This window comes from Triplophysa rosa, linkage group LG11 (genome assembly GCF_024868665.1).
Source record: "Triplophysa rosa linkage group LG11, Trosa_1v2, whole genome shotgun sequence".
Lineage (NCBI taxonomy): Eukaryota > Metazoa > Chordata > Actinopteri > Cypriniformes > Nemacheilidae > Triplophysa > Triplophysa rosa.
The window spans coordinates 5,871,495-6,015,673 of NC_079900.1; the positions used below are offsets into that span (position 1 = coordinate 5,871,495).

A 144,179-nucleotide genomic window follows, 5' to 3' on the forward strand; every position below is an offset into this window, starting at 1 on the left:
CAAGTCAAAAAAATGAGAATGCACCCAATACTACGTTGAACATACAATATCATAAACGTACCTGAATTAATGGAAACATGCAGTTAGCAGCTGTTACGTCAATAAATTTGATCAGATGTGGTGAGTGTGCAGAAGCATAATTAAATTATGATAATTTGCTCGGGTGGATCATCTAATTGGTTCCTCCTGTATCAGCAGCCAATGAGCTTGCTGCTCTACGCTTAAATCTCGGCTAGTGATTGTTGTAGCAGTGCTTCAGAACCCTCCTCCTTCCCCAGCTCCAGCTGTATAGATCTGCTACAAGGTGATCACGTAAACTATGTGGCGTTTATTCATATATGTTATGCATATATGCACACAGCAGCATGTTGTGTATGTATTGGCAGTAGCAAGTCTTCGTACTTGCTCAACCGCAGCAGCAGCAGCGTAGTAGATCTATTCCGCCAAGACCAAATACATTTATATGTTATGACAGAAATGTTGTTGCGCGTTTTATTAAGATTACAATTTCTGACTGTTTCAATGGTCAGCCCTCGCCTGCTCCATTCGTATGCATCTGTTCATGGGTCACAATGTATTTTTTCCATGTTCCATCTTCTTTGCTCAATCTGACGATTTCTTCAGGGGTCAGCCAGAAATCTTCAGTTCTTATGCATTTCAGAATCAGAATCAGAAGAGCTTTATTGCCAAGTGTGCTTGCACACACAAGGAATTTTCTTTGGTGTTGGAAGCTTCTAGTACAGACATTCAACACAATGACAATACAAATATAATAAGATTTACAGTCTAAAAGATTCTAAAATATGCATATATAAAATAAAAGACAGAAAATGGGGGATAATAACATATAAGAGACATTGTACAGGGTAGTATATAGTAGAATATACAGTACATATTAACAGATTGTATGTACACGTGTGCAAATGGATAATGTTGTAAGTAGAGGTAGTGTTATATACATGAAGAAATAAAATGTACATATAATAAGGCACTATAGTGCACACTATAGGAGTAGTGAAAGTGGAATATTGCTCTTAATGAGCAGTTATCTGTTTAGGAGGGAGGATGCCTGGGGGAAGAAGCTGCTTCTATGTTTGGAAGTCCTGGTGTTTGGTGCTCTGAAGCGCCGGCCAGAGGGCAACAGTTCAAAAAGTTTGTGTGCGGGGTGTGTGGGGTCAATGATGATTTTTCTTGCCCTGTTTTTCACTCTGGAATCGTACAGGTCCTGAAGTGTGGGCAAAGGAGCACCAATAATCTTCTCAGCACTATGAAATGTCCGTTGTAGTCTTCGTAAGTCTGATTCGGTGGCCGAGCCATACCAAACAGTTATTGAAGTGCACAGAACAAATTCGATAACCGCTGAGTAGAACTGGGTCAGTGGCTCCTATGGTAGGTTGAACCTCCTCAATTGACGGAGGAAGTATAACCTCTCCTGGGCCTTCTTTACAATGGAGTCTATGGGACTCCCACTTCAGGTCTTGAGAGATGGTGGAGCCCAGGAACCTGAATGACTCCACAGTATCCACAGTGCTGTCCAGGATGGTGAGGGGAGGAAGTGATGGAGGGTTCCTTCTGAAATCCACTATCATCTCCACTGTCTTGAATTCATTCAGCTCTAGATTGTTTTGACTACAACAGGCAGCCAGCTGAGCAACCTCCTTTATGTAAGCAGATTCATCACAGTCTTAAATAAGGCCAATGACTGTAGTGTCATCTGCAAACATCAGGAGTTTGACAGAAGGGTCTGTAGAGGTGCATTCGTTTGTGTAGAGTGAAAATAGCAGTGGAGAAAGAACACATCCTTGAGGAGCTCCGGTACTGATGGTCCATGTGCTGGATGTAAATTTTCCCAACCTCACTAGCTGCTGCCTGTTCGACAGGAAGTTAATAATCCACTGACAGGTAGAGGTTGGCACAGAGAGCTGGGTAAGCTTGGGCAGAAGGAGGTCCGGGATTAGGGTGTTGAAGGCCGAGCTGAAGTCTACAAACAGGATCCTGACGTAAGTCCCTGGTCTGTCTACATGTTGTAGGATGTAATGCAGTCCCATGTTTACTGCGTCATCCATAGATCTGTTTGCTCGGTAAGCAAACTGGAGGGGATCAAGAAGGGGTCTGGTGATGTCCTTCAGGTGGGCCAGTACAAGTCTCTCAAATGACTTCATGATCACAGATGTTAAAGCAACAGGCCTGTAGTCATTAAGTCCAGAGATTTTGGGTTTCTTCTGTACAGGGATGATGGTGGAGCGTTTGAAGCATGAAGGGACTTCACACTGCTCCAAAGATCTGTTAAAAATATAAGTGAAGATGGGCGACAGCTGCTCAGCACAGACTTTCAGGCAGGAGGGTGAGACATTGTCTGGGCCTGGTGCTTTTCTGATCTTTTGTTTGCGGAAAAGCTGGCACACATCCTCTTCGCAGGTCCTAAGTACAGGTTGAGTGTCAAGAGGAGGTGTTAATGGTATAGCAGAGATAGGGTCAGGGCGGGTGTGGAGGGTGAGACTCTGCTTTTCAAAACGACAATAGAAGTCGTTCAGATCGTCAGCCAGTCGTTGATTACCCACAGAATGAGGGGATGATGGCTTGTAGTTGGTAATGTCTTTCAGGCCTTTCCACACTGATGCAGGGTCGTTGGCTGAAAACTGGTTCCTCAGCTTTTCAGAGTAGCTTCTCTTAACTACTCTTATCTCCTTTGTCAGTGTGTTTTTGGACTGTTTATACAAGATCTTCTTTGGCCTGATGAAGCTGTCTCAGTTTTATTGTAAACCATGGTTTGTCATTGTTGTATGTTAAGTGAGTCCTGGTGGGAATACACATGTTCTCATAGAAGCTGATGTCGGATGTCACTGTGTCAGTTAACTCATCCAGATCAGCGGCTGCAGACACTCCAATCCGTGCAGTCGAAACAGGCTTGTAAGGCCCGCTCTGTTTCGCTGCTCCATCTCTTTGCCGTCCTTGCTACAGGCTTGGCAGATTTAAGCTTCTGTCTGTAGGTCGGAAGAAGATGAACCAGGCAATGATCAGAGAGACCCAGAGCTGCTCTGGGAACAGAGTGGTATGCATCCCATATTGTGATGTAACAGTTATCCAGAATGTTGCTATCTCTGGTGGGGCATGTGATATGCTGCCTGTATTTTGGCAGCTCACGAGAGAGGTTTGCTCTGTTAAAGTCCCCAATAATAATAATAAACGAATCCGGGTGTTGCTGCTCCGTGTCAGTGATGTAATCCGCCAGCTGTTGCAGCGCCGCGCTCGCACACGCATGTGGAGGAATATACAGTACACATTCACGAGAATAAACGAGGAAAACTCGCGTGGCCAATAAAAAGGTTTGCCGTTGATAGAGAACGCTTCTAAGTTAGTAAGAAAAGCACATCTTCAGTGTTGTTATATCTCTGCACCAACCTTCATTTATATAAAAATATAATCCACAACTACGCGTCTTCCCTGTTGACTCGGCAATGCGATCCGCTCTGAACAGCTGAAAACCCGGCAGATGTAACGCGCTGTCCGGTATGGTGTCATTGAGCCATGTTTCTGTGAAACACAGCGCAGCGGAGTTGGAAAAATCTTTGTTTGTCCGGGTGAGTAAGAGTATTTCATCCGTTTGGTTGGCAAGGGAGCAGACATTCGCCAGGTGTATACTCGGCAGCGGTCCTAAGTCCGCGTCGTCGAAGTCCATAAGTACTAGAGAGCCCCAAACCGAGGCAGCCATCCGCGGCGCCATCTTGGATATAATTAGATATATTTCCCACAATGCCCTGAGACAATTACAGCACAGCACAGATGCTATGTGGCACTGTGCATTTTGCTTTTGCTATATTGACAATACAGTACGCAACATGTCATACGGAAAAAAATTGTTAGCAACATTATATGAAACAAACCGGTAGAAAAAGCAACTTCTCTGTAGAGTGCCAGACAGATCCACAGGTAACAGTGGGGTGGGACCTTGAAACACAGTCATGTCAATTTTATCCTCATCATTGTTGTTGTGATTCCTGATTCTGCAACAAACAAGCACTCAAGACACATCTTATAAAACTTTACTTGTTCTAAAAAAATTTTTTTACACATCATATCATAATTAGAATACTGAAATGTACTATTGATGATTATATTAATTAGCAAAAACTTTGGATTTGGATTCATTTATTATTATATTGACTAGTGCTGAACTACCTCAACTAGTTCTCTTGTAATCTTACTAGTTGTTTTTGAACAGTGTAGCTTAAATCAATGGAGTCAACATAACATATTAATTTTTAAAACGTATTCAGATAGAGTTAATATTCTATTAAGTTAACAAAAACATTTTTTATAAAGTGAACTTAACATTTTCACAATTAGATTTTACGGTGTTCCATAAGCTTCTAATGTCAGTTCAATCTTACAAGCAGGAACATAAAAACTCACAGGACATGTTTATGGCTCTCTAGGGTGTGTAAGCCAAAGAGGACCTTAGAAGGAACCTTTCTTCACAGAAACATTCAATTGTTAATAGAATTTAATTCCTTCATTTATATTAATGATTAATTATCCACCATTATAATGACCACATTTAACTAATACTGAAATTATAAGGAGTCTGTTTTGTTATCAGATTTTTATTTATTTAAATCACAATTTATATAGAATAAACTTTAGAAATTTTAGTTTAACAAATTGTTACTATAAATCATTTCAGCACAAATAGAGAAGCACACACCCAATATTTTTCACCAAAGAAAAAAGCAGCCAAAATATATCTGAAAGAGATCAATTCACATAAATACTGTAGATAACTAGATCATAAAAATTACAATGGAAAAGAATGAAACAAATAATAATAATTCTGATTCTTCCATGTTAACATCACACATAAAATCACAGCTCTACATTTCTAAATGATCACAGTACCTCTATTTCTCAGCTCAGATAAAAACAACTATACAGAAGTTGTTTTTGTTACTTTTCTATGACTATTCCTTTTTTTTATTAGTTTTATTTTCTTTTAGGACATTGCACCTGTACATTTACACAAACTATTGAATTTATCAGTAAAGTAAAAAATTAGCTTTAGACTTCACAGGTATTTATCCAAACATTCGAGAGCTTGTTCTTCTGTGAATGATCTCCAATCAACTGGAATCCTACCACAACCACTAAAAGTTTTGTTATGGTACTTTTCCAGATCGTCCTGAAATCGACACACAAACCACTTCCAGTATGGCAGCTCTGAGAGATCAGGTGTGATGCACCAGTTTGCATATATAGGACCTGCTGTTCTGTACTCCTTCCATAAAACTGTATCATCTGAATCACGACATGGGTAAAAATAATTCCTGTCACTTGCCACTGAAGATGTGCAGAAATTCAAGCAAAGATAGTTTGTACCTCTATAAATCATGCCTCTCATCCCACAGTTTCGATGAAAGGGAGCAATATGATCTCCAGCATGGTCTTCCATTGTGTTAACACAAACCACACTACAGAAGGGACACTTAACCCAACAGCACTGACAGAAGTGCTCAATCAAAATCTCATCTGGGGGGTTCCTGAACATTGTCATTCTGATATCAGATGGGTTCTGTAAGTGCTTGTTTAATTCTTCTATTATGGGTTGAATTTCTTTCTTTACAATCTCTTCCAGAAGTTCAAAGTCAGTGATATCCCGGCAGTTTCCAGTGAGATGCTCTTTATTGTACTGAAGCTCATCTTTCAAACAGCATGAAAAAACATCCAGCCACATATTTGCATCCCCTCGTTTACTCAAGACTTCAGCTGTTGCTGTTTCAGCAGCAATGATAATGCAGTTCTCCTTGCGTCTTATGTTACCTTTTATCATCGCAAGAGCTGAGGAATTCGGTCCTGTTATGTATGCTTGAACTTCAGCTTTAATAAACTCTTCAAAGTGGTCTCTAGGGTAAAGAATGTACTCCATGAAGCTGTCAAAGTCCTCCTCCTCTGCAAGTTTTTTCAGAATGTGTTTCTCCATGTTTGACCTGTTGCCTGTGAAAGCTGGAATATTTGTCCGCATCTCTCCTGCCAGTTCTTTTGCGGTCTCGTTGTAGACGCTCTGGAGAATGGGTTCTTTGAATTCACTACAAATCAAGGTGCCAAATATTGCAGCAGATGTTGCACCTCTGCAGAACCCTTGAAAGACATTGAAGTATTCTGGTTTCTTTTTCTCAAGATACATCAATGGATCATTAGCTTCTCTGAACACCTGATGGAGTTGTGCAAATCTCTCACATGCCAACTTGCACATAAATAGTGTTAAATCCACTGTGAACTCTTTCTTGAATTCATACTGTGTGTGAAGGCACTTGTGTTTTCCAACATTCGTTTTTACCAACTGAGCGATTTCCTGAATGTAGCTTTTGTTGTAACCCATCTTTGCAACTGATTTTGACTTAACCTGGTTCTCAGTTCCACGAACAATACTGTGGACCAGATTTTTTACTGACTCTTGTTCTTCTGGTGGAAGAACAAATGGCTGAGTTGAACGGATCCCAAATTTTTTAATGGGATTTACATATATGGTGAAATCAGTCATTTGATTTATGCTTTCAAATTTGCTTAATCTCTCGTGCACAAGTGCAACTTCATGAATTTCACCCAGAATTGTAAATATATCATTGACTATATTTACTTCTTTCAAAGGGCGAATATCCCCGGCCAGCTCAGACACCCACTTTACCCACAGATGATCAAATTCTCTCTTCATCTCATTCTCATCTAGATGTTTTTGTTTAAGACTGAACCCAAGCTCTTTGCTTTTGTCAAGCAGTTTTCGCTCATGCAACGTTTTCTGTCCATCAAGTTTGGAGAGAGCTTCCCTTTGGTGACTGATGTTATCCAGCTTCCTTTTTGCATCTCTCACAAGATCTCCATGCAGGTGCTCAATTTTCTCTTGAAATTTCATTCTCCATTGAATCAGAATTTCTTTCTCTTTGTGTTCTTCAAAGTAAACCTTCATAGACTCTTTCACCTCCTCATTGACCTTTGCCATCTCCTGCTCCAGGTCTCTACTCTCAACTTTATGCATTTGTCTGTTGTTAATTCTGTTGTGTAATTTGTCTTCGATCTCCAGCATGGCACTCCTGAGACTCCAGGTCCACTTTGCATACTCCTCCTCTAATTTCCTGTACACTACAATCTCTAAAGTATTCTTGAAGCTGAAAACAAAGTTTTCATTCAGAAGAGCATTCCAGAGGTCTCCAACACGATCTCTGAATTGTGTCAGTGTTACACCATTACATTTCGAGGCGTGTGAGAGTATAGCGTCCTTAAGTTCCTGCACATTTTCACTGTAGCGAGGATTGGGTGGAGCCATGGGTGGGCTGCCCTCCCAGAGTTGGGCAAAATACCTTACATCGGTCTTTATATCAAATTTAATGACATCACTGAAACATTCTGCATCACAGACTTCCTCTTTGGCCGCTAACTGAGTCATCTCATCTAGTTTCTCTTGTAAGCGTCTTTTCCCTACCATGTTCTTCTCACCAGCTGTGATATCTCCAACATTCTGATGCACAAACATACAGCTGGGATTCAGTCGTACCTTTCTCATCCTCAGAAAGGCTTGAACAACAATCTGAAGGATGTCCTGCATCTCTGCCGGATTCTCGCCAAAGATGTTGATCAACGTCATATTTCCAAGACCGACCACAAACGTAGCCATTTCATTGTCATGATGTCTTGTTGACCTGCCAGCCAGTTCTAGAGCACGAAGCCCCTCAGTATCAACAAAAAGAAAGTAATCAAATATAAAATAAATTATAAATTATAAAGACACCTTGACAAGCTGCATGAAGGCTCCTCTGGTGCATCTACCAGCACTGACTGCAAACTGCAGTCCGAACATGGCATTCAGCAAAGTGGATTTCCCAGTACTCTGAATCCCCAACACAGACAACACAAAGACTCTTTTATCTCCCAGTATCTTAATAAGCTCATCTAGAACAGCTTTAACCCAGATCAGAGGAACATGAGCTGCATCACCGTCCATCAGCTCCATTGGGTATCCAGAAACCATGAGCTCTGCCGCAAGTCTTGGGAGAGAGCTCACATTAAACTGACATCCGGTTGTTTCTTTGTTTTTCTTGCCCGATTCATGCGATTCATAGATCTGGCCAATTTCTCTTAGTAAGTGCTCCAAGCCAAACGTTGCTGCATTGATTTCTTCCGACATTTCCTCAAGTTGTGTTTGTTCTACTTTCAGTTGCTCAGATTTATCATGTTTCTTTTTCAAATGCAACACTTTTGACCACTTGTTGTCATATTTAAGATGAAGTGCGGAGAGGTCTTCTAAAGTATATTCATCCAAGAAGAATCCAAGCCATTTGAGGAAATACATCTTCTCATTAGCATTCGCCGAGTCGAGCTTTTCAATAAACAACTTCATGAATGTACTGAGACCACGTTCCCTCTGCTGTTCTCTGATCTTACACATCTCCATTTGCTTTTGGCTGCTATGCATTTCAATATTGTTCCCTTGAGGTCGATATAGCTCTTTATTCTTTAGACACCATTCATGCCACAATTTTCCCTGACATGGCAGAAATGTTTCTTTAATTTTGGAGAGTTCGCTGTTCTCTAGTAACGCTGTTATCTGCTTTGCCATTTCATGTCCCTTTTTGCAACATCTATCAGTCTCGTCTATTTTGATTCCAGAGTGTTTGACCAAATCTGAAAGTTTAAAGTTGGACGTTGTATTTGAGAGGCATTTATTGATGGTTCTTCTCAGTTCTTCAGACACATCAGATTTATTTCTATCTTTTAAACCGATTTTATATTTGTCTTTTTGCATCTCTGTAAGAACACATTCGTCTTCAGTCAGCAGGCAGATGAGTGGCTTTGGGTTGTTGTACAGCTGTTCCACAATTGTCATACTTTTGTCACTCTTATCTAGATCGGGCAAAAGCACAACATTTATCGAGGACTCCTCAGACAGAATTTTTATCTGTGTCTCATAAGCTTGTGCATCACCGTGAAGATTACAGAATGCAATACAATCTGTGAATTTATCCGTCTTCTCTCCAGATGGGCAGTACCAGGCAATTTCAACCACTCCATCCATCAGTACGCAAGATTTGCTGCTTCCACGGCAGTGTCTGTGAAAGAAAGTGTCATGTCGTTCATTGATCAGAGTGTTTATAATTTGAGATTTGGAAGTAGAGATTGCTGAAAACCTAAAGAATGCAACCATGGGCGTCTCTGCCTCGTGGATTCCCTGGTTTCTGCCGATGTTCTTCTCATACGACTTCCAGCTCTTCCTGATTTGTCGGAAGGTCCATAAGGGAAATTCAATCTTTTGGTTGAAAGGACTGGGCACAAGCAGAGGAAGGGCATACTGACATTGTGACAGTTTAGTTACCATGAGCTGACGAAGAAAAGGATCTGAATGGAGAAGCGCTGCCATCTGAATGTCCATCGGGTGAAGCGAATGCTGTTTATTCACTTCTTCAACAGGTGCTGACCTCCTGAAAATGTTCTCAAAAGCATCACCCTCCCATGCACCTGAACCTGTTTTCCTTCGTGTATTCACCTTATGTTTTCTTTCTTTTATTGGAAGGTATCTTGCTCTGTAATCCATCATCAGGAGTCTTTGTATGAAGGTGTGAACCAAGTTCACCTCCTCACAAGGTTCATGTCTCTGCATTGATGGTGATGTCACCTGCAGAAAGTCTTGTGGTTTCAGTTGGACAGGACTCAGATTGAGTCTACGGAAAAGCTGCTTCAGTTGCTGTTTGATCTTGTCCTTGTCTTCAGATTGTTCAGATTTTTGTCCTCCAGCTCCACACTTGTTGTCTTCTTCCTGCTAAATTAGTAAAGAACATTTCATCTCTCTTCTCTCTGTTATTTAGATTTTTTTTTCAATTTGTGTTACCCTGCACGACTTTCAATCCAAAGTATTTTAATACGCAATATATTTCATACGTATAAATATAAATCAACACAATCTGATGGGAATTCAAACCAATTTTACAAGGATCGTAATCATAATCAATATGGTCATTTGTGTGAGTTCCTATTTCCTAGTTCGTGCTGAGTGACACAAAAAAATGGGGAAATTCGTGTCCTTGACACGAATTAATAGAGTCCTATGCCACGAAATGCCTTTAGACTGGGTTGAAAAATAAACGTGTGTGCGTGCGTGCGTGCGTGCGTGCGTGCGTGCATGTATAAATGTATTACCTTTTCATATTGTTGCAGGTGAATATTGTTGCCTAAAATAAAAAAAGTAACACTTTTTTGAAAAAAGCGAAAAAACACATTTTCCAAAGTTTGTAGAAAAACGCCAAAATTCTTCAAACTTACACTTACACAAAAAATGACCACTATTAATCCTATTTTCATTAGAAAAAAATTATAAATCAGACTATTCTAAAACATGATTACATTATGTCATGTTAATAAGTCATGTGTACTTACCTCCTAGTGACCATCTTGTTTGTTTTTTGATGTTTGCTGGAACAAAATTAAGGAAACAACAAAATTATGAGACAATGAGTTAAAATCTTCATAATTTATGTGGCTAACTAAATTATTTCCATAACGTTCTATATTAAGACTCTAAGCATTCTTAGCATTTGTGTAAATGTAACTTTGATAATAGAAGAAAGTCTGATTACGATCATGATTTTTGAAGATGCTAAATCATGATGAAACATGCAATTCTTGTTAAAAATGTTACAGACATGTTGGGTGCATAAACAATGTACAAACAATGCATTATGGGCTTTACCTTTACTCACATCTTCAGCAACATTAACACTATGAGCAGCTGTAGTAAGATGGTGTGATGGGCATGACACGTTGCTCTCTTTGACTGTTTCTGCAACAGAGCATTCAATGGGTTTAATAATTTATGATTTGTATATATTTTACTCTCATGTTGTCGTCAAATTGTGTAATTAAATTAGTAAGTAATACAAATATTTTTTATATACAATCTAGAAAGGTTACAATTATATAAGCTTTCCTCTCCTAACAGTTATTAACGAAACAAATATAGAGACTTATTTAATACTTACTCTCTTGAATGGAATCAATACTCTTCTTTTCTGGAGGTTCCAGTTCTCGAGCATGTGTTTCCCTTCTGTCTTCATGCTTAACATTAGGATCTGAGGTGAAGAAATTCCAAACAGACCTCAACATTTTTCTGCAAGATAATAACATTTAATTACTTGAGCAGCATTGTCAACATACACACATTTTAATTGGGTTCAATGAATGTAATAGTTTGTTTGTTGTGACTTTCTTACTCACCCAGAATGCAAAGGTTTAATTGTTCCCTTTTTGCAGCCCAATCGCAGCAGTTTTGTAATTCTGAAAACGTTGTGACCACCTAATGAGGAGCAGACACAAAAATAACACATTATAAATCTGTGTCAAACCAATTGTAAAATATGATGTGGATTTCAGTATTTCAAAAAAAGGAAAAAAAACAAGATTTCAACATTACAGACAAAAGGACTTTACTGTAAGGAAACATTGATCTGATCTCAACAGAAATGTCATTATACTGTATTAAATACTGTACTGTAGACTCATGGATCTTCCTTATAACAAATGAAAGACACTCCATACTTCAGATCGAGTTCTATTTGTGTATAAACTTTTTGTGTGAACTTGTTCAGCAGTCTGTACGATATAGGCAGTCCAAAATGTTAAACCACGATAGTTACAACATTGACATTTATTCAATTGGTATGTTTTTACACAAAGCGACTTACAAATAAAACAGCATGTAACATATTGTCAACGACCCTTATCAAAATAAATATGTTAGATATATTATATTTTAAACTAGGATACAAAACAAATCGCTTTACCTCACCGACGGTATTTTCCACAGAATCTTAGTTCTTCCTGGTTCATTGTATAAGCAATAGCCATAGGCTATGTGTCCATGTAATATAAAAACGGAACCTCCCTTACCTCCGATTCTCCAACATAGCAGAGCACGTTAAATTTGTTGGCTGGTTTTCAGGAGCATTATGAATGACAAACAAATACATTCAAATTTTCCACATGCCTGCTTCTCACGTCACTTCTACACACCTGCTGCTTCATTTGTTTTGCTTGCTATGCCCTATTGTAAGGCAGGTGACTACCCTCTACCTTTGAAAAGGCAACATGATAGTTTGCCCTACAAAACTATCAAATAAATGTTTATTTACATTTTACACCAAGTAGATACATTTAGCAGACGCAAAAAGTATCAATAGTTGTTAAAGAATAATCTGATAAATGTCCAATTGTATTACCTTTCATTCCACTTTAAAAAAGGAAAAATACACGTTTATGTGAATAAACAAACACATAATTTGTTTGTAATTTAGTAGTTAATACTTAGGCTACTATAATTTAGCAAAATACGATCAGTGAAAGCAAGAATCTTACTGTGACATACTCAGCCTAAAGTTCTTTGACTACAGGTAGAAGACGTTTGGAACTGCTGAGCAATGCATGTTTTTAAGTTTGTTTTTTACCACCCTGCTGGAGGCTGTGTGCTAGAGCATTTGAATATGTGACTTTATACCCCATTATAGAACAGAGACACATGCCTACGAATATCAAAATAATTGAAAAACAATAGGATTAAATATACTGTTGTAGATTTATAGATCGTTTCATCTATTCAACTATACACTGGTAAGGTGTAAGCCTTTGGAATACACATTTGACCAGTTTATTACAAAATAAATTATGTAGAAAAAGTTACTGGTCTTAAATAATTCTCTCATTATTTTTATTGAAGTGACTTTTTTGGTGGGCAATAATCTGCCAAATGTCTTCTTTCATAAGAGACCAACTTTAGGTCTGTATTCCATCATTCATAATTTACAACCGTTTAAGTATGGATTGTGCATTTGTATATTCTCAATATATTTAGTGACACAGCGAAGGGTTAAAGCAAAGCTGTGGAAAAAGAAAGGCTTGATACTGCAAGTTTGCTCAACTAACAAAAACAACAACTACATAACCCGCCCTACCTGCTTTCGAGCTGCCACACGCATCTGTTGAGCTGCTATACCTGCAGTCTGATGAAGGCTTCTTCAATACGAGTTTTTGAATCATTTTTGCTTAAACTTCGCTGCTGAACAAAAGATGGATTTTTTAACACTAAACAGTATCTCAATCAAACTCATAAACAACAAAATACATGATCAATATTGACACTTATCAGTTACATTAGCTGATCCGCTACAACTGTCACATGAAAGGTTTATCAAGCATGGGTAAAAGCAGGGATGGATTATCGACCGGGTATATGGGACCAGTTGACTAGCAAGAGCCTGGGAGGCCCTGGGCTTCAATGTTGCACTGTCCAGTTTGGTACAGAAAACCCAACAACTTATACAAATATTTATGTTTAATATATTGCTCTTTGTCTATGAGGGCTCCCTGGCACTCCTGTTACTGGGCCCTGCTAATACACTATAAAAGGATGTGATCAACAAGTCATGGCAACATTGTTTTTATGTTACTTTAATTTATTAAAATAAGTTAACCATTTTTTCAAGTTATACAAGATTCAACTTGATATTTTCAGTCAATTTAATGTAATGTAAGTTGAAATGACTTGTTATTTTGATTCAACATAAACATTTAAGGCAGCAACTCATTTTTGACAGTGTATGTCTCCAAGCCTCTTATTTATTTATTGCCATGTATATTTTCACACATTTGGAGGTAACTAGCCCTGGGGCCTTTTGAAATCAAAATTTATTTTAGCCTAAAATGTCTATAAATAAGCCTATATGTCATCAATGACTTTCAAATTTATTTTGCTTGCATGAGAAAACACGAAACTATACCCTACAGTTGTGGCTTTTTCCATTTAATTTTGTTTATTTACGTATTATTTATTTTATAATTATATAGAATCGCTTCTTTTTGGTTGTCGATGTATGACATAGTGTTTGGAGAATAAGACTCACGTCGTTGATTGTAATCCGAGGTGCATCTTGAAGCGAGCGCCATTGTTTCCTATGGACGCTACGTGCGCCGGATGTAACAGAGCTGGTTGAGATTTTAGCGGACATACGTGCATATACCCCATTTGTTTCAAATGTCTTCAAAATCCTTTTGACAAGTAAAAATATGATTGTATAGTTTATGATGTGGGCGCAGCTAATAAACCAAGTCTCATAGTGCAAGCCCCATATGGTTTATCAATAACTTTTTTACTATCATTAACTAAATCTCTTTACTATCTTTTTTTCTGTACAACAAACAAAACACTTTCCTTTAGTTAACAACAGAAATGTTGGCTGTGGCGTAATGTTATAGTGGCTTAAAGATGGTTAAAGATGGTTTCAAACTCCCTCTTAAACAAACGCTGCATTCTACTCAAGTCATCATCCTACAGAGAAGAGACACAAAAACAACAAAATCAAAATAAAATACATTCAAAAGCACAGATGGTGAAGACTTTATGTGTACAAACTGCTGTAAAACTCACCCCTACGGATGTGCAATGTTGAAAAATGTGTTCAATATCTGTGACAAACTCTCCCACTGTTTGATAAGTGTCATTCTGCAAATCCTGCTTCACGCCTTGAGTTTCACACATGTCCTTATTGACAGAAACCTGTAAACCAGCAGTGCACATGAAACGCATTAAACAGGCTATAAGAACAAATGTAACTGCAACACAAACAAATGAAAAAGATTTACTTCGTGTAGCAGGTGTAACAGCAGATACTGGCAGTGCTGAAAAACAAACACATAGAAATAAATGTGCTGGTTGGATAAAAACACGTCCTCACCCACCACAATGTGTGTGTTTACTCTATTAACTTCAAGAAGAAACGTTTTCCCTCTTCTTATCGCATTTAAATGCTTGTTGTTGCAGCATTATTTCTATGGGGTTTTAAGTAATATATTTTCTTATTTTTGTTTCATGAAAATCAAACCAACAGCATCGTTCATTACTCATTAGTTTGTTATGTTTTTGTGATTGTACCAGTCTGTATTGAGAAAGTGGACTGTTCAAAACATCCTGCCGTGTCTTTTGAGTAGACCCCTTAACTTTCTTCATCCTGCAAAATGTACAGCACCATTGACCTCTGTTCACAACACACAAACACAATATTATATTACACATCTGTTTAGGCCGTGTCTAAATCTTTCATTCTCCTCTCTCTCTCTCACCCGGAGTCTTCGTCTACAGCTGGCAGGTGACAGTGTGGATGAAAAGCTCGTGGACACTCATCACAGCACACCAGATCTTCTTCAGAGTCACACATGTTACACACATCATCATTCTGTAATTGTTAAACGTTAAAACTAACTTCTTCACAAATTTGATGCACATGAGTGTTTTGACGTGGTTGTTATTGTGAACGATGGCTTACTGTGTCTTGATCCAGTTTTAGACAGACATCACATTCACAGTTCAGTGCATGTAGTTCCAAAACCTTTTCCTAGAAAACAGATGAAAATTGACCAATTAGTGTTTCATAAATGTTAAAGTTGCTAGATACTGTCTACTGAAAGGGATTAAATTCATCTAGAAATTCACTTTCTTAAGTTTTATTTCTGTTCTCCTCTCAACAATGACTCTGTTTGTACCATTATAAGTTTTCCGAGCGGCCTTCCATGGGTCACGATGTCTTTTTTCCATGCTCCATCTTGTTTGCTCAATCTGACGAATTCTTCAGGGGTCAGCCAGAAATCCTCAGTTCTTATGCATTTCCCACAAAACCCTGAGACATTCACAGCATATCTCAGAGGCTCTGTGGCACTGTATACATTCACAATATGCAACCAGTCTAGAGAAAATCTTCAGTTGGAAATATTATGTGAAACAAACCTGTGGCAAAGCGTCTTTTGTGTAGAATGCCAAATAGAGATCCACAGGTAACAGGTAGGGTGGGACCCTGAAACGTCATGTCAATTTCATCCTCTTTGTTGTTGTTGCCATTGTCCTCATGGTGGCCATTATACTTTCTTTCTGATTCTGAAACAAATGCACAAGTACTCGAGACACATTTTATAAAACATAACTTCTTCTAACTGCTTTTATTATTATACTGACCAGAGCTGGAGGGAAACCGCTTTTTCCTGGACTGTGATCAAAAGAAAAGAGTATGGTAAAGGCCTCAATGGTCATGTTCTGAAATCCAACTTTAGGTTAACTTTTTTGTAAATATCTTACGATATGTACTGTGAATTATTGGTATATCTGCATCTAACCTTTGTTTCTCTGGCTCTGTCAGCAGCACGTGAGGTTGTAGGAGCAGCACGTGAGGATTTAAAAGAATTCCTCTGTTAATGTAACAGACAACATTGTGTGAAATTTACTCTGTATTTCACAGCTTAACACTCCTGCAAAATTTCTGACATAAAAACTGTGTTGAAAAGTGGCCGCAATGCATTGACATAATTCACGGGGACTCTGATATTTTTATCTGGGTCTTACCTTCATTCCCCGGAGTCTGCCAGGTGAACCATTACTCTGTGAGACAGAAAACACAAGTGCAAATGTTTTTGTTATTATTTTCAAAAAATAATTTATATATTTTTGTGCTAGTTAAAAAACAGACAAACCTGTTCAACTTGAATTCTACTTTTCTTAAAGTTTGGGGTTAAAATACGTTTATCCTACGAATAGAAAGAAAACACAAAGATGAAAGATGTGAGATAAACCTCTACTGAACATGTTCTTTTGTGCCAGTTTTATATAATGAAACTATTATCCATTCATGTTATTAAAGATTTAGATTGATTTAATTTGATTAAATATGAAGTAATGATCTGTTGATTAGCATTATTAAGCATTTTTCGTATTTTAACAACAGTTAAAAGTGTTAGTAAGTGCTAAAATCACACTTGCACCTCTATGAGTTTCTGGAGTGGGACACCGCAACAAAGGATGCTGTACTTCCACTTCTTGTTTTTCTCTTTTCCTCCAAACTTCTCAAATTCTGTGGGTTTGAACCACCGCCCTTTACTAAAGATGCAATTCTCCTCTGAAGACACACAAACTGTTTTAAGTTCGATCTGCCTGATGTACAGTTCTATCAAGCATTACGTTAAAGCCTTTACAGATACATCAGTTACTTTTAAACAAATTTTGCACCTACTTTTACCAAATTTCTCCAGATCCAGGCAACCCTCTTTATTCCCGCATGTAACAAGAAGTTGAGAATCGTTTTCAATCTGTTCTTCCAAAGACTGGCTGGCATCTAAAGCAAAGATTGTGTGCCAAGCATGAACAAGACACTTAAAAATAAAGGTGCTTTAGGGCCTGATCAGACAGAACACGTCTTTTGCTGTGAGACGGGCCTCTTTTGAATTGTTTTCAGTTGGCAGGGGGCGTTTTGCGCGCTGCTTATGCGCGCCGGGCGCCTCGCGTTTCTGCCGCCTTCTTATGGCGTTATTATAATGACAAATGTCGCGAGCGCATTATTACAAGGCGAGAGCGCATTCTTGTCATACGAGCGCGCGAATCTCTCCGCTCGCACGCCGATTTCCTTTGCTCGTGCACAAAACTGGACGCGCGCTTTCAACTATACGCTGCTCTCTTATGAATTGTCTCTCCTCTCGCTCAGTGAGCGTGTGCGCACTCAAAATGCGTTCCGTGCGTCCACGAATCNGTTCCACGTTAATGGCAACATGACAGTAGAAAGACACATCTTGAAAACCACAACTTCAACAGAAAACACATTAAAAGCTATACAGTAATATACCACAGTAAATTTGAACAAAAAATGAATAGATTGGTTTCAGTTAAATACTCATTCTCGTCATGTAAATAATCTTAATTAAGATTAAGCAAACTTTCACACTTAAAGGGATACAGTACTTAAACCAAAAGTGAAAATTCTGTCATCATTTACTCACCCTCTGATTGTTCCAAACCTGTCTTTGTTCTGCTGAAAGATATTTTGGAAAATGTCAGATCTCATCCCCTACTGACTCCCATAGTATTTATTTTCCCTACTATGGCAGTAAATGGGGGATGAGATCTGACATTCTTCCAAATATCTTCCTGTGTGTTCAGCAAAACAAATACATTTATACAGATTTGGAATGATCAGAGAGTGAGTAGATGACAGAATTTTCATTTTTTGGGGTTAAATAGCCATTTAAGACAATAGACTAAAGCTGACCGACACATGTATGAAGTTTATTTATTTCTGCTAGAACAGGTGTATGTTTGTTGTGCCTTGAGGACTACAGTTATCAACTTTCGCTGTTAACTGTGCTCTTAAATAAGAAACCACACTGTAAACCCAAATTAGTAAGCAGAACTCAAAAAAATTAAGGCAACTCGTTGCCTCAAAATTTTTAAGTTCATGAACTTAAAAACAATTTATTTTAGAGATTAAATATTTTGATTATGTGCTACTTAAACATTTTGATTACAGTTAAATTAAAAGTTCTTATTAGGTCTACTCAATAATTTTCAGTTACAGTGACTTAAAAAATATCATGGCATTAAGTTAACATTACTTAAAAAAATAAGTACACAAAGAAGCACTTTTAAGTTGCGTGAACTCAATATTTATTAGTTTCTTTGTCAATTTTTTTAATTACACATAACTCAAAAAACTTTGACACACAAAACTCAAAGTCGCATGGCTCAATACTTAATTGTTTTGAGGCAACTCGTTGCCTCAAATATTTTGAGTACAAACAACTTAAACAGTTTGAATTAGATTATGTTACACTGAATTCTTGCCCTTTCCCATTTAAAACTACATTGTCAATTTAAAAAGACAAACATAAAAAAACAATTCAGTGGTGCACTAGGCTAAAACCTATTAACTAAGTCATAAACCTGCATAACAGCATGAACCATTTAAAACTATTACATGTACCGTTACAAAGTACTACCCAGCTTAACAACTCAACAACTAGAGCTGTATTAATACCAAATAACATTTATAAATACGAAGGCACATAGTGCAGATTGTGGAGAAATACCCACACATTAGCGCAGAAACCTTTAAAGGCATTATTTTCCACAGAAATAACCTACATTGAACTACATAGGAACTGCCAGGCATTAAACTTTTTCAGACACATTTCTACATACGCATCAAGTCATTTTTGAGACTCTGTAACTTGGGTGACAGTTTACCACCTTCAAGACCAAGTAAATTTTTTTGAGTGAATTCAAAAGTGTTGGTCAGTCCCCTGGGATAGCTGAGGTGTAGTGCATAGATCAGTCCACACATTACCAGGAAGGCATCAGCAAATCTGGAGAGGCTGACCACAATCTCGCATTCAATGACAACAGAGATTTTCACAGGCTGGAAGTGAACTGGACTTCTGTCATTATCTGTGACGACTGTAAGGAGGACCACTGCAACATCTAAAAGCAGTGGCTCATCAGATATGTCCTGCAAAATAAAACAGATGTTAAAGCAAAAACTAGTTACACATGGCTACAAATACTGAAGGTAAAAAAAATATTTATTATTTTTGACAAATACCAGCATATAGCTAGTCATGACATAGATTTAACAAACAATATTGCTGCAGACCAACAGACAGAAAGTTTTGTGATTTTGAGAGTTGTGTGAACAAACTACACATGAGGATGTGAAAAACACAATATCAGTGTTCTACAGGAGCCAGCCAAGCTACCAGTAAACCAAAGTTGCAAGAGATAATATGCTCAAAAACCTATAAAGAAAAACACCTCGTCTTGTTTAAAGCAATCTAGTACTAAGGTTAATTTAAAGTGAAGTCAAAGAAAACAAATAAAATCTCTTCAAATTGCACAAACTATATGGTTGGAGAGTCTGACCAAGGGTAAGTGTGCAAGTAAGCATGACTGTATTTATATTAACAGTTTACTTAATATGGTAAGTGTACATTTTTCAAAAATACTCACTGTGCAGGTCCTGAAGAACCCAGAGACGTCCTCATGTAAATACACAGGAAGGGCATGAAGAACAGTGGTACGCTTGGTGTGTACGTCAAGAAGCTCCTATAACGAGGAAACAGAACTGTATATAACTGAACTGTAAATGTTAAACAATAAAATTATATACATAAACAACTTTAATGCAATCAGACAAATACCAAAAACAAGTGGACAAATTGTACCTTTCAAAGCTCATTTGAATCATTAAACTTTCCTCATTCAATTAAGAATTAGACCCGTAAAATGTATAACAATACTTTTTTACCTGTTCATCAAAGATTCTTAGGATTTCAGCCAGAGCATCTGATGTCTTCCCGGTTTTGGCTGCCTTCTGTCTGAACAGGGTCATCAGTCTAGGAATATGTCTGTCAAGCTCAGAGTACAATGTGTTGGGCAGGTTCTGGTTTGTAATTCGTTGGAACTCTGCATATACCTACATTTTAAAACAAAGACAGACAGACAGACAACACAGTCATATTAATTTTGTGAATCTGGTAAATCTACTACCCTCCCATAAAGCATAAAACAGCCCCTGAATGTGGTATAGGTTATCAGGAAAGGAATACCAGGAACAAGTGCCACTACACATTACCTCAGACTCCATTTTGAGTGCAGGCCAGAGTTCCATGAGCTCTTTCACTGGTGGGCATGTGTTCACTATGGTCTGTCGCCGCAGGCTAAATGTTTTCTGCATCATCTTTTTTATAAGCGCCAAGTTCTTCTCAGCTTTCTTCATTTCATCAACGATATTATGCCTTAAATGTTCAAGAGTAGAGGGATTCTCTCCCTGGGGAAAGTTGGGCAGAAAGTTTACATCTGCTCGTTTGGGTCTTTTAATATTTGAATGTAATATAAAGACGTATAATCTTAAACTTAGAATTTTAATTAAACCAAAAATATATTCAGTTATACAATGCTGGAACCTCAATTCTTTTGGTTGGTGGTGTCCTTCTTCTGATGTTTGATTGCATAAAATCTATGGATCCATCTTGGGGTCCCCAATTTGAGAACCACTGCCTTAAAGAACTGAGATTTTGGCTAATTCTGTCACACGGCGCATGCGCTTTGTAACCATGTGCTTATTTACAGACGAACAATTCGTGCTTCTATAACCAATCAGTCGATTACATTAACGGGTTTTGGAAATGCTGTATTGTACTCTTTTAATCACAAGGTGGCCGCCGTACGGTGAACTAAATGAGCGGCTTCTCCCTCCCGCTCAAATCACAGACGCCGCGACCCGGGAAAGCGAGACATCGCGCTCGCGAGGCCGTACTGACGACAGTTTCCCACTAAATGAAAGCAACGATTTATAAAAAAAACCACGGCAAAATGACTCTAGCGGAAACACTGTTTTACATGTTATTTACATTTTGTCCACATCAGACAAAATTGACAACGGCTTTTTTTATCGCGCGTCACGCGTTGACGTAACAATTTCAGCGATGGATGGCTGAGATGACAAAAAACGCCAAATGTACAACGTCTTGCGGTGTAGTTACACCTATTTGAAAAATGATATACGCTTCGCGCTTCATTGTTTTTAATAGGCCAATTTCATTGACTCGTCCTCAGTTATTCCTTAGGACACATCTATGACTTGTGATTGTAAATATACTTAACGGATGAACGCTGTTTAAAGTTTTGTTGGATTAAACAGTTGCAACTGTTCATTAGATAAAACACATTAACACTTACCGTGACTCGTGAGACCAATGATGCTGATAACTGCCGACAGCTTGAAGCTCAGATCTTCACTGCGGTCAATTACGGCGCCAACGTCATTCCCACGTGGCGCGTTCCCAACGTCGCAAACGTCCACGCTGATCTTGGACCACGTGAGCCAGATCGTAAGCCAATAAAATGACGATCCTTTCGTTAACCGAGATGCTTAAAAGCGTTAACTTTTTCTTAACGTTTACATATCAAACGTATATTTTCTTAATGCCATCTGCTGTTATGAAATCAAATAAATATCTAATGTTGAACCCACTGGCATGATCATTGAAATTATAATTCTGACCTCCTAAATTCCAGTCTTCTTAAGTTTTTATATTGTCTTAAGCAGTGGTCGCTTAATATTCTCCTTTGTGCCCACTCATTAAATCCGCTGTTTTGGTTAGAATGTAAATGTATGTAATTAGTGCTTAGACTGAATTTGATATTTTTCTTGCAAAATTATTTTTAGCTGAATTCATAAAGACCTTCATTTGTCAAATTAAGTGAAAACATATTATTTAAAAAATGTTAACCTATTTAAATTAATATTATTTAATTAAAAATGATAAACAAATGGTGGCTTTCACCACTCACTTACTCACGCACGCACGCACGGCACGCACAACGCACGCAACACACACACACACACACACACACACACACACACACACAAAACAAACAAAGGTTCCTGATGTCAGACACTTAACACTATGTTGAAACAACAAAACTAAGTACAGTGAAATTATACTCGTAAGTGGCACTTACTTAATGTGCAGATAGTTTCAGTAAATTAAAAATAATCAGTTTAACTCACTCAAAATCTATAAAAAGTCCCAGAAACTCAAAATTAGAAAACAGTAAAAAGACTCGCTGGGTTTTCACTAACAGGATCACATTTTGTTCTAATTGGGAATTTAAAGATAGACGTAGTTCTGGTATAACAGGCATGGAAAGGCTAATTTAGTAAGTAATGTTTTCTGTTTATGATGAGAGCAATGTAATTATTACATTAAATTTGTTGTTTGTAGCTTTTTTATTTACACATATTAATGATCAGACTTCTATTAAGAGGGCATTCCCCTAAAGCCACAGAGCCTACATGTGGATATCAAAATATAAAATAAATGGCCTGACAAAAGATCATAACTTTTATATATATATATATCCAAGTGTGCTAAATTGATTAAATATTTATTTTTTGTTATTTAAAAAAACATATTGTCCGGACCTCCGTTTGGAAGAAAGTATAAAGACTGAACCTCTTGGAACTTTAATTGAATACCCCATATGGCATCGAAGAACCTTTCGAAGCACCTCTGTTATGCTTTTCGTAACCACATTTATAATTGATTTATCAAATAATTTATAGACATATCTAATGCTTATTACTTTTTTAATGATATTAAATAGTAATTTTAGTGCCGGGATACTGTATGTTCAGTAATGCTCTTCTGTACACCTGAGTAAAGGCAGTTATGTTTTATTTGAAGTAGAGTATTTTCTGCATTCCCAATGAAACACTCAAACAAAAAGTATGCATAAAAACATGTAATTCATTTCCTGTATATGCTACACTGGTGATTGATAATACATTGCAGGTGGCTGAAATTACTTTGAAATGTAAATACTGCAAAGGACTTTGAAAACACCACTGTAAGCATGAGAATGTTTGTATTTTGGGGTTGTGTTATGTTAATGTATTAATGTGGCCTAGAACTCAAGCTTATTTGATCTGCACATTCATTCTTAAAAGAGAAGCATGATAATATTTGTTAAAATACCTCCTTCTATCTGGTTTAATGTGCAACGACAAAGATAAAGATGTTTGTAAAACAATCATCTAAAGAAAAATAAACTCTTAACATTTAAGCATTTAAGAAATTACTGAAATAATGGTAATAGAAAACTAACTAAAAACTAACAATGAACAATATATTTTTACAGCTTTTAGTCATCTTTGTTAATGTTTGTAGACTCATGGTCTAATGTCAAATGTTATAACTTCTGAAATAGATTTGATTTTAAATGCTGAATAGAACATAAGGTTAATAAATACTGCAGATGTGTTGTTCATTGTCAGTTCATGTTGTTAATTCTTTATTTTACATCATTATAAAGAGTTAAATAGATGAAAACAAACATATTGTTGAATGATTAAAACATGTTTTAGAGTGCAAAAGTGACATGATAAAGTATAAAGTATAAATCTCTTCCATAAAATGTTTCTAGAATGTTTTGTCAAGATTGTCACATGATGCTCAAAACGTGATGTTTTATCATGCTTTAGGACAGGGTGTTAAACTGAAATCTCATCAAACCATGATGAGAATGACAAAGGATCGGGATGCAATGAAAGATAGTAGCATATACTCAAAAAACCAGACGATACCAAAATGATACTCGAGCTGGAAGGAGAAATGTTATTGGATGGTGAAGATTTTCTGAAACTCCTTGTCAAACAAATCCTTCAGTCTGGCCCCCATTTTGCCGAACTCATTGTCCTTTATAAAGCAAATAAAAGCATACATCAGTCAAAATATCAAACATACATCGATCATAAATGTCAACATTAATATATTGTAGTTAGTTATATTGTAGACAGTAAATGTAAGCTAAATACAAAAATACAATTTAACTGCATTTAAATGGTGTTTGTGGCTGAATCTGTCCAGCAGTGAGTCTCACCTTGTTGAATGTGCTGCAGTTGCTGAAGATGAGCTGAAAATCTGACACAAAATCTCCAACAGTTTGATACTTTTTTCCTTCCAGTTTCAGCTTTATTCTGTCCAGCCACATCGGCTGCGCTACGAACTCAGAGTATCTGCGTACCTGAAGGTTTCATTTCAGAAACATCACACATTGTTTTTATATCTTAACATTATAAAAAGAAGAGGTGTGAAAAAGTGAGCAGACCGACATGAGAAAAACAGACAGACACAAACAGTTTGGCTTACTGTTTTGCAAGGGTCTTGCACAAACACGCGTTGGACGTCCTCTCTGTACATATATAACAGCAGGTAATGGCAGTACTACAAAATAATTACATGAATTATTAGTGCATTCATACTAGACTCATAAATGAAAGAGTTGCTATAACAACGTCCTTAAAATGACATTTCATGCAGTGTGTAATGTTGCTGTGTGTGAATGTAAGCAGTCTGCCAAGTTGTAAAGCCGAAAGTGTATGAATAACAAAGTTATTGGCTTGGGGAAAAAGGAGTCGACTCTGAATCACGCGAACGAGTCATCTGTCGTTCTAATTTCAGTTCCGGTTCAGATTTTCGTCACTCCGTGTAATGCCCGCTTACGTTCTATTTGCGACACTGCACGCGGTAGACCAATCACAGCAGACTAGACCATCTGACCAATCAGATCAGAGTGGGCTGACAGTAAGGAGGGGATTAGACAGATGAATCGCCGAACGAATAATTTGAGAGTCAGTCAAGAAGTGAGGTAATAATAACTGCCTATTATCAGAAAATGTAAGTGTTTTTACAACTTGTATGTACGTAAACTTGCTGCTGGACACTCCTTACTCTTTAAACATCTGGATGCATTAAACAGATTTTTGGATAGAAATATGTTTGCTTTTCAGAAGAAATAAAAGGGTTTGTTCCCAAAAAATGCTTCGCTTACTTTATATTCTGGGCCGGTTTCCTAGACAGGGCTTAAGCCTAGTCCCAGACTAACTTAAATGTTAGATGCGTCTCAATCGAAAACAACTTGCACTGACATATCTTAAAGTATATGGGATTGTTTTGTCTCAAGATGCCCACCAGTAATGTTTTTTGTAAAGTATGTTTTTAAAAACGACTTAAATATCCTAATTTAACCAAGGCCTAGTGCTGTCGTAGAGGCCGTTTATACGTTCATTTAGACGGAAACTGCGTTTTGGGGGACTGAAAATGCAAACTTTTGAAAACGGGTCTCAACTTTTTGAAAACGCCACCATTTTCGTTTCCATGTAAACTGCAAGCCGGAACTTTCTGAAAATGCGTATGAGTATTACGCGCTCAGTCGCGCAAGTATAGCCAAGACAATATGGCGGCTTCCCATACTGTGAGCTCTCGCTGCTCGACTATTATACTAACGTTTCCCCAACAAAATGTGGATTTGCTGCACCAGTAAGACCAGCGGAGACACACTATTTACATTCGCCAGACTTTAATATCGACCAACGGTATTAAAAAGCACTTTTGGTTTATAAGTGCGCATGTGTATGTGCCAAGGCACATCCTGTTTCTTTTCATAACGCTGTCATGTGTACACGAAACTTTTCAAAAACGCAAAGGAAAAACGTTTCAGTTTTTCATCGCGTAAACGTGGCCTTAAAATAATCCCTGTCCGGGAAACCGCCCCATTATCTTATTTTTCTTCTCTGGATTAAAAACATGCGCAGAGTAATTTATCAATTTTGTGTGTCAATTTACCAGTCTGTTTTGAGAGGACACTGGGAGCTTCAGAGCTTCTTGTTGAGTCACATGACTGGGGTCACACCACTGTTGACTGGTTCTCAGCACACAGAAGGTGCACATCCATTTTCTGCATGTGCACAAACACGCACGCACACAGTTAAATGTAATCTACAACACACACACTCAATGATAATGCGATGATTAAATTGATGAAGACTTAATCTTTCTCTCACTCATGAGGTGAATCTCCGGTTATAGCTGGCAGGTGACAAGCTCCATGAAAAGCTCGTGGACACTCATCACAGCACACAAGATTTCCATCAGAATAACACTCGTAACACACGTCATCATTTCTTTGTGCCAACTGATCACAGGACAGCATAACACATTTATACAGTCATTATCTCAAACACAAATGTATCCAGTTCAGTGATTAAATCATGGACACTATAGCATGACCTAACATCCAATTGTGTCCAAAGTAAATGTATTCGGCACCAAATAAATCTGTTAAGCACTCTGATTACAAACTCTGTAAAACTGTGTTTTATGTTACGTCATTTATTAAATATAAATGACAAATTAATATGAATTTATGTCATGTCGGGTACGAGCGATTCTTACCAAGTCACGTTCGTTATCGCTGCATTTCTCACACCCACACAGGAGTGAATGGATGCACAGGATCGCTTTCTGAAAATAAAAATCACATCTGTGTTTCTGCTTCTGCATAAATAACTAAGATTATTTAACGGTTGTGTAAATGTTAAATAGTAATATTAAGAAATGTTGATCGTTTCAACATTATTCTTGCAAGTTGGAGTTCTTACAATCACAAAACATGCTGAACATAACAATTGTTCATAATATTGAAGTAATGTAGATAGTAAATGAGTATTTTAGTCGTAAGTGAGCTTGTTCAGATGTTTAAAGCCTCGAAAACCTGAATAACGCTCAGGGCGGATTTGTGACTATACACTTGGGCCAGTGCTGCATCGTCATGAAAGTTTAGCATTTGCACGTGTTTTAATCGTTGCCAATTGTTGCAAAAATACGTGAAAGAGAACTCGGTTTGGTCACTGTGAGCTGTTTGAAAAGTTGTGCATGCTTATCACACAAAAGTATGTCAAAACTCCTGTATTGGTCAGTATCCTTGTAGAGATGTAAATGTAAACAGTTCAAATCAATATGCATTTGTAACAGTATACTGGATCCGTATTTTATAAGTGACAGAAGGATTAATCTATACTAAATTTAAAGTGCAGATTATGCAATGTCATTTCACATAAAAACAACTAGACATAAAAGAACTACATTTTTTATTTTGCGCAGCCAAACATTCTTTACACAACATAAATGTGTAAGCATGGTACCTTCAGTAAGAAGTTGAGAGTTTTGCCATGGCACTGTATATCTCTTCTCCAGTTTGCATCAGTCAGAGCTTCCTCCTGCCTGACAAACTCTTCTGGAGTGAGCCAGCTTTCATCAGTACGTATACATTTCCCACGCAAACCTGTGACACAGATCAAATAAATGACAAACAGCCAGCGAAACACTGTAAACATGCAGCACAAAGACATTATCAATGACAAAGTGAATTAAACAATTAAAACAATTGAATCAAACCGGCAGCACAACCAAAAACTAATAATAGGTCACTTAAATAATGAAACGCTAACCTGTGACATAGTACAAACATGATCAATTCCTGACTCATAATGGGTGAGCCAAGATTAAAGCTGTTGTAAATGAAATGTAAAGGTGGAAGTAAACTGGTATTGCCTGTCATAAGCTCAAAGATCACAGCAAGTGTAAATTTTGAGGGCTGAAATGACCTAAAGGACTTTAAACTGACATGAATACAGAAATGAACTAATATCATCTGTCTCTCTACACCCCACAGAGGGAGAATGTGAGAAACCAACCCCCCCCCCCGAACTATATTTGAGAAAGACCTTTTATTACAATAATTACAAAAATTATTTCATATTCACCATGCAAAACATAATAAGACATAATAAACTGTGCGGTTAATAGACTATGGTTCGGTTATGCCCCCAGGCAACATGACAAAAGTCACCTGCTTGCCTAAACAACATAAAATACCTAATTCATGAATCATAAAAACCAGCCGCTTGTGATTCATGGCTTGTGCACAAATCCACTAGCAATGTTTTGGAAATGGGGTGTGTCAACCCCAAACACAGACTTTAAAGTTCTCGTGTACCTGAAAGTCATGAACACTAGTTTCATCTACAGAGTTCTGCGTGTATTGTAGAGGCCCAATCAGAAAACAGCACCAACCTGATGAAAACCGATATTTGTGTAAAGTCCCAGTCAATGAAACACAGGTGACTGGCAAAGTGGGAGCCTGGAAAACAGAAAGATTGTCCATGTCCTCCTCCTCCTCCTCCTCTACTCTCCCTCTGAACTCCGTTCCTCCCTCTGCCCCTCCTTGTTCTTCAAAATCTGCAGCGTCTCTTTCCTCCTCCGTCCCGGCACTGCTTTCGGATTCTTGTGGAGAAAAAAACGTTGTGTTCAGACAGACAGAAAGCAGACAGCGTGTGGATATGCGTGTGGTTTCTGCGACTCACCACCGCTGGAGCTTTCTGTTGAACTGGCAGAAGACGGCACTGGTGCATTCTGCGCGAAGAAACAGTTTTTAACCACATGAATGTCAAAAACAAAATCAAAGAAGAAAAAACTGAGGGAGCTAAAGCAGATACATTTAAGACACATGTGCGTTTACTCCTCTTCATATGTGGACACTGAAGATGGCCTTCCTGAGAAGAAAGTAAGAAAAGAGAGAAAAGAATGAGAAGCTTTTCTTGATTTACAGAGGAGTTGAAAGTGTATAGATGTTTATTGCACATTTTTGGACAATTTCAGTGTGAATTCATATGACAGACAGACAGACAGACAGACAGACAGACAGACAGACAGACAGACTACTTGCTATATTTACCTCTAACAGTTTTTTGAGAGGTGTTTTTCTGCAGCGAATGCTGCATTTCCAGTTTCTGCAACTTTCTTTTCCCCCAAACTGCTCAAAAGCAGATGGAGTAAACCAGCGTCCTTTTGCAAAAATACACTCCTCCCCTATAGTAAACATCACAGTTAGAGATCACTAATACAAACATCAGCTGATGTAGTGGAAAAGTCAAAAGTTATTGTGAACCTCTGGCGAGTCTGTCCCGATGAAGACTTCCCTCTTGTTGGCCACAGGTTACAGGCAGCTGAGTTTTAAAAAGAGTCCACTTCCAAATCTCCTCTGCGTCTCCTTTCTTCACAGGTGATGCTGTGAAAAAGACACGTGAATCATGGTGTAGCTTATAGAAAGTGAAAATACAGTACAGTAGCAACAGGACAAAGTATGTCCGTCTTTAGCTCAGGGACTTACAGAAGGAGAGTTTCTTGTTTGATTTTTTCCGAGCAGGCGTGGAGGCGGATGAAGGACCTGGACCATCACTGTCCTCCCCACTTCCATCATCTGTCTTTCTCTTTCTTGCTCTTTTCTTTTCTTTTGCTTTCTCATGCTTTCCTTCGTCGTTCTCCTTCTCAGGTAATGCTTCAGCATCAAGATGTTTCTCGTTGAATTTGAAGCTACCTAGAAAAATGAAGAACACAAAAATACTTATGACTGCATATGAATGTATGCAAATAACAAAAAAGGAAAAGACCAAAAACAAAATTCAGACTTGACTGTGGGTCAGTTTTCCTCTGTTTACACAGCAAACAATGCTAGTTATGAACGTCATATTATTAAATTGGTAAAACACTCTTGTTTTACATCAGGTACATAAGGCACACACATCTAGATAATAAAATAACAATGTAAAGTGACATACCGTCCATCAGGTTGTTTCTGAGCAGGCGTAGTGTGGGGTACAGCTGTAGGATGTGATCTTTGAACATACTGCCCCAGAAGCGATGCATACACTGAGATCTCTTTATCTCTACCCAGTCCAAAACACCATAGACACCTCTCTGCTTTTGCTCACGAGAGCGCATTGTTTTTACCTTCTATTGTCAAAGAGAGACGGAGGGAAAACATATTAGGAACTAAAATGTTGATGCCATTGTTCCTGTACCTTGTAATTGAACTGCAATGAGTTAAGGCATGGCGAGAGATAGATAGAGAATTTCACATATAGGCCTATTGTTGAATTTTGAAAGTCAATTTCTTCATAAGATTTCACACAATAACTATGTATTATCTATATGAATTGAATCAATGAACTGAATAGAGAGAGAGAGAGAGAGAGAGAGAGAGAGAGAGAGAGAGAGAGGCTCATAATTGATACATTGAATCTTGAGAGAGAGAGAGAGAGAGAGAGAGAGAGGCTCATAATTGATACATTGAATCTTGAGAGAGAGAGAGAGAGAGAGAGAGAGAGAGAGAGAGAGAGAGAGAGAGAGAGAGAGAGAGAGAGAGAGAGAGAGACGCTCATACTTGATACATTTCCTCGGACAGCAGATCGTGATCGCGCAGCTGCGTGAGGAAAGTGTGCGGCTGGTCCATGCAAGAAATCTCCGTTTTCTTGCGGCGAAGAAAAAGCAACAAATCTTCATTCGTTAGAAAGTCTAACGGGTCCATTTGAGAGTTGACTCCCATTAATCCTGCGACATTAAATGATTTCAAGACTTAACAAATGACAGAAACCCTTCTTGAAAAAAATAGCCTACAAAGTCTGTAAAACACAATGTGACGTTATGCATTTGGTATATAATTTGATCAAAAACGACTTACAGTGCATTGAAAGTACAAGTTTTGTTTTTTGCATTGGGAACGGAACGCAGGATCTTGGTGTTGGGGTCTCACATTAGCGTCACACTGTATAGGCCAAATGTTAGTTGCGAATGTCCTGCCGTTGTTTGTCTGCTTCAAAATCAATATAAGCACATTCGACTCACGCGTACCTGTCAATCGGAGAGCTGTTCGTGCGTATTCGTGCACAGAAATACCCGTTTCCAAATCTCCCGCCAGCATCGGATACTCTGAACTAAAAAACAGCAGAGGAAGGAAGTGATGTAGCGAAAGCAGAAGTCAAGCTCGAGTAACAGCAGGACTGACCGCCCCGTCCAGAACTGAACAAAATAATACAGTCCGGAAAACAGACGCGCCTGTAATGCAGTTATGATTCTGTCCACCAGAGGACGCTCAAGAAACATAATAGAACATGAGGAAAACACTAAAAGCACGACTAGAGCATACAGCAGGTTACTTTCAGGCACTGATGATTTAAGTAATGCCTTGCTTGAGATCACACCGGTGAAAGAACATCAACACTAATTTATTGTGTTAACAATCTTTTCAAGTAGCTCAGAAGTTTTCCCTGTAATAAAAGACAATAACTACAAACACAAACTGGTGTAGTCTTTTCAATGTCAGTCCCTGCGTGAACCATGTGCTTTCATAACATGCTTAGACCATCTACAGTATGTTCAAGGTCCTGTGTTACCTTCATCGAGGATAAAAAACAAATGATAATCAACTTTGCGTCTTCTGAATGAATTAATCAAACTGTAATCACAATTTAAGACAGCTTAGTCATTGGAAGTTTATAGTGTTAATGCACGAGCGTTGTTGCAAACACAGACAAATAGCTAAAATGCATCAAAATACAATGATCTTTAAAGATTTCGACGTGAAATTTAGCAGGTGACATTAGAGGAGTGAGAAGTAAAATCAAGACGCAGCAAGTGTTGATTTTATACTTACAACTTATAATTTAACATTTCTATAACAAACATTGCAAGCACTGTTGTAATGTGTATTTTTGTTATGTAAATGTGAATGTTACAATTTGGCAAAAGCAGGAGACAGACATTTCACACTGTGGTCCACACTATTAAATAAGAAAGAAAAGATAGCGTTTGAAGATATATCTGACAGATGTATGTGGGCTCAGTAACAGCATCACAGATATCTGCCATTAACACCTTCTGGTATTGTGGGTATGTACAATTCTGCATTGTTGATTGAGATTTTTTTGGTGCATTTAAAGGCAAGCTCGGAGGTCCCTTCAGTGATTTAGTTCCTTCGCAGTTCAAAAAAATAACGGCCCACACTTGACGTCAGACATTCTGGAATTAAGAAACCATGATGCAATCAGATCACAAAGTATCAATGATGCTTATAAGAATTTTGACATAACATGCAGCAGGAGGATCAGCTTTTAAAGCACTGTCCAACAGAGAAGGATTTGACATGCTGTTATCCCCAGAGCGCAGAGCTGGTGTGATCCATGGCATCATTAATTCAGCTTGTTCACTAGTGTACGTGGAGAGACTGGTCCCTGGTGTGAATTCATTTACACCAGGGACCTTTTCATCTCACAGTTTTTCTTTTTCATCTCACAGTTTTTCTTTTTCATCTCACAGTTGCGCAACAGATGCACATATAGGCTACCCCAAAGCGCAAACAACCCAGATTACTAATAAGTAATGTTAATTAGATATATTGATTTAGTACTTAGTATTTTTGCAGAATACAGCAGATATAATAAAACATTTCTGTATAAACAGAACAATCAAATGATTTACTATAACAGTCCATGTTCGGTACAACATACTAAGGCACTTCATTGCATACTGTCTTTAGTTTTTTCAAGTAAAAATGTCATTATTATGGAAGCCCAGTTCTGCCAAATTAAAGAGTGCTTTGACAAATCATGATTATAAGAAAGTCATAATTATGATATTATGATGACTTTTTATCTCACAATGAATGCTCATTATTTTGAACTTTTACCATGTATGTCATGTATTCTAATAATTAGGATTTAGCAATGCAGGATTTTTGTTTGATGGAAACAGGCTTGCATAAACATTACGCTAATACAATATGTTCATCACACTGTATGTGATGAAATCCATCTGGAAGGCTACATGTTGAATTCCTTTTTAATTAGTATATTTTACTGACTTATACAGTACATTATTGTGAACTACCTATTTATGGAAGCTATGAAAAAGTTAGTTTGACTTTAGGTACATCCAGGCTGATCTCAAGCAAATTTGAAACTAAATGACAAGAATTTGCACAAAGCGAACTGTACAAAAACACATGATTATTAGGAAAAAAAGCAGCAATGAAGCACCACACCTAAACCTAACCATCGCTGGCACAAAAGCAGATCGTACCAAAATGTATGAATGACATTATTCAAAGTCATACAAATTAGCCACCATATGTCCGAATTGCGTTGAGATTGTATTGGTCAATCTGAGACTTTTAGCATGCTCTGTTGTACAAATGATACTAAGTCTGCACTCTTTTGTTAGTTTAAGTCCTAAAGTATGTATAACGATAATGGAGTAAATAAGAGTTGTGAAAAAGATTTGCAGACATCTCGCCTTTGTTGTCTTGAGCAATGAAGTCTGTGGCTCCTTGAACTCCTTACCTTCAGAAATGTTCTCTTTTAGGGAGACTTTACACACCCTGCGCAGTATCCTACTATTACATTCTTAACTGAGCCAGTGGTGTTGCATTAGGTATGCAAACAAATACATAAGAAAACTAAATGGCTCATTAAACCTCATTAAATAATGACAAATTAATCTGTTCTGCGAGCCCAATATTATTGCATATCATTCATCTAAATTCTACAAAGCATCATATTTAACAGTACTTTAAGATAAGGTCTAACCAACTCACAAACACACAGATTCATCCTGTCATCCTGTTTATTAATACTGTATGTGTCACGAGGCTAGACGTCAAGCTCAGAAACAGACTGTATTAAATATTTATGACTCTTTCTTTTTATACCCTTCATCTTGTGCATTGCCTCACCTAATTATTTACTCCTGTTGCGACCCTACTTCTCGGCTCTTTCTCTCTCTCTATCTTTCACATCGACTGTTTTGTCATTTTAGATTTAGATGGAACTGCTGCAGTCTAGCAATAAAGGTAAGGTAACCTTGTGTCTGATAGTTGACAGCTCTCTACGTCCAGTCTAAATAAGACATTTAAGCATGCAAATGCATTGCACACAGCCGTAAGAAATAAATATGCTAAATGTTGGAGACACTCTGCTGGTGCACAAACTCACTCAGAAAGCTCAACGATTAATATTTTATTCAGCCCGAGAAAGAGATAGATTGAGAATAAATTCTTAAAGAAACCACTACAATTCTAACATACAAAAAAGTACTTGAGGCGGTGCTGTTTTGCAAATATAAACACAGTTAATGGATGATGGAAGCAGTTTAACTACTGTACTATTTTCACCCTTAATGCTCTAGTGATTGCATGAAATTGTCAAAAAATTTCAGGAAAAACATTTCTATATGTTAAGCAAATAAATATTTCCATTAACAGATCAAATCTATGGCATGTAAACTAACAGTTGACCAATGGGTGATGTACAGTAATATAAAATAGAATAGTTCACACCAAAATGAAAATTCTGTCATCATTTCAAACCTGTCTGACTTTCTTCTGCAGAACACAAAAGAAGATATTTTGAAGAATGTTAGTAACAAACAAGGGCGGTACCCATTGACTTGCAGTGGTTTTGGGTCCATACAATAGAAGTAAATGGGTACCGCCATTGTTCAGTTACCAACATTGTTCAAAATATCTCCTTTTGTGTTCTGCGGAAGAGTGAAAGTCATGTAGATTTGAAATGAAAAGAGGGTGAATAAATGACAGGGGCGGCGTTTGCGTATGGCAGTTTGCCATATCCTTATGATGATGACAGAATTTTCATTTTTTTGGTGAACTATCCCTTTAAAATACCTGGAGAGAGCAGTAAGCAAGCCCATTCTTCTCAATGGTTGTCTGGACTACACTTTTGAGAACGCTACATCAATTAAAAAAACAATAATAATAAAATCAAATACTAAAAATAGCAATAATAATGAAATAAATTGTCCCATATAGTTAAAATTCACAAGTATTGTATTGCCTTTAAAAATGCATTTAAATGGGCCTAACACATTGGGTAATGGTGTATTTTCAACATTTCCAGCAAGCCCGAAATGGGCCATACTAATTTATCAAATATTCACCCCTCGAGTAATATTAACAGTGATTTGTGTCATAAGCGGTTTCTGTATTCTGGCACATACGGTCCCCGCAGCCAACCATTTCATAAAAGGAGATTAGCACGTGTAAACACTGGCTGCAAAAGAGATAGAGAAACCAAGTAAGGTATGAAAATCTGCATTCATCCCCCAATCCCACTTTCATTCCCACTGCTACACTTCTCACAACCCACTCGCTTGCCATTACACGTTTAAACACACGGAGTTATGTAACGTGTGTAATCCCATGATCACATGATTCCTTCACTCTTGTTCTCCATCAATCACTTCACATCTCACTCTTTATCACCATTCTTTCCCAGCAGTTACTTTTCCAAGAACATTTGATCCTGTTCCATTTGACAAATTCATTTCAACCCAAATCCATCTGATCTTTCTTGTGTGTTTGTGTGCTGCACTGTTTTTTACTTTAAGCAGTCAGGTGTGAGGTTTTCCTTACTGTATTCCTTACTGCCTGATTCTGGCTTGCATATACCCTTTCCCGCTGCGCCTCTCTGCGGTATGTTCCTGGTCAGCAGAATGTCAGGCAGATCCTGCGGTCCCCCGGAGAGAGCCAAGCTGTTAATGATGAGAGAGAGCCAGAGATGCACAGCACCAACTCACTCACTCACGTATCTGAGCTCAGTTTATCTGAAATACAGAGAGGGAGGGAGACGAAAAACAGAAACAGAAGAGGAAATACAGCATGTCTGGACAAGCATCCAATCTAAAAAAAGGAGGTGATGATGGAGCGGACAAATATAAGAAAGACGAAACAAAAACCTGCTACGTCAACCTGCTACAAGTGTGTAGGTAAATAAGGCATGAGGGTTTTTTCACTTTTCAATACATGACATTTTGAACCTATTCACATCAAATGCGAAACAAATCTCACATGAATTGACATTTGATCAGTCACTTTATCGAATAAACAGAAATTCATTTGATGTTCATGTAAATAGGCCTGAAAGTTTACAGTACAATACTTCATGACAGTTTTGGACTGAAGATATATTCAAGTTTGGGATCTTCAAATATCACAATGGTCTCACAGATTGTACTTAAAGTTTATTTCTCCAAACAGAGGAATTATTGCACAGAAAGTTCAGAATCATAAAAAACATAACTTTTAAGGCCTTTTACAATTTCAGCATTGCTGGAACATTAGGACGAAACATTCTGATGAAAACAAACAGAATTGCACAGATAAGGTCAAAAGTACTATTCAAATGTTTTTTAGGACAGTGTTCACAAATATTGGCATGTTCCTTCTGTATTTAGCTGGAAATAACCAATGATAATGACCATATTCCTAACATAACATCCATTTAACTGTGGTAGCATACGGTATCTACTCCTTACAACCCAAGAATTGATTTCTTCTTATGAGTGTGTTCGCTAGGAAGGAGTGACGATGTAATTGTATTCATGTTAATCATTTCAAACATGCTTCTGTAAACCAAATAGTTATTACAGCATTAAATGATAAGTTTATCATACTTATCAGTGGTTAAAAAAGGCATATTCTGTAAAGACATGTACTGTAGAATCAGACTGCAATTTAATTACTACTCATCCTTGGAGGTTTGTCAGGTAATTTGGCAAGAAATATTCTGGAGGTAGGAAAAAAACTGTTCTATGTGCCATAAAATCACCAAGCAGCACCTGGAAAACAGTTACCAGCTGAATATGGCTGAAGATGAGTAATTGTTCATTCTAGCACAGTCATATTTTGCAATGCGTAAAACGGTTACAGTAAAATACAAGTTTCAGTAGATATGAATCTCATGGCTAAAAAAAGAACAATACAAGGTTTAGATTGCACAACTACAGAACCTTTAGAAATCAAATGTTAAAATCTGTAAACTTGACATTGTGTAGAATTCACTCTTGGAATTGCTGGTTGTGTAAAGGGAGAGAACAGAAAGAGCATATTCCCAAGGTGAGAATGAAAAAGAAATAGACAGAATCATCTGAAACAGGTGGCAGAGCAACCCAGTAAGAATAAATTACAATTATTGTCATAGAATGTCTGGGATTTCAAGCATAGATTCGGCATTTCACTATTTACAAAACTCACACAGACAATCCTATCTGGAGATCATTTCGCAGAGGTTATTTGCCATGTAGTTTAATTCAAAACACAAAAGGAATTAAATTCACTATGAAACACTTCTTTCTTTGGAAGAATAAGCATATATGAATCATGCATAGTGAATAAAGATGTCAATTGCAATCATGAAAATTCGAATTAAAACCTGAGAAAGAGTGATCTGTTGAGAGCAGATGTGCCCAGGAATGTGGATCCTTCTTTCTCTGTACCCCTCATGCACCTTTTCACACGGCTGGACACACACATCAAGTATAGGGCTGCATAGTTAAGACAGGCCTGCGAGTATAAATACCCCACAGTGGCAACTGTGTGGCCAGGAGACGACATCAGGAACATTTCCACACACACACAGCAAGACTTCCCCCGAAGAACATGTACAGCAGGTTCTTGACTTCATGAGTCACCTCGAACCCAAAACCTTCACCAATGACCACATGCCACGAACTGCCAAACTTCTTATCCATGGACTCCTTAATCATCCTGGCAGCATTCTGGAAAAAGTAGTGTGTACGAGAGGGGGGAGAGAAAGAGAGAGAGAGAGAGAGAGAGAGAGAGAGAGAGAGAGAGAGAGAGAGAGAGANCTCCTTAATCATCCTGGCAGCATTCTGGAAAAAGTAGTGTGTACGAGAGGGGGGAGAGAAAGAGAGAGAGCTTGCAGCTGCCTGAGAGAGAGAGAGAGAGAGAGAGAGAACCAGAGAGAGAGAGAGAGAGAGAGAGAGAGAGAGAGAGAGAGAGAGAGAGAGAGAGAGAGAGAGAGAGAGAGAGAGAGAGGAAGATGAAACCATGTAGGCTAGGAGAACAGTCCAGATGGCCAGACTACGAGTGTGTGAACCGTACTGACTATGTACTAGACAGAATAACACACTCCACCCCCACCTGTGTGACCAGGGGAGCACACTTATCTGACAGCCTGCACTTCATAACACAATCATCCACTCACATACACCTGACTGACCTCATTGTTGGTGGCAAATTTCTCGCAGGCTGTGACACACAGCTCCATGGTCTCCACTCGCATCTCTTCAGGCATGTCTGTGTGCTGTGCACAAAACCAACACATCACTACATCACTCATGCATGATGGAAAGGAACGGCTAAAATTTCATACTTTGAAAAGAAAGGAAAGGGGAGCAGTTTGAGCGATCTAGTGCATAGATAGACACATTCAGATACAGGTTTTTTCTACGTAGATGTAGGTCACAGCTACACTCACCCTGATGAGAGGAAAGCTGTGTAGTCTTTTGTAGTCTGCCTCTTCTTTTTTACCATCTACAGTTTCTGCCATCCCTGCCCTTCACTGAAAGAGAGCCATTAGTCCTTAAAAATCTAAACGTCATTGTTGAGTTATTGTTTTCTACATTAAATTAAACGACTGTGACATAATATAAATAGCATTCTGTGAAAATAATCTTGATATCTTTAATATTGACTGAGTAAGGTCATGTCAAAGATTTATTAGATTTACAAAATAACGATTCTCGTCAAACTTTGATGCTCCTAATCTCATCAGACTAAGACTCTAGCCTGGATTTCACGGACATGGTCATGTATTTCTTCGGTCTTCATTATCTGTAAACATCTGACGTTTTAGATATTTGGCTAGACGATACAAGCAAAGATGTATTTTGTCCATGAACATAAAACACCACTATAAACTGCAATAGTGAAAGTTCTCCTGTGTTGTCTTTATCTTATACTGTAAAATACAAAGACTTGTCCAAAAGATCAATGAGCATAAATAGAGCATTTAAATCTATTTGAATATTGATTGAAATGGATTAACACAAAACCAAAACAGAGTTTGCAAGCTGAAGAAGACCTTTAAATACAGCTCTAAACTACCAAACAACTCAAAAGAAATAAAAACAAACTATCAAACAAGCTGTTTTTAATCTGCAGTGCATTAATAACTTAATGTTAAAATTTAATTATTAACAGACAAACACGTGTGTTGTAAGTGTTTGTTTTTAGCATTTCAGTGCTAATGTTATCTTAAACGCTAACTCCCGTTCGCCCTGCTTTAAATCCCATTATAGACCGATACATGAAGAAAACTGAGAAAAGATTAATGTAATTTACTCAAGCATCTCTAACAAGTCGTTTTAAAGCCATTTAATCACCGTTCTGCAGCGTTGTGGAACGACACCCTCCTCCTCTGATGTTGTCATGGAGATGCACCGGCCTGGACAGCCAACGAACCACGTGAATTCGTCACTTCCGCCCTCGTCTATCGTAGGCAGGTGAGACAGAAGGCTGTGCGTTTATTGTTAATATCATGATGGTAGTGGCTCCAAAGCTATTGGTGGCTCTCTCTGAACTGAACCTCGGAGTATGTTACCTTGTAAATACTAAACATAAATGTTAGGCTACTTAACCAACACTTTTGTGAGAAGAATCGGTGTATAATCCCTTTCTCGTGCATTGGCAAACTCTAAAAGTGTTTTTGTGTGAAAATAAGGTCGGTATTGGTGTGTTATGCACATCTGCCTGTAAACATTTGCTGGTGTTACAGATTGTAATGGCATTACGTTTTTCACCCATAAATTGTCCAAGAAAGTGAGGACGGAGGGGTAATCCCAATGGGAATTATGACAATTACTATTAGAAATCTGGGCCATCCAGTAGCCTAACTGACACACATCCGTCTGAGGCACACATGTATATTTTAACTTCTAATTTATACAGGTTTAGACATGTATTATACAGAATGATTTTCTGTAAAGCTGCTTTGAAACAATATTGTAAAAATCCAAGTAAATTGTAAAAGATCCGAATAAAAGTCCCTTGACTTGAATGCTTTGTGTAAAAGCCAGGACCAATAAACCAAGGTTTGGAGCAGAAAAAAAACATTTCACTATATTTCATTCCAGGCGTGTCTAAACCTAGAATGATTGATTTTGTGTTTCTTTAGACACTAGTGGCCAGCTGTCAGATTTTTGTATTGTTGAATGTATTGTTGATATAGTGCGCACTGCTCTAAACACAAATAACTTAAAAAGATAAAAGATTGGTCACATTAAAATCCTCTGTAAGTGAAGACCACATGGTTAGAAACAAAAACGCCTCTGAAAATCAATCCCAGGAGGGGATTTATAAGAAAAGATTCGAACATTTTATGTTTACAAGAATTCATTCACACAAATCTGATTAGGTTTATTAACTCTAGACAAGGTCCAGAAAATGGCTCACATGTCTGTGATTGTGTTTCGGTCCACGTGCGAATGTAATTAAGCAGGCTGTTGTCAGCCCCCACACCTCCAACACAGCTGACGCTATGTTTTATAACATGAACTTGAGGTTAAAAGACCTCCTACACATGGTTCCCAGAGCATCTTACACATCTTTCCTTGTCTCTCTGAGAGAATCTATTTTTTCTGGTCTATTCTCTACTATCTACTTCTGCACTGTCTGCATCTTGAGATGCTTTGAAGGTACATAGTTGTGTAGACTTTAGATGTCACCCCAGACTTGGAGAAGATGTGTTACGACGATACTCATGTTAAAAGTATTTGGTGAGGATCTCTTAGCTGAATAAATATCATTTTGGTATAATGAAAAGGGCTTTTTAAGGATTTCTTAACACTGTCAAACTCAATGTATCCTTTACTTATATTTGATAGATATCAATTTATAGTACATTCAGGATTTAAACGTATGTGTGTTCCCCTAACCGTGACCCTGTTCAAAGCACAAATCTATTCTTCATTGACAAAATGCAATGGAGAGAAATGAGAAGTGATAACTTTTAGAGAACCTAGATACTATATTACAGTTTTCTGAACAAATTACAAATTGGAACCTATGTTAATAGGTCAAGTTAGTAGTTAATATGGCAAACTTGAGAAAGGTCTTGCTGGAAAAAGACTGATTGATCTTCTTTCCAGAAACAGAGTTTAACAGAGAAGTTAAAGCATGTGGGAATTTTTGTCTAAAACAGCAGGAGAGAGACGGATGCAGACATACAGTGTTCGGGGGGGCTGGGTCAGCTGATTTGGTAAACTGGAGCGTGGATGATGGAAGATCTCTTGTCTGCAACAATCACACGTTTACTCAATAACAGACTGCAGAGCTGCAAAGAACAGGACATACGGAGATAAAAACAGACTAGAAATGAATGGGATGTACAGAAAGCACAATGTGATTTTCCCAAGCTGGACATGTTTGAAAATGAAAACCTCCTATGAAATTATAATTGTGTATTTCACCAAGCCAGTGAACCTGAATCCTTTAGGGATAAAAATGACACAAAGGCAAAAAACTGAAAGATTTAATTTGATTATTCATTGTGCTATATATTTTAATAGTCAAATTATGTTTGCACATTTGTTCTCCAATTCAATACAGACAAACGCAGACAGAATGCAAGAAATAAGAAGAGAAGAACGATTGAAGGTGCAAATGAGTAAAAAAGCAAGAGATTAGACAAATGACCAGGCAAAAAGAGTTTCTTAAGTCAAGACAAATCCCTATTCAAAAACAAATACATTCCTACAAAATAGCATCTATTAACATTTCTTCGTAAACAGTCCTTTATGAATACGATGTGAAACTTGTTCGTGTACATCAAAAGAATTAAACATCACAAAATGACCACTGAAAAGTAAACAAACAGCCATTGCACTAACAACAAAACTACACATCAGAATAAAAAACAAATCTGCTGAAACACTCCCCAAAACAGTCAGTAATACGTTTACACTTTTCCCAGACGTGTGGGTATATGTCCTTTTTGTGCCATCATTAACTCGATTTCTGTTATTCCACCAAGCAATGGAATACTTTAAAAAAGGCCAAAATTTGGGACCTCATTCTTTACATGGCAAGGCCACCAAACAGGCAATTTTCAGCCTGACGCATATTACACATGTAAACATTGCAATAAGTATAATTCACACACAGTATATAGCGCACTGTAAAATTCACACAAGCAGTCACATTAACCGATATATAGTGGTATATACATTTAATGGTGTAAATATTAAACATTCATTATACGGAATGTTTCTTAGCTTATTATACAAATATAATTTTGCTGAGTAGATTGTTGTATAAATCTATATATGCGCTTCTTTCTCAGCATGAGAAAGTCTGTAGATATTTGCAGGTTATGTTTAACAGGAATACTGAAACCAGTTTGCATGATGTTTGTAAAGGGTTTCAGAAACATGGCTTTAAAGGTATAAGTTGTTATTAATTCAAATATTGCTGAAACGTTCATCTGACCATATGTCTTTTCAGCTGTTACTAGTGCGTTGGTCTTTCATCCCTTCTATTCGTTCTAATTCAATGTAATTCTGTGATTCCGATGTGATGCGAAAGGTTTTTAAATGGTGCACAATTCAACCAGGAATGGCTTGACCAATAGGATTCTGTCCAATAGTGATCACCATAGAAACTGTGGTTCAAAGTATTACAAAAAAACCTTGGATAAAAGATCAAACATACAAAAACAACCCAGTACAAAAATGGCCGACTGATAACAAATAGAGTGAGATGAATCCCCGCTGTTTGTGTTTTTCCTTCAAAGCAAACAATCAAATACAGGGTATAAAGAATAAAATGTTTGCTTTGAACTGTGGAAAAAAAACATTTCATTCATCATGAAGCTTCGTCTGAGCCTGGTTCCCACCTTATGTTTATTAAATGGATGTTTTTCACACTTCATCTAAGCATAACCCTTAATAATGTCAATAATTTTCTGAAGAAAACATAAAAAATGAAACAAATGAAATACTCTACTGTACCATCTTCAAAACGCGTTCCAAACATTGTCTTAATGACGTCTTCATACATGTTTAATGTCGGCATGGGTTTGTCCTCGCTTACAGATCTCTACCTCTCTAAACCTTCTGTCTTTCTTTTTCTGATCCTAATATGACCCCTTAAGATGCCAGTCGCTGCCTCGTGCCTGTCCGATGGTCGCAATGTTCGGCCGATCGCTTGGTGACCCCTCCAAAAACCTCTACCGCCCGGCTGGTCCAGGGAATTACATTACCCAGCATGCCTGTGCCGCACTGGGCGAGAGCAGAGAGCTCCATGTGTGAAAGTGGGCGATCCCAGACATTAAACTGAGACAGTTCCCCCACCAGAGCCCGGGACACCTCGAAACGAAGACCACCTATGGAGCCCTGCAAGATAACAGGAAACAGTAGTCAGACTCCGACTGGAAACTAGAGCAACTCTTATCCCAGACAACAGCAAAATAAACAAATAACATCTTTGTGTTGTCTGCATGAATCTTTTAAGATTTGCTCATTATTCACTGAAAGTTTTTCTTTGTACCTTCTGTAAGAAATCCCATCAAGAGATTTCTCAGAAAACGCGTTTGCTACATGAAATTTTTAAGGAGACACGGTTCTCCTACAACAGCAACTTTTATGTCTTGAAATGGTTTATTATGCCTTCATCTTTTACTTTGCTACGGTTTAAATGCGTTTTTATGTTTGGATTTTATTATTTTATCCAGACAAATAATCTTAAAATAAAAAATTAAAATACTGCATAAAATATATATATTTTTTAAATATAATGGTGATAAACAAAAAACAGTTCAATGTTTATTGGGTGAATATGACCATTTTTAACCACAACTTAAAGGTCCAGTGTATGATATTTAGCGGCATCTAGTGGTGAGGTTGCAAATTGCAACCAATGGCTCACTCCACCGCTCCCTTTCGAAACACTACGGTGGCTGACACAGAACTCAGATGTAGTCACGTTTTCGCTTCTTTGCCAAAGGGGATTACGTATTTACGAAACGCACACTATAGAGCAGATATTGTTAGCCAATCAAATTAAACTAGTGAGGGTGTCAACGTTTACAGTCCACATGGGAAAACGTGTCTATAGTTTAAGAAAAGCCCTCACATCACCACTGTAAGCAGCTTAACCGACAGACAGTATGAACCACAGGCAGTCAGTTGGTGGTCATGATTGAAAATACATTCCTAATGAAAACCTCAGATGCAGAACACAACATAGACTTCACAACATAAGCTGAAACGGGTCTAAGGCAGAGATAAGTAAGGTATGCTTTACGAGAGATGAATAAGTAAAAAAATGGAGAAAGTGCTATGTGGGAATGGGGATTTACATGCTGTGTGAATGAATAGGCCTTTTTAAAGGCACCCTTTAAATCTGGCAACCTGATACAAGCATCTTACGTACTTGTTCTTGGCCAAGTATGAGAGTTCCTCCTGGACGGATGGTGTGGCGGGTTGCCAGATCACTCCCTTCGCTCTTTAGTTTGCCCCCTATGTAGGCGTGCCACACTCCGGCCCTCCGGTTCCAACTCACGCACATATGCTGCCATCTGCCTACCGTTAGGTTAAGAGGCAACAGCGCCACCTACAAGATGGAGGACAAAAGGCTCTAAATTACAAATGAAAACTAGAACTGGATTTTATGCTCAAATGTTCTTTTTAAAGCTGCTTGTGAACTCTCGTGTTCAGATTGTACAAGATTATTTTACTAATCACTTTTACAGGCGAACATACATAGTACTGTACAGACACTGTCAAAGGTCAAACTAAAAGCGTCTGTTCATCGTTTTACAAAAAGACTCTTAAAAGCATTGGTGAAGAATGTAATCGGATCACATTTCACTGAAGCAGAATATTATTATTTCAATCACTTGATGAAGGGTTCACATTGCGTCTTGCTGTGTTCCATTCTATGATATTTTACCTCATTATTAATGATGAACTCGATGGGGCCATGAACTAGCTGCTGAAGCACAAGCTCATGACTCTGATCCCAAACAGCATATGAAAACGCTGTTCCCATGATGCTCTTGGCAGGTTTGAGCCACAGGCAGACAGTCAGAGCGTGCAGGGCGGGAACTTCCCGCTTAAACACAGCATACATGGAGCTGCCCCGTACAGGGAACGAGAGCCGGTAGCCTTCCGGAAATGTGTTGTCTAAAAGACCTGTGAACAGAAAGATGGAAAAAAGACGACAACGGATTTCACACACAACAGACAATAGTGTATGATACCTCCACACCACAGAGCAACTGTATTGCAAAACATTTTCAGAGTTATGAGGTTTTCACCTGATCTGAGTAAAGTTTATTATTTCTACCTTACAGCATTACTGACTGATGCTCATACAGCTTAATGTAATAGTTCACCTAAAAAAGAAATTCTGTCATCATTTATTCACCCTTATGTCTATCAAAATCTGTGTGTGACTCTTTCTTCTGTGAAACACAAAAGAAGATATTTTGAAAAATGCCTTAGTGGTTTTATGTTCATACAATAGAAGTCAATGGGTTGTTCCGTTACCAACATTCTTCAAAATATCTACTTTTGTGTTCAGTGAGTAAATGATGAAAGAATTTTATTTTTGGGTGAACTATCCTTTTTAATCTGTTTTCAATCAATAGTTTTACTTCTCTTTCGGGAACACTGTAATTTCCCAAGGGCCTAATAACTGGGAATATATCCTCCCCCTCAACTCTCAAATCCTTTCACTGTTTTCCAAGCTCTAAAAGTCTGTTTATAACTCTAAATAATTTGGTTAAGAACCATTTTTCAGGCCCCTCACTCACCTTTCTCCAAGCTGCTTATTCGCTGCTGTACAGTATCCAGTCCATAGTCGATGTGCTCCTGGTGTTTTTGTGTCTCCTTGCGCAGAGCTTTCCTCTCTTCCTCAAGCTGTTTGATCTTTCTCTTCAGCTCTCCTTCCAGATCTTCCAGTCGTCTCTGTGTGTTTGTCGTTCGAGCCCGGGAAGACTTGAGAGCAGCACCTGAGGCTTTCTGTGAGCTTGTGTGATTGAACCCTGGTGCTGTCGTTTCAGACTGTAAAAAACAATAATTTTTGTGTTATTTACTTGTAAATATGGTATGACATTCTACCTTTTAATAACATCATTTTCTACGATATATTACGTTGATGCAGTTGGGTTGTTTGATAATGTAAAGAATAGATTTTCACTTCTATTATTACAAAGACTTTCCATTGACTTTATTGTTTGTATTATTATTAATTATATTTTCTCTCTGTTTTGAAATGTCCTCATAATGTAGCAGAAGTCAGGCTTTTATATATGAAGATAATTCCATCCCTACTGTGTAACTAAAAGCTAAAATACAAGAAAAATGTTACACGATTTATTATTGGTTAGATCAGGTAAAAATAGCTTATTAAGGTCACGGTGCACAAAGAAGCTATCATATTGCTTGTCATTGATTGATGCATGCTTTGGGTGACCGAATTTTCTCTTGTTTTTGGGGGCGGGCGGTTGGGCGCAAGAGGGTGATGGGTTGTTTAACATCATGAGATTTTACAGGAATGAGTTAAAAACAGTCTATGGCTGGAAGTCCACCAGCCAGTCTGTAAAGCTGCCATTCACAGCCACAGGAGTCCATAATATGCTTTTAGTGTACCCTGCCACGTTTCTCATTTCTTCCCTGTCATGCATGCTGTGATCACAGATTATTGGCACATGCCACGTATAGCCTATCCTTCCTTTCAAACACCCACTCCAAATATTTAACATTTCCCTTTCTTTATATATAAGATGCCATATGAGCAAATGAAGTGCTGCATCTCCCTCTCTCTTTAGATTGAGACTTAATTTTTCGTTAAACTGATTCAGGGTAGCTACAGCATCAAGATGAGCCAGAGAGAATGTCCTGATGAGGATGTAATTTGTTCCTCCTATCAGATCGTAAAACAGGAAAACGGCGCACTTCGCTTGTATTTCAATCGCAGCTCAATCAGGGACGCGCGTCTATAGCGCGCAGCGATAAATCACGCCATAGGGAACATCGTACGTGAGCAGAAACGTAAACGCGTGCTTCATATTAACTTTATGGGCACACGGTCACTGCAGCACCTAACAGCCGCAAATATAAGTCTATTTTGGTTATGCTTTGACTGCATGACGCAAATTAATTGTAAGATAAGGCAACAAAAATGTTTTGCTTTTGTACTTGAGAAACAATTACGTGACCCTTAAATGATTTTCGGTGCTATAACCTATTTTTGATATTGCCATAAAGCCAGACAAAACAATTTTGTACGCGTTATGCTCCTCGGCACACCCCTTTAATCGCAAAAAAGGCGCCCTTCTCAAAACAATTGAACCGTCATAGAGATCCTAATAGATTTAATGGTTATAAGGGGAACTGTAATCTCTTTGGTAATGTGATGGATTCTATTGTTGGGATGTTGTCTGACGGATCTGAACCAACAGAAAAACATGAAATCCTACTGGAATAAAACACACTACACAACACAAATAGGCTGTATTTAAATCGTTGTTTTGATGGTGAACAGTGAAGGTTCAATTGCAATGGAAGCCATTAGAATTTGTTTGGGTTATTCAGCAGAGTGCACACTCCTTAGCAAGCAACTGGTAGCCTACTTTGTCATGTAAACTGGATGAAAACATCTTTATCAACAGGTATGACAGTACTTGCGCACTTTTTTAAATCACAGACAAACGTGAGAAATGGTTCCAAACCTCGAGTTTCTCAATGCGGTCTTTTATTTGAGTTATGGCATGCGCCAGCTCCTCAACTGCATGAGCCGTGCGCATCGAGGGTCCCGCATCGTCCTGCATCATGAGCTGGTCCTTCTGCTCTCTTGGGGTATCCCGACGTCCCGGGACCTTTCGCCCTTTCAGCCCACTCTCGCATTCCGAAAGCTTTCCCGTTAGCTCCCGTATTGTCCTTTGATCCGTCAAGATCTCGTCTTTCTGCTGAAGAACCGTCTGCCGGAGCTCCTCGGCTGTGGTGCGGAGATACCCCCAATCCTCTCCAGCATATAAAGATGGGTCGTCCGCTTGTTGCTGAAAGTTTTTGGGGTTGCACTCACCGGCGGGCACAGGGGTGCAGATAAGTCTGCTGTAGGTGACCTGCTGTTCGCTGCCTCCGGTCACTACTCCGGTTACGCCGTAGAAGGAGGGCGCCTCGGGTCCCCCTCTCTGCCTGCTGCTCGCATCAGTACCATGGAGAGCGTCAAGCGGTCCTGCCCGGGCTACCGAGCCTGACGAAAACATCTTCCCGGTTCGGTCCTGAGACAGTGACTGGTTGTCGGCCAGGGACTGTGCTGCGGATGCTGAAGCCGGCGGAGATCCGCCGTGGACCGCGGCGATGATGCAGATAACCGCTCCGATAAACGCCACCATTCCGGCGGCCAAGATGACGACGATGAACTTCAGGGTGGCGGTGAAAACAACGGTAATAATAAAAAAACAAAGAGAACGGTGAGATTTAGTCCTTGAGAACAACAAAAACACAGTAGGGACAACAAATTCTTCAGCCCTCGACAAGATCTCATCAACCGTCTCAAACCAACTGATCGATGATAACTGCTTTTCCTTTATAATGTGCCCACAGATTTGATGCCGATTAGGTGTTCACCGGCTGGACGCATCTCTCGGTAGTACCTTGGGGACGAGAGGCGGGGGTAGCGCTTTACGATCGGGGTGGGCTTACACATGCGTGGAGGTGCAGAATAGCCTCACGTTAGACCAGTGTGAGCTAGATTTCATATACAGTAGTCTGAGAAGCACCCATAGAGATTATGAGTTTACAGTAGGGATGCGTTTAGCCAGCCAGACATTCCAAACTATACGCGTCCAGTATTCACACGATTTAAAGCCGACTTTCTCACAATAATAGCTTAACACTTACAGTACATTTACGCATTTGGCAGACGCTTATATCCAAAGCGACTTACATTGCATTGCATTGTACTATACATTTATTTTTGACTACGTGCAATCGCCTGGGACCGAACCCATGTCCTTGGCGTTGCTGTAATGCCATGCTCTAACCACTGAGCCACAGGTAAGCTTAAGCATTCGCATTTACATAATGAACTATTGCTTGAAAGGAGGGTTAAACTAGTGGTATGGTAGAATTTACGAGTTGGTTCTCTGCAAGCGGAGCCACAAAACATTTAGGCGGGGTGGGCTTTAACAGATTTACGAAAGAACAAACCAATCACAATCCAATCAGCAAATGAACTCCAACAAGTCAAATGCAAATGTTAAATGAATAGCACTGATGTAAATTTTTATAGTAAAAAATAAATGAATAAATAACAAAATCTCTAAAACAACGTTGGAATGAAGTTGGCTTGTGCAGAATTAAATATGGAAAAGAAAAAAGGATTTTTTATGCATGGCTTGCAAAATGAAATTGATCAATTTAAAGTATAAAGCACACTTTCTCATAATGCTTCTGATATAACGAAAAAAATATATATATTCGAGCAACACCTTGTGCAGTTTTTTCCTGTCGTCATTTGTGTTCCGAGAAGCCAGGGCAGGAAAGTGGAAAAACCTTGTGATCCCACACGGTTCTCAGTGAAGCGTGAAATCACCCAGTACAGAAGGGATTAGTGTCCCGGAAATGCATGACCTCATCATATCTCAGCAGGTCCACCGGGTCACCATGTGAAGTGTAATCCACCGCCACATTCACTTATCATACATCATGCGTAAGAACGAGCATAAGAGATTAATACTGAAGGCATAAGAATAACACATAATCTTCAAAAATCACTGTTGTCAGTTGTCTTCTGTCTTCATCTAGGACTATGAATTGGGTTACCAGAGAGTTCAAATTCAAGATTTTTTTGTCCATCTAAAATGAGAGGTTTATACATCCCCCATATATGAATATTGTAAAACATAATAACAGCATGCCCATCCAATGATTCTGGAGATATCTGATATTAAAGTTGTAATGTTTGCATGAATTGATTGCTGCTACCATTAAGTTACATAACCAGCAATGACTGTCAACCCCGGTTCAACCTCTCCGCCTATCATCACAATTCACAAATAAAGCTATTTACACAACCATCTCTTTCCCCACACTTTTCCAGCTCACATCAGTCACAAGCATCCAACAGTATTTGTGAATTCTACAGGTTCTCAGCAGGCTGACTAATTAACATTTGCTTCTTGAGATTTATTGGCCTCAAGTACCGCCTTATGTTCAGGGTTCAATTTGATGTGTTCAATGGAGCTTGTGGTTGCCAGCTGCTGTCTTTGACAAATGTGTGCAATAAACAGCAGAGTTAAGAGAAGGTGAGCATGTGCCAAGCAGGGAGCCGCACGGAGGCGGAAAAACAATTTCTGATTTCATTAAAAGGTGAAGTGGGACAGTCTAAGAATGGAATGTGTCACTCTGAAACTGACATTGTGCTAGCTAACAAGAACAGAATATGGGGTAAAATAAGAGTGCTGCTCTTATAACAACAGAGAGGTTGTATATAAAATACAATTATTTAGAAAATGACAAGGATAATTCACCGTAAATGGGGATGCCAAGCTCCAGAAAGAACTAAAAAACAAACATAAAGCATTGTAATAGTCATATCACTCATGCAGTATATTCCAAGTCCTCTGAAGTCAACGAAGCTGTGTGAGGAACACACATTACCTTGAAAATCTTACTTAACAGCTGTGGTCCAAATCCACATTGTGTGTTAAAATAGCTTGGGCATTTTGCTATAAATAACTCCTTTTGTGATCAACAGAAGAAAGCAATGACAGTGGAAGAAATGTATAAACTATTCCTCCGTCATTTTACCACAGGCCTTTCTAAGTACAACATAACATTTGTTTGGCTTTAAAAATGGCAACATTAAAGACAATGCTGTTTTTAATGATAAAGACAAAAAACAATTCATCAGGTAATACAGTACACAGCAAAATCGCCAGTGTTAAAAAAGGTCAAATTAACTCTCACAGTGAATATATAATCCACACTTGGATAGTGTGGATTGTATATACACTAGGGCCTGGTTTCACAGACAAGGTTTAAGGCCAGTCCCAGACTAAAATGAATGTGTGACCTGTTTTAACTTAATATAACTTGCCCAGAAATGTTTCAGTGACATTGTTTTGTCTCAAGATGCACACCCGTATATTCTTCTAAGGCATTTTTATAAAAGCGACATAAATATCTTAATTCAACTAAGGCATAGTCCTGGTTTAAGATAAGCCGTGTCTGTGAAACCGGGCCTAGGAGTGTTAATTTGACATTTTTTATCACTCTGGATTTTGCTGTGTATAGACTATGCAGTTTGCAGTTACGAGGCAACATGAATTTATGTATAATGTGCTATGCAAGGTGTGAGTTCATATACAACATATTCATGTAATATAAATCACATTTAAAAACCCTCAGAGGACAGCTGGATCACACATATCTTTTTCTTCAATAGCATCTTTTGGTTACACAACACCATGAACCTTTCATGAAGGTCACATACTGCATGTAAGCTGGCCTTGCAAACCCATTTTTTCAAAGAAAACTTTTTTCAAAAGAAACATTCGTAAGTATATGAGTAAGTAATTTCAATTACGATCTTATACACTGTTATTACACTTAGAAATGGCCTTAGAATGACACTTGAAGTCACACCTCATTGTCTTGTGACAGACCACAGACACCGTATGAGTTGAGAATTTACAGTAATTTGTTGTCTATTTGTTTAAATAAGTTAAGGTATGGCTTTAAGAAAATGTTAACAGAAATGTATTTTTTGGGTGAAGTTGTCAGACTCACAGCTCAAGACAGATGCCAAGATAAAGAGCCCAAAGTCAAGAAACAAGAGGAAAAGCCAAAGAGTTGCTTTTGTCTGAGAAAGAAGCCATGAACAGAACAGGAAAGAAACATATGAAGAGATCAAGCAGTGTATGTGACCGTTTAAAGAACTGTGAAAACACATTTTATTCCTATATTTTCTCAAATATTCCATTCCATGAAACCAACTAAACAAATGAGTAAAACATGGATTCAATTTGTGAAATATTATTCATTCGTTTACCTGTCGTCATCCCAGAAGTAAGGATGCTGTATAGGGCCTCATCAATGGTGGGTCTCTGTGCCGGGTCTCTGTTGATCATTCTCTTTATGAGATCTTGTGCTACTATATCAAGGGCATCATCAAGAGAGTAATTCCCTTCTCTAATGTTAGTCTCTCTATCCTTGGACTTATTTAGATCAAAAGGATGTTTCCCATCAGAGAGGATGTACACTAACATGCCAGCAACCTAGAATAAATGACAACCTGTGAAGCATATCTGACGGTGAGAATAGAATAGCAATATTAAGTTGATCCTCTATATCTGCTATTTATCTCACTGCTTTGCAGTGAGTTGCATCTGATTACTTTTAACGATTGCTTTTTAGCAAATAAATACAGTTAGATGTGTAACCTTAAAAAAAAGATTTTAAAATATAAAGCTTTACATGGACTTGTCCCGTACAATGGGCCTCATTCACGAAACATTCGTAAATATATGTGTAAATTCCGAGTAATTTGCGCGTAAAACAGACCTTCCCGAAAACTTTCCTGCGGATTGACAAATACTTCGTAAACGTCAGATCTCATAGTGAAATATGTGTATGTTAATGAATTCCAATCGTTCGTAAACAGTCACAATTAGCATAATCCCCGCCTATTAATTACAGCTACGCAAATCACGCATCTAGGAATGCTGAAATCCTCTGGACTTCATTCTCTGGCGTGGCTACATTATATTGCATAAATGCATAAGATACTATATGCTATACTTACCAATAAATTAATCAATTAAACTGTGTCCACCGAAGTGTTTTTAGCCAGCTAAAATAATAATACCTGATGGTGTCGCTTGAGAACGCTTTGGAGGCACTGCGCGTAATTCCGAAAATACGTTGGTTGCTGTGATTTGAAATATCCGCAACAGTTATCCTACTTGTTACTAGTATCTTATTTTGAAGAATAATACTGAATACGAAAATGCAGTAATAATATTAACTTCTCCATTGTTGTGTATGATGGTTGGCAGTGTTGGGTAAGTTACTCTGAAAAAGTAATTCATTACTAGTTACTAATTACATATTCAATAGTGTAATTAGATTACTGTACAAATTACTCTCTCCAAAAAGTATTTAATTACTTATTACTAGGGCTGTCAAAAGATTATTCGCGATTAATCGCATCCAGAATAAAAGTTTGTGTTTACATAATATATGTCTATGTACTGTGCATATTAATTTTGTATTTATAAATACAAACACATACACAAGTATACATATTTAGGAAATATTTACATGTATTTATTTATATTTACCAATAATTGAAATTATATATAAATGTTTATTAATATTTAGATTTTTCTTAAATATATGCATGGATGTGTATGTCTTAATAAATACAAAATTATTATGCACAGTAAACAGATAAATATTATGTAAACACAAACTTTTATTCTGGATGTGATTAATCGCGATTAATCTTTTGACAGTACTACTTATTACTAATTACTTTCTATATCCTACATCAACCTTGATTAGAAATTATTCAAGACATGAAACGACTAATTTAATTAACATTCATTCAAATAAATAACAAATAACTACATAAATAATTCTTATTAACTGATCAAAGTTTAGAAATGTGAGAAGGATACATTAAAGCATACATTTTAAAATTAGACTTATAATTTTGATGTCATTTCCACTATTGAATATATTACACAGTATTTAGTTAAATTACATCAGAAGTAACTGTAATTAAATTACAGAAAAAAATAAGAGTAATCCCTTACTTTCATTTTTCAATGGAAAAGTAATTAAATTACAGTAGCCTAACTAATTACTTAGTAACTAGTTACACCCAACACTGATGGATGGTCAACGTAGTGTTTGTCCTGCCTCTTCTACACTGTGATTGGACGGCTGTGTAACAAAAGGACAGTGACGAGCTCTGCGTTTTATCCAAATTTAAAAAGTAAAAATAATAAAAGACAGGGCAAAAGAACTTGTGAAATATCATTATGATACGCATCAAAATGCAGTGTCATCGGTTTGTCTAAAAGAATACAGAACGTTGCGTGCGGTTTTACGCACCATTTACACGTGGTATGGAGCAGGTGTAACGTTACATTTCTTTCGTACCAACTAACAGGTTGAAAATACGAACATTTTCATGAAACCGAAAATTTACGTTAGAATGACATTACGAACGATTTACACAAAAACAATTTCTGCTCGCGTTTCATGAATGAGACCCATTGTTTGGCTTGCCATGTAGGCCTATATGTAGTATATTATTTAAAAAATAACTTTTATGCTCTACGCTCACGTTAAGACTTAACTGACGCACCAAACAATTATTTGCACAACAGCTTAAAATGGCAATGAAAAGTAAACCTTACCTTCTCATACCTTTGGTTTTATCATCTTGTCAAGTGTTTGTTACGCCCTCTAGTGGACAAAGACGGTTTTGTTTGTAGCTGTACTCAACAAACTTGAACTAAAGTGCAGTCTCACCTAATCAACACTTGCCTTTGGTTATTATAATAGCATATTGTTTAGCATCCTGAGTGAATACCGAGGCTTTAATGAATATCAAAGATGTTTCATACACTAAAAAAAAAACAAAACAGTTGAAAAAACAAAACAAAATTACGGCTCAATATGTGCATCATGGATTACACATAATAAATTGCACAAGAAAACAGTATTTGCAAAAATCACAAACGCAATTCCTTTATTAAAACAAAACCAGCCAGCTTGGCTAGACACTACTTCAAGACATTACAAAAATTCCTGTGATTTTAACACTTTGTCAGTTACAAATCTGTACACAATACATAATCAAAGCAACAAAAATAATTATAATTCTGATAAGGCCAGCTATTTTTTTTTAAGTATGTAAAATTATATTTACAACAACAGACTGAACAATTTGTATTAGAGGACACTGACACAAATCAAATAAAAGGAACAGAAAAATACAATAATATTGGTATTAAAAAGATGAGGTGGAATTTAAATTGAGCCACCTTTACAGAGGAAGAATGTATGTCTCTGTTTCTCACTACTAAAGTAAAAACACAATGAAGTGGACAGTCTCAAAACCGTTGGTGCATTTATGATCTATGCCTCCAAGATCTGGTCACACAAGCCAAAGAATAATCCATCTGAAAATATTTACATATTCAAACACTATTCCTTTGCACAAAGGCACAAGTGCATTACTTTTTTAAATGTTTTTAAATAAGACAACATGCATTCTAAGTGCTGAGAAATGTATAACTCCTCACAATTGAAAGAAAAAAACAAACCACCCACTTACTAAAGAAACAACCCCATTACAACAAATTTCAATTTCTGTACAGGCCCACGAGAAAACTTGACCTCAAAGCGTTCACATCACGGAGGTCTGAGCCAAATTACGTGCAGATGTGGAGGAATAACGAGTTGGGATTCGGTGGGATAAACAGAATGATTCCCTGCACTCCTGATGGGGGTTCTGGGAGGAAATCTTGACTTTCACCCACTCTCTTTGCACGAGTCTTGGAGTGTTAAGTGGGATTACAGGAGATGCCAGAAGGCTTGAGCATTTGCTGTAAATATCAAGGATTTAAGAGCAACACTGTTAACTCGGAGCAAAAGGTTGAAGAGGACAGGACAGGACACCATAAATAAAACAAATGAGCCAGACTGCAAGGTGAAAAACAAAAAAAAATGGGATGAAAAACGGTTTCGCAGAATATACAATGACGGTCTGAAAAAGCACAATTTGTCAAATAAAATCCAATCAACAATCCAGAAGAATGACAATAGCAACACCATGATAAGGAAGGAAATACAGAGCACTTAACTTGTTTTCAAGTCAAGTTTAAGATAAGTTTTATAAAGGCTTGTTGGACTTGTAGCACAAGGCACCTTTAAGAATGTATGGGAAGTAACTGCTCTATGAGCGTCACGAGCACGCTGTGTTTGGCCACAGTCAAAGTTTCCATATAAATGACATCACTGTCCGTTTCATCAAGCTAGTGTGCCTGGCCTGTGACTTTTCTTATTGAAAAACAGACCCTGGCTCGCATCAAGACCCAGTCCATGGGGTTTCAACTTCACATTTCATTAAAGTCTATATACAACCACATAAGAACTAGATCAAACCCTTGCTTTTCCCTAAAGGCTCTGTGACAAGCTAGGCAAAGATTCCGTTTCGGACTCTAAACTCCCAGCTGCAATTTATCTATCGCCGTTGATAAAGAGATAGCAGAATGATAAGCCATTCCCAGATGACCAAGTAATAGAATGAAGGGCGCTTAAGCTGGGAACAGGACAGCTGACCTCACTGACTTCGTTTAAACGCAAAGCATTTTGTAGATTTGAGTTTAAGCACACAGAGCAAAGTAAGGTCACTGTAAAGCACTTCATTGAGAATCATATAAGCTTCATCTAACCAAAGCTGTCTTTAAAAAGGAATACACCAGTCGTGACCATAAAAAACAAGCAAATCAATATAAATACTTAAGTGGGTAAATAAAAGCTAGGAATTTGTGCATGAGACAAAAGCTCATAGCTTACTTTCTGTAGCTCAATTTGTTGAGCATAGCACTAGCAATGCTATGGCACACACATACTGATAACTTTACATGTTTAATGCACTGTAAGTCGCTTTCGATAAAAGCGTCTACACAATGCACAAAGGTACTGGCTTAGATTTCTATTGAAAGCTGTGCCGCAGGGATGACGAATTTTTGTAGGCTAACTCAGACGTTAGCGCCGCTCTGGTTCCCTCGACCAAAAGCCTATGGATTTTTCCAAATGACTTTTGATTCCAAATGACTTTTGATTGCAAAAAAAAATTAGCTGTATGATTGACAACTGTTTATACACGTTTTGTTCGTCAGGATAATCTTTACAAATGAACACAACATTTATTCATTTCGAATCTTAAATACAATCGCCAGAAGTAAAAGCTAACATGAGGCTTTAAACAGACAACACTACAGTCACTCGACGTCAACGTCACCAAACCTCCGACAAGTCTTACATTTGATAAAAAATGTATCCCCATCCATTTTTTTTTAGAGATTTGTGCCCATGTTGCATTATTTGTGAGATTTTTGTGCATGGTGAGATTTAACGTCCTCGACAATGTCTGTAGTCGCATTTCGCAACCATCGTTTTTCAGACACATTACAGCATGCTATTACTGGTGTGTTTTATATCGTAGAATAAACAGTGAAAATATTTCAACTTTGTTAATCGCAGACCTTATTTCAGGCATTTGACCAAAAAATCATTCTAAAACCCATTGGTGATGTAATCGGAAGTGCTTTAAGGGACAGTTCACCCAAAAATGAAAATTTTGTCTTTATTCACCATCGAGTTGTTCCAAATCTGTATTAATTTCTTTGTTCTGATGAACACAGGGAAAGATATTTGGAAGAATGCTTGTAACCAAACAGTTCTTGACCACCATTGACTACCGTAGTTGGAAAAAAATCTACTTATCTACTTAAAAATCTTTATTCTGTTGAACACAAAATATATTTTGAAGAATGTACGAAAAACAGCAAACAGTTCTGAGGGGCTCCATTATAATTTTTCAAAGGTGGCTAACTGTTTGGTTACAAGCATTCAGCAGAACCAAGAAATGTATACATATTTGGAACAACTCGAGGGTGAGTAAATGACAGAATTTTTATTTTTGGGTGAACTGTCCCTTTAAATGCTAACTCGCTTCCAAGGTTTTGCATACAAAATTACATCAACCCTGCAGCACTCGTGTACATTTTAAGTAAGGACATTGGTGGGTAAGACACCTTGTACAATACTTATGAAATACTACTTTATTATACTGACAAATGGCTGACAACTAGTAAAACCGTGTTCAATTTGCACCCTGAAGATCGTGTTAAATCTACAGAGATTATACTGGTTAACTGAAACTGGTATGAATCGAGAACTCTGTTCGGAGATCAAAAACGGCAAACAGAATATACACCATACACAAGTCACCTGGCACATTAGAAAAAAACAATCGGTGAATTCGTGTTTAGGAAAGTATAGCAAAACACACATTCATTCAATTGTGGTGATATTAGTCATGGCACAGTGTTGAAATCAGACGGCTTGGCCACATATCTTAAATCTTATGTGCACCAGACTTGTACTGATTGTTGTCAATGTCGTAGCTTCAATTCCCGGGAAACACATTAAAAAATTGATAAAAGGTATACCTTGAATGCGCTGTAAGTTACTTTGGATAAATGTGCCTGTAACTATAACACGTATGCAACTACAAATTGACAAATCTCCACATATTCCTTTTGAAGATTAAAGAATGTCATCTCTGTGGTGTCTCCATTCATGTTTTGTTGGGATGGTGCTTTGGCTGTTGTGTGTTTTGTTGAGCTTCCGCATTTTTAGGGTAACAGGGTGGAGAGGTAGCGGAAGGCGGATGGCAAAACTCTTTGATCGTCACAGTGAAGAGATTGGCTGTAATGTCTGTGACGACCACATTGGCACACTGAGACGTCATGTCAGGACGCCAGTCCACATCTTCATCTTCATCTTCCGACGGCTCTTCCGACACGGGCACCTCAGGGACCTTGAGGGCCCGGCGACCAGAAAAGGGATGGCGTCGCCGCATTCGCCTGTCCATTTCGTGAGGTACGGAAAGGTCCAGTATGTGCTCGTTGTCCTCTGAGGATAATGAGGCAGAGGACGAAGAGGAGAACATGGGGGAGGATGGAAGAGCGGATGGACCCGAGGTGTTTTTCAGGTGTTGAGCGGTGAGTTTGTGACGAGCTGGATCCGGGGCAATTGCTGTGGTGGGCTTGGGTGTCAACGAGGAATGCTGGGATTGGCCTTGTGGTGGGAACGGTGTCTCACCGTCTGAAACATCTGAGCTTGAGACTGAAGGAGGCTGTTCATCGTTGAGAGTCTGACTTTTGGAAAAGTCTGACATCTGAAGCTTTGAACTTTGGGATGAAGAGGATGATGAAGACAGGCCATTGTTGGGGACGTTGTTGCGGCATTCCACACTTTGAGTCTGGCTCTCTGCTTTAAGCGAATCAGAATTAAACAGCTTTCCAAAAACAGGAAAGCCAGAGCTCCTTATGGGGGGTTGGAGACCACGGTAGGACACTTCGCCAAAGCGCCTGTTTTTCCCAATCACCCTATTTCGAGATGGAATTTTCTGCCGCCCGTAATGGGATGGCTGGACAGAGCCTTGCACGTGTGTCCTTCTACTGCTGGTACCATTTTCAGCCTTGTCAAGCACTTTAAGGTTCAGAATGACCCGCCCTTTCTTCACCTCTCTGGGTTTGACCTTCCGGTTCAGAATACGGACCGTTTCTGAGAACGGACTGACTGTGGGCCGAGAGGAAAAAGGACCGTCTGTTTGCGCTGAGGGGTCCAGGCGGGGCAGAGGTCGACGGGCCATACGATGACAGCGGTGAATGTCTTTCTTCAGTTTGGGCTGGGCGGCACCTGACTGCAGTTTGGCGTTGGACGGGGCACTGGGGGTGTAGGACGGTGCGACGGAGGGGTGAGGAATTTTGGAAGTTTGCTGAGGACGACTGTGCTTAAACTCCTGGACTCGTGGGAAACCCTCCACAGCTTGTGCTCTCGACTAAACAACATCAGAAAAATTTTGAATTTCATAATCTTTCCAAAACACGTATTTTAAGATAATCCAATGCAAAATTAACAACGAAATCCACACTGTAAGCACACAAAACTGTCAGTTGGTGAGATACCTTCAGAAGCAATGTTTTAGGTTTTGGGCCCCTCTTTTTTGGTCCATACATCTCTTGTTCGCGTTCTCTGAATAAAAAGAAGAGTTTTTGATCACACAATGAGTGGTTGTGCCAGTTTCAACATGATGACGCTCATCCTAGCACAAACCATGACTACAAAAATTTACTTTCATGTGATGTGGCTTAAGATGTCTGTGTGACTGTTTCCTGTGGGTATGGAAGAGGAAAGAGACAACGTTGCTTTGACTCCACTTCACACAGATGCATCAACGGTCACAACAGTATCTAACGTTCATTCCATTCCATACAAGCATAGTCAAATAAATAAACGTAACGTGTGTATTACTGTCAATGAGAAAAAAAAAATGTTTCTGGGATACCACAATAAAACTCACTTTTGTTCAAACGCTGCAACGAGTCGTTCATCCAGAATGTTTTCCTCGGGTTCCCATGTGCTATACCTGAGGAAAAAAATCATACAGTTCATTTGCAGCCCAGTTTCTTTTAGAAAGGTTTATTATAGATAGATAGTTTAATGAGCCAAAGCACATCTATCACTCACTTTACTGCCCATCCTTTCCATTTCACCAGGTACTCCATCCGCCCCTATAAGACCAAAGCATTTTTTAGCACTTCTAGCATAAAATATATTTTATTTTTTAACAATTATCAATTAAAAACTCTTTAAAAACTTTAACACCTTCATCTTTCAAGTTATTCTTTTAAGTGAAACACACAAGCATACATTCAAAAAGCCGTTTTCCTATACAAAAGCATCCGTCAAGTTCCAAAAGTGTCTTGCAGTAGCTTTGTGTGGTGAACAGACTGTGAAAGAATAATAATACATATTCGCATAATACATATTATTATTCAACCCCTTTAAAGCGTCTGTTTAATTCACTGAAGATAAATTAATCTGTTCCTCACGTGAAACAATACTGTATGGTCAGCTTGACAGATATGGTCACTATAGATGGCTGTACTAAATGAAAATAGTTTCAACAAGACTAAAACTCATTATGTTCAACACAACAGTCAGAGAAAAGGGGTTTGGAATGACATCTTTGGGTCAACTAACGTTATGCCTTACATTAATGATGGTCCCTTGAAAGTAACAAAATATTAAGCAATTCATTAATACAGTAACACCATGTGCAATCAAACAACTTTCCACAAACAACTTCCTTTATAGTGGGAGATACTGGTGGCTTGACAATCAGCATCTCTCCTTTTATCAGCCCTCAAAAAATCCCCGAATGTATTGAAAGAACCAGCGACGACGATCTGTATCGTTTTACACACGTATACATGCAATGCAAGCGAGCGACACGTCGTAACGCGACGCAAACAGAACGCAACACTGCCGTTGTAAATCAACGAAGCTGGCAATACCACAAGCGCGCAAAGTAAACACAACATCGCCTAATGTAACGCAATAAAAACAACATATCTGCATTTGGCTGCAAGAGCATAGTGATTATTTTGACGCGTACGTCGCACGCTTGGGGTGTCAGTCGAACCACCGGCCTTTGTCAAAAATTTGCACTCCTTGCAGACACAAAAAAGCTAACCCGCTAACAGCACTTGCAACCCAAACAAAGCGTTAAAGCATCTATATTTTATTTGACTGAGTCAAAGGAGTGCCCTCAAAAGGACCGTGAATATGTATGCAAATGAGGGCACCATGCATTACTCGAGCACTTTTGCAGATCGCAAAGGGGAAAGCATGCTGCTCTAATGCAGCTCGTGCATTGCAGCCGGGCTGCATGGTTGAAGTTTAATGCGTTTGTAGGCCGCAGTGAGTTGAAACGAATATGTTTAATCGTGCAGTTGCTGACCTTGCGGATGCGACGCTTCAGGATGGCCTCAGCGGCAAACACACGGTCCCCTGCCGCGGACAGATCCATCTTTAGCGGGACAGCAGAGACGCGTTCTTCCGCGAAGCGGTGGAGAGATCCTGCGCCGCGGAGGAGTCAACTGACACACATGCACGCACGCACTCTCACACATAAACACACACACACGCGCACACACAGTACGACGACCAGTGCAAGAAGGCTGACCGACGGATAATTTAGTTATATAGACTAGTTGTAGCCTATAGGCTAACTTAATATATTAGCCTTCTTTTTTAAATGTTGTGTTTATGTAAAATATAACATCAACATTTTCAACATTGCATTTTATACTTATATATTGTCTATTGATATTATATTAAATATTATTATATGCATTCTTCAGTTTATTTTTCTTCTTTTCACAATTTTTCTTTGTTGCAAAGCTGCATTACAGAAAATACCTTTTACAACAAACAGAATAGACATCAGAAAAAGAATAAAGTTAAGTATAAAAACATGAGGAAAATATGACAGAAAACAGGAAAATTATAAAATACACATAAGACACATAAGAAGTTTTATGGATGTTTGTACGCTTTTTTTATTGGTAGTGACCTGTTGTTGATTTTTTGCAAATTACCAGGATTCAGGAAATATAGGATCTGTATGCCTTCATACAGCATCTGAAATGTCAGTTTAACTGATAAAAAAATCAAATGGCATAAATTGTATTTCAGTGAGAAAAACAGCTAAAAATATATACTGTAGAAGATCCGCCTCTGTCTGTCTCAGGTGTGCAGTGTTTGGGGCAGGTGTCTAACCTCAGTCACACCCTTATTACTCTTTTCAATAATTTACAGGCCACATGGCTGACAATAGCTCTTTTTCCTCCTACCCCTCCTCTCCACTGTCTCTGTCTTACATACACATACGAGACACGGGAGACAAGGTGGGAGGCCAAGAGACAGCAGCGGGTTATCTGTGTTGTGTTTGTTGTTTGGAGAGTGGACATTGTTTTTGGTTTCTTGTGTCACGGTGAGTTCAGGATGTCGGCACAAAACAGTGATCAACTTCATCGCAGCACCCTGGGCATTTATACAGTAAGTGTAAAGCTTTCTTAGAATGTGAATTATGATCTCTCACAACTATGTTTGAAAACATGGTGAAAGGTAAACCGATTCAATGATTACTAAGCATGGATCATAGTTTTCGTCATCTTAAACGTTTTAAACAAGTTTAAATTGAAGTTGAAATACAATACTAAATTGAAATACAATAATATACTCTATAAACATAATTTACCGGCATGTTATTGTATTAATAAAAAATACGATACACTGTATTGGAACACATTTAAATTTCAGAAGTAGATTTTAGTTTGAAAACATTGTTCTGATAATCTGTTTCCAAGGTGACGGATTAGTGTGGAGTCATTTATAGCAATAAAACATGTTGACAACTGATCTGTCATTCGTACCATCATACATATTTTTTGTCTATATTGCACAGAACATAATGGAGCAGTTTAACCCGGGCATGCAGAAACTGGCGGCACTGGGAAACGGCTACATTCAGGCTTTCCAAGGCAAGTGACCATGAGAACGTTAGAGAGAGAATGAATGAGATGAAAAGTGAAAAGTGGACAGGCTGAACTTTGACCCACCGCTTGTCACTGATGATAAGCATTACATTACCAACATTGGCTGATTTATCATCATTGTTTAATGACTGTCTATTTTATGAGCTTGAGTTTCACTCTGCATGAAACTGAGCTGGTAATGAAATCTGTTACTTCAACGGAAGACATAAACTATCAAAGACAGCAATCAAACAACCTGTTATTAAACAATATAAATACTGGTGTGGCTTTTAGAATCAAACATTTTGCATGTATACAGCAAAACAAAACTGAAGAATAGATATATTAAATGGTTTAACAAAGAAAACAAGAAATTTCAGGAAATGTGTGCAATTTTATTTAAAGAAATTTAAAACACTAAAAATGTTTTTTTTTTTTTTTTAAACAATTTATTTAGCTAATAAAACAGTTGAGTAATATTCAAGAATAAGTGAATTTATTTGATTTTTTATGACTTATAATCTTAATATTTTGCCTGTCAGCTAAATTCATTTTTGTTTTATTGATGTCTGGATATTTTTACTGGAAAACAAGACATTAATAAAAATTCTAATTAATAATCTGATAATTTTATATATTTATTTATCAGTGATCAGTTCATTGCAAAAACAGATAACTCCATTAAAGAAATCGTGTTTTTTACTGTGCGTTCCAGTTAATATCAATCAAATGGTTGTTTTGATTAATAATAATAAAAAATAGCAGTTGGGTTGTTTTGATTAATAATAACTATAAAAATACAGCTTACTAACGCAATAAAAACGCAATGAAAATATGACAACACAATAAAAATTGTTTTTAATTTTTTTAATGGATTTTGCAAATGAACTCTTCAAAAATAATATTATTTATTTAATAAATGATACAATTTGTTTATTAATTTATTAATTGCAATGTAAAAAAGTCACGCTTACATTGGTAAATAAACCATGTCTGTGTGTTTACAGCCCTTGCTGTCACAAGTGAGACCTATTTCAACGCTTTGGCGAAGATGGGTGAACAAGCCATGCAAAGTATGTCCTCACGTTTGCTGGGTAAGCGTTGTCACTTATTATCTCATTCTTCTGCACTTCTTTCACATATAAATTGACAGCACGACACTTTTATCTGTCCAAAGATGTTAGATACACTGTTCTGTACTTTTCACCACACACACATACATACTCAAAAAAACAATGAATTTCCGATACTGTTCACTTCATTTAAACAATTCATTTTGTTTTAACACCATTGTATTAGGTTTTATGTTCAAACACAATTGCATTGTGTTAAACGGACTAAAAACAGCAATGCTTTGGCTTAACTAAATGTTAACATTTTAAATTAACATGTTTCAATCAAGTAGATCAAAACAATATTTAATGCTTGTTCAATTGACTGAAATAAATCAAGTTAACACAACACAATTGTTTTGAGCCAATTTAATCCATTTGAGTTGAGATAGCCCATATAAATTGTATTTTTAGTTGTATTAAAGTAGAGTTATAGAAACTCGGAACAGGTTTTCCACTTCCCATCATGCTTTGCACGGGGCTGAATAGGGAGAGTAAAAGTTGCAATAAAATGTTATTTATACATCTTTTATCAAAATGAGAAAATATCTAACCTTAAACTAACTTATTACTCATTCATTAAGTATTTGAGTAGAGATAACAAATTTTTGTTGTGTGGAACCAGTCCGTAATTTAATTAAGTAAGTTTAAAGTATAATATTTTCAGTGACACAGAGAAGTTTTGCGTTTTTATTGAAGGTGATAAACTGGGAGGGAGCTTGTGTCCTTCACACACACAAATTGTACTTTACTCCTAAACGTACTTTGTTCCTGGATCACAAATGTGTTTTGGCAGACATTTCCCTGCGGTTTAATCAAACCATTCCATTATATACATATCAATGATGCTTTTATTGCTATAAATAATTTTTGATGAGGATAGAGAGAGAGAGATGATGTGCATGCTCAGAGTGTGTGTACGTTGTAGGGTAAATATCAGGTAACTGTGCTTAATCTGTGATTTTAAATAATAAATGATGATCGACACATGATGACGATCAGCCTGACAATGTGTGCTTATCCTTTAGCAGCATAAAATCTCAATTTGAACAAATACAAAGTATATGCTTTCTCACTTTACATTTTAATTTCAAGACATTTCAGAGAGTGACTCTTAACTCATGGAGATCCACAGCACTTTACATTTTGCATTCTCATCTGACACACCCAGGTGTATTACAAAATCTGTAGTGCTGTGGGTCTGGAATTGAGAAGTGATTTAGTCCGTCTATTAAATTGTTTTTCTTGTGAGGGCTGTTGGCTGGTCACCACAGTGTTATTTCAGATTTTACTATCCATGTGGTGACATGGTCCCTATGCAGACAAAACTTGCAACTCCCCATACACACAGACAACAAAATAGAATAGAATAGATGTTATGGGTTTACATACAGGATAAAACCTGACTGTGTGTGTGTGTGTGTGTGTGTGTGTGTGTGTGTGTGTGTGTTTTGCAGGTGATGTATTGATACAGATCTCTGAGAATCAGAGGAGACTCACCAGTGAACTGGAGGGAGTGGTGTGTAACCCGCTCTCTCTCTTATTCTCTGGTTAACCATCTCTCAATATCCTCTGCTTACGTGTCTTTGTTGACAGTTATTGACTGTCTTTATGGCCAAACCTATGTTTGATCAGTCACTGTCTCTGTGTGTGATGTAGTTCCGTTGGTTTCACTCTGAGGTCCTGCAGGAGATGGAGCACAACGTCAGGTTGGATAAAGAGTACATATTAGTGAGTTTTAGATCTAAAATACTTTTATATATTGAAACTTTTCAATACATCAATAGTACAAAACCTGCATGTTTTAATAAATCCAGCCATCGTTGTTTTTATGAATGAACTCTAAGAGCAGACCAATGGCCATTGTTAACGACTACTTTATCAAAACTTGAAAGAAGTAACATCGACTAAACAGCATGAAGCCGAATATTAAAAAGCAAACATATTTATTGATTTTTTGATTCATGTTCTCCTCCAGGCCAGCAGGAGGCAATATGATATGGAGGTGAGAAACCAGGCAACTGCACTGGAGAGGCAAATGAGGAGAGGGGTTCCACAGGTGAGAGCGCTTTCCCGACTAATGCACTTGTGGTCTTGATTTACCCTATGATGTCAATGGTGTCCACAGGACCAAAGGTTGTCTTATTTATCATATTATAATTCAGTAAGGGTGCTCATGAACAACTTGAGGTTTGGGCACATTGCTGGTATTTTATGCTGCGTTGTTCACAGGGATGGAACCAACAACCTTCTGGTTGCAAGTTCTGGGCTGCAGATGCCAGAAGGATCGAATCTTTACATCTTGACCCCTAGAAAACTTCCATTTTGTGTGCAATATGCATCAGATGCAATGCTGAATAGGCTGGAACTAGTTTGTATATTTACACAGACCATGTATCACAAAGATGATGGTGATGAGCAACTTTTTTAAGACAGATGGCAGAAGAACATTATCACTCACGATGGTGCAATAAAACACAGAAAAAGAATGATGATTACATTGGTAATGATGTGTGTGTGTGTGTGTGTGTGTGTGTGTGTGTAGGACGGCGGTGAATATGTGCGTTTTCTGAGGGAAAGTCAAAAAGAGGCGTTAAGGGAGGAGGAAAGAAGATATCGATTCCTGGCAGAGAAACACTGCGGTCTCACAAAGTCTATTGCCTATCTCATGAACAAGGTTAATATTGTCATTATTTTTATGAGTGACTGTATCAACCAGCTGCTTAATAGTGTCTCAGTGCTTTGAGACATAATCAAGGTGATACCAACAGATGTTCACGCATTGTATTTTTTATTACTTTGAAACATTATAAAACCAGTTTTGCTTTATGCTTTTCGGATCAATCTTTTATAATACTTTTTAATACCTGCTGAAAATTTGTGGTTTTGTTTAGCCATTTTTAAAGCAAAATTAACTGTTTTCCTCCCACAGACAGGGGGCACTCTTCAGAGCAGATCGGAGGGGTGGAAAGATCTGGTGAATCACACAAGAGAATCTCGTCCACGCACTCCTTCACGACTAGATGATAATGTGGTGCGCAAAAAAAGAATAACATAATATGCTTATACAGTTTAGCGATCATTACACTAAAATATGATTCATTGTTGTTGTCACTGTGCTTGTTTGATGATTCTCATAACCGTCTACAGCGCCTCTTCGAAAATCCATCAAATCATGTAAACTCAAATCAATATTTAATGTCCATTTATTTTATTTATTTGGTAAGTAGTAATACACCGAATAATGTACAGTCTGTCATTACCCTGTTTGGATTTATTTTGCAGTAACGTCCATCAGACTCTACATTATCCTTAATGTATTTAATAACCCTTAAAGGTCCAGTGTGTGAAATTTTCAGCACTACGGTGGCTGACACAGAACTAAGATGTCGTCACATTTTTGCTTCTTTGCCGAAGGAGATAACGTATTTACAAACGCGCTCTGTAGAGCAGTTTGTCCATTTAGGGCTCCTGTAGAAACAACATGGTGAATTCCATGTAAGGGGTGTATGTAGATAGAAATAGCTCATTCTGAGGTAATAAAAAAACATAACGCTTCATTGTGTAAGGTCTTTTTACACCTCTGAAGACATAGTGTACATTATGTTGCATTTCTGTCAAGATCCTCCAAAAAATTACAGACTGGACCTTTAAAGGGGTGATATGACACGGCTAAAACGAATATTATCGTTTGTTTTAGATGTAATGCAATGTGTGTACACGATTTAAGGTTAAAAAACGCTGTATTTTCCACATACCGTGCATGTTTGTATCTCCTCTTTGCCTCTCTGCCTCTCTGAAACAAGCAGATTTTTTACAAAGCTCATCGCTCTGAAAAGCGAGGTGAGCTATGATTGGCCAGTTAACCAGTGCGTAGTGATAGGTCGAATACTGCAAGCGTGTGACAGAAATGTAACGCCTCTTACCATAATTGGAACATCAGGTTCCAAAGCAATTGTACTGACAGGTACACCCACCTTACTTACGTATACTTTGGGCGGTCTTAGTCAAATCATACCACGAACTGACGTAGATTTGTGGGGGTGTGGTTACAAGAGGCGTTTCAGGCAGGTCTGGGTGAGCATTCGCTTTTAGATAGAATGCATCTTTTGTTCCGACACTTTCATTTTTGCAGTTTTACGTGTCTAATACATGCATGGGCAACTTAACAAACTAAAGACACAGAAAAACAAGTATTCGCGCCATATGACCCCTTTAAGGTTTTAGAGTATAATGTAGTCATTTCTTTTTTTATTCCCCTTTACAGTTTGTTGATGGTGTTAATCGTTTGGCAGAGCCGCTGGGCAGAGTTCCCTCAAGAGGTGAGTTGGTCTTATGACATCTGCAGAAACATCTAACATGACAAACCATAATCTTTCACTAATTTGTAATCAAAACCAGCTTTGCTAATGACAAATAATCATCCCCCCATTTTAAATCGAAGGCCCGTCCCCTCAGCCCAGTCGTTCAAACTCCATCTCAGGATTGACTGGAGGAAGAGTGATGCGAGCGCTGGTGTCTCACCCTGCCGCAGCAAACCCCACCCTCCTGCCGTTCAACCGGGGAGAAACCATAAGTTTACTTGTTCAAGAGCCAAGGAACGGCTGGCTGTATGGCCGGTGTGATAGTTCAGGACGGTGAGTGCTTTTCACACACTGTTCTTTAGCACTAGACTTTATGGTGTAGTGACTATAAATCTGGGCTGGTTCAAATCTTAGGACAAAATAAGACCTGGAGAATTTTTGTGCTCTCCCATTTTCACTGTACCGTTGGAACAGTAATGTGAGTGTGATGGTTTAAAAACACAGACTATTGTTTCCTCTGTTAATGACCACGTCAGACTGACCACCAGATTTTGTTTCACGTTCATTCAATCCTTTCGCTTTCTGTATTGTTCAGGCAGGGCTGGTTCCCAGCTGCTTATGTAGGTCCCGCAGACGAGCCACCTGGACCACCTGCCCCCAGGTAAACTGATACTGCACATTTCCCAACACCAGGTGCTTCACTTTAAACCCGTGACCTTTGACATCTGTGTCTGTCGCTGTACAATAGCAGCTCTCTTAGAGGCAGAAGCAGTATGAGTAACCTCTTCGACCAACCAAAGAGCAGCAGCCACTACGTGGCTCCGCCCCCACCGCCTCCTCCACCTCAATCAACCAAATCCAGCATGTCACGGCCAGTGACGCCCACCCATTCAGAAAACAAAGTAAGACCACAAACGCTATTCACAAACGACTTTCCTTCACTCGTGTGACAGTTCAAGATATTCAATGCAAAATAATAAAAATTAAAGAGGGCTTGATTTTATACTTCAGGCATTTTTTGAAGGGATTGAAGGACTAAGTGGGATTTTTTGTTGTCAGCCATAAGGAATGTTGCAATTTGATGACAGATTATGCAGACAAACATATCTTTCTTTGAAATAAGATGAACTGATGATTATTTACAGAAGGAGAAAGTAAATAGGCTCTGTTTTGATTTCATGATGACTAAATGTTAAATGTCAGTTCCTCACTATGGCCAGCAGGGGCACTGTGGTAAATTTCTTCTCTCCATGACACCTCATCCGTCATTCTGGTGGTTACAAGGGGGCAGCTCTTTCTGCTGATGGTCTGTGAGTGTGTGTGTGTGTGTGTGTGTGTGTGTGTGTGTGTGTGTGTGTGTGCGTGTGTGTGTGTGTGTGTGTGTGTGTGTGTGTTCATGTTTGTATATCCCGGTGGGGACCTAAACCTGAACGCACACCAACACATGGGGGACCAAAATTGAGGTCCCCATGGGCAAAAAAGCTTATAAATTGTACAGAACAATACTTTTTTAAAATCTAAAAATGCAAAAAGTTTTCTATGATCTTTAGGTTTAGGGGTTGGGTTAGGGATAGGGGATAGAATATACAGTTTGTACAGTATAAAAAACATTACGCCTATGTACTGTCCCCACGGAGATAGTAAACCAGACATGTGTGTGTGCATGTGTGTGTGTGTGTGTGTGTGTGTGTGTGCGTGTGTGTGTGGTGTGTGTGTGTGTGTGTGTGGTGTGTGTGCGCGTGTGTGTGTGCGTGTGTGTGTGCATGTTGTGCGTGTGTGTGTGTGTGCTTTGATCTGATCCACTGCTTTGTTACACCAGAGGTCAGTGTTGGGCAAGTTACTCTGAAAAAGTAATTAGTTACTAGTTACTAATTACATATTCAATAGTGTAATTAGATTACTGTACAAATTACTCTCTCCAAAAAGTATTTAATTACTTATTACCAATTACTTTCTATATCCTATATCAACCTTGATTAGTTAATTGATTCAAGGATAGACATGAAACGGCTCTTTTAATTCATTCAAATAAATACTATAAAACTAAATATCCCTTACATTACTTTTTCAAGGGAAAAGTAATTAAATTACAGTAACTAATTACTTCGTAACTAGTTACACCCAACACTGCCAGAGGTACTCAACTTTACAAGCCACACAGGACTACGTACAAACCTGCATGTGATCATGCAAAATCTTTACAATCACAACCACAAAATACGGCAGATGGGTGAGACGTGAATTGTTGAGTACCTTTGCCATACAGCAACCAAACTTTTGGCCAATTCCAGCATTGTGGGCGTGACATTTTCAGTCAAAACTTGAAATATAAATTCTCACAGAATGTATTTATAACCAATATACTGACTGAGCCATCTGTTTATATGTTACTAAACCCCTGATGATAGAGTTCAGACATTAGAAAAATATCAGTCTATGGATGTGACAAATGACACACATTTGTGAATTAAAATTTGCAAACCAGAAGCAGTAATACCCAACATATGGAGAAGTATGGCGCTTCATAGAACATAAAATATTTTATTTAAATTTTCATGAGCCAATTTATGAGGAATATGGACGGTAATGGATGTGACAACTCACTTACCTGACTATGGAAAACAATGCTTTAAAAACACACAAAAAAGCTTTAAAAACTAAGAGAGACTTAAGGGTATTTAAACCACCAAATATTAACATCTGACCTATTGGTAAGGTGAAAACCTTCGGTAAAAACTTAAGGCTTACATTTGCATGGAGTTGCTTTTTTAGAGTTTTTTAAAGATAGTGCTGTGTGTTGCTTTTGGTATCATGTGTTTTTTTTATTAAAAGGAGGCACATTGTATTCTAACATGCTCAGCATTTCCCTGCTTTTTCTGTGATATATATTTTAACATGTGTAAAATATATTTTTAACAGAGGCAACAAGAAAACTTTGGATCTCAACCAGAACTTTTTCCAAGGTTGGTGGAGTTGGATATCCTTGTATAGTTTAGTAACCCCTAATTGGTTGTTCTCTCAGCATTGCAACTGGATCAAGACCTAAATGAAACATTGCAGCAATTATAATCACTTCGTTTTTTGTTTTTGCAGAGGCACAAATCCATTTGCCACTGTGAAGCTGAAACCCACAAAAACCAACGACAGATCAGATCCACGTGTATAAATAACAGTTCAACCAATGACAGATCATCAAACATTCTTAAAGGGATAGTTCACCCAAAAATAAAAAATCTGTCATCATTTACTCACCATCTTGTCATTTCAAACCTGTTTGAAGTGCAGAACACAAAAGAAGATTTTTTGAAGAATGTTAGTAACCAAACAACAGTGGTACCCATTGACTTCTATTGTATGGACACAATGCAAGTGAATGGATACCACTGTTGTTTGGCTACCGGCATTCTTCAAAATATCTTCTTTTGTGTTCTGCAGAGAAATGAAGTCAAAAGGGTGAGTAAATCATGACAGAATTGTCATTTTTGGACTATCACTTTAAGATCTGCAACCAATGGCAGATCAGTGCTACACATTTTACATCGTTTAAGCATGCATATTCAATGACATTCATTTTTCACTTTATTTTTATCAGTAAGAAAGGTTACAGTTTGGATAATGTGACTTGGCAGTGATCAATGGCTGGTCTTTAAAGCCATTAAAATGAGTAGATAGGAGTTACTACATGAAGCCATTTGCCTTTAAAGGGCCAATATGTAATTTCTTTATGACGTCCGGCAATACTTGCTTTAAAGCAGCAATAAGACTACTTTGGATATCACTGGTGACATTTGTGTTTTCAAACATATTTTCTTGGTTGGTCTATTTTACTGTTAAATCAGATTTTTGATCTAGATCTAGATCAAATCTAAATGGCAGAACTCTGATTTTAAGTTAAGTTTATGTATTAGTCTTCATAACTTACTTAACATCGTTTAGAATTTACATTATATATCATAGCCTATCTTTAAGTATCAAATGTTGTTACTAATGCACTTTAAAATGTAATGCATTCTGTATGTTGCCGTTTGTGATGTTTTAACTATACAGTTGTATGTGGTTTGACCTCTGACCCCATCTATCGGTTGCTATCCCGCTCCGTGCATGAACTCTGTCTTTAAGCTCAGGTAATTCATCTGACGTGCCCAATTACGCTGCTCTTAAATTGGGTGTTCTGTCTATTTAAGTGCCTATGAAGTGAATGTTCTTTTTAACCTTGACAGTAATTGGCGAAACTTTCTACCAAGGTGTCAAACCCATTAGTGCAAACTCATTTGTATGGATGTTTCTGAGGTGCATCACATCAGAGATGTTTTTGAGAACATTTTCTTTAATTGGTGCAGATTTTTTTAAATATGAGTGCCCTTATCATATAACGATTCCTTGTGTGGCATGCCTGGTGAATAAAAGAGAAATATATGCACGCTTCAGGAGTTCTTTCTGTTCTTGCAGTTCTTCAGCTTTATCTCTTTGAGTGATAAAATCAAAGTAAAGCATTGCATTTATTACATTTAGAAAGAATATAATATAAAGTCATGCATTTCTTTTGTTGGAGTGTACATAATTTGTAAATGTGTGTATTTTTTTTAAATAGCTTCAATATACTACAGTTTGTAAATATGAATTTAGCTTAAGGTAGAAAGTAGTGTAGCCAGCTGCACTTAATCTAATTCAAGTTTAAATACTTACAATTTTAAGTAAACTCCTCATTCTGAATATTAAATGCAACTTCACACAATAATTCAACAGTACAGCACACGCTGTGTGTCAGGCATACTGAATAGCTGACTAATTAAACGAGAAAAAAAAGAAGAGAAACAGATTCATTACGAGCTGAAACTCTTGAGGCATCATCTCTTTATTATGTTGTCTTTCACAGCTTGACCTCTTTTTCTTTTGGTGTGTTTTCAGAGAAATGAGGAGGGTCAGAGGAGACAAACACAGACCAGGGATAAAAACAATAGTGAGGCAATAAGGATGTGGAAGCGTTTTTTTATCTTCTATAATATCTACATATTGCATGTGGTTCTTGACCTTTTAAAGGTCTCTTGATCTATACACTAGCAGATATATTCACTTCTGTATAAAAAGGAAAATAAATATCATGATTGTAGGAGGATTGTATGTGTGTGCGTAAGTGATGAGGTAAGCAGGGAGGCGTGTGTGTATGTGTCTCGGGGTGTGCTGAGGTCATGAACAGGATGAGGTACGAACAGGTCAAGTGTCTGCCTCACTTATTCGCGAACCAGAGCGGCAAACTCTGAAACAGAAAGAGGACATTGATTTTTAACCAAGACAAAACGTAAATGTTGTGTTTTAGAACGTTTAGTTTTACCTTCAGCTCCAATCTTTCCATCTCCATCTTTGTCTGCAGCCTGCAGGAATGCTTTGGTCTCTTTATCGGTCAAATCTCTACCGTCTGTCGCGAAACCCTTCAGAACAAACCTGAACAGAGGAAACGGTGAGCTGAGATGCCAGACTGTTGACTACAATAGCCTTTCAGTTTATGCTGTAAATGACTCCGATTTGTTCAATTTTAATAAACCACTTCATTTAATTTGATTATGTTAAGATTGATCTCATCTTAATACGGAGAGTAGTATTACTTGAGTTCTTCTTCTTCTATAAAACCGCTGTTGTCTGCATCCAGCACATGGAAAGCCTTCTTTACACCATCGGCCGACATCGCCTTCAGCCCGACCATCTCGAAAAACTTCTTATGGTCGAATGAGTCAGCGGCTGTGACAAGATCCAAACACATATAAACATCAAGATTGTTCCCTAGTTCACCATGAATGCGATTTTCCATATTAATCTATGTAACGTACATTTTGGGGCATATTTGTTTCTTCGAGCTATATTTCAAAATCAACTTAAAGGGACAGTTCACTCAAAAATGAAAATTCTGTCTTCATTTACTCAACCTCAAGTTGTTCCAAATGTGTATGAATTTCTTTGTTGTGATGAACACAGAGAAAGATATTTGGAAGAATGCTTGTAACCAAACAGTTCTTGGAAACAATTGACTACCATAGTTAACACAAAAGAAGATATTTTGAAGAATGTAGGACAGCAAACTTTTGACTACCATTGTCATTTTTCTTTCTATGGTAGTCAGTGGTGGCCAAGAACTGTTTGGTTAAAAGCATTCTTCCAACTCGAGGGTGAGTAAATGATGACAGAATTTTAATTAATTTGCTGAACTGTCCCTTTAAATGAGATCATGAGTTTCCACTGAATATATTGATGTAAAAGTGATGTGTTTGAATGTGATGTCACCATCACCTTTAAATGCACCAAGGGCTTTCTTGATGTCATCGGGGTTCAGGATGCTGTTCATGGCCATTTCTAAAACTACAGAGAGAAAGAGACAATGAAATGAGAAAACTCAGCATGCGTTATCTTGCACAGTAGGGAAGCGATAAAATGTGAAATCATGCTGTTGACCAATGCTCTTCATAGGGCAGCTCATTATTGAAGGGATTGGATAAAAGGAAAAAAACGAACAGTATGACTTGCTGAATTCATACATTAGTGCTGAGGGTTGAAGATACAGAGTTCCAAACATCTCACAAATGTGTGTGTACATAATACTTTCTCACAATACAATATTCACAGCGATGCCATGGAAGAACCATTTTTGGTTCTACAAAGAACCATTCAGTCAAAGGTTCTTCAAAGAACCAGCTCTTTCTTACTTTTTATAATCTGAAAAAACTTTTTTCGCCACAAAGAACATATGTTTAAGATGTTAAAGGCTCTTTATGGAACCAAAAGGAAGAACCTTTTGAAGCACCTTTTCTTTGAAGAGTGTAGAAACATCTCAAAGGCATCTGTTGTCCAGCTTTACTGCATTATTAAACAAGACAAAGCCAGTATTGAGAGTTAAGGACCAAGATCGATTTTAACCGAAACGGCAGATGAGTTCTCAGCTTTGGGCTCCATATCAACAATAATGCTACCAGAAAGAAAATGTACTTTCCCACACCTGGCAGTCTGAATAATGTAGGCACACAGTGAAAGTATGACTTGTACTTTTCCTCTCAGCTGGCACCGATTTCATTGATCTTGGATCAGGTGGAGGTCAGCTGGGGCGAAAAGAGCTTCAGCACTGCTGACTTGAATGTGGCTCAGCTGACGTTCCTCAATGACGTTTGGAACGGCGAGAAAGCTCTGCTGAGTGAACAAATTAAAGCCGAGCTGACATAGCCAAACATGCTAATACAACACAGATAAGCTTATTAAACAGAACCAAGAAAAATCTTTTTATTCTTTAGTTTATTGGACGAGAAAGTATGTGGGCCATTACAGTAGTGTGGGGTTGTTTTGTCGTATAAATTGCGTGTGCTTATACTGTACATGTATATACGGTCCAGAACTTATGCTGGGTTCACACCAAACGCGAACAATCGCGTTCCACGCTCTTTATTACTTGCGGGAAAAGTTGGTTATTTTCGCGTGAGTGATGCGAAATGACAAATATTTTCAACCTTCGATATTGACGCGCGTTCACGGCAATCGCGCCGCCCGATTCGCATCATTCGCACCGCCTGACGCGAGTTTGCATCTGTACGCGTCTTTGCATTGACTTTGTATGTAATTTACTCAAACAATTTTTTGCATTTGATTTGATTGATTTCACAAATTTAATTTAATGCCAAAAGCTTAATTCGTTTGGTGCGAACCCAGTGTTAGAACATAAAATAAAAGATGAACAAATTATTTAGTCAGCACTTTCATAAACTTAAAAGATGAAAATGAAAAACACATAGTTTATACTGTTAATACTGTAGAGATACTGTACGGGGACATGTAGCAAGAACTTTCAAAGGTTCTACGAGAAGAAATGTGAAGGTTGCATTTTTATAATATTTTTTAAATTATTATACGTGACCCTGGACCACAGCACCAGTCAGAAGGACGGGTATATTTGTGGCAATAGCCAACAAAACATTGTATGGGTCAAAATGATCTATTTTTCTTTTATACCAAAAATCTTTAGGATATTAAGTAAAGATCATGTTCCATGAAGATATTTTGTAAATTTCCTACCGTAAATATATCAAAACTTGGCAAACAAAAATGGTGGGAAACCATTTACACTACAAACCACCTACAAACTTCGCTCGCTGCTGCCCACTCTTTGAGAATTACCCACTCAAGTTTGGCATCTAAGCTTAGAATTTCCATGTTCAGATTACATACATGTACAGTATGTAAAAACTTAATTTAACAAATATTTACTTCAGTGTCTTTAAATGAAACTTTATTACCATTTCTAAAAACCTAAAACCACAGGTAAGATTTTAACGTTTTCTTTATCTCAGGTTTCAGAATGCAATGTGCAATATGGCCTCCATGAAATGACCATTGTCTTTACACCAACAGTCTTGTGAAAGAGCTATTAATGAAGGGTTTGGATCTCATCTTAACCCTGCACTCCTTTTAGACATTAAAAGTATAATAGTGTCCAATTTTAGTTGTAACCCTGATTGCCATAAATTCAGAGTCAATGTATCCAGTGGGTACACAAAAAAGCATCAGAAACATCACGGACCACAAAGTTTAAATGGTTTTCAAACTACCCTGCAAAAGCGGATAGACAGTTTTCGCAAAGTCAACTCGATTTTAGTAATGCATGAAACACAGCAATTCACTTTGTGCAAACTGAGCAGAATTCTCAAGGCATCTTTCTCATACAACAATTCTTTTCCTCACACTTGTTTCCCCGACAGAGATGTTCCGTAGGAACGCTCTGACTTGTGACTCCTGATGAATAATTCACCAAAAACAAATTCTAAGGGGGCTCCCAAGACATAATGTTCTAAATGTGAACACGGACCTCAGCTGAGGTGACGCCTGAGGTTAACCTGTGTCAGACATGAGGAACACACACTCTCGTTTTCTGTCTCTCGATGTACGTAAGCCAATGCTTCTTTCATCTGATTTGACTTCTTATTTTATGGATTTCATTAGGGAAACGTTCAGCAGAAATGAAAAAAGGACTTCATTTATATACCCATATGAAGTATTTATGTTTTAAATGACAAATGAAAGACATTATTCACTTACAATTCAAAGAGATGGCAAGTAAGATTACGCTTGTTTTTCAAAATAAATATTTTAGATAGAGTTAAGCTAAGGTCTCCATTTGCTCTTCAGTGCAAGTCATTGCTGTCTAAGTGAAACAACTGAAATATTAAAAAGATTGTAATTATTCTTTCATTTGGTTATGTTTGTTCATCACTTTTTACACACAAATATAATTCATAACCAAAATGTATGCAGTACCGTTCATGTTATATTTGTATGTGCCAGCCTTTACATTCATGCAATACATTCAACATCTACATCTGATCAAACTGTGTGTTCTCTATGAATCAAACCTATGACATTGGTTCTATAGCGCTTTGCTCTATCAGTTAAACTACAGAAACGCTGGTTCTGCAAGCCCTCTCGAAAATGTTCTTTTAGTCTTTCATCTCTCATTCTGTTCATATCCCAGAAGGCAACACTTTTCCTGTAAGCCTTTCCCTTTTCCTCCCACCCCAGAGTCTCTGATTCTCTATCCCGAGGGCTCATTTGATCTCTCTCCATGCGGCTCAGCGAAACCCCATGGCCTGGAGAATTCAACTCTAATCTAGCAGCGTTGCTGGGCGTATAAGTGCCAACCTCTGTGCCCGCTGGCAGTGGAACTGGGGAACGTGCAGCTTGATGGAAACGGAGAGATGAGAAAGAGGCAGAGAGAGGAATCGGTAACGACAACAGTTGACTGCCGCCGCTACATGTGCCACGGAGTCAAGAGCCAGAGACCTTAATGCTCTGATGTGAAATAACAGCTGACCTTTAATCTCAGTTTAAAGCGGCTTTTAACTCAATGTAGCACCTAATAAATGTCTGTCTTTAAGGGCAAAATGAAGTCTAGGTTGGAAAAACATTTAATGTGGTGTAATGTAAGAATCCACTTTGCAAAAAATAAGTTTTTTTAATATTATCCTTCCTTCTACAAAGCGGACATTTTCAAAGGTGACACAGAGGCGGCGATGTTTTGTTTAGTCATCTAAAGGCTCTCTGGTAAAAACAAAAAAAATCCATTCAAATACGCCACCATCACTAATACTCATGCACTGACAGATGCATTTATAATTGGTTTATTAAAAACAAACGGTCAGTCAACACTTAAAAATATTCCCCTTGAATTCAATGTCTGAGACGCCCTAAGATTAAAATCAGGGAACCACCGCTGCTGAAGAACCAGCGAGGGAACGTCTTAGACTTTTGTAGGGAGGAATAGAGAAACATCACAGGCATTGTGTATGTGCATGTGTGAGAGAGATAGTCAGGCGCTGTGGGAGGATCAGACTGTAGAGGAGGGAGATGCTTTTAAAACTGTTGGTGTTTTGAAGAGCCCATCTTGGTTTGACAGTACAGTGATGAGAGCCGAGGCTGATGATGGAAGAGCATTGCAGATGCCTTAACACATCAGACCTGTTCATACCAGATCAGACATGACCTGTACATGTGAGCGCATGACTGGCCAACAGCAGCTAAAATGACCAACTGAGACTGGCACAAACCAGCCTTGATCAACCAAAAGAGCTCAAACCAGTCCAAACCAGCTTCGAATAGAATTATAAAAATTCTTAAAGGCTACCAAGAAGATTAAATTTTAGGGAATTTGGGTTGTAATATTTATCGTTTTTGTTATGTTGATGCCTTCCAATATGTCAGCCAGTTGTCTGCCCCCTTAAGGTCACAAGAAGAACTGCGTGATGCACAAAAAACAGAATCATTTTCTGAACTTGGTGTGACAAAAGGCAGAAATTGTTTAAAAACACGCATGACTGACCATCTATGATATCATATACCGTATCATATATTATATTGTACCGTGCCACACCATATATAATACCGTACACAATATAATATAGTGTATATCGTATCATATACCATATCATATCACATATTATATATTGTATTATACATCACACTATATATCATATCGTTTCATATACTGTATCATATAATTATCACATTTTTATCATAAGAAATGATGAAATCATTTTCATTGTTGGGTATATGGCTTAACAGAAAATTGGCCATGTTTGCAGACCAGCAACACCAGTTTGAACCAGTTGAGACTAGAATAATAAGGAGAGCTGGTTACAACAAACTAATGGAATACATTTTCCATTCTCTCACACAATGCAAAATCATGACACACAGGGACTGGTTCATAAAACCAGATACCTCTAGCAGCTTTGAAATGGGAATACGGTATTCAGTGACAGAAACACACGCGCACGCACACTTTTATTCATTGTGTCTCTGAGATTGAAAGAGGGAGAAAGTGAATCAACATGAGAGGAAGAGAAAGGCGAAAAACTGATTCATCACAGGGAAACAAAAGTCTCCCAAGCAAAATAATAAAGATACATTTCACTGCAAAGATTTTTCATCAAAAAGTTCTCGTGGGAAGGAAAAAGCACAAACGTCAACAGAAAATGTGCAGTAGGGAGGAAAAACAAAAGCAAAAACATAAATTTTTTACCTTAAAATGTAAATAAATAAGCAAAACAGCAGAGGTCAGAAACAGTGATGGATTCATACAGCTGCGTCTCTCTGGCTCTCTTATAAATTGATCTGCTGTTGTTTTCCGAAGCAAGCTGTGGGTATACATATACTTCACTAACTTCATGAATTTTTTATCGAAATACTCGAGTCGAGGTTTTCAGAACGGCGCGTGGATGAAACAGCACATAAAATACAAAAGCAGCAGATGGAGAACGGTAACGCAATAAATCACAATAATTGAAAAAAGACTGTGACAGGATTGTTTAACCAAACAAATATTTACACATTACAAGAAAAATCTAATTAATTTAATGATCAATTAGATTTTGTAATGAGCCATAAACAGTGACAACTAAAATCAAATGAATGAAAAATGAATGGAAGTTACTGGATGTGAAGAGAAAGGAGAAAATATTTATTTTAAACACACAGAACAAGTTGTTGTATTGTAACAGTAACAGACTTGTAACAGTAAATTGTGTTTGATCCAAGCATCGAAATAGACATGGCAAAGTAGTATTACATATTGATAGATTGCCTTGAATTGTACAAACTTTGGGTTCATGATTCTCTCTCATAAACTGTGTATAAAACAAAATCAATGTATAGAATGAGTGAAATCGTGAAGGTCACAGGTGCATAAGAGATGGGACAAGAAAACCTACTTTACAGCCACTCTTGTTGAAGAGGGACAACATTTCACCCTCTGATCGCACTCTAATACTCTCTCTTTACTGCCTTGAGTGTACGATAAAGGTCATGAATGAGAACTTAGGAAGCAAACATCTTCTATTGAGCCCAGAAGGAGAGTTTTACATTACAGCGTGCTCAGTGATCCACCAACACTGTAAAACATTGCAGTACGTGAGCCAATACAAAAGGAAACAACAATCTATGAGAAACAATGGAGGTGCGGGTCTATTGATGCTCTGAACAGGGTGATGGAGACAGAATAAATGATCTACTGCAGAAAGACTTCAAATGAAAGTTGGTTAAAAGGCTCTGTTGTGTACAACAGAGGCTTTATCTTTATTCAGATTATAAAACGGTCAGTTCTGATCCTTGATTCTGATTGGCTGAGCCGAGTTCTAAGCCGTTATAAAATACCCCGATTTATAACGGCTGACCGCATTACATAGCCTAAATATTATTTTTATTTACTTTATTTTTTGAAACCTTGCTAAGCATATGGAATAACCGTTTTATCTTGGGGCTTATTGCTTTAATAAAACACAAACAAATACAGTACAACCATGAATAGATGGTACGACTTATTTGAAGTCAAACCCAAATTTGTATTCAGTGCAACTAAATTTTGACAAAAAAAACAATTTTTCTTCCTATCTGACAATATGGCTGACAAGCATTAAATAAGACCATCGCAGAGTCTAATAAAGAGGAAGAAGATAGAAGTATTCATAAAAGCTGTACATTTAGGGTGCGTTTATATTTGGCATTAACATGCGACCTGTATCTGGATGTTGTCCACATACACATTGAAAAGACAAGTGTAAACGCGCTTCTGATCAGAATGTCATCCGATCAGCGTGTCCTGATCCAGAGGTAGTCGGGGACGCATTGTGATCGGATCTCAGTGTAATGTAAACGCAATCCAGACAGTTTATCTACATTTACCGGCACAATTTCACAGAAAACCCCGCCCGCTATCATTATTCTCTCGTCTGTCCGAAGCCTCTCAGACTGCGGAGCAGCTGACAAATGCAGCGGAAAGTTTACTCTTGCTCCCGAGCGTTGCACAGTAATTCATTTTCCCACGAAATTATCATGGATACTTTAACCTACAGAGGATTTATGTCAAATCACACGAGATGTTTTACTTGACCACTTCAGCTGTATCATCACAGTTTGTGACTGCCATGAATGGCGTTGACTCGCACACACAGCGCCAGCTGTGTTTTAAAACGCATCATTTGTTTATTTTCATGTCACAGACACGAATGCCAACACTATACCAGCTTGTTTCTAACATACGTGTGTGTGTTTACTGTAGCCTACACGGCGTAATCAACTCTCCGGTTCCCCGAGGGCTGCTGCCGCTTGTGTCTCGTACGGCTCTCACTAAATCCTTTGTGTTTCGAGTCTGACGTCATCACCCTAACGTGTTTTTTCATCAATTTTAACAATCATAGGTAGTTTAGATGGTTAGAGTAAGGTTAGGGTGTGGGTTAGGGTAAAGGTTTCGTAAGATTTGAAACACCAAAGATTTAGTCAAAACCAACAAGCCACGCCCACGGATCTGACTCGAAAGTACCGTCCCCGGAAGACAGATTAAGCGGCAGACGGGCAGCTTGAAACGGAGCTCTGAATACACGTATATCATTTACACACAGAAACAAGATTGTATAGTGTTGCTTATAGCTGATGTCAGTAAGCACGCTATTTAGGGCGCAGACCAAAGAAACGACGCGCTGTCACTTTCAGCCGAACCAACCCAAATAGACGAGAACGATGTAAGTGGTCGCTTTTGATCATAGAAACTTCGGCCTGCGTGCGTGTGCGTGTGTGCGCGAGTGAAACCCGCCACAGCTCAAGTACAAAAGCTTGTGTCATTTTACAAACGTCCTCTGCTTATACTTTCACATATAAAATCATTAATTGTTTTAACCGCGGTTTACTTCCCACCGCTGCCTCGAGTTCAACATGGCTGCGTATCAAATCTGTAACATGCTCATCCTCCCCGTTATACGTGTTGTGTGAAATCTCCCCGCACCGGGGCTATTTTTAAATCGCAGGCTTATTAAAATAATGGGCGGGAAACTATAGAGATCCGATCACATTATCCAGATGTGGAAGCCACTTGATGACAAGTGTAAACGCGCTGTGTCCTGATTGTCTGAAGATCCGATCTGCTTGTTTGGATCACCGAGATCGCATGTTAATGCCAAATATAAACGCACCCTTAGTCAGTTTCCTCACGCTGGTGAGAAAGAGTCAGGTTCATCAGCAGAATCCATCATGAGCTGTCTTGTGCGCTGAATCTCAAATCCTTGCCCCTTACCCACCGAGGCGCTTACATAAGCTACGGAGGATCGAATCTAGCTTGCGGTTTCACAAACTCTCTGTATAATTTCTTGTTCTGACTCTATTCTTCTCAACATAAAAATGTCAAAAATGTATATCACTTCAAAAAATGCTGGGTTATTATCAACCCAGCATTGGGTCAAAAAGGGACGAACCCAACCTGTTGGGTTAATTAACCTAAGCTGGGATGTGTCAAGCCTGGGTTGTTTTAACCCATTGTAGGGTCAAATATAAACCATTTGCTAGGTTAATTGAACCCAATGTTTTGGTTCGTCCCTTTTTACCCCAATGCTGGGTTGAAAATAACCCAGCATTTTTTTTGTGATAACATGTAAAAGATTGTTTAGCTCAACTAACTTTTTATATTTTTGGGTCAAACTTATACTCCAGTTGTAAATAACAGCCGTAGAAAAAAGATTTCAGAGAAACATACAGCTGGACATATTTAGCAAAGTTTAAGTTACACCCCAAAAATGCTGTGTTATTTTTAACCCAGCGGTGGTTCAAAAAGGGACGAACCCAACCATTGGGTTGTAAATTAACCTTTTGGGTTGTTTTGATCCATTTTGAGGTAAAATTCTTGGTTAATATTACGCGACGGCTGGGTTTGTCCATTTTTTTTAATAAATAACCAAGCATTTTGTGTATATTATATGCATTAACTTTTTGTAAAGTATGAGTCATACATTTTTTTATCCCATGCCTCAACAGTGTTATCAGGCACTCAAATCTTAATTGCAAATACAAACTAGGTAATACCAAAACAGGTTTTAGATCTAGATTTCATAGCCGAGTCTGAGCGAGCATTCTGCAGCGCTCCACTTCCATTTGAACACTTCACTTGTAAAGTCAGTTGTGCACAGGATCATTAACTCTGGCTGTTGTGGTGCTCAGAGGAAGCGCATTGCGGTTGGAAGTCCAATTCCGCTCAAGGTGAAAAATTCCACGAGCCAGGAATGTCAGACTGCCATTATCATCAATTAAAGAGGCAATGGGCCATGGACCCCAGTGTAAAACTGGTTAGAACCCTTCAGTGATTTTCTCTGTTGGTAATGATGTATAATTACTTAAACCGCACTAGACCTGGGGAAAGAAATCTTGATTTTCAACCTTGGTCTTTTGTCTTTCTAGCTATTGGCTTTATTGAATCAATACAGAACACCTTTAAAGTCTTTTCTGTCATTTGTCCTCTTTTTACTTCCACTCTCTTGTAATATACACCTAAATATTAACTTTCTATTTCATGGGTTTCATCAGAGAATCCTGCCGTATTGACTATTGCATAAGCGGTGCAATAACACCAGGGATGAGTTCATTGATCCGTGCCAGTGTTCAGACTGTTCCGGTTTATATACTCGGGAAAGCACAGCTTGTTTTAGGTGTATCTATGTGCAGACGACGTTCTGTCCTTGTCAGGCAGATTGTGGATCTCTTACAGGACCCAAAGGGTCTGGCAGGCCTTATGTTCAACCAGAACAAGCAAACTCAAAATGCATTGGGTGCTGGTCATCAGGCTGCTGGTATGTGCGGGTGGGAAACAGATCTGACCGTCTGGTCTGACCGATCTGGTCGTGGATGCACATGTGAGAGATATATTTATAACAACTCTAAACACCTTCTTTTTGCTATAAAATTTTCGTGCATTTAAGACAATCAAATGTTTTATGTTTTTATTGCTCTCATGCAATGTATAAAAATGAGCTTTGTTTTTTACACACAAAATATCGTTTTTCAAACAGATTTCCAGATGTCTATGTGAGTGGAAATTATGCTTTTTACAGTGGCTGCCCAGTGACCCTAATGCATAAAAGGGTTCAATTATTTAAATCATATAATTATTGTAAGCACGTCTCTAGACCATTTTACATTTTTGGGGTGAATATTCAAGAACTACTGTATAAATTGATATGACAGATTTTAAGAGACCATTTCAAAATTATTTTCAGTATTTCCAAATTTACTATTTATAGGTGTTTAGGTAAAATATTGTACTAACAATATTTCTCCTAAATTTCAAATAAAAATATTGTTTTGATTTGCACGTATTTGTGGAAAATGAAAACTGTAGAAACAGGTGAAAACAACACAAAAGATGCTCTGTATTTTTTCAGACCTCAAATACTGCAAAGAAAACAAGTTCATATTCACTTTTAAGCAATACAACAGTAATATTTGGGAGTAGTTCAAAAATATTTTGTATGTGATGTCCTGGATTTTTATCAGTTTTTTTGCGTCTTGTCATGCTGTCAGTCTTTCACATTGCTGTTGGATGACTTTGTCACTTCTGAGGTTTGATTTTGTTGATATTCAACAGACACTGAACTGGAATGGCCACAATATGTCTAGAAATTCTGATTAAATAAAAATGTGGAATGGTCTCTTAATTTTTTCTTTGGTTGTCATACTTTTCATGAAACTGTTGAGAGAAAAGAAGCATTTGCAACTCATAAATAATTTGGTTTTGCATTAAAGCAATTGCCTTCTAAACTGAATTTGTGCTTGTGAGATTGAGAATGAGGACTCAGTACATCATCACACCCTACAGCTAAGAGTGAAAGTAGAGAGATACAGTGAGAATGCAGGACTTGAAGTAATGAAAGATAACAGAAGTAGTAGCTTTGGGCAAGTGAAAGTGTGTGTGTATAGTACATGTACACGCAAGCCTTCAGCTCTGTTAGCTTTGCCAGTTTCCTCCTTTACATGTTCAGTCTTGCATGATTCTTATTGCATGCAGCAGAAATCCCACAATGCATCACTGCCTCAAAGCAGTATGGACCTCCAAATGTCTGACCCTTTATAGTCACTCGTCAATTTATCTTATGTTATACATTCAAAGGATACCCCCCAAAAATGTCAATGGTTTCATCATTTATTCACCTCCATGTCATTCCAAACAAGTATTAATTTAAAACCTCTGCAGAACACAAAAGAAGATATTTTGAAGGATGTTGGTAACCAAACAACATTAGACCCCATTGACTTCCACTGTATGGAAAGAAAACCGCTATTCTCAAAGAAGAAATGTCTCATATAATTATTCTGAATCACATGAGGGTAAATAAATGAATTTTATTTTCAATTAGCCCACTATACACTATAGCAAAAAAGTGCAAACAGATGGTCCATCAATTCCAAAAAATGCAACAACATTCCTAAAATGTGTTACACAGTGACGTATCCATTCTGGTTCACGGGAGGGCTTATACATCCTCCCCTACAAAATCCTATCACAGCGTGTCACAGTTAACACAACTGAATTGCATGTTACTTCCAAATCTAACTAACCATACATATCGCCTGACCGCGTTATCGAATCGCGTGACACAAATCTGTGTTAACTCTTATATACACATGCCCATGCTTCAGAGACCACACAAACTAGAAGCTTCTGTGACCCTGACCTTTCACTTCTGTACTTCTGCTGCCGGTGTGTTTGTGCCACTTCAAAATTAGAGCTCTTCAAAAACACGTTTGTAATATCAGACCATCGTCTCACTTGATGCTTGGTGTGTGTCTGTGTGTGTGAGATCAATAGATTGACCTTTGGTGATATTATATGTGCCATTAGATGTGCCAAAAAGACTCCAAAGTTGAGTAAAAACACTGAGCACACACACATACAGACTATACACACAAAGGCCATGTTTACACTTGCACAGCAAAATCACCAGTGTTAAAAAAGGTCAAATTAACACTCACAGTGTTTATATAATCCACACTGTGTAAAATCGTGTAAAAAATCATGTGAAATAATATAAAACATATGTATTTTAAGAAGTTGCTTTCTAGATTTTCGCTGCTACACCGTGGCACACATGATACGGTGTTCATAAACACTGTGAGTGTTAATCCAGAGTGTGGATTATATAAACACTGTGAGTGTTAATCCAGAGTGTGGATTATATAAACACTGTGAGTGTTAATCCAGAGCGTGGATTATATAAACACTGTGAGTGTTAATCCAGAGTGTGGATTATATAAACACTGTGAGTGTTAATCCAGAGCGTGGATTATATAAACACTGTGAGTGTTAATCCAGAGTGTGGATTATATAAACACTGTGAGTGTTAATCCAGAGTGTGGATTATATAAACACTGTGAGTGTTAATTTGACCTTTTTTAACAGTGGTGATTTTACTGTGTGGTATTATCCGTTTCAACGTTGCCAGTTATGTGTGGCTTTTAAAGACAATAAATATGGGTAGTAATAAACCGTATCATGTGTGCCATGGTGTAGCAGCGAAAATCTTCTTAAAATACATATTTTTTATATTATTAATATTCATGTTTATGTTATGAGAGATTTATCTTCATTGTAAGTTTTTTCCAAAATTTTTGCTGTCAGACCAGCAAATCACCCATATAGAGGGCTATACTTAAAATGAGTTACACAGATAATTGTACAAAATATGGTTTCTAAACAGGTAGGCTTTTATAACTTTCCAACTTATAATATCTCCATAACAACCCTCACTTTGAAACGATCTCACACTCGCTGTCTGAAATACCATTTGGAGTTTGTATGTGAAGTTGGGGCTAATTAAAATGGACTGAGGATGTCAAAACAGACCACTGACCAGTGATGTAAAGTGTGACCCTCTGTACCTGCTTGCATTCCAAGATTCATCTTGAATGAACTTCTCTTGAAAGAAAAGCAAAAAGAGCTGAGAGACTCAACAGTACACTTGACCAAATTTACACACACATCATTTTTCTCTGCATGCTTTCCTGTCGTGGCTGATATGACATTTACTCATTTAACATCAAATCATTTAGCAGACACTTTCATTTAAAGCGACTCACAGATAGAGCAGATAATCACAAAACCTTCATTTCTGCATGAATTCCATTACATCTGTCGAGTGCCCAATCATGTGACCTAATTAATGCCCATGATCCATCAGGGAGGAGAACGTTAACCTTTTTTACTTGCCAAAAATGATATCAGTCTTTGTTAGACCATCTGAATTTGTGAGTTTTATGCAAATCAGAGTGCGTGTGTAGTAATACAGCATTTTCAAAAGTACTCAGAGGCTGAAGAGTGAAAAGAGCAAAAGGCAGATGAAAACACAGGTTCAAACAAAGAACGAGAGATTACGACATCAAAACCATAGAGATGAAGCAGATTCAAGTAGAAAAGCTTTAAAGTCTTGCTGAAGTCTTCATTCAGACACACACCCACGCTAGCACAAACTATTTAACAAAAAAAAAACAGAAAGAATACTCTAGAACACACGCACACACACAGCGTTTTCAGTCATACTCCAGTACACAGAGAGAGAGAGAGAGAGAGAGAGATTGAATAATGAACGTAGGCAGCTTTAGAAAAAGTAAAGAGGAGTAAAGAGTTGGGGAAAAGAGGAAGTTTAGTAAAAAAATACATTAATAAAGTCAGTCAGTGAGATTTGGAAAAATGGAAGAAATTGACTCTTGGCCTGGCTGGCTCTACGCTGCTTTGTGTTTTGAGTTATCGAAGGAGTTCCTCATCAGCTTGGTGTGAAGTTTAGCTGCAGGGCAAAATATACTGTTCTGAGATCAGACATCAGCGACAAGCTATGGCTCACAGCCAGAAAGCACGTTGGAAGTTTTTAGTGGAGTGACACTGACAGCAGTTCCCTAAATGGGGCGTTCTTGCTCTCTCTTTTTCTACCTCATTCTCTCTCTCTCTTGCATAATGCAATTTAAATACTCAAAAAATCAAATCAGGTTGTAAAATATGTTATTTTTTAATGCATATACATATTGATAGCATAAAACAAACATCTATTTTACATAAATATTTACACAAAATAGAGAATTTGAAGACTGTAGATTTGGAATAGCCCAAATAGAAATATCCACAAATTTATTGACCTTGTCAATGTATCTAGGGTCGGATTCATAAAACATTCTTAAGAAGAAAATTCTTCATAACTCCCATAAGCTCTTTTTTTCTAGGAGCGCCTGCGCCGCATGGAGGTAAAAATAAATCAACTTTTAAGAGTGCCCGCACCGCAGGTCATGTGACAAGAACCAACCAATCAGCTTCACTTTTTGTGGACCAATATAGAAAAGCTCAGGGAAGATGATCACAGCACAAATAAATCTAGTAGCAGAGTTATTGCGAAGTATTTTCAGTGTATATAATCCATATATCATTTGTTAATACCTATTCGTCTTAACGGCAAGATTGGCCCATGGTTGCTTATAGGACTAACGGCAGACGCCAGGAGAGCATGAAATACCAAATGATTTGGAAAAGTGGAGAAAGCGACGCGGCTCGTGTTTTCTGCATGAATTTAGATGCTAAATGTGAATGGCCACTAAGACAGTTCTCAAATTTTGTTTGTTTTATGTGAAGTGTATTGTATTGAGCCAGAATTACAATTTTGACGTTTACTTGCCACTGAGAAATTTTTATATTGATATAATAAAGATAAGGTCTAACTACGTTTAGCTTTCATCATTAAAAACAGAGTGCTTTTTACATTAAGCGACTTGAAACGGAGAGGGTCACAAATACTATGGCGTCGTAACACACAAAACATATTGTAATAAATATAATATTATAATGCTTGCTAACATGCGATCGTTATGCCGTTAAACACATCAAATGCTAATAGCCTAATATACACATAAGAATGCGAGACGCTTGTTACACAAATAAAGTTTATTGTATAAATGAAAAAACTGTTACCTCACGAGCAGGTGAGTGTAATCATTGACAAAGCATATATCATTTTATTCTTACGAAATCAAAGATGTTCTGAAGAAAACATTTGAAGTTCTTTAAAAATGTTTGAGAATCACACTTAAGGCTAAAACACACTACAAGACTTTTGCTCAGATTTTGCCCAGATTTTCAGTCTGGACTTGTTGCAGAAAGTCTGCGCCATTCTGCAGATTTGATCAGTTGGTGTGTTTATATTTGAAACTTTCAAAAAGTCTGCAAGTGTATGATGTCTAGTTTAAAAAAAATCTGTTCAGATTTTCCTTATGGTGTATTCCAACCATAATGAACATTCTTACAAGCGTCCTATATTTCTTAAGAAAAATCGTATATTTTGTCTTGAGAACAGGTTCGCGAATCCGGCCCCTGATCTTTTTTGTAAGGAGTTAAGACATATGCTGTTCATGATCACATTCCTTCAAAAGAAAGAAAACACGCAAAAAGCAATTCAACGATCAATTTCAATTTAAAAATCATCAAATTTAATTACAGCCTCTCAAGTGATGAGGGGCGAACAGACATAACTATTCCTCTAATGGGTTCGTAACACCTGCTCCAGTCGTGTCGTCTGCACACGATCTAATTGCTTTTGTAAAACTCTGATTTAAGTCCAAAGATGTTGTGCGACGAAACGATGGAGTAAATAATCTTCAATTCTCGCTGTGACTCCAGTGCAGATGTTTAATGGAGATTTGATTGAAGTGACTCTCACAATGCAGGCTCTTGTTGCTGGCGGACAGTTTGTGACAAATGTGAATTCCTCGCAGATTCTGGGTTGGCTGCCAAAGTCATTAGTGGATCTTTTGGGTCTATGGAGAATATGTGCCTTCCGAAACATCAGATTTATTAACACAACACGCCTGGATAAGTCTACTTGCAACTACTGACTTCCACACGCTTTGAATTATGGGTATTTCATGGCGAACAGGAGCCAATGGTGAGGCTATTTAGTTATCCGTGTTGGCAAAGACACTTGCCCCTTTAATTACTGCAATAACAGTAAATAATTGGCAATTAGAAGCAAATGTGTTTCTCTTCACATTGATCTCTTTGAAATCGATATGCGTACACACAAACACAAACTCTCATTATTTAAACACGAAATGACGGCAAGTCTGTTCTTCAGTACGTCACAGAGATGCTAAGCACCAATAACCATCACGACCAAAGTGCTATGGTTTCTCTTGAGATTAAAACGATTTTTTGGATGATTAGACACATTTTAGTCAAGCTTTTCCAAACGCTTTTGGCCATATGTATGCATATGGTACACAACAAAATACTGCGCATTTTATACAAGAACGTTGTAAACAATCAACAAGAAAGGGGACGATTTTCATCTTAAACAAAAGTCTAGATAGAAGTCTTGAAGGGCTGTTTGAGAAACCATGAGTTGCTGCAGGACAGAACCTGATTAAATCGGTTTGTGTCAGATGTGTCGTAATTCAAAGGCTTACGAAGCGAGTTAGTATTCTACCCTAGTTTCAATGCTATCAGATCAGATCGACCCACAGCATCTTCAACTCTGCAGTCTCTTCATCCCTCCATCTCAACATTCACAACCTGCCCGGACCCTTAAAGCTCACAGGGGTTTTGTTTTGCTGTTAGCTGTTGTACAGTACAGTAAGCACTCTTTTACAGTACACCGAGCTGACTCTGTTGATCATTGAAAACTAGAAAAATAATACATACTGTGCACACCAAATGTATAACTTGTGTATTTATGTGTTAATTTTTACAACTACTAGAATATAAATACACATTTTGACACATTTTGTAGATATCAAATGTAAGCTTTTACTTAGTACAGAACTCATTCATGGTCCAGTATTTGTGAAAAAAATGTGTCCTACAGTAGCTATTTTGTTTAAATGTATGTAGTTACATCAAATCTTTCAGTTAACGTTATGACCATTTATGACGAATTTACACAATCAGCATGAGGAAACTACAATGTTGAAATGTTCAAAACAGTGGAAACACCTCCCACAAGAGCTGGTAAAGCATTACTGTAAATTCACTTTTTTGTCATTACTGTGGGAAACTGTGGTTACTCCCTACAGTGTTTTGTGTATTTCTAAAGAGCACAATGGTGAGAATTCATAAGACACTTTTGGTTGCAGAAAGCTGCATTTAACCACTACACCACATGCCAAAACCAAACAATTTTCTCCAAGGCTCTTCCAATTCATCCCTTTTTTCTCCCATTTCCAATTTCTCCTCCATCATCCATTCCCTCATTCTTTTCTTCCTACATCATCTCTCGTTTCTCCGCAACCAAGCAGGAAGTGCTCTCTCTCTCTCTGTCTTTACATTCTTGTCATGTCCACAGCTTAGAGCGTGAAAAAGAGGGCTAAAATGAAATCAGTATGCTACTCATGTCTGTCGCAATGTGTTTGTAAGTGTCTGTGTGTGTGTGCTAGAAGGGGTTGTTCACGGTTTAAGAATCCTTGAAAACAGAATAAGTTCAAGTGTCCCTCCCCAGTCTTCAAATCTTGGCAAACACTTCATTTACCGGCAACACATAATAAAATGATCAAATCGAACAACTGAAAACAGATAAGTTGCTTTGGATAAAAGCATCTGCGAAATAAAAAGATGTCAACCTAAATCTAGACAGTAAAATCACCAGTGTTAAAAAAAGTCAAATTAACACTCACAGTGTATATATAATCCACACTCTCAAAGTGTGGATTATATAAACACTGTGAGAGTTCATTTGACCCTTTTTAACACTGGCGATTTTGCTGTGTAGACAGATGTGGATTAGCCAGAACGTTCAATGAACGCGAGGGCCATTGTTGAATTTTATAATTGAAAGATGCTGTGATCCTGCAGGGGCTGGTTCTGGTTGTGCCTATTTATTAGCATCAGGACACAAGAACAAAAAGCCAAACATGCACATGTGTTAGAGACAACGTGTATTTAATAGCCAAGACAGATTTGGTGTGATCTGTCCAAAGGTAAGAAAGACAGAGGGGTCTAGTATCAGCATCAAGGGCAGCAGAACATTAATTCAAAAGCTGTAACATAAATCTATACGCAAGTTATATTACACTCTACTGACCTGCTCGAGCCCCAGGCAAAAACAGTGCGCTAAATGCTTCATAGTGGAGAACGAAAGAGAGAGAGGATGTGAAGTAATGCATGCTCTAACAGAGGGTACATGAAAGTAATGAGCTATACATGCACACACAGAGTAATACTGTAATAATGGCCCCTAAATTGTCCAGTACCCTCTGGGTAATAAAGCAATGTTTGACCTAATTAAGTCACTTTATGCCACACGTGACCAGTTCTATCTCCCGGGCTATCCCGGAATACTCTAGCCCTGGGCAAATCGTACCAACGATACAGGACATGCTTACTGCCCGTGTTTGGCAAGTTGCACAAAACGACCTTCAAAAATGCGGACCACCCTCGGGATTGAATTATGAGGACGATTCCGGTTGGGTATTATCCTTAACCTCTGAAATTTTCTACTGACCTTCAGGGCCAAGCCGTGAAATCCTATTGGCTCTCAGATTGAAGGTAATTCTAATTGGCTTTCAGGGCGCTGCTGTGACTTCTATTATTCTGTCCTTTAGGGACAAGTGTCCCCGGAGATCAAGCGGATTTCTGAGATGACAAAGCAGAGATACGGAAACGAAACACCACTATGCAGTATAAAGCAAAGGAAACGTGATCTCGTTCTCCATTTCTGCTGAGCAAATGAACGACTGACCTCTGCGAAAGAGACTGAAAAAAGAGCCCAAAGATATAGCCACACATATATAGTAGAGCTCAGCTGCGTTTTAATCTATACGTGCAGATTTAGGGCGTATCACAGTGTGTGTATTTAAGGAAAGAATAGCATAGCCCTGAAAGCTAAAGAAAGAATAGAGTGCAACAGGATAAGAGTGTGCGAGTCGGTTTTAGACCGCCGCTCCCGGTGGAACTACGCTACCGGGATGACCTCATTTAGGAGGTCAGGGATTGGTTAATTGAAGGTGAGACTCCTGGTGTGTCACGGTGACCCCAACGTCAATCTAAAGTTAGACCCTCTCCCTCGGTGTGAACGCAGGCACGAGTAAAAAAAATGTGACAAAGAGCTTAGACTAAATCACGTTTACTCTGACTCACACGTGCCTTCTACAAAGAAACTCACACATGCCTTCTCCAACAAAAAAGGTTTTAGTTAAAATGTTTATTGCTAAATTAAGAGCAAACTAAGTTTCGCCAAAGCCTCTTGCTTCTAATAGTTTCATATGTATCGCTACACCAGGAATGTCACAAATGGTCTGTTTCGTTGTTTGTTTCTCATGAGAAGTTTGAGGTAAATGAGGTTAACAATAACAGACATACTACTTATCTCACGGCATAGCATCCCTCACCTTTGTATGTCTGACAATGGTTTGTGAATGCCTAAAGACAACAAGAGATAGAGAGAGACAGAAAGAGAGAGACAGCTTGTTAATTCCTATGATAAATGGATGAGCAAATTGTGAACGTACAAGCATTAACGCCTGCACGACAAAGGCAAATACAGAATGATACGTCCCTGCCCCAAACATTTGCTTTTTGCACAGATGTGCAAATACATACGGCGTGAAGCCAACAACCCCTCTATGCGCTCTTGTTGAACACTGCACTCCTACGAAAGACATTCACACACACCAAATAAAACCACCCATTAACAGCAAACCTCGCTCATAATGTTCTACATTTATCAGTCCAATGTGTGTGTGTCCATTAGGATGCGGCTCAGTTCGGAGTAGATCATTAGCAGGTGTTTTGGCGGTATGGCTGAAATCCAATTGAGATAAACACACAAGTCTGCACATTAAACACGAGCGCGCGCACACACAAATTAATTTCAAACACATTTTCGCCACCCACACAAAGGCACAAACAGCAAAGCTGTATTGGTTGCTAAATAATGAGAACAGATCTATCGCAAACACATGAGCAGAGAACTCTAAAATCCAAACCGAAGGCCTATACGACATTTTACACGGATCTTATTACTGTAAAGATGTTTACAGGCGGCCATACATATTCTGACATAAAACTCATTTGTATGTATTACAGAGATGCTCCGCTGGTGTTCGCATGCTGTGTTCTGTGAATCCGAGGCGTTAGATAAAGCGGTTATTAGACCGTTTGACCTTGATTGAACGTGTGACCAGCCGTGAATGGTTAAAGGGAATTTAAAGCCAGGGAAGGGGTTGGACAGCTGAAATATTATCGACTCACTGGCCTAGAATCAGAATCAGTCTTTATATATTGTTGAATGTGACGAAGCAGACAGCCGGTCTCGGAGGCCGGTGGTCGGAGTTCTGCTCATACATGCGAGTGCATTTACCAACATTAGGTTTGCAACATACTGCCACCCTATCCTTCCCATCCCAGTTATTTCTGCTCGAATTAGTATGCGTAAGTAGTTCTTATACGAGACGTTGGCCGTAATTGCTTTGATCGCTTTACGTGAGGCAGTTAATGCCGGCTGCAATAACGCAGACCTCACAAAGACTCGAATCAATTAATCTATCGTTTCAAGACTGTCACAACAGTACAGCGTTAATTAATCTCTAGAAAACTTTCACCGAGCGCGCCAACGTGCACGCTGAAGAGAAAGACAGAAACAGATCGTGAGCGATTGGCTGCCATTGGGTTTCATCTGAGAGCTGCCCACGTATAGAGAAACTCAAACAAACACACGTCCCACACATACACCGACATTGCATTTTCTATCTGCCAATAGTCAATTAGTGTCAGCTGTCCAATCTAGACAGCTCAAACACACACACACTGTTAAACGGACACATTTGATGATGTGTGTCTGTTCACCCAAATCTGTGGGAATACACACACACAGCAAACACAGATAAATGGCCCAAATCCACCCAAACTCAATTTGAAAGATGCACCGCATCACACAAACTCAGTGAGAAGTGTCATTTTCTGATATTAAAATACTTTCTTCAGTCTAATGTTAACCAGCTAGTGTAATGAAATCACATGGTTTCAACAGGTAATGGACGATTAATCCATCCAAAAGCGTAAAGTGACCATAAATCTGCATGATACTGATTTGATTCATTAACTGGAAGACTGCAGGAAAAATGCATCTGACACACACTTTGGTCTACACACTTTGGTTCTTTTCATTGCTTTAACTAAAATGCTAACACAGTTCCAGCAATATCCATGTTGGCAGCCCCAGAACATACACGCACACATGAAGACAGCATCAGAGTGTATCTGTCCTTAAAGGAATAGTTCACCCAAAAATGAAAATTCTGTCATCATTTACTCACCTTCGAGTTGTTCCGAATGTGTATACATTTCTTTGTTCTGATGAACACAGAGAAAGATATTTGGAAGAATGCTTATAACCAAACAGATCTCAACCCCGATTGACTCCCATAGTAGGAAAAAATACTTTATCGGGTTTTTTTGTTCTGTTGAACACAAAAGAAGACATTTTAAAGAATGTAGGACAGCAAACAGTTCTGGGGCACTTTTGACTTCCATTGTTTTTTTCCTACTATGGGAGTCAATGGGGGTTCTTCCAAATATCTTTCTCTGTGTTCATCAGAACAAAGAAATGTATACACATTTGGAACAACTCGAAGGTGAGTAAATGATGACAGAATTTTCATTTTTGGGTGAAGTATCCCTTTAAAGATGTGTTACTGCATCAGGACCAGAGCTGCAGCCACGCTCTTCTTTCATCCCATGTCTATCATTCAGCCTGTGTTAAAACAACAACAAAAATTAACTGGAATATGAGATCATCTGTGCGTGTGTGTGTGTGTGTGGTTTAACGCAATTTTCATTTTCGGAAATTAAAAAAAATCAAATCGCCTAAATTGCACGGAAATCTAAAATGCCTTGTCATAAGGTTCGTCAAAGAGTCTATCAATATAATTAGCTCAATATTGCAACAAAAAAGTCAATGAGAAGTCCCTGTGTGTATAAATCTTGATTTGACAAAGAAGACGTAATAAACTTCACTATAATGTGTGTGGGACGTGTACGGGGAGATATGAGAGAGAGAAAGACTCATTTAGAGAAGCAATAGAAGGGTAAATCAATTGACTCAGACAACATTGTTATAGCAGAAATATTATCTGTCACGGCATCATTTAACTTTGTAGATTTATAGTAGAACCAGCACGAGTTTATGAATGAGATCGATTTAATATAGACGCATCAAAGACAAAGCACTGAACAGAAATTACACCACATCAGATAGATAGATAGATAGATAGATAGATAGATAGATAGATAGATAGATAGATAGATAGATAGATAGATAGATAGATAGATAGATAGATAGATAGATAGATAGATAGATAGATAGATAGATAGATAGATAGATAGATAGATAGATAGATAGATAGATGCATTCAATTTTGCAGTAATGCTTTTCAAGCATTCTCTCTCTCTCCCTCTCCCTCTCTCTCTCTCTCTCTCTCTCTCTCTCTCTCTCTCAGTGCAGAGGGTTGGCAGAGCTCAGCTGTGCTTTGTGAATGGGATATGGCATTAAGATGATGTTGCAGCCCATCTGACTTTCTCTCTCTGTTTCCTATAACTGTTTCAATCTTCCTCATACTTCAGCATTTCCTTGTTCTTACTTCCATTTTCAATTTTACTTCTCGTCTCACTTCCTTAAAACCTGCCTGCATCACTTGTTCTGTTTCCAGTCCATCAGACAGTTTCCTGATTTTGTCTCTACACATTTCATAACTCTTTTCTGGGTGGTAGTGGAGCATGCCGGTGTCTTACCCGCTGTGGAGTGAGCTGGAGTCCCGGGTAGAGCTGGAGGTTCAGGTCTGCAGAGGAACGAGACCGGCAACGCACGGACAGACAGCAAACCACACTAGAGCTTCAGCACACCAAAAAGAGAGAGAGACAGAGAGAGAGACAGAGAGGGAAAGAGAGAGAGAGACAGTGCAGGACAGAGACGGAACACTGACTAGTTGGAGGTGAGATGAAGGGGAGAGAGAGCGTGAGAGCAAGATAAAGGGAGAGAGAAAGTGAGGGAGGGAGAGAGAGAGATGGAGAGAGAAAGATGAAGAGGGGAGGGGCTTGACTCGGTTAGGAGGGACTGTGTGGTGCTGTAGGGATGGAGAGCAAAGAGAAAAAGAATGAATGACCATACAAATGAATGACCAAATAACAGAATGAATAAATAGCTGAAAACAAGAATGACTGGATGAATGCTTGACCAAACCAATAAAGGACCGAATGACTACATGAAAGAGGGAAGATAAATGATTGAATAACCAAATGAATAAATGACCGAATGATCAACTACACAAATGAATGAACAAATAAACAAACAAAGAAAAGAATGGATAAATAAACAGTATATACACTACACATGGGCAAATTTTCATTCTTTACTCTAGAATGTGATAATAAATGAATTTATTTTAATTTAAATTTCTTGCTTTTCTTTTTCTCCTGAACAAAAGATGAGATCTCAACAATGTCTCAAATGACATTTCTGATCACACTTTTCTAAAACCAAATGATCTGATTCTGAGCTATGCTCTTTACCTCTGCATCTGTATACGCAGATGTATTTGTCCTCTGGGGCTGAGGTAATTGAACAAAATGTATAAACTGAAATATGCACAAAAATAAAACAAGTGTGCGTCAATGAATAGCAAATTGACGAAAAAAAGAGTTGTAGAGCGAAAGGATCCAAAATAATAATAACATGACCTCAAGGCACAAACACAATTACTTCTTAATTACATACTTCTGAAGTAAGTTTACAGATTTGCATGTGAGGAACAGACCCTTACAGAACTAAATATATGGTAATATACTGCGGAATATAATGCGATATATTTCGTAATACATTTCCATATATTGGAAACTGGTGCTAATATTTTTCAATATATGCATTGACAATATATTTAGAAACGAAGTAAAAAATAAATCTAATATTCATCACATTTGATCTTTTATCAAGTATATATGGCACATAGATGTTCCCATGTGAATGTATGTACACATACTGTATATACTATAGACTCATTCACAGAATGAGTTAAAGCAGATTTCTAGTTCCCAGCATGCTTTGCTTCTGGATTTAAAGGAGCGTAAAAATGTTAAAATGTAGGTGTTATTTCATGTGTTTTTGCTCAATATTAATACAGGGGGATATCTGTCAGTGTTAAATGATGTAATATTTAGAAATTTAGAAGGGTTTCTATCTAGTATGTGTAAATTAGTGGGGTTACCATGGTGCTGAAGAGTAGTACATGTGTTTAGGACAGGACTAGTCCACTGGTGTCCAGCGGGCCAAATGCGGGCCGCCAATCATCTTCACCTGGCCCGCCTTAACAAATAAGTGAAGAAACTTTAAGAACTGTGTGCTTTAAGAAATGCACGTCCGTCTCAGGCCACATCTTTGAAACTCCACAACGCTGCTACATTCAATACAAAAGTAATTCCCGCAGCTCACAACGATACACTGACGTCCAATAAATCCATTTGATCGGACTGTCCAAGAAACTTAATGTTATATACAATAAACAATATAACATTAGCAAAATGTTATCCACTAGCAAATAAAAATATTTACAACGTTATAACCGGAAATCCACAGCCACAGGCAATCGGTTGGCGCACGCGATAGGTCGCGTTCCAAAACGCATCTTGTGCCCTTGAAAGTAACTGCAGGAACAGTACACTACGTGAACGGTTGTCTCAGATAATGGAAAAACTGTGTTGTTTTATTACTGCGCTCATTGTTAAATGGCTACATTTACGAAAAACAGCTGTTCATCTCCCTCCAGAACTCGCACTAGGATCTGCCCTCTAAGTGCGTGATGATTTCATCCAAAGATGCGATAATAGCATGCAGTTTCTTGCAAAGATCAATTGATTAGCTTTATATAAGACACCAGTCACAAGAGGCAGGGATTACTTTTGTGCTGAATGTATTAGCGTTTTTTACTTTAATTGATTTGACTTTAATAAATTCAACTAAATATCTTCATAAATAACTTCTTGAAAAAACAATGCCACCCACATCTTGGATGCACTGGGGGACTGGGGGTGAGTAAATTAACAGCAATTTCATTTTAGGGTAAATTAATGCATCAAGGAATGTAAACTAAAAAGAATTATACCTTTTAATTAAATATCACGAAAAGGCAAAAATACTGGATGCAATATTTGTGTGCATGTTTTAATATTCGGCCTATAAGTAACAGCAACAAAAACAGTATAAAAGGAACTGTCACGGTCCTGCCTTCTTGGTTCTGTATTTCTAGTCGTGTGGCAGGATCGGGACGGAGCCCTTAGGTTTTATGTGAGAAAGCCATGAGTTGTTTTGTTTTGACATCTCATGTGTTTTCTCGTGTCTTGTCAATTGGCCCCGCCCCTCTCATTTCATGTATTGCTTACCTGCCGTGTCTAATGTTTCCCACCTGCCCTGTGTCATTATCCCTCGTTTGTCTTGCCCTATTTAATGCCTTCTTGTTTCATTGTCCTGTGCACTTGCATTGTATGTATGTTCTTGTACCTTGCTCTTATGCTCATGCTGTTACCCGTGGTCCTGTTCCTCGCCTTGTTCGTGAATTGTGAGTTTTGTGTTTTGCCATACCCTGCCTTAGTTACCCTGCCGTGTTTTTGTAAGACGTTGTGTCGTGTTATATTTTAGTTATTTGTCCTGCTGTTTTTGCCCCATCGAGGGAAGTGTTTTGTTTTCAGTTTGTCATATATTAGTCGTGTCCTCGTTAACCCCTCGTGGGTGTTTTGTTTCTGTTTATTGTTTAAATAAATTCTCTGTTAACCCCTTCAACCCTGCCTGCCTGCATTTGGGTTCTTCCTTGTCAAACCTTGACAGGAACAAAATGCAATAAATCTCAGAAATACAAAATAACAGAAGAAATGAGGATGTTAAAAAAAACTGGCCCGCATCCTTTTTATACTTTTGCAATCTGGCCCTCAAAGAAAAGTAGTTGAAGACCCCTGGTTTAGGATAACGACTGGCCAAACACCCATAAGATTACATTTTTACTTTATTTAAAAGGTAATGTTTGTGTGCTTCTCATTGCAGAGATTGCCTGTTTGCTAAATGCTTTAGTATGAGCATATGCTAATATTGTAAACTAGCAATATTTTTAAATATGAAACTATGTAAAAAATATGTATATTTTAAATAGTTGTTAAACATAAGAAATATATGGGTGTTTATATATGTCCTGAGTAAATATATGTTCAATTTATTTTTACACATATTTTTACACATATTTTACACATACTAAATGACATTGTCATTTAGTATATTTTGAATTCATATAGGAAATATATTTTTTTCCATAAGGGGACTGGGTTGTTGTTATTCGTTTAAACTATATTCACCTTTGCCATGTTTCACTAACAACTTAAACTTTATATTATGTTTATCACACAACTATGACTCCACAATACGGCATATTTTTTCAAGATTTTTTAGGGTACTGAACAAACACACTGAAAAGGATGTACTCTGTGTTTTGAGTTGACTGACAAGTGTCTGAACCAACTACAAGTATGTCTGGTCATTTACCCAATCATTTTGAGAAGTGTGTATTATGTGTGTTGAGTGGTTTGCGTTAGCTTAGTGGTTCTTGGTGTTTGTGAAAGAATGGTTTTAGGCTCCCGGCCAGCACAGGTCCCAGATCAGCAAAACAGTAATGACGTTCAATATCACATCAAGCTACATGCTGTTCTGCAATCAACCTTCGGAAGAGCCAGCAGAGTAAGCCACATTACAGAATTATACAAACCACAGTTCAAGTTCACATCTACTGTTCCGCAGGAAAGAGTGATTCACTTCTACCACAAACTTACGAGCAATGTCTGGTTTAGCAATTGGGCATAAATGACTAACTTTATTGTAATGTATTACAAAAAAAAGGAAGAGAGAGAAAAAGCAAGAGAGAAAGAAAAAGATTAGCAAAGAAACGTTTCTCAATAGGCAATTTTGATGGACACATCAACACATGTTTGGGCCCCAAATATTTACTGATCCACCCTGTTTAATATAAGAGGTCTGTTTCTCAAAAGAATATATTTCATTCCATCACGAATCATCCAGTACACGCAGGAGAGAGTGCATAGATTTACTATTGAACCACTAACTAAAACTCAATTTCACCTATCCTCAGTTTACTTTGGGATCCAGTAAGGAATTTATTTATTTAATGTCACACGCATTAAGCTGATCCCTAAATCCACTTAGACATGCAATAAAAGAGCAAATAATGATGAGCTCATCTTATATCTGCTTCCCCACAAAAGACTTGAGGATCGACAAACGCATTTCCAGCAAACCACCACTAGAGGCACTTCAGAGAATTAAGCACATTTACTCTGCAGAGAAACTGCAGGCAAACAAACTCTCAGGGGAAGTGCAAATGACATTCTAAAAATGTTTACTGACTAAGACAAAGACAAATTCAGCAATGTTTCAATGATCTTGTCTCTTGCTCATACGATTTACAAAGCTTTAAAGGTCCAGTGTGTAATTTTTGGGATGAACTATTGATAGAAATGCAATATAATATACATAGCTATGCCTTCAGAGGTGTATAAAGAGCTTACACAGTGAAGCGTTATGTTATTATTACCTTAGAACGAGCTATTTCTATCTACATACACCGCGGGTCCCCTTGCATGTAATTCGCCATGTTCTGTCAGCTGTCCTAGTGTTTCGAAAGGGAGGGGTGGAGTGAGCGGTCGGTTGCAATTCGCAACCTTGCCGTTAGATTACACTGACTGGACCTTTAATGTAGGTTACAAAAGTAGTGATCTGTTAAATTTACAGGAGTGGGAATATTAAAGGGATAGAAACCCCCAAATTAAAATTCCGACATCATTTATTTATCTTTATATCGTTCAAATCATGTTTGACTTTATTTCTGTGGAACACAAAAGAAGATGTTTTGACAAATGTCTCAGTGTTTTGTGTGCAAACGGGGACAGTGTTTTTTTTAGTTACCAACATTCTTCAAGATATCTTTTGTGATCCGCAGAAGAAAGTGATAAAGGGTTGGAATTTCACTCAAACTCTTAAAAACACCAAACCAAAAAACTAGAATGAACATTAAACATTAATAAGTCTCTCTGTATCTCATCTCAGTTAAATATATATAAAATAACACATTATTTGGACATTTACTCCTATTATTTTAGTCAGATTTACTCAAGGTAATACACACAATCCTTGCGCAAGAAAGTGTGTGTGATAAAAGTTACTTAAAATATACAAATGTTCTTTAAATTGTAAAAATGTCGTGTTTACAACCCAATTACAACCCAACTGAGTCATTTTCCCAGTGGGGTTAGGGGAAAGGTAATTTGAACAAATTCCTACTCCTAAGTGTTAAAATACTACCAATCTGACTGTTTGTGCTACAGAAATTAATCATACTTCACATCATGTGATTTGTTGCCATGTATGCTATTACTTTTCAAAGTTATTGATTTCTCCCGCACAATAAAATGGGTAAAACAAATTCCATAAACTTACAGTGAAGGCCCCAGGTGACATCTGTAATAATCCTCAAATGAATATTACAGTGCCTTGAGTGCGGGTTTAATTCATCACAGCCAGGAACCATTAAAAACATCCTAGCAACCAACATAGCACCCTAGCAACCGCACTGAAGATACTATAGGACGCACATGGTTGCATAAAAATGAGATCTTGTCTGTCATGACACTTCTCTGGACCAATGACCTCTCAGTTATAAACCAACAGGATTATATGTTTTCAAAAACATTCAGTGGAATGAATATTAGAGTATATAGAGCATGCAGCATCCTTCAGGCATCCCATGGGAATTTCAGTCCATTCCAGCCTGGCAAAAAGTCGATTGCACACCTCCAGCATGAAGGACAAAACCTGCCCAATTCCCACCGGATAACACACACATACACGCACGCGCACACACGCAACACAACTTTAGAACTCTGTCAGAATCAATTTCACTATAAATGGCTCTGGATCTTCTTGTAAGTGCTGTCAATATTGGTGGAAGAAAAAAATAAAAGGGCAAAACTTTAAACAAAACATCTTAAACAAACCCAGACAAGCGCAACTTTAAGGACAAAGTGCCATCACTCACAAATGGGACCACAGCCATGTGAGGTCACAGGAAGCAGACTCATGTCTGAAAGAAGCAGCGCATTATACGTCACACAGAAATCGCAACTTCTTAGGAACTTCTTGTAACAAGGCCCTGACAGGAAACTATGAGATGACTTGGTGCGAGTGCACATGTTTGCTTGTGCTTTTAGAAGGTGTTGGGTAAAGGAAAAAAAAAGAAACACAAACTCTGTCTATTATATCTGGTTTTACATTGTTGCTACATTGTCTAAATTTATAAAAAATATTCCTGTATTAGGACATTTGCATTGAATTATGAATGAGCATGTCAAGGAAAGATTCTCAACTGACTACTGTAGGCACACTAGAGGCAAACGTTATTTTACCGATTATTTTCATTGAGTTTCTAGTTCCCTCCTTGTTATTGATTTTACACCCTCATTTATAAGGCATAGAGTGATTTACAGTGCGTTATATATTATGTTGCTTTGAGGCTTCATTCAAAGAAAACAAATGGCTCCAAATACAATACCTGTTAAATATTTTAGCCTCCTTGTGCCACCGAACCTTTGTAGCCGAGTACGAAACAGTCACTGATTATTTTAAGATTAAAGGAGTGCACAACTCAAAATAAACAGCATGAAAACTAAACAAAGGGTTTAGTGTTAAAGATGGCAGAGCCAATTCTGAAAAGGAAGTTCAGAACTATTGTGCTTGTTGAGTTCACTATGAAAAGACACAACACTTGTTACCAGAAAGTGACGTTTAAAATTAGTCACAAGAACCTTGACTAGTCGAGCAAGCAGGCAAAACTTACTTCCAGAAACAACATTCTGACTAATCAGCCAAAGATATCTCAGACTTTCAGACTGTAAGCTTTACACCCTGCAGAAAAAAACAGCATGTTTGTCTTGCAATTTGCAATCATAAACATAACACAAGAAGATTTGCTGCTGAAACAAACTGAGTAAAATTACACTTTTTTTATTTGAAAAAAGAAACTAAAACAAAAGGCTCTTTGGGGAAAAAAACTAACTGCAAGCCACAGAAGATGAAAGCATGATGCAGTGAAAAAGGGAAATGAGCAACTAAATAAGACATGTATACTCAAGAGCGCGTGACCTTCCTACGTAGTCCTCTGGATTGAATCATAGATTTCTAATTTCTCCTCTGGAGACTTAACCCAGGCAACTGAATCACTTGCCATGGTTTATAAATCTCTAGATGGCATCTTTGAAATAACTTTTCTGGACACATGTGCAATATTGCCGATCTGGCCTTTAATGCACTTATACAATTAATTTTTCATTACAGTGTGTAAAACTACAGAAAAGAGTGTATGCAAACGCATAAAAGTAACAGAGGAGTAAGGGTGTGAGATTCAATCGAGTTGAACCGATATAGAATTCGAAAAAAAGGGGAATCCAGATATCAATCATGTGTGACATGCAAACTATCACACACTCAATTCTGAGAACATGAAGCTGCTCTGTAAATGAATATGACGTTCACCTCAAAAAACAGCAGAGGTCTTCATAAAAACACAGTTAGATAGAATAGAATGGGTAATAATCATTGCATAATGTAAACAAATGCAAAAAGTTAAAGTGTGTCTCATACGTAGTTGTGGTAACCTACAGCAAACCATTGGAAACTAATCTTTTTTTGTGGAAATATAACTGGAACCCAGACCATTTCCTAATATACTTAATATTTTTTCAATATTAATTCATGAAAAAAATAGTGTAACATTTAGAGTTCATGTATTGTTTTGTTAAAGTATAGTATAGTAATCATGTTTTAGCATATTGATTAACATTCGTATTACCATGTTTTAACTGTGGCAACTATGGTAAAACAATGGTATGCTAAATTTGTGGTTACTATGGTTTTTCTACAAATACCGTGGTTGCTGCTGTGGTAAAACTATGGTTTATTTTCGTAAAGGTAGCGTAGAAACAGCCATGCTAGTAACGTTACCAATGACAATACATCACGTCTGAGTGCATCATTCGTTCAGCATTCACAAATAACTAGAATTCACTACACCTGCAACACTCTCTCTGGGGTTAAGGACTCTTACCGTCATACCGTATTAATACAATGCAGTTTTATCCAAATGCTTCACGTCATGGCTCACAACTATGGTAGCATATTGGTAGCAATTATATATAAAAGTAGTGTCGGAACGGACAAATGTCAATTGTATTATTGAATTTTCATATTCATTTTGCACTTAATGTTGCACATATGTTATTTTTAATGTATATTTAAAGACATAAATGCATTGTCATTTTACATACTGTATTGCCATTTTGCAAATTGCATTTCAATTTGATAATTGCCACCAATATGCTTCCATGCACAACGCCCAGGCCCGTGTCAATCCAACAAACTTCCGCTCGTCCACCTTTAACAAAACGCGCCAATGAAACGTCTAAAAGAGGATCTGTTCCTTCAAGTCTGGCAAAGATCACATTTCTGATGTGGGAATTAACACATTCAGGTGAGTTCATGTTAACCACTACGCAAACCACGCAAATGCATATTGCCCCATAAGCTTAGAAGCCCCCTAGTGGCCTCAAGCGGTTAAATCGTTTGATGATTGCTTTTGACGATTTTTTATAAGTGGAATGTGAGTTCACCATAGTCTAGAAAGCAAGCACTGAAATCTTGAGGGTTCTTGTCAGGAAAATTGGCAGAAGAACCCAAGCGCAGGCAACGGCAGTGAAGGGGTTAACCAATGACTTTATTAAATGATAGACACAACAGAAACAAAACACCCACGATGGGGAAAATAGAACTAAGAGTATATATATATAAATATAAAAGAGTAAACACAACAACTTCCCTCAAGGGGGCAAAAACGAGAACTAAATAATAAACAAACTAACAGGCAAAACAGCAGAAACAACACGAGAAACTCACAGAACAGCAAGAACAGGAACGTCGAACATAAACATACACACAGAACGCAATGACAGAGCACAGGACAATGAAACATGAGGATATTTAAAGGGAAGACAAACGAGGGATAACGACACGGGGCAGGTGTGGGTAATCAAACACTTAGGGAAGGATAACGAGGAAACGAGATGGCGGGAACAGAGACGAGACACTGGAAAAACACATGAGAGGTAAAAACATAAACATCTCATGGCCTTCCCACATAAAACCCAAGGACTCTGCCCCGATCCCACCACACGACTAGAATTTCATAAACAAGACGGTGGGACCGTGACAGAGCCCCCCCCTTAATGAACACCTCCAGGTGTTCACCAAGGGGTGACTAACAAGACCTGACAGACTGGACCAAAGACAAAAACCAGACAAACATGGTGAACAAGACAAGGGGCAGACATGACAACAAGACCACAGGACTGGGGTGGGGCAACAAAAACAACAAACATGGGAGGGGGGGTGGGGCAAAACAAGGGCCCATAGGGGGCAGTCCATGGGGGTGGGGAATAGTCCCAGTCCCCGGCTGCGCTCGAGGGCGCTGAGTCCTGGGGGACTTAGGATAAGTCCTGGGAGGGACAGTCTTTGACCCTGGGAGTCTCCCAGGGACCGGCTGGAAAGCCGGCTGGACAGGGCTTGACGCCGGCTGCAAGGCCGGCTGGACAGGGCTTGACACCGGCTGGATGGCCGGCTGGAAGGCCGGCTGGAAGGCCGGCTGGGACGCCGGCTGGATGACCGGCTGGGACGCCGGCTGGATGACCGGCTGGGACGCCGGCTGGATGACCGGCTGGAGGGCCGGCTGGGACGCCGGCTGGATGGCCGGCTGGATGCCGGCTGGACGCCGCTGGATCACCGGACTGGACGCCGGCTGCACCGGACTGGACGCCGGCTGGATCACCGGACTGGACACAGGACTGGACACAGGACTGGACCAGACTGGACACAGACTGGACGCCGGCTGCACCGGACTGCTCCCCCTCCTCGGCTTCTTCTTCCTGGACCGGCCCACAGGACATGTGGCCGGTTGCAGGAAGCGTGGGAGGCCCGAGATACTCCGCACCGGAGGAGTCGGACGGGGAGTCCCACGACTCCCTTCGTCTCCGCCGGCCACGGGTGTCGCTGGGTGGTGCAGCAGAGTGCCCCGAGGCAGATGGATCGGAGGGACCCAAGGTAATGGTGTCAATGTTAAGGACACTTCCTCCGGAATCACCTCCAGGACGGGTCGGAGAGGCAAGACGTGCTGAGGCCCCTGGCGGATCCCGATTGTTAGCGTAACATACGAGATTTCCAAAACCCAGGGGTCTCAGCATCCGCATCTCCGACCGGGAGAGTGGTTCCGCAAGACAGCCATTGAACATCACCTTGAGCTCCTCCTCCCCAAAGCAGCCTCGCTCTGCTACATCCAGGAACTGATTGGCGAACACCCAGATGTTAGTGTCTCCCTGGCGGAGGGAAAGGAGGCGGTGGGTCTCCCTAGCCCGGCTCCCCATGTCCACAGAGCTGCCTGCTGGGCTCAGTAGTCTCTCTGTCATTCTGTCAGGAAAATTGGCAGAAGAACCCAAGCGCAGGCAACGGCAGTGAAGAGGTTAACCAATGACTTTATTAAATGGTAGACACAACAGAAACAAAACACCCACGATGAGGAAAATAGAACTAAGAGTATATATATAAATATAAAAGAGTAAACACAACAACTTCCCTCAAGTGGGCAAAAACGAGAACTAAATAATAAACAAACTAACAGGCAAACCAGCAGAAACAACACGAGAAACTCACAGAACAGGAACGTCGACCATAAACATACACACAGAACGCAATGACAGAGCACAGGACAATGAAACATGAGGATATTTAAAGGGAAGACAAACGAGGGATAACGATACGGGGCAGGTGTGGGTAATCAAACACTTAGGGAAGGATAACGAGGAAACGAGATGGCGGGAACAGAGACGAGACACTGGAAAAACACATGAGAGGTAAAAACATAAACATCTCATGGCCTTCCCACATAAAACCCAAGGACTCTGCCCCGATCCCACCACACGACTAGAATTTCATAAACAAGACGGTGGGACCGTGACAGTTCTTTAATAAAATTAATTGCTATAACATTTACTTGATTTGTGTCCATGCTATTTAGTTTAAATAATTATTGATAACTAAAATCATATTTCATTTTAAATTATCAAAATTTGCCCCACATTTTTTCGGGTAGTGGTGCCGCCCCTGGCACAGATACACAGTTATGAAGCGCGCATATCAAATATTTGATTCCAAAACAAAGAATGTTTATTCTTACACCAAACTGTCAACAATGTTGTGTGCTGTTATGCGGTTCAAAGTAAAATTAATCCAGGTTATATATGTCTCACTAATTACATGTACTCAATATTACCGTTGTGCAATTCAAAGAAAAAAATGTTAGTATGCATGTGTGGGGTGCCCCGGGTCTTGACTTTGCTTAGGGTCCCCAAAAGGATAAACACGCCCCTGTTTGGAAAAAGACAAATGTCAGTGCACTTTATCTTAATGAAAAAATGAACAATAACTTAAGCGTCAACTACAAAAATGAACAATCGCATCATCGCGTTATGGTGTTTTCACACTGACACGCCCACAACTCACAACACAACAAAGAAAATCCCATTTCCCATTCATGTTCATGTTCACTTAAAGGCGGGGTGTCCGATTTCTCTTAGCCGTTGTGGATGTTCAAATCACCAAAACAAACACACCCCTACCCCCGCCTTTCGCTTTCATCAGCGCTCGGCTCGGCTAATGTCCATCTTGTGCACTGTGCACCTTACTGCTGATTGGCTACAAGGTTGTTTTGGTACTCGGCCCGACTCAGTTGTCTAAAGCGTAATTCGGAAATCGGTTACCCCGCCTTTAACTCCGATGACGCAGCATTTAAAAATGGACTCGCGGGCATAGTATTCTGTCCTGGCAAATAACGTCAAATAGAACTATAATGATATTAAACCATGAAACACTTTTGATTTTGCACAAAATAACTCATTTATTTAGTCGTTTTCTACAATTTGTCTATATTTATTATTCCTTTATGTTTGTAAGTGCCCAGAACCCATTTACAGGTCATTCTCAAAGTACGTGCTATAATATTGCATCTGTATTGATATAGCTTTGTATTACTTTAGTCTAGACTAGAGTAAGTTCAGAGGGGGTACACAGAAAGATGATAATTGTTTACACTTGTGCAGTGTTTAAGAACTACTACACTACAGCAAATCAACAAAATAAATATATAAAAAATATAAAAAACCTTGCAAAAACACAAAATAGTTTTTACTCATAACAACAAATGCATTATTATGCTTCCGTTCATGTGTTAAAAAAAAGAACCACAACCTTAAACGTATCTTCACACAATCTCTCTTAATTTCCTCTTGTTTTCTTCTCATCGTCCTCATTATTTTTGACTGGCACGATCGAGTGGCAGAAGTGCTAGAAGAATACTCTGTAAATAAATGTTGACTGTCATTGTGCCAGTAATTTGGACAAAATATTATACCTGAAATTGCATTGTATGGTTATTCTGCTGTAGGGTTGCATAGAGTAGTGGAGCTGATAATAGTCCATCACGGAGCTATCACACACTAAGACAAACACATTCACACACTCACAACTAGGCAGTTTTAGAATTCACTACAGCTTTATTGATATTCTTATATAGCAAATTGCATGGCAATGGAAAAAAATGAAGCAGATCTTTAAGGAAACTATGGTGCAGATAGTGTACATTGATGAGGGATGAAAAATAACAATAAATAGGAAAAACGCAACAAAAATTGTTCTGTTTCAAAAAGTTTCAAACTCATATTTCCTCACTTGTTTAAGTTTGTATAAGTACATGAAATGAATAAATATAGTCAACCAGCAGTAGGGAAATGAGGACAGTTTTGTGTATAGAAAAATTAATGCACAAACAACCACACATCACAATCAGGGATTGAGGAAGTTACTTCTGATGTAATTGAACGTGTAATATATTCAATAGTTGAAATGACATAAAAATTATAAGTCATTTAAATTTCATGTCTATCCTTGAATCAATTCTAATCAAGGTTTATGTAGGATATAGAAAGTAATTAGTAATAAGTAATTAAATACTTTTTGGAGTGAGTAGTTTGTATCATAATTTAATTACACTATTGTAATGTAACTAGTAATTAATTACTTTTTCAGAGTAATTTACCCAACACTGCTCGGTAGTATTCTTACTAACTGTGATACTGAACTATGTCACTAAGCGGGTTTCCATCACTCTGGTTTTATTCGCATTTTGAAGTTTCGCATCAGAAACTTGTGATGGAAACGGCAAATTTCGAATTAAAAACCCTTAATTCGCAAAAAAGTGTTTACGCTCGCTTGAGGTGGTTTTTCTTTTTTGCGAAAAAGGTTAATGCGAATAATGGGAGATGGAACGTAACTGCACTATGAGACTGCATAACCTGACTAACCAGAGTACTGATCTTGTGACACAGCATCAGAAATGTTGTGATAGTCATTCTTAAATGCCTGCGCAAAGTCTTCAAAGTATTTCTGTAATTGCCTCTTAGAACTGTCACGACTGTGTTTCCCGAACAGCAGGCATCCACAAAAGCACCGCATTTATTGTGTTTCGTAACGGCTTGCGCAAGTTTTATTATATATGAAAATTATTATATTCAGTGGCTTCTCTTACTTTTCTTACTGATATTTAGTAGCAGTTTATTAGGAAGTGACGGTTGACTAGTTGGATGGAAACGGTGCTTATTCGAAAATGTTTTATGCGATATTCCAATTTTGCGCGTAAGATAAATTAGCAACTTTGGATGGAAACCCGGCTAATGAAATGTATTGATTGCAAGACATCAGAATACACTTCTTGATTCACACTTAGCACAGGTACTGTATGGTCAAGCAGCGTGTGAACCTTGTTTCAATGGCAAGCTGGAAGTTAAAAAGTTAGAAAGAAAAGTTTCTGATGACCAAGCAAGTGAAGTTTTTACGCAGTTGAGAAAAGGGAACTGCTGGTTTTGAGTGTATCTGAGTAAATTATGTACTGGTAAGCACTAAAAAGCACACTCCCTCTAAGACATGCATACACACTGGGGAAGTAAATTGACTTGACTGCAACCAAGCTACACACAGACAGTAACACAATTGTGTCCATAGAGGAATGGAATGTTTACCAGGACATTTTTAACAACAAAAAGGTAAGAAATTCTTTCAATCAAAAAGCACACTTATGAATTAAAATGAATTTATTATTTTTCTAGAATGATTTAGATTATGACACCAAAATATAATTGAATTGCCTTGGGCTACATAAATCCAGGAAAGAGGATATGTGCAGCTAATGACTAATAAATGAATAAATAAATGGGAAATTTATATAAAGGCTTGATTGGGTCAAACAGTTATTAAACCAAGTCCTTTAATCTTAAATAGTTAAAATAACCTCCGTCTGGGTATACTCAGTGTGAGTATACATTTTAAATAGCCTATTTCCGTCATCAGTATATGGGACCGAAACTGATAATACCATTAGATAAGGAAAATATGAGAAAAGAACGTTTTGAATTTGATCATGTGACCTTATTTTCAGTATCAAAAAGCAAATAAGGGTGATGGTACATCTCTATTCTCAACTCTATCTGTAAATAAACGTTATAAGTCGTGTTTGGAAACTGAACACATGCCGTATTGAAAACTTCAATAATACAACACACTGATTCGTTTAGTATATGTGAAGAGCAGTAAGATTTGCCTGCAGTAAGAAACGTGGTGTGAGGTAAAAACATTTTTACTTTCTTTTTCCTTTGAGTGCGCTCACCTACATGTACCGCAACTAAATATAGCAAAAATACCCAACTTCTGACTTGAATGAAAGCTCAAAGTAAATAAAACATGGCATCAAACTCAAATTTAAAAACTAAATACATTTTCAAGTAAATTTTAGAGAAAAGTTAGTCTGAATGTATTCTCTCTCTCCCCCAACGCCCCTCAGACTCTTTTAAGATGAGGGAAATCCCTTTCCTTACGGTTTCCTGGCAGTTGCGAGAAACAGCGTGACGTTCTCTGTCTGTGTTTACAGTAGTTTTGGGCGGATGGTCAGGTTACCCCAAAAGATTTCATGTATCGCTGTGTATTCATGTATCACAAGAAATTCAACAGCTGCATGTAGATCTGAAGCGTGTGACACGAAATGGCGCAAAACGGCTCCTTGATATGTCCTTATGACTGATGGATTCGTCATTTATAGTGAAAGATGACCAGTTTTATGATGGATTTGAATGACATTTGTTTTTTGACACATACAGTAAGCAATACTTATACTTTTTTTTAAATACTGCATATTCAATTTTTATGTCGTTTCTGTTACATTTCGAAAATGATTCATAATTCAAAATATTTCACTCGCTAAGTGTTTTTGGTTGTATTCTTGTTTACTTTATAAAAAAAGAAAGTATATGTAGCCTACATTGGTTTAAGTGAGCACAGGAGGGAAGTAGTAAAGGGGAAGGAAGTTCTGTGCCTAAAAGTAGTGTGAATACCTCAGAACCACACATGTCTGCAGTGTCTTTAACAACATCTTTATCTGCGTGCATGAGGAAGTGCCAGTTTACTAGCTCAACAAGCTTTTAATGCGTGTTGTCTTGCATTTCACCACATCGTTTCCAAATATTCAGATCTCCTGGAAGTGACCTAAAGAATCACCTGTCTCTCCCTGGATTCTGATCTTGCATCCCAGCCATCATGTTTTTCATCGGGACGCTGCATATGACCATGCTTGGTCTACTGGTCGGGTCCACCACTGCTCACCAATGCCCACTTCATGACGTCAAACCTGGGACTGGTGAGAGAGAACGATAAGACTTTAAAATATTATTGCAGTCTGTTTATTTTGTTAAATCCTATAGTTCAGACCTGTGTCACCCAGATAGACGCTTATCGGAGATTTCTTTAATCCTGTTGTGATTTTCAACCAGAACTCATACATATTAATTTTTCATCACAACTAAAATGAAATCTTATCTTGGAACCCCCCAAAGGCTCAATAGAGAATTTCCTTGGCAAACACTTGTAATTTAGGACTTGGCTTGGTGTGGGTTGTTCTTACCTGATTTAACGGTTTTATTTAAGAATGCACTACAATATTTAACAACTATTTAATATTTAAGCACTACAAAAGCTTTAAATTGAAAATTTGCTTTGTGACAACTTTGAGTTTAGCAGATTGAAAGTAACAGACCATCGCCAGAGTCTAGCAAGCCTATGGATGTTCTCATCTGTGAAAACCTTAAGGTCTTTGCACATACAGTCCGAAATCTTTGTATGCGTTTTTTCGTATTTGGCGCACGTTTGTACGGTGTCTCTGAATTGTCAAAATGGCTCTTTATATGAAAATCGAACCCAGTCTGAATTTTTTTATGACGGACGAAAAATCGGAGGCAGTGTGTAAATGTGATTGACACAACGTGAGGTCGCATTTATTTTTTAACGTGCAGAAATTTCTTAATGTGCAATGACCTTCAAGTGTCATTTAAAGGATGCCATGGGTTTTTATGGTGGACAGATAAAGTGTATACCCTAAATTTACTGTAAGTTACTTTAAATATAAAAGCATCTGCCAAAAGCAAAAGGCTCCTGTTTTAATGTTTGCAATGTGCGGTGTTTATAGATAAAAATAACAAAAACAAAGAATAACAAAAACCCAAATTCTGTCATCATCTACATACAATCATGTCGACCAAGCCCTCGTGGCATTATTCTATAAAACTGATTTGTAGAAATTTGTAGTACTTTTTTGTATACAAATAAAATAAATGAATGTGGGTTGAGGTGAGCTACATCTCAGGTCAAAGGTGACCATTCGTCCTTATTCATTTCCTTCCAATGCATTTCCTATATGAACCAGCATCATTACCTTCAATACTGACCTTTGACCTCTTCTTTTAGTATTTCCGGTGATGGATTCCTTGCAGTGCTACAATGATTATAAGACCTATGTACAATGCACATGGGAAGAAGATTCACACATTCACTCACGGGCCGCAGAAAATGGATCCTCACGACTCTATTACAGGGAACGAATGGATAAGTAAGTGGGAAAATAATATTAAAAAATAGTGAATTACTCATTACTATGTTTTTTCTTTGGTCACAGTTTTTCTTTTTGCGTATGTGTACACTTTGGCAGTTTTTTATGTAAACAAACAAGGCAATAGGTACTTTTACGTTTAAACGATATTAACAGAGTGACTGTTTTATTTCTCTGTAGTAAAGATACACTTTGTGCCCTCCTTGGTCCCGGTGTTGCTTTATCCAACGGGAAGACTTCCTACAGCTGTCGCTACAACACTAAAAGGTTTGTCACTGGCACCAGTCACACTGTCTACTTCAAAGTGCCCTGTGAATCAGGAGCGAAAACCTTCAGTGTAGCCCAGCACGGTGAGTGTTCTATTAAAATATATATATATATAGATAGATAGATAGATTTTATTTTGTGTGGAAAAGCCTGCTGCAATTGGTTGTGTGTGTTTACAGGAAAAGTTCTGTCCCCAATTGACTTGACAGAGAAACGGTCCGATAACGGAGGTCATGTGTTGTCATGGAAAAGCCCGTATCCTGCATCCTCAAATATTACACGAATGCTCACGTATCAGCTTCAGTACAGCATGGACGGGCAGGACTGGACTGTGAGTATACACAGACATACAAGCACATAAAGTGAGGTCCAAAAGTCAGAAACCTGAGATTCAAACTTGTGATATCCATGCTTGAGTACCTCAATGTTATCATTGAACACACGATGACCAAATGCAAAAAATATGAGAAATTCATGTTCATTTTTCAGTTGAACTTTTCAATATTTTAGTATAAAATAGTTGTATTAAATTGAAAGAGAAAGAGCAGCACCGCTACATGTGACCTCACACAGACACATCTCCACAGTACACAGCTTTTATTTTCTCCAAACCACAATGAGACTCCACAAACCCAAATATCATCTGATCTACAAATATTAATCACATTGTACAATCTACCATTCTAGAAAAACAGCGTTATAACCTCAACCCTTAAGATTCCCACTAAAGATAAGGTTTCCACATGAAAGAGCAACGCTAGCATTGTGAAACTGAACACAGTGCTGTAAAGATAGGGAAAGCTACTGACTGTGTGTATTAATACATTGTGTGTTCATATTCAAAAATGAATGCGTATTTGTGAGATTCATTACTTTTCTTTATTGTGATAGACTGTGGATAACATCAGTGCCTCTGAGTTTATGATTGACAAGCAAATGCTGTTGCCTGGTTACCTTTACCAAGCCAGAGTGAGGGCCCGAGGTGCTGTAGGACTGTGGAGCAACTGGAGCCAACCGGTGTCCTGGAGAACCCACAATGGTGCGATGAGCTCAGTATATATAAATCTGGTCCATATGAAACATGTTTGAAATGCTTAAATATATATACTGTACATATGCATAAAAATGTAACTTTATACATCTCCACTTTGCATGTTCCCTCTCACCCATAGATGGAGCCTTTAATCTGCAGTGTGTGATTGGAGACACAAATGTGATGTGCAGCTGGCAGATGAAGACAGAAATCTCTCACTTCATGTCGTATCGTCTTTGGTGCCGTCACAGTGACACTCAGTGAGGATAACCCACAGAATCACGTGCTATATTTGATATTATTGATTTTAACTGTGATGTACATTAACGCTGCTTTTTTGGCCTTCAGAGCCTCCAAGCCTTCAGTGTGTTGTGAAACTCCTTTGCTGAAGTCAAGAGGTGCTGAGGTGTCTGAGTTTTACTGTCCCATAAACACTTCTGATCCTTACCTGTTAACAGTGGAGTTGAGACCGGTGTACCACAGCAGACAATTCCACCCCTCAGAAAACAGTGAGTATAAGAAAACTTGTATTTCAATGCTGCCACCTAGTGTGTAGGAGGATCATTACACATCTTATGGTAGCTGTGAGTGATTCAAGATTTTAAAACCAGATTTTAAAATAAAAAATCCTAAATTGAAATTAAATACTGAACTCGGCACGTTTATCTTCTCCAGTTCAACTTCCACAGCCAGACCCGGTGCATGTGAAAGAGGCGGATGGGGTTTTCAGTCTGAGTTGGTCTACGCCAACTGCCTATGTACCAGAAAGATTCTTCATCCAGCTGAAAATCTCAACCAATGAGGTACCGAATGTTAACAGGATTTATCTGTTTTACAGTGCACTACACTGTTAGTGATCATTGTCATGATTTTCTTTTTGTAGACGTCAGAGCTCTATAACCTAACTGGGAATGCAGGGTTTGAGATTTCTTCTAACTCTCTACATCCTTCAACTCAATACAAAGCCCAGATCAGATTTCTGCTTCGAGCTAGTCATGAACTCAAGGGTCTGCCATCTAAATGGTCACAGCCAAAAGTGTTTACTACCGGTCCAGGTAACACTAAGTTTTCTTTTTGCAATTGCCTTTTGGCGATATGTAGAATACACTTTGGTCATTACTGTAGGCCCTTCCAACAGGAAATATTTGTAAAATGATTTAAGCTAGGACAAAAGTATTTGATACCCACAGGACACGATGCAATGATGCATATTTTTCGAAAACTCTGTGTTTGTGTAGCTTCCTGGTCCATCACCACCATAATCTACATTTTGGTTAGTGTGATTGTTGCTGGGATCTTCATTGGCTTTTACAACGCCCTTCCAGTCTGTCACAGGTAAAACATTTATTCACTTTTGATGTGTACACCAGTTGCTTTTGCTGGCGTGTTTATTTGTTTATTTGAGTGTGTGTATTTCTTTCAATAGAAGGATCAAATTATGGAATGGATCGATTCCATCGCCTATAAATAGCAGAGTGATGGAGGAAATCATCAAGGTGAGTGTGTAGTGGTGTCAATTTTAAATTTTCCAAATGTTATTATAATTTTTTTGTTTTATGGTAGTTTTAGTAATGTTTTGAATTAGGTTTGATTTTTATATTTTTAGTTTTTATGTTAAGATTAGTTGTCATATTATTAATAATTTGTTTATCTTTATGTTGCTTTATAAGTTGAATTTATTTTTATCTTAGTTATAGTTTCTATTTTCAGTTAATAATTTTAGTTCTTCATTTTAAACTTATTTTAGTTTTTACCTGAGGCAAAATGTCAACCTTTCTTTTATGTTTTTCACATATTTATTCAGGCATTTTTATTTGTTTTCAGTAAACTGAAATGTTTTAATCGTTTTAGTTTTTGTAAACTATTTGTATAATAACCTCGTCAAATACACCTGGATAATTGGAAAACTATGTTGTACAGTACAATAAATTAAATAATACTCTTTCTCTCTGTCTATTAAAGAAGTCCTCCTCAGCTTGGCCATATCTCCAGGGCGAGAAAGAGAAGACCTCCCTGTGCGTAATGCAGGCAACAGACAATATCAGTATTTGCAAAAGCAGGTAAGTCTATTTAGATCTATACATTTACATGACAACGTTGGCGCTAAACGAATGTAGTTTAGTTTCCTTAAAAGGTCACCAGAACATTAATATATAGTAAAACTATTGGCACCACCATGCGGTGCATAGGCCATCTTAAAGAAAGAAACTAATTCAGCTAAATGTATAATATGCTAACTGTTAAGCAGTTCAGTTCTGCAGTTTATGTCGACCAGATATCAACTTTTCATACAATATTGACTTTTTTCTGACAGTATCTCTGGGGAGCCACTTTTGTTACACACGGAAGTTGTGAGTTCAGATGCCACAGCTGTGAAGAAAGGATGGTCAGATGGATCGCTCCACTCCGGCCCATATGTGTTGGATAGCATGTACCAGGACAATTCAGGAATGAGCTTCAGCGGGCCCTATATTCTGTGCTGCGAGGAGTCCTGCGGTCAGGACAAAATCTTTGATACGTCTTCTGACAGATGTCACACATGCCTGTCTGGAACGTCTGAGAATTCAGGTCCAACAAACGGAGGCTATGTTGTGACTCCTCCCATGTTAGCAAATCAAAACCCCACCCCCGTCGACAGCTCGACCATTAACCCGTCAGAAGAACCCCCTGCATACACCCCCAAATTAGATCAGGGTAGGATTGTCCACCTTCATCCTTCAGGTTATTTCATGATGCCATGCTCTGGCGTGAGCCAGTTAGAGCCGAGAGGGTATGTGGCGCTGTCACAGCCTGGAACTTAGTGATCGATGACTTTTGGTTTGCAAAAGATCCTGTAAGCTTAAGATGGCTTTTAATATAAGAGGGTCCCAGAGGCTCAGTTGGAGACTGGTATTGAGCAATCTTTGCTTTAAAAGCACTGTTTAGATATACAGTAGATAAACGTTTTAACGTGCTCATAGTCAATGAGGTAAAAGACTTGTTGGACCTCAGTTGGACATTTTGACTCAAAGCTATTATGTTGTGCTGTAGCCAAGTCTGCCCAATAGATGACAGTGTTGCTTTCACTTTCATTTCTGCTTTTCAATGTCTGCAATAGCTGTGATGAGCAAACGCATTAGATGAAATTGAATGTATGTGTTATACCTCACATACCACTGAAGAAATTGCAAAGTCTAACACTGAACAGTTTTGAATGTACTTTTTTGTAAATAATGCAGATTGAATTGCTTAATGTACATACATTCAGTTTGTATATGATGCATGTTGTGTGTCATGACAACCAACGCCTAAAATTAGCTCTTATCTAAAACCTGAACACTATTTTAAAAATGTCCTTCTAGTCAAAAGAGCTATAAATGTAATGCATCAAAAAACATTATTTTTCTATATTTATATAATTGTGTGCATATTTGCAAAATTGTATAAAATGCATTGTTTCAGAAAATGTTTCATGTCCTTATGTTCTTGTACTAGTGTGATTGCAAAGCTTCCTCATCCAACCAAGTATTAAAGATTTTGCTGCAAGTTCATAACTGGTTCTCTTTGTTTGTTGTTAACTGGTTCTCACACGAGCAGATTTGATTTATCTCTGCACTAATCTGCTCCACTTTGCACCTCATGTTGGCCCGGTGTGTTTCCGTGACTATTTTGTAATTGTACTAACACACAGACAGGCAATACAACACCTCAGCAAGTTGTAAAATAGCTTTCGCGAGCACAAATATTATAACCCGTTTCTCTAATCAATTTTTCTAGCACTATCTGTCATCTAAATGTTTTAATGAGCTTGTTGCAATGGGATTTCCTTTTTTACATAGGATGTCAGTAATGTTACTTCATGGTAATTTTCATTAAATTTTAAGGTCCATTGTTTAAAAAAAGAAAGAAAGAGATGTGGTGAACAATGTGTCCCTTTTGCTTTGTTGTAAGTAAACAGGAAAGTCTTCAAGGCGTTTGGGGACCATTATGTAATTGTAGATCCACATGGAATCTGCAGAAATACACATTTAAAACATTAAAATACTCAACATACACTATTAGTCAATACAATAGCCATATTAAAGCCATCAAGACTATGACGTACCACACACACACAAAAAACTGGAAAATAACCAAACTTTAATATTTTTATCTTATGTTTCTTTAAAGTGTCCCACTTCGTCTAGATTACAGCTCTATATTCTCTCAGTATAAGGTGTTTTGTAAAGAAGGTCCTATGTGTGCTAAACACTTTTAGCTTTTGCCTACTATGGTCCAACTCTTAAAAATGATAAATAATAAGTTAAATAAATACATTTTTATAAATTAGCACAATTAAGGATATGAAGATATATTAATTAAAAGTTACAAGAAACTTAAGTCAAGTGTATTCTGCAAAATTGTAAATCAGGTTATTTGTTGATGTGTTTATGAATGATGTTGATTGTTCTTATTAGAAATGCCTTTTTTGGCAGTCATTTCTTGGTAAAAATGATATTATATACGCTCATGTTGGATGCATATGAGTGCTGTGATGTCAACAGTGTCTGTGCATTTGTGTTTCTCTCTGTCACAGTCATGACAACCACATCTGACATCATCAATACAAACCCATCCAAACACTGGCTCGGTAGATGCCACAGTGTCACTCCTTAAAATGTGAAGAGGTCAGAGGTCAGAGGTGAATGATACGAATAAAGCAAAACTGTCCTGTTAAGGATTTAGTCGGAGGGATAAAGTGCAGGCCTTTTCTGCACCCTAACTGAAGAGATGTGACCAGGAAATACAGGTTGTTTAAATTGACTCGATATTTTTCTTCAGCTCTTACTTGGAAACGAAAAGAGAAATTGAGAACGGGGCCTCTCACTTTGAAATCAGTTCTTTGCAAACACACTCTCATGCATAATCAATAGACCAATTGTCCGTCAGCTTTCAGTAAAACAAAATTTGGAGGTAATCTGTTTAGCTGCATAATCCTGCCCCCTGAGATGACCTCTGACCTTTGGTGAACCACTCATGGATAACCGATTCCCAAGCAGGACTGATGTGAACTACTGATTCAGAACCGAACTCGCCCACCCAAAAGAGGTCTTTAAATTCTGGGTAAAGTTTTGATTTGACCTGTGTATTGGGATTAATGAGTTGACACTTGAAAGGTTATTTGTTTTAAATTATGTTGTAGAGCGATGTATCATGCTTCCCATCTGCAACTAAAATGATAACAAAATTGAAAACATTGATAAAAGTAAAAATGTTTCACACATGACGGTTTAAAAATGTATTAAAGTAAAAACAAAATAACTTAAGTGATTAACAGCAGATGTTAAGGTAACCTGATGCACATCGGGGTAAAGGATAAGGTGATCTTGCATTACTTTGAAACTGGGCCCAGTGTGGAAGACAAAAACGTAAGAAGACAGGACGTTGTTATTTGTGGCTCAGTGTCACACAAATATGTGCAGAGACAAACATGCACTCTCATAAACACACGCAAACATCAGCGGAAGAATACATATTCACACACCCAAACCACACACGCACAATAGATCAGATCTTTATCAGTCCCGGCAGCACACACTGTCTTCCTGCTGTCTTATTTCAGTCCTTGTGTCGTGTGCTTGTGCGTGTGCAAACGTGTGTGTGTGTGTGTGTTCATGTTTGTATATCCCGGTGGGGACCTAAACCTGAATACACACCAACACATGGGGACTCGTGTCACCATGGGGACCAAAATTGAGGTCCTCGTGGGCAAACAAGCTAATAAATTGTACAGAACAATATTTTTTACAAATCTAAAAATGCAAAAAGTGTTCTATGATCTTTAGGTTTAGGGATAGGGTTAGGGATAGGGGATAGAATATACAGTTTGTACAGTATAAAAACATTACGCCTATGGACTGTCCCCACGGGGATAGTCAACCAAAGCCTGTGTGTGTGTGTGTGTGTGTGTGTGTGCGTGCGTGCGTGCGTGCGTGCGTGCGTGTGTGTGCGTGCGTGCGTGTGTGTGTGTGTGTGTGTGTGTGTGTAACTACTGTACATTTGTGCATGCATTATGGAACAGTCGGAGCTGTAGGCCTCTAGTCTTAAGACATCATTTTTTTATGTCAGAAAATGGGGTTTAGACATCATGTATCAAAGCTGGATCATTTTTTTAGATTTTTGTCTTTTGAACTATGCAGGATGAACGTTTTTTGTCTTATTAAGGTTTTTGCCCTATAATAAAAACTTTTTCCAAGCAACTTTTTAGTTGAACTTGCTTTCTACAAAACTGGATTTTTCACAGACGTAGCAGGAAAATGCACTTTCAGTAGGCCTATATCCCTTTTGAAAAAACCAGCATATGCTGGTTTGGTATGTTTTGATGCTGGTTTGCTGGTTTGTGCTGGTTTAAGCTGGTCATGTGCTGGTTTAAGCTGGTCCTTAGCTGGTCATGTGCTGGTCCATAGCTGGTTTAAGATGGTCAAACCAGCATCAAAACATACCTAACCCAGCATATGCTGTTTTTTTTCAACAGGGCGTAGCCATAAGAAAGGATAATTTACAAGAAAAATACTTTCATGAAGTTCTGTGATGGTTATCTCCAGTTGTTAGCATGATTGTGCATTCAGATCACAGTCGAACATCAATTCATGACTAATAAATTTCACACACAGTGCTTGTTTTAGAAAGACGCTATCCAGACGTGCCCTTACTGCCACTAAAGAGCTCTCTGGGTTTATGAACAACCTGTGTGTCAGTGTGTTTGTGTGTGTTATGCTAGCTGGCTAATGGAGGCTAAATCACAGTGAGGGAGGGAAACTTTTTTATCTGCTCTTTATGTGCTTTACCTCATGCAAACATTAGTGCTGAGTGGCTGTACATCACGCACACGCAGCAATGATAACAAACTTTATAGTGGTTTTGCTTAAGTGTTCATTGAGGGAAACGACTGAAGTAGCAGAGATTCTCTGTGTTTTGGAGCAACGTTTAGAATGTGACCTTTTAATGTTGCCAAATATTAGAGTGTTTTTGTAAATATTTTTGCTTTGGTTTTAGAGGTTGCTAGTGTAGTTCTGAAGCACATAATATTTCACTGATAGTTTAGGTATGTCAGAAAAAATTTACTTCATATTGAAGTAGTTCAGTGCATTTGGCTATGTTCTGCAGGCACAAGTGTGCAGCCTACGCCAGCCCAAAAGTATTTCACATTCAAATTTTTATGAAATATCCTTTCCCTTAGACATACAGTACATGTACATAAACACAAACCTCCTAGATCACCCAAAAATAAAAATTCTGTCTTCAATTATCCTCATTTAGCCTACCTGTATACTTTTTTTCTGATGAACACAGAGAAAAATATTTGGAAGAATGCTTATAACCAATGGCCACCATTGACTACCATAGTAGGAAAAATGTATAGTTATACATTTCTTTGTTCTGCTGAACACAAAAGAAGATATTTTGAAGAATGTAAGAAAGTAAACAGTTCTGGGGCACTTTTGACTTATACCGTTGTTATTTTCCCCATTATGTTAGTCAATGGGTTCGGTTACAAGCATTCTTCCAAATATCCTTCTCTGTGTTCATCAGAACAAAGAAATTGAGTAATTTTTTTTTTTTTTTTGGGTGAACTGTGCCTTTAAAGTAGTCTCAGTGTTAAATAAAGTTAATTCTAGGACAGAACTTAATTCATATCCTAAAATGTACCCATCAAAACATCACTACATCATTTTATTTAACTGAAATATAAAGACCATTTACATATGCCTGCCTTTCAGCAAGGTCCCATGTTACCGCATAAATCAAGCTGATAAAGTTTAATGCATCCCACCTCCCATTCCCACACCCCTTCTAAAACTTATCTCAAGATCATCATGTCTGAAGTTGTGATGTATTGATACAACCCATTCTCTTAGATTCACAGGCCCAGGTATAGAAAGGGGACATATACTGTACAAATCAGACACCCCTAATATTCTAAAGACACCTTGATTTATATAAGTGTTTTCTTCATCTCCCCTATTCTTTCTCTTTTGTCCCAATCTTATTTTAGACCAACAATTTACACTCACAACATGTCCATCCCATAAACCACATTCTTTCACACAGTTCTCACAAACTAATTCACAGCCCCCCCAAACCCAGAAATCCACCAACTGTGGGCTTTTAAAAGGTCTTGTCGTAACCTGTGACACCTGTTGTCATTTTATATAGCCCAACCCACCTCATTCAGGTAATTAGACATGTTTAAGGAAACAAAACATACCTGTGAAACTAGACAGGGATGTATCATGCTCAGTAACATCCCTCCATTTAACTGGCTCTCTTGGTTTCTCTGCTCCGGAGGAATGCAGGGAGCGTGCAATAAACAACATTAATTCAACACATAAATTTCTGCTATCAACAGAGCATGTCAGATATGAAATGAATATCTCATCAGCCCCGGTGGGCCGCAGAAGAACAAGGCATCCTGACCAAACCAAAACAAACTGCACGATGAGTCATTTTTTCATGGCATATGCTCATCAAGCACATAGTACCGTTATAAAAATTCATTTTCAGTAAAAAAATAGTGTTTTTATTCTTAAAACAAGCTTTTAGAGTCATTTACTAGAGTGTTGATCCAGAATGCCTAAAGAGAGCAGACCTGTCAGTGGCCCTGAGAAACGGCATTTTGGCCGTGTTATGTTCGCCTAACCGTGGAATTTTAATCAGGATCCTTTGGACTAGGAACATATTTGTCACCTTCCTAAAAACAAATACAAACAACATGACTTTCCAGAGTAACAACACTATAAACATTCCCTTCCTCTCAGGAACACCAAAGGGGTGCCAGGGGAACATCATTTAGTGACAGAGAATAAACAGTCCACACAGAAAACCTCAAATATTCATGACTCTTTCTTTAAGCAAAGTACACTGTGGAAGTCTAACAGGTTGGTCTGGGTTTAGGGTTTCAGCTACTGTCAAACTAGAATCATACATTTCTGCTAAGTGCAAATGGTAAAAGTAAAACAAAAAAAGTTGCCTAGAGCAGGAATTTATTACTCATAAGATGCTATTTTACCTCAAGAGACTTAATAAGGCTCTCCATTCATTTAATTATCAGAGATATCGAACAGAATTCCTTGGAAGATTGCAAATGGTTTAAAGTGAAATAAGACCATCAGTTACACTTTGATGGTTAGTGTTTCAGTTTTATTCTATGTATAAAAATGGGTGCAAATTCCGCACCAACAGTTTAGTACAGATCCAACACAGACAGACAGACAGACAATGACCTGTGCGGAAACAAAAATCCACATTTTGAACATTTTGGTCTCTTGGTGAGTGTTTTGTAAGAGTATGATAAAATGCTGGTTCTGTGATTTAATAATAAATAATATTAATGATAAACTCTTCTTACTGCTTCGTGTTATATATAATGTAGCACCTTTACGCTCTAACTGAGATAGAAATGCTTTCCCTTTCTTCACCCTGTGTGAATTTCCAGTGTTAAGAATTGCTTAAACAATAATAAAAAATGATACTGCAAACAGTTTATAGCAAAGGTAGTTTGTGCATTTGCTTGGTAATGTATTAAAGTACAATTTTGCATAATTATCTCTGTGTCTGCAAAAGTGCATCGTTTAAAATATGATGTTCCTCTTTTTGTGTCAGTTGATGGATACTCTTCAGGCCTCGGTTTTAGCATTGATCCCACAACAAAAAACAGAAATTACAACTATTTTCATCTTGCAATACAACAGGATGTAGCACAGGTGCAACTAAACTTTATCACTGCAAATTCGTTTAGTGTCCAGTGTGCCGTTCAGTCCTTACAACATTCTGAATTTTTTCAGTCACAGTCCCTAAGTCTGACTTTGTGTCCTGTCTCTCAGCTTGAACATCCATTCTATAGAATCCAACAGGAACATCCGGAAAGAGTCTTCGACTGATGACAAATCATCAAAGCCAAAATCTGCAGCACATTCTGTGACACAATTGACCCTTCGCTAAGCCCCGCCCTCCTTAGTTACTGTTGCTACGCCTGTCAAGCTTTCACGCCTGGCAAGTGTATTACAGTATGTATGCACCGGTGTCACACATTCCCAAGGAGATAATTGAGATGCTGAGCTGAGCCATACATCATCAACAACACAAACAAATTTCCGTCTTGCCTTTAATCATCTTATTTTACGTTCAAATATATGCATTATGAACAAAGAACCGTCATTACTTCCAAGCAATGATGTGCTGAGTTAGCTAGCTAGCTAACATTAGCGTGCTCTTACCTTGGAGCAAACATAGGTGTTTTTGTTAATCCTGTCGACCTTTAGTGGGACATTCTAAAACGCTTAACGTGAAAAAACGTTTAACGTACCTAAACAGCGATAAAGGAAAACCAAGTTTCTGTCAAATTTTACTTCTAATAAACACATGCTGCTGTCAAAAGAGCGAGCTCTTGGTCCGCGGATAAAGTGAATATCACGTTAAGCGTTCTCACCATAGAAGTCCATTATAAGAGAAAACAGCTTAACGTGGCTTAGACAAATTTCTGTCATTTTAGTTGTAATGAATACATCAAAAGCCACCGTGCATTGTGTTGAAAAGTGGCGTAGCCTACTCTTTATGCCCTGTCTGAAACCAATATTAGAAATGAGGCTGAAAGGCAATATGTTGCTAACGGCTTCAGTGTTGTTACATCGAGCTGAATAGCCTGTGGAGCAAACTAGAACAAAACAGCACAAATGTTTCTAAAAGCTCTGATAAAAAGGGACAGAAATATAAATGAGATGATACAGCGCGTTCTTGTGGCACGAATGCTCGCGTGGCTATTGCGTCAGTAGGCTAACTTGCGTTGCCGTTTATCCGCGGACCAAGAGCTCGTTCTTTTGACAGCAGCAAGTGTTTAGTACAAGGAAGGTTTGGCATAAATTTGGTTTTCCTTGATCGCTGTTTAGGTACGTTAAGCTGTTTCCTTATAATGGACTTCTATGGGGGAGAAAACGCTTAAAGAGTACATTCCTCGAGATCATAAAAAATACATTTCATGAAGTGTTTAATTTTGCCGTGTTTGAATGTAAGCAATCTGCCAAGTTGTAAATCCGAAGGTGAACGAATAACAAAGTTATTAGCTTATAAAAAAGGTAATCGACTCTGAATCACGCGAACAAGTCATGACCTGTCCGAATCTTTAACCACAATGTATCTACGTCACTAGAAATAATCCCCGCCTAGGACTGACTGCGAAAACTTAACTCTCTCCTCCCCAAACACTGTACTAGCTCGTTCGTGACGTGTGCAAGAGAAGCTGTGTTCTATGTAGTGAAACTAAGTCAGTCTTATTTTCACTACCAAAGGAAGAACTTCTGAGAAAAAAATGGTTACTATTTATTTTTCAAACGACACCAAAGGAGTATAAACCGAACGTTTTACTTTGCGCGCGTCATTTTACCTAAGATTGCTTCATCAATCTTGGCGCCTTTACTGCAGGATACATTAAACGTCTTTCCTTAAAAGATGTTGCAATACCAACTTTATTTGGACCTGTAAGCTCCACCGAATCACAACCTGTAAGTGTGACTCTTTATTTTTGTCTTTACTTAAAATTAAATTTGTGTGACGTTATCTCATGTCTGTGTTTAGCTAACGTTACCGTTATTTTTGGGGTTGTTACTGTTTGTTTACCTAACGTTAGCTATAAACTCGTTGCGCTAATGTAAGTGTTCAACCATATTAACTCGCAAAGTCTTTATTTCAAGAACTGCGTGGTGTACTATAGTTATAATAACATCTGAAGATACGAACAACGTACACTGTATGCCGTGATAACTAACTGTTACAAGAGAAGTGTCTAAAACAGTCCTTTTTCTTACTGGCATCTGTATAAGGATTAAAGAATGATTTGTCAGACTCGGGCTCGAACTGGTAAGGTAAAATCGACGCCATCTCTCTCTATACACTGTTAATATCCAACCACCTGCAAACCATAATACAGCAGTAATGATAGGCGGTCCATTTGCGACACATGCTGAACGCGTTTGACCAATCACAGCAGACTAGACCATTTGACCAATCACAGCAGACTAGACCATCTGACCAATCACAGCAGACTACACTATCTGACCAATCAGATCAGACTACGCTGGCGGAAAGGCGGAGATTACACAGATGAATCGCGGAACGAATCATTTGAGAGTCAGTCAAGAAGTAAGGTAATAAAAACTGATTATTATTACGAAATAATAGTATTTTTACATCATGTATGTACATAAACTTGTTGTCGGACACTCCATAAACCAAAATAAGCCCTTAAAAATATTGAGGAATGTACTCTTTAACGTAATATTATTCACTTTATCCGCGGAACAAGAGCTCGTTCTTTTGACAGCAGCAAGTGTTTAATACAAGGAAGGTTTGACAGAAATTTGGTTTTCCTTGATCTCTGTTTAGGTACGTTAAGCATTTTTCACGTTAAGCGTTTTAGAATGTCCTACATTTAGTTGTGAATGAAACCTTCCACACTGCTTGATCCACATCCGACATTTCTCCCCTTGGGTTTTAGGTTTCGGGAAGGGAAAAAATTCCACCACCCCGTCCAAACTTTTAGGATACTGGCTATCAGATTTACACAATCCATACGCACAACGCTTCGGCATGTTTCCCTCGCTCGAAAGCTTGACAGACCTCCCGCGCCTAGTTACGGTTGCTAAACCACGATTGGCCTGTGGCGGTTTTTGGGCGTGGCTTAGCGAAGGGTCAATTGTCCTTCTCCTCATGAATTGGGGTGGAAATTGGGTACATCATGTTGTGAGAGGTGAGAGTTTTGTGGTATGACAGGTGATTAGTGCAGAAACTCTTAATGTCCCAGGAAGGTCCTATAAATAAGATCTCGGATGGGAGAGGCTGCATCCATCTGAACATCTTTTCTGGCAAGAGATAGACCAAAACAAACATTCATAATCATTCATTTGCAAAAAAAAATGTAACATTGTTACAATATTAAGGTCAAGGGTTCAATTTGATTGTATAAATTGTCAGCACCAGGAGATGCCCCACAGATATGAGAAGCTCACCTGTCGTGTTGGTACTACATTAGCAGAGCTCTCATGGCTGATTTGCTAATGCGGTTTCGCTGTTTTCTTCTGCGTTTCGGTGGCTGTGGCGGAGGTCGGGGAGGTGTACGTGGAGGAGAACGCTGCAATGGAGGAGATATGGTTCCTGTTCGCAACAAAGGAATAAAAACAAATGAGTCAACCTTTTTAATTCTCAGCAAGTTCATAATGTGATGTGAGTTTTTCCATAGTGAACTGGCACCCAGTTTTGAATCAAAGCCCAAAAAGTATACAGACACGTATAAACATCTATTTTACAGTTCTATACATGTGCCTTCTGTAAACAGATCAATACCGTACATGTACATATAATAATAGGCATATACAGTATCCATAATAGTGGACATAATAGATTTGTAAGGATTCATAAGTGTTCGAAATTAATACAATTATATTTGAGCAGACACAGAAATCCCATTTCACACATTATAGAAGGGAAGTTAAACAATGACATCAGTGATTCAAGATGTCATGACTATAGGGAATAACTGATAAAGCCAAACAAAAAACAAATTCCTGTCCAGCTATGAAAAAAATCTTCATTCATCACCTGGAGGAATGAAAAAAGCACCACAGATGTGTGTAGATGTGTTTATATTCTACCTGTTTGTTGTGTGGTTGTGTGTTGTTTGTGGTGGAGCTGCTGTAGTTTCTCATCCTGTTCTCTTTTCGTTTGTTGAGCTTTGAGGTGATGTTTGTGTTTATCTTCATCTTCTAAAAGTTTGTGCAGTAACAGCAGGTCCTCCATCTCCTTGTCCTTTGCTTTTTGTTCTGGGCTCATCCCGTCATCTTCCCTCTCATCCTCTCTCTTCTCAACATCTGAAGTCGTATTGTTCACCTCAAGAGGCCGAAACAAATCTCCTTGATTTTGAATGGCTTTCTCTGCGGATTCAGAGACAAGCTGATCCATCTGATTGGTCCCTGCAAAGTTGGCATTGTGTCTTTGTAACGGATCGACTTCTTTACTTCCTGTGTGATTGATTTCGTGTTTGAGATTTGACTGATGACTAAAAGTTTTATTTGTCAGTTCCGTCAGCGTAATCTTATATTCCGTTGTCCGATTGGTTGTACTTTGGTTGGCATTGTTTTGTGTCTCAAACAGTGCATTTGATCGCTCTCTTTCAACAGCCTTTGTAAAATTGTTCAGAGAATCGACGTCCTCAATTTCTGAATTCTCTGTGTGATTCGGTAACGCACCCGTCACCCCCGTGTCATTTGTGTTGCCATGATGTCTCTGTGCATCAGGGTAATGGTGATGACCTTTGCCCCCGCCATACTGCGTCACGTTCAGACCCCAGCCGTCACGGCCTGTGTGGAGCTTGATATCCCCAGAAGGTAGAAAAGCTTCTGGTGGTCCTGATTCATGGAGCCTCTCTTTTGGTATCCAGCTGTGGCTGAGCAGGTCCTCCAAGCTGAGCCTCTGGTTGGGTTTGAATTCGTCCCTATGGTGGAGCTCAACTTTAGAGCGAGATTTTCCTGAACGATCGCGCGGTTCCTGTTTGTTGGTGGAAGACTTCTTGCGCTGGGTGGGGCGAGGAACCGGCTGACAGCGGCACTCTACGTGATCGAGGACAGAGACGACAGCCTTGTCATAGAGCGGCCGCTTGTTCACGTATTGTATCTTCATCACCTGAGAGCCAAAAGAGCGTACTGTGATATTTGATTTGGCTTTTCATCAAAGGACAGAACCAGAAGGTGTGTGTGTGTGTGTGTGTGTGTGTGCGTGAGTGTATACCTGAAGATATCGCGTGTGTGTGAGTACAGGAACGCAGTGCAAACTTTTGGTATTACAGCAGCCTGAACACCTCTGGACTTCCACACACGGAGGCCACAACAGGAAATTTGCATTACTACGGTCCAACATGGAGCGTGTGACCTCAATGACCTCCGTCCTGACCTTACAGACGGCTTGCTGAGCTGGCTGAGCATCTGCAGACAAACACACATACACGTCTGTAATGACTTGCATAAAAACAATAACACTATGTTAACTCATTTAAACATCTCCTTCTTTGGTCTCTCCACCTGTCTGTTTTTTTCGGTTTTAATTTCTGTGTTGTATTTCAGGACAAAAACCTGCATCGTTCCATCATTCTATCAAACACAGCCTGGTATAAGCTGGCTATTATTGTGCTAAAATAACTTGATTTATAATGAATTAATATTTATAGTCCTTGCCATGATTTTCATTGCAAACACTCCTCGTCCCATTAAATTAGAATTATTTTATGTTTTGCCTTGTTTACAAAACTGTCATTTGCCTTTTTATTTATTCATTTAAAGAGAATTGCCGAGTGTGTGTTTTCTTGAAAGTGATATAACAGCTTGTGCGTCTCTCAGGATGGGTGACAGAAAGATACATTTGAGATCATTATTTGTGAGATAAAATATGACAGTCATACTTCTGACAGCTTGTTTCTGCCAAAAAGTAATTGCTCGACATTGGGAGTTGATAAATCACTGCAGTGTTTCATGTAGAATAAAACTGATGTTTTTACAGTCTCAAAAGGTTAAAAATAATAAAACGTAAAACGAATCACTGTAAAGACGAACACAGATGGACTAATAAGCAAGAAAAGAGAATGAATTTACTCCAACTAACCGAGACTCCGTGGCAGACGGTTACTGCTGTCATTGTAACTGTGATCATCTGGCTCAACCTCTGGAGAGCAAATTGAATGAAAGTTAACATTCAAAGTGCAATATAATACTGATATCACATCAATTATTTGCACATGTCATTATAATTGTCAACATTTTCTTAAAAAACATTTTGAACAATTTGTGAAATTTTGCCATGTTTGAATCTATTTTTTGACATTGGCAGAAAAATCAGCACAGAAAAGGTCTATGAGACAATCTTAAGTTACAGCATTGCACACAAAGATTTAGAGTGCCATGCAGATGTTTTCTAACAGCTGAAGACAATTTAAGCTCTTACTAAGAGATATTTGGTTCATTATATCTGAAGCGTCAGCAAGATATAAACTGTTTAATGTGGCAAACAAAAAAGATTGAGTAATAAGACTTGAGTAAAGTCCATGTGAATCATTTGAGACATTCATGAGATTCAATTCATGTGACTGTGTATGAGTGAAATTTACCTATGGACAATAGAAACTGCAAATCCTGCATAGACGACACAGATCCACTCTTTACCAGATCAACCACAGCGGCCGGGAGAGGATCGCCCTGTCAGAGAGAGAAAGACAGACATCCGAAACTCATCAGTCTGAAATATATTTGTCTTTTGCTTGCCTCCAGTAAATGTGTGTGTGTGTAACAGAGGAACAGAGTGCTATGGATGCTGGTTTGTCTCAGGGTGTCAATGCGGGTCTTGGGGACACAATAGGTCCGTTCATATGGCGTGTCCAGGCGTGGGCCACTGACCCTCTTCTCATCTGGCAGCATTTACGCGGGACGCAGGAAGGAGGGCAGAGAGGAAGTGGGGGATGGAGAGATGGAGCAGAAGAGGTGGAAAGAGGAAAGGTGAGCTTGAGGAGGAGAGAGATGGATAAGGGAGGCTGTCGATGGATTGGAATTTTGATAAGGGAAATGTATAACAATACTGGCCAGTGATTTAGAGAATTTCACATTTGGAAAATGCACTTAGAAATTTGGAAAGCTTAAGATTTTGTGATCAAGTTTTGTTCGAATTAATAAATGTCCTAAATTTGTGGGTTTCCCATTTTTATTTTTTGCAGTCATCTCCGTCCCATTGTCAAACTCACTGTCACTGCCAATATCGTAGCATGGTTTCATGTAGATCTAGTCCACATCAACACATAAATAAGCAGGTTGGATGAAATTTTGTCATAGTAATCCTGTCCAATCAGTACAGAATGAAAACACACATGCTTGTGGAAATATGCATGCACACATACACACACACACACACGCACACACTGAACTAAATTGCTTTATGGCTACCTAATGTAAATATACAGCATCACACTTAAACAACAAAACACAACAGAACACACACACACACACACACCAGATGACATTCAGACAAATCTGAATTGTACTTTTCCTTTCCTGTAAATAAAAAACATACTATAATATTATCCTACGCAAAACACTTGCAGTTTATCTCAGTATAATCTACACACATTGATGTGACTGGTGTGGGAGAGTTTTGTGTAGTTGTAACGAGCTTGTTTCTGTTGATCACCAGTGCTGAACCACCCTAACCTAAACTGGGTGCTCCCAATATCACAGGCCCAGAGGATTCTGGGATTGTGGAGGAGTGGTGGAATGCATGGCCTATGTTGGGGAGTAATGATACATAATTACACATCTGCTGACAATGCACTCATACACGTATACGTCTATATTATCTGCTAACGCATGCAAATATGCACAGCCATCAGTTTGCACAGCTGCAAGAAATAATACATGGTTTAATGTTTTATTATCTGTAACATCTGAAAACATATAATCAAGTGAATTTGACTTATATCTATTTTTACCCGGTGGGATTTTTTCTTCCAAATCACATCCCGTGAAGAGATGAAAAGTGATGATCTTACAAGGGGAACTCCCAAAAAAGAGAGGGCTCACAGCGCTTTAAAATGGGTTTGATGTTGCATTTCCAACAAGAAATTAAATTTTAAGCATAACGATTTCCATTAAACACTTCCTCCCATAAATTCCAGTTTGCTTCCATGCACAGGATATGGTATTTTTTCTTTGAGATTGCATGAGTTGAAAGTAAATTAAGTGATTTATTTGTTTGCACACACAAGAAATGCATTTTATACTCAATCCCACTCATGATCCTATTTATGACCCCATCCCAGTGTATATCAGGCTATTGCCAGAGAAACACCCTGAACAGGTGGCCAATCCATCACAGGGCTATTCCACAAACAATAAATAAATCCTTTGCACATTTACCCATTTTCTCTAATGACATATTTAATTGAATAAAGACCCTCTACTAAAAAAATTCAGACCTTCTATGATAAGTCTCGCTCTATGACCTTAAGTATATGGAGGGGTCACAGACATGTCGTATTGTGATTAAGGGCCTCATGCAATAACACAACTGTTGTGGTCATCGGAAGGGCAAATGCATGCAGATCTCTGGTCCTCAATGTCAACAACTTTGCTCTAATGAGGATTATGCCTTGACAACTCGTGAATGTCTTGGACCTTTCAGGAACATGTATTCTTGAGTTATTAAATACTTGACATGCACAGTACAAATTCTAATGGTTTTTATTATGAACCATTAGCTACTATTCTTTTGTGAAAATGAACCATAGAAAAACCATCGGAAAATGATTTTGTGTTGTGTATTTTGGGCCTATACGATAACATTTCACCCTTAGATTCCCCAACACCAATAACGTCCCAAAGAGATTTTCCATTAAAACCAACATTAACCATTAAGGAGAGAAAACCCATAAATACTCAACAAATGAAAATAAGATCATAACAATAAAAACAAAAACTCTCGTGCACTGTTGAAGATTTAAAAGAATGCAACAAAACCCAACTACAAAACTTTCCAGGACAACAGGTTCATATCATATGCATTCTCTCACCTCCGCACTGCCGAACCGCAGACACGCCGCCGCCAGCACCGCGAGAAGAAGCGGGATCCGCGATCTCATCTTGCTGCCGTGCCGCTGCGGGGCTCCGCGGGACAGCGCGCATCGAGAGAGACGCGCACGCACGAGACGCTCAGCACCGGGCGCGCGGGACAGCGGCTCTCGAGCAAATACCAGGTTAATGAAACAGCAGTTCTGAGCCCCTCAGCGGCTGCGGAGGCTTGACATTCCTCTCAGTGCGCAAACATTCAGATTGCCCTCCACGGCAGAATGAGTCTCTTTTCTGTGGCCCATTTGAAGTCCTTTGAAAAGCAGTTTGCGGATTAACGCGAAGAGAGTTTTCCCAGCACAGCCCCAAAATCCTACAGTTTGTGATTAAATTAATGTACGAATCGATTTACATAGTCCAGGCCATTAAAGACTTCACTTTTTTAATATGCGACATCAAAAGGTAGGCTACAGAGGAAAACCTGGTCAAGTGTGGCCACACGCATTTAAGTTTTATAAGCGAAAAGGTGGTTTTAAAAGTCTCCTAAATAGTGATGCATGTGCTCCTTTGTGTTGTACAAAATCTTCACTGACTCCACATCACCCTCGACAAAATATAAAAACAGTTATATCTAAAAAAAAAAAAAGTATTTCCAATCCAAGATTGTCCGTGCGTAATACAAGAGAGATGTATTATATAACAGTCCTTTAGTTTCCTTATCAATATCCAGCGCGTGCACGGCCGCGCGCGAGCTGTCTGTGTTGCCTTGATTATGAGACTCAGACTCGAGGAGGATTTCCAACGGACTCTTATCTTACCCTCCCCTTAGAGGCAGGGCTGCCAGTGCCTTCAATTGTGAAAGAGGGTGGATGGAAGAAGGGTGAAGAGATGAAGGCCTGCCATGCTTGGGAACGCAGTTTAGTACCTTGCTGAAAAGGAGCATGCTCACCTATCTGACCAATCACAGCAAAGAAGATATATAATATATAAACCACTGTCAGTGAGGTTGAGCCCACCCTGGAAGGCAAATCTAATCTGTTGTTCTATTTAAGAATTCCCTTAACTTGCAAACTACTGAATTTGCATTTGTTAGGCTGATACCTATACATTGTTTGTTAAAGGATATAGACTACACAAATTAAAAGCTGTCATCATTCACTTACCTCTATATTGTATCTTCAGTGGAAAATATAAGAACTCGTTTTGCAATACAGCAAAAGGACAAACCCATGCTGGCGAAAACATAAAAGTACAGTATAGCCCATACATGTGTTATGTAAGATTTTCACTTAATATCTTTGTGCAGCCATAGATCAAATCATACTGAATTAAAACCATTACATGATATGAATAGGTTTGCATGATGGTTCCAGACATTACTATGTTTTCTTAACAATACGCCCAGGGCGATGGAATCAAAAGGTGTGTCTAAATACCAAAATTCTTTCGGGCTATTTTAAATCTTATGAACTGTCATATTTGCACAATGTGTCCATGTGAAATATCAGCACCTACAACTAAGACAGCAAAAGCAGTTACATAACACATATTAAAGCAAAGAACTCTGTCATATAGAGTAAATCTATAAACTCACAGTTTATTATTTCTCTCCAGTAAAGTGGAATCAAAAGAAATTTAAAAAGAAAATCAGTTTCTCGATATACAACATGAGGCGAGGATCTTGAAGATGTGATGCTTTGGTGTGGATTCCTGAAACACACATTTTACATGCATTTATTTAAACAAATATAAAAAAATTCAAAGTAAATGTTGAAAAGACATTTTCAAGTGTTCATTTTCAAGTGACTCATGGATATTGAGACAATAAACTGTTGCAATGTTTTAAATAACTTTGTTAACCAAAAGAGTACTTGTATCATCTCTGCTATTGTTTATTTGAAAACATCTCATCTTAAAGGAAATTAATGGAGCGCTGTATAGCTGTTGCACATCATGTATCTAAGTCCATTTCGCTAGAAAAATGTGTGGGCAGCTGCCAATGGCCCCAGACAAAAGAGCCCTGTGGTCAGATAACACGATGAGCGCTGTGTGCCGTATAGCCACAAAGAATGATCACTGACACGTGTGTGTGTGTGTGTGTGTGTGTGTGTGTGTGTGTGTGTGTGTGTGTGTGCAGATATGATCTGTCTTATTAGGAAAAGGACATGTCAAGAGGTCGAGTGTGAACAAGGCTGTTCGGGCAACTAATCCAATTTTTTATTTATCACTCTTTCTGTCTCTTTGTCTGCTCGTATTCTCGTCCTGTCTCTTTCAAATGGCTGAATAAAATGTTCATTATTTTACTCTCAATTCATCTTGCTTTGTAACTCCCACACTCAGTTTTATTTCTTTTTTCCAGTTTCCTCTCGGGTTCCTCTGACCTCCATCTTTTCATCTTTGTGATGTTCCTCAGATTCTTTCATCTGTAATATCTATGCATTCATGTCTGTGCATTTTGTTTTTTGTTTTATCTAAGTCAAATAGTGATACTTAACATTAATGTGGAGTCAATTTGGATCGGGTATTGGCTGAGATTATTTGTAACAATTGTGATCACTGTGATTTGAGCTCTGTACTGCTGTGATGTCATAACCGTTAGCTCCTGGACAGGAAGCGGTACAAAACAGCAGTGGACCGGATAAAGAGCCGAGAGGAACGCCATTGTTTAGCGCCACAGAGCCATTACAGCACAAACACAGCTGTTGGGATTCATGGGTGTGTTCACTCGGGTTGAGAGTGTGGCAGATCAATTATCAATGGAGCTCAGGCTAGTGCACTAAACATCATGTACAAAAATGACATGAATGGGTGTTTACAAGGTGTACAATGTCCCTTGGTTTCCTGCATGTTTTTTTTTATTTTCTTGTTGAAGTAATCAGTTATGACAAACGGTTACTCCTCTGCATTGGACTTTTGCTGCATAGCGTTTTGAATGGGCCAATTGTCATATTCTCTAGTGTGATTAAGGGAATTTTTGAATTACTCATTGATTTGTTCTCATCAAACAACATGTTATTGGTGTCCTCTTCCATTGGTGACTGTTTCCATGTGCTCTTCTCAAACCAGCTCTCACAAACATTTTCCATAACGGCAAACTCACTACATTGGTGCAATGCCAATTAAGTCTTTCAACATTCAAACATTGAAGTTGCAAAGATACAGCTTCTCATAAGAGCAACACTAATATCAAAACCTAGAAAACAGACAAATACAAATAAATAGTAATACTTCTGGTTATTGAGTTAAAGTTAAGATGATTTATAAACAAGATTTCCTGTCCTCTCGCCTTGTGTGCCATCTTAAGGAACCTTTCCTCACTGATGTCACAATGCATTCTGGTATTGTCCACAAAGGGACATAAGCATATTTTTTTACACAATAATATGTTGGTTACTAGAATCACTTGTTTCTGCAAAGCTCATGAGACTCAACCGCTGGCTGAAAAATTCTTCCTCGCTTACATGGATGGGAAAGAAACTAAAACAAACCAAACATGGTATCAACTGTGGATTACCATCTTCAAAAGCACGACCACAAATTAGTAATTCCATAAAATCTGAATTGTACACAGATATTTAGTTTGCTGGATGTTTTTAGATTCATTTGGGAACAATGTTTGAAAAGTGACTCACTCGTGCCATACAGGCTTAGAGCCAAGAAACCTTTGACCTTTTCCGAGTCTCTTAAAAGATCTCAAATATTTTAGTGACTGCAGTTCACATTCAACCACAGATAAAGCTTCCTCTGTCTGCAAAGGAATCATCTCCACGACACGCTGTATGAAACATTACAAACTCTACCAGTTTGCCTGTTTGAGTGTTCAGCAATAACTATTGCTGCATGTCTTTTATTTAGGGAAAGCATCTTCAGTGTCTTTTATAAGCATATGTGTGGCTGTAGACGTGTGGAGGGATGTTTTTATGTGAGTGTTTGAAGATATTTATTGGCATATGATGTGAGCATCAAGTGTTATCAAGTGTCGAGCTATACTGTAAGTTTGTGGAGAAAGAGTTTTTAAGAAGAAACTGCACAACTGCGTGGGTCATAAAGCTGTTGTTCAGTTATGATTGATGGCAGCAGGTTTTTTGATGTAGTTGGTGAGCCTGCAGGTGTCTCAATGGAACGACGGTACGGTTTGGATATTCTGTGTGATTTCAGGCCTGTGTGTGTTAACTCTGGGAAAATCCCCTGACAAAAAAATGCCTCCCTCGCTGTTCCTCCCACAATGCCAGCCAAGGAGACAAAAAAATGCATTTTTTCACAGACACACACACACTAACTGAAGCTGGTTTTACAAAGCTGAGTAAACAAAGATTTTGTATACTGTTCGCCATAATTAAAAGGATAGTGGTAAACTATAAGAAGATATGCAAGATGTTTAGTCAAGGGCACAAGTATAAATTGTTGGTGTTCCAGCCACATCCTGACAGAAACATCACATATGTGACCCTGGACAACAAAACCAGTCTTATGGGTCAGTTTTTCGAAATTGAGATTTTTACATAATCTGAAAGCTGAATAAATAAACTTTCTATAGATATATGAGTTGTTAAAATAGGACAATATCTGGCTGAGATACAACAGTTTAAAACTCAGGAATCTTAGAGAGCAAAAAAATCTAAATATTGAGAAAATCGCCTTTGAAGTTGTTAATCAGGGGCACTGTGGCAGACCATCCACTCACAAAAATAAAGTTTTTATATATTTAAGGTAGGAAATTTACAAAATATCTTCATGGAACATGATCTTTACTTAATATCCTAATGATTTTTGGCATAAAAGAAAAAACGATAATTTTGACCCACACAATGTATTTTTGTCTTTTACTAAAAATGTTCCCGTGCTACTTAAGACTGGTTTTGTGATCCAGGGTCACATATTTGTTTCCAAACAATTGTATGAGTGAATGTGTTTGTGAGCCTCCATTAGTTTTGGCTCACTCTGTGGCAGCACGTGTGTCTGGTATTGAATAAGATGAGAGATGACAAGCTGTTTTCCTCTCTTTCTGTCAGCAGCTCTGTTTCTACCGTGTCTTGGGTTCCGGTAATGTGAAGAATGTGGCTTTATCTCCCCGTGAAATGAGAAATGATTTGACCGCAGTAATGGAGAAGCTCACTGACTAATATTCCTAAAAGCCAAGCCAAATGCTGAGCTCCTCAGACCCCTGTTTTTGGCTACAAATTGATGCCAGTGAATTACACTGCCTAACACTTCGACATCTTAACACTTCTCAGACTCTTATTGTTTTCTTTTGAGTTTCCTAAGGTAATATACTGTATTTTATATTTTCTCCATCGAAAATCATCGAAAATAATAAGCTACTACAATAATCATACACTTTTAAAAAATGGGCGCCAGAAATAAACCGTTTTTTTCCTGTAAAATTACACGTTTTCCTGTTTTTCTTTAATTATAGTTTAAATTATTTTAATTAATAAAAAATGTAATCTATATTTTTAATAATTCATTTGCTTTACATTTTCTGAAGAAAATGCTTTTCCATATGAGACTCGGTACCTGTAACACTCTCCACCTGCCCATTCTCTACCGGACTCCAATTCCCACAATTCCCTGCACGCACACCTGACATTGTTGATTTCACCCGCACCTGTTTCCCATTTCACTTATTTTCTGGACACTATTTAGTTCCCCTTCTGCCGCTGTTTATGTTCGGTTATTATTTGTCGTTTGTTGCACGAGTTTCTGTGACCCCTTGGATTAACGGTGATTCCTGTTTCCGTTGGGATTGTACCCTGCCTGTTTTTTTACCTGTTTTACGAAGGAGTCTGTTATCCTGTGGATTTACGTTTTGTTTTTTGACTGCATCTCGATTTATTTGGATTTATTAAACCTGATAACCTTACCTGAGGTGGTGACATCCTTCTGTTCCCGAGAAGCATGTGACAGAACCACAATATCAGTGTGTTTTTTACTGTATGGGCTATATGGGCTATATTTAGAACAACTTTCTAAATTTACGAACATGCTTTAATGACTTTTTCCTAAGCAAGCACCACTAATAAATTAACTAAATAAGAAAAGCATACAAATTTCCAGTTTATAACTCGGTTCTATCAGAACCACTACTGTCAAAGATTTAAACAATAGCAATATTTAAGGTTGGCGGAATGAAACTGTTCTGGGCAAATTCTCCGCCTGTCCATGCAGCCTTGCGTGAACAGAACAGGAGTGCAGCAATTATAGTATCCCCCACCTGGGGAACCAGAACAGTTATTTAAGCAAAATTATTACACGATAGTGATATGCAAAATGAATACACTAAAAGTATATGACTTCGAAGAGAATTCATAACTGTCAGAAGGGAAGAGAAATGCATCCAGGATAAAATGAAAGGTGATGCAGTCGGATGAGGAGGAGGAGTTGGGGAAGGGGGTGGGTTTTGAGCGTGGCATGGCTGAACAGCTGTATAGGAGCTTTAAGAAGTCAGAATAATTAAATAGGACACTGTCTAGTTTGTGTTGTATCACTATTGGTTGACACTGATTAGCTGCACCTGATGAGATCGGCTGAGCAAGCTTGACTAATGTGGTCTGCTAGAACTGACGCTATACGCTTGATATTTGTCCAGAATACTATTGCAGGCAGTGCTGTCTTTATTTAAAGCTGTCTAGGTCGACCCAGTTACAGTGTATTGTTGTGCGTTTCCCCCTATTGTGACGTGGATACAATTGAATGCTCGGCTGACACAATGCAAACCATTTCAAACTATATTCTGAAAAACATTGTGTGCGTGCGTCTCAACCATCTCAAATGGCCAATAATCTCTTGTGGAAACCATTTGAACCTTGCTTAAACTAATTTTCCTGTCCATCTCCCTTTCAAACTTTGTCTGTGGAGATAAATGATATAAATGACCACCAGACACATGACGTTTACCTGCCTATGCTTCGTGACCTTTGCCCTTGTTTATCCTCAACTACTTTGCTGCTGAATTACGATGTGTATCTGGTTTGAGTGTTTCCTTCATCCATGTGTGTGTGTAAGTGGGAGGGGGACTTCCACACTGTTTGGTATTAATATCTTGATGCATCCATGCCTGCTGGGTTACTCCTCTGTCAGGAAACACATGACCTCAGCACACCTTCTACTCTGATGTATACTGTAAACATACACACAATGCCTAAAGCTCTTCCATAGCCAGTGAATTCAAGATTTGACTGCTGTCTGACTGACGTGTAAGGCAAATATAATGTCGATTTTACGTGCTGTTTAGGGATTGACTTAGAGATATATTGTACCGCAATAATAGTGGAGCATGTGTCAGCTCAGCCAATCAGAGTAGTGCTTTCTTACATGCATTGGATGTGACGCTCAGAATCTAGAAAGCTAACCTTAACTGGACTGTAGAGGGTATATGATGTGCCCTCAGAGACACCAATAGCTGTCAACATGAACCTCTCTGCAAGACAATCCAAAACAGATCTAAAGTGTATATCTGAATGTACTACCGGATAGAGTGACTTACAGGTGCGTACAGTACCTCACTGTTGTATTTCCTCTTAGACGTCATGTCCCGCTCTTCATTCTGCCCTTCCTGTTTGCACAACAACTTCCTGTGACCTGGACCTCTCTTCTGTATGGCAGCACGTTCTTGTGTGCGTTATCAGTCAGCTTGTCAATGTGATCAGAGGCAAACGCATATGTGGTACATCCATTTAGAATCTGAAATAGAAAAAAATGTGAGGATGTTCCAGAAAACGGCTTCAGTGAAGTTTATAGTAATGCCATAGAATTGTTTTTAACCCATTTAGCTATTGGGTTTAAAAGTAACCTATATATACTGGGTTAAAACAACCCATGATGGTTAATTTAAACAAATGGTTGGGTTTGTCCATATTTTATTCAACCAAAAGATGCTTTATGATGCCACAGAAGAACATTTTTTGGCTGAATCGTTCCTAAAAGAACCTAACACATGCAAAGGGTTGTTATAAGAAATGGTTCTTATAAGAAACTTTAAATGAGAGGCTATGTTTCCTGGTAAAGCCTAAGATCAGCAGATTCTGTAGCCATCTTTAAGAATCGTCTGAAAACACATCTCTTCCGTCAACACCTGGCTGATCAGTTCTGACTTCTATCTCTTTTCTACACACACACACAAAAAAACTTAGCTCTGTATACTGTGGTAGGCTATATGAGACCAGTTTTCTTTTATTGCTTTTTGTTGTTCCAATTGCTTCCATTGTTTCCCTCATCTGTAAGTCGCTTTGCATAAAAGCGTCTGCTAAATGACTAAATGTATATGTAAGTCCACAAGCTTGACCAAGACTACCCAGTTCAAACCTAGATTTGTGCTGGTTTGTTCTAATCTTTTTAGTCGTAGACTCAGAGTTGGAGAGATTGATAAGAAGTATACAGATTTATTGGAGAAATGCAGCATAGACTGGAGTTAACTGGCATCAGGGCAGGGCTCTCTTGCTTTTCCTCTGTGGTCTTATACTGATTTGCTCTCATACACAAAGCAAATTGTATGTGAAACAATGCAAGCTGTCTGACCGTCTCAGGGAGGTGGGCAGAGAAGCCTTGACTGGCCCAGTTTAGACTGACACGACCCGAGATGGCCAGACAATAGCATGTAATACAGCAAAATGCAGCACAATGTAGTGTAAATCACAATCTCCAGACATCTTGGATATTGGCCCAAAAAACAATTCCAAATTTGTGCGAAGAGAAGAAATTCACCATGACCTCAGGGTTTGATTTTTGTTTGCCTGTTAAATTGACTTTTTCACTCTCTGAACTACAAGAAAGAAAATGTAATTTAATTATATTTTTGCATTCTTAAAAATCACTTTTGGTTGCAGACGTTAAGCACATGTGAACACACTTTATGATATGCACTGTAAAAAACATTTTTTTAACAAGTTTTACTGTTTTATTAACATCATTTTCCTGTATTTTAGAAATACAGTCAAAAAACGTATGTAAGAAAAACATGTTACTTTACGTGGAAATGTTTTATTTTTATGGTGTAATTCTGGCGTCCCAGCTGCCGGAAAATTTACGTATTTTATGGGATTTTTTTACAGTGTATTTTTTAAATATGGTCAAGTACAGAAAAAGACTGCAAATTTACAAGAAAAACTGAGAAAACCATGTAATTTTCAGGAATTTTCAGGAATTTTTTGGAATATTTCTTGCACCCCATTTTTACAGGATTTTTTTTACAGTGTTTCTTTTAAAGGGGTGGTGCCACAGTGTTTCATGCATTCTGACTTGTTTAAAATGTTAAACGTGCTGGCTTC

At 38.3% G+C, this 144,179-nt stretch overlaps 8 protein-coding genes and 1 pseudogene across 14 annotated transcripts; 2 read left to right on the forward strand and 7 right to left on the reverse strand.

Annotated features, from left to right (window-relative positions):
• Positions 1-2,730: 2,730 nt before the first annotated feature.
• On the reverse strand, positions 2,731-14,019 carry LOC130561553 (interferon-induced very large GTPase 1-like; annotated as a pseudogene).
• LOC130561554 (nuclear body protein SP140-like protein) lies at positions 13,096-17,583 on the reverse strand. The gene is made up of 14 exons (XM_057345979.1): positions 17,082-17,583; positions 16,834-16,967; positions 16,546-16,599; positions 16,418-16,453; positions 16,192-16,263; positions 16,034-16,064; positions 15,809-15,955; positions 15,568-15,701; positions 15,351-15,419; positions 15,148-15,260; positions 14,960-15,062; positions 14,671-14,706; positions 14,456-14,584; positions 13,096-14,356 (listed from the first exon to the last, which is right to left on the reverse strand). Exons 4-14 carry the CDS (start codon positions 16,421-16,423, stop codon positions 14,288-14,290), a joined length of 909 nt encoding a protein of 302 aa, XP_057201962.1. The 5' UTR covers positions 16,424-16,453; positions 16,546-16,599; positions 16,834-16,967; positions 17,082-17,583; the 3' UTR covers positions 13,096-14,287.
• A 5,305-nt stretch (positions 17,584-22,888) lies between these two features.
• On the reverse strand, positions 22,889-31,108 carry sp100.1 (SP110 nuclear antigen, tandem duplicate 1). 2 transcript variants are annotated; one of them, XM_057347185.1, is made up of 17 exons: positions 30,931-31,046; positions 30,761-30,844; positions 30,464-30,630; positions 29,859-30,033; positions 29,411-29,617; positions 29,189-29,308; positions 28,976-29,109; positions 28,737-28,793; positions 28,605-28,653; positions 28,315-28,524; positions 27,384-27,523; positions 26,635-26,703; positions 26,244-26,374; positions 26,026-26,137; positions 24,550-24,624; positions 24,281-24,424; positions 22,893-24,096 (listed from the first exon to the last, which is right to left on the reverse strand). In XM_057347185.1, the coding sequence occupies exons 3-17, from the start codon at positions 30,623-30,625 to the stop codon at positions 24,016-24,018; spliced, it is 1,866 nt and encodes a 621-aa protein (XP_057203168.1). In that variant the 5' UTR covers positions 30,626-30,630; positions 30,761-30,844; positions 30,931-31,046; the 3' UTR covers positions 22,893-24,015. The 2 variants fall into 2 exon arrangements, with proteins under 2 accessions (XP_057203166.1, XP_057203168.1); XM_057347183.1 differs by lacking the exon at positions 30,761-30,844 and having other exon boundaries at positions 22,889-24,096; positions 30,931-31,108.
• Positions 31,109-36,103: 4,995 nt separating this feature from the next.
• dnal4a (dynein, axonemal, light chain 4a) lies at positions 36,104-39,348 on the reverse strand. 2 transcript variants are annotated; one of them, XM_057346521.1, is made up of 4 exons: positions 39,277-39,348; positions 38,370-38,453; positions 38,112-38,195; positions 36,104-37,647 (listed from the first exon to the last, which is right to left on the reverse strand). In XM_057346521.1, exons 2-4 carry the CDS (start codon positions 38,439-38,441, stop codon positions 37,483-37,485), a joined length of 321 nt encoding a protein of 106 aa, XP_057202504.1. In that variant the 5' UTR covers positions 38,442-38,453; positions 39,277-39,348; the 3' UTR covers positions 36,104-37,482. The 2 variants fall into 2 exon arrangements, with proteins under 2 accessions (XP_057202504.1, XP_057202505.1); XM_057346522.1 differs by having other exon boundaries at positions 39,236-39,307.
• Positions 39,349-41,420: 2,072 nt separating this feature from the next.
• On the reverse strand, positions 41,421-61,716 carry cbx6b (chromobox homolog 6b). Its single transcript, XM_057345459.1, has 11 exons — positions 61,523-61,716; positions 60,247-60,290; positions 60,080-60,145; positions 59,685-59,751; positions 58,295-59,557; positions 51,956-52,181; positions 47,628-48,523; positions 45,708-45,957; positions 44,843-45,084; positions 44,324-44,503; positions 41,421-43,284 (listed from the first exon to the last, which is right to left on the reverse strand). The coding sequence occupies exons 1-11, from the start codon at positions 61,589-61,591 to the stop codon at positions 43,039-43,041; spliced, it is 3,549 nt and encodes a 1,182-aa protein (XP_057201442.1). The 5' UTR covers positions 61,592-61,716; the 3' UTR covers positions 41,421-43,038.
• A 161-nt stretch (positions 61,717-61,877) lies between these two features.
• On the forward strand, positions 61,878-71,781 carry baiap2l2a (BAR/IMD domain containing adaptor protein 2 like 2a). 3 transcript variants are annotated; one of them, XM_057347239.1, is made up of 14 exons: positions 61,878-62,622; positions 63,032-63,107; positions 64,109-64,195; positions 65,671-65,732; positions 65,873-65,944; positions 66,192-66,272; positions 66,759-66,890; positions 67,146-67,247; positions 68,481-68,535; positions 68,658-68,850; positions 69,113-69,178; positions 69,266-69,419; positions 71,437-71,480; positions 71,611-71,781. In XM_057347239.1, exons 1-14 carry the CDS (start codon positions 62,569-62,571, stop codon positions 71,681-71,683), a joined length of 1,251 nt encoding a protein of 416 aa, XP_057203222.1. In that variant the 5' UTR covers positions 61,878-62,568; the 3' UTR covers positions 71,684-71,781. The 3 variants fall into 3 exon arrangements, with proteins under 3 accessions (XP_057203222.1, XP_057203220.1, XP_057203221.1); XM_057347237.1 differs by having other exon boundaries at positions 61,878-63,107; XM_057347238.1 differs by having other exon boundaries at positions 61,878-63,107; positions 69,269-69,419.
• Positions 71,782-73,336: 1,555 nt separating this feature from the next.
• On the reverse strand, positions 73,337-97,860 carry pvalb6 (parvalbumin 6). Of its 2 annotated transcripts, XM_057347242.1 has the most exons (6): positions 97,613-97,860; positions 94,213-94,243; positions 74,800-74,868; positions 74,121-74,253; positions 73,850-73,959; positions 73,337-73,774 (listed from the first exon to the last, which is right to left on the reverse strand). In XM_057347242.1, exons 3-6 carry the CDS (start codon positions 74,858-74,860, stop codon positions 73,749-73,751), a joined length of 330 nt encoding a protein of 109 aa, XP_057203225.1. In that variant the 5' UTR covers positions 74,861-74,868; positions 94,213-94,243; positions 97,613-97,860; the 3' UTR covers positions 73,337-73,748. The 2 variants fall into 2 exon arrangements, with proteins under 2 accessions (XP_057203225.1, XP_057203224.1); XM_057347241.1 differs by lacking the exon at positions 94,213-94,243 and having other exon boundaries at positions 97,613-97,858.
• A 14,146-nt stretch (positions 97,861-112,006) lies between these two features.
• csf2rb (colony stimulating factor 2 receptor subunit beta) lies at positions 112,007-119,851 on the forward strand. Of its 2 annotated transcripts, none has more exons than XM_057347234.1 (14): positions 112,007-112,120; positions 113,597-113,763; positions 114,867-115,008; positions 115,189-115,358; positions 115,455-115,606; positions 116,167-116,314; positions 116,448-116,568; positions 116,657-116,817; positions 116,984-117,111; positions 117,192-117,363; positions 117,547-117,643; positions 117,735-117,804; positions 118,271-118,368; positions 118,623-119,851. In XM_057347234.1, exons 2-14 carry the CDS (start codon positions 113,664-113,666, stop codon positions 119,107-119,109), a joined length of 2,046 nt encoding a protein of 681 aa, XP_057203217.1. In that variant the 5' UTR covers positions 112,007-112,120; positions 113,597-113,663; the 3' UTR covers positions 119,110-119,851. The 2 variants fall into 2 exon arrangements, with proteins under 2 accessions (XP_057203217.1, XP_057203218.1); XM_057347235.1 differs by lacking the exon at positions 112,007-112,120 and adding an exon at positions 112,989-113,226.
• Positions 119,852-129,327: 9,476 nt separating this feature from the next.
• pdgfbb (platelet-derived growth factor beta polypeptide b) lies at positions 129,328-135,757 on the reverse strand. The gene is made up of 6 exons (XM_057347236.1): positions 134,919-135,757; positions 132,471-132,558; positions 131,969-132,028; positions 131,102-131,295; positions 129,970-130,996; positions 129,328-129,472 (listed from the first exon to the last, which is right to left on the reverse strand). Exons 1-6 carry the CDS (start codon positions 134,985-134,987, stop codon positions 129,342-129,344), a joined length of 1,569 nt encoding a protein of 522 aa, XP_057203219.1. The 5' UTR covers positions 134,988-135,757; the 3' UTR covers positions 129,328-129,341.
• Between the last annotated feature and the right edge of the window lie 8,422 nt (positions 135,758-144,179).

Coding starts and splice junctions, on each gene's coding strand:
- baiap2l2a (XM_057347237.1), top strand. CDS start 62,972: ATGTTGACAACTGATCTGTCATTCGTACCATCATACATATTTTTTGTC. Junction 68,851..69,112: donor CGGTGTGATAGTTCAGGACG/GTGAGTGCTTTT, acceptor TGTATTGTTCAG/GCAGGGCTGGTTCCCAGCTG. Junction 69,420..71,436: donor CCACCCATTCAGAAAACAAA/GTAAGACCACAA, acceptor TATTTTTAACAG/AGGCAACAAGAAAACTTTGG.
- LOC130561554 (XM_057345979.1), bottom strand. Junction 14,585..14,670: donor TGTTACACCTGCTACACGAA/GTAAATCTTTTT, acceptor GCTGGTTTACAG/GTTTCTGTCAATAAGGACAT. Junction 14,357..14,455: donor AACATTGCACATCCGTAGGG/GTGAGTTTTACA, acceptor TCTTCTCTGTAG/GATGATGACTTGAGTAGAAT.
- cbx6b (XM_057345459.1), bottom strand. CDS start 61,591: ATGGATCTGTCCGCGGCAGGGGACCGTGTGTTTGCCGCTGAGGCCATC. Junction 48,524..51,955: donor TACTTCTGGGATGACGACAG/GTAAACGAATGA, acceptor CCAGCCGGTGAA/CACCTAATCGGCATCAAATC. Junction 44,504..44,842: donor AGTTCATCATTAATAATGAG/GTAAAATATCAT, acceptor TCCATCTTGTAG/GTGGCGCTGTTGCCTCTTAA.
- pvalb6 (XM_057347242.1), bottom strand. CDS start 74,860: ATGGCCATGAACAGCATCCTGAACCCCGATGACATCAAGAAAGCCCTT. Junction 73,960..74,120: donor ATAGAAGAAGAAGAACTCAA/GTAATACTACTC, acceptor TCCTCTGTTCAG/GTTTGTTCTGAAGGGTTTCG. Junction 73,775..73,849: donor TGGAAAGATTGGAGCTGAAG/GTAAAACTAAAC, acceptor TTTCTGTTTCAG/AGTTTGCCGCTCTGGTTCGC.
- dnal4a (XM_057346521.1), bottom strand. CDS start 38,441: ATGGCAGAAACTGTAGATGGTAAAAAAGAAGAGGCAGACTACAAAAGA. Junction 38,196..38,369: donor ACAGCTTTCCTCTCATCAGG/GTGAGTGTAGCT, acceptor TTTTGTGCACAG/CACACAGACATGCCTGAAGA. Junction 37,648..38,111: donor AATTTGCCACCAACAATGAG/GTCAGTCAGGTG, acceptor TACTTTTTCCAG/AATGCTGCCAGGATGATTAA.
- pdgfbb (XM_057347236.1), bottom strand. CDS start 134,987: ATGAGATCGCGGATCCCGCTTCTTCTCGCGGTGCTGGCGGCGGCGTGT. Junction 132,029..132,470: donor GCAGTTTCTATTGTCCATAG/GTAAATTTCACT, acceptor TTTGCTCTCCAG/AGGTTGAGCCAGATGATCAC. Junction 129,473..129,969: donor CACAACCACACAACAAACAG/GTAGAATATAAA, acceptor TGTTGCGAACAG/GAACCATATCTCCTCCATTG.
- csf2rb (XM_057347234.1), top strand. CDS start 113,664: ATGTTTTTCATCGGGACGCTGCATATGACCATGCTTGGTCTACTGGTC. Junction 117,805..118,270: donor TGATGGAGGAAATCATCAAG/GTGAGTGTGTAG, acceptor TGTCTATTAAAG/AAGTCCTCCTCAGCTTGGCC. Junction 118,369..118,622: donor ATCAGTATTTGCAAAAGCAG/GTAAGTCTATTT, acceptor TTTTTCTGACAG/TATCTCTGGGGAGCCACTTT.
- sp100.1 (XM_057347183.1), bottom strand. CDS start 31,000: ATGCTGGCGGGAGATTTGGAAACGGGTATTTCTGTGCACGAATACGCA. Junction 26,138..26,243: donor ACCGGAGATTCACCTCATGA/GTGAGAGAAAGA, acceptor GTGCACATGCAG/AAAATGGATGTGCACCTTCT. Junction 24,097..24,280: donor ACTGCAGCACATTCAACAAG/GTGAGACTCACT, acceptor TGCTTTATAAAG/GACAATGAGTTCGGCAAAAT.